The sequence below is a fragment of the Podarcis melisellensis genome (assembly GCF_964234715.1).
Source record: "Podarcis melisellensis genome assembly, chromosome: 7".
Classification (NCBI taxonomy): domain Eukaryota; kingdom Metazoa; phylum Chordata; class Lepidosauria; order Squamata; family Lacertidae; genus Podarcis; species Podarcis melisellensis.
The window spans coordinates 1,826,091-1,967,984 of record NC_138539.1 but is presented as its reverse complement, the minus strand read 5'-3'; the positions used below and the strand labels follow the sequence as shown (position 1 = coordinate 1,967,984).

At 48.4% G+C, this 141,894-nt stretch overlaps 4 protein-coding genes across 5 annotated transcripts in view; 2 read left to right on the top strand and 2 right to left on the bottom strand.

Moving 5' to 3' along the window:
* The window catches only part of MFSD3 (major facilitator superfamily domain containing 3), a 23,050-nt gene extending 4,821 nt beyond the window's left edge, over window positions 1-18,229 (top strand). Inside the window, exons 2-7 of one of the 2 annotated variants that reach the window (XR_014170349.1) lie at window positions 4,621-5,320; window positions 6,774-6,921; window positions 7,490-7,596; window positions 14,286-14,395; window positions 14,803-15,011; window positions 17,687-17,827. Coding sequence is in view for 1 of the 2 variants with exons in the window: in XM_081918904.1 (XP_081775030.1) it covers window positions 4,642-5,320; window positions 6,774-6,921; window positions 7,490-7,596; window positions 14,286-14,395; window positions 17,687-17,851 (1,209 nt within the window). In the remaining variant the exon portion in view is untranslated. Of the gene's footprint in view, window positions 1-4,620; window positions 5,321-6,773; window positions 6,922-7,489; window positions 7,597-14,285; window positions 14,396-14,802; window positions 15,012-17,686 lie in introns of both variants that reach the window. The other variant, XM_081918904.1, reaches the window with a different exon arrangement.
* Window positions 18,230-21,435: 3,206 nt separating this feature from the next.
* ADCK5 (aarF domain containing kinase 5) lies at window positions 21,436-50,566 on the top strand. The gene is made up of 15 exons (XM_081918843.1): window positions 21,436-21,551; window positions 30,441-30,544; window positions 30,865-31,014; window positions 32,038-32,113; window positions 33,390-33,590; window positions 33,798-33,938; window positions 34,904-35,017; window positions 36,196-36,327; window positions 37,877-37,960; window positions 40,746-40,827; window positions 42,572-42,650; window positions 43,719-43,810; window positions 48,053-48,311; window positions 49,207-49,323; window positions 50,114-50,566. Exons 1-15 carry the CDS (start codon window positions 21,534-21,536, stop codon window positions 50,226-50,228), a joined length of 1,764 nt encoding a protein of 587 aa, XP_081774969.1. The 5' UTR covers window positions 21,436-21,533; the 3' UTR covers window positions 50,229-50,566.
* An 882-nt stretch (window positions 50,567-51,448) lies between these two features.
* CPSF1 (cleavage and polyadenylation specific factor 1) lies at window positions 51,449-93,151 on the bottom strand. The gene is made up of 38 exons (XM_081918649.1): window positions 93,058-93,151; window positions 88,564-88,720; window positions 86,791-86,818; window positions 85,442-85,575; window positions 84,505-84,585; window positions 82,941-83,092; window positions 81,750-81,896; window positions 80,491-80,630; window positions 79,556-79,666; window positions 77,906-77,999; window positions 76,799-76,886; window positions 76,428-76,553; window positions 75,297-75,348; window positions 74,613-74,707; window positions 73,697-73,771; window positions 73,331-73,411; window positions 70,795-70,893; window positions 70,546-70,653; window positions 69,082-69,223; window positions 68,276-68,454; window positions 66,358-66,494; window positions 64,584-64,758; window positions 64,293-64,499; window positions 62,410-62,499; window positions 62,132-62,275; window positions 61,783-61,935; window positions 61,485-61,601; window positions 61,254-61,344; window positions 60,458-60,542; window positions 59,217-59,358; window positions 57,768-57,920; window positions 56,505-56,681; window positions 56,327-56,393; window positions 55,919-55,966; window positions 55,396-55,551; window positions 54,524-54,653; window positions 53,374-53,512; window positions 51,449-51,671 (listed from the first exon to the last, which is right to left on the bottom strand). Exons 2-38 carry the CDS (start codon window positions 88,705-88,707, stop codon window positions 51,624-51,626), a joined length of 4,335 nt encoding a protein of 1,444 aa, XP_081774775.1. The 5' UTR covers window positions 88,708-88,720; window positions 93,058-93,151; the 3' UTR covers window positions 51,449-51,623.
* A 6,546-nt stretch (window positions 93,152-99,697) lies between these two features.
* SLC39A4 (solute carrier family 39 member 4) lies at window positions 99,698-139,850 on the bottom strand. Its single transcript, XM_081918787.1, has 13 exons — window positions 138,874-139,850; window positions 126,920-127,204; window positions 124,172-124,376; window positions 122,625-122,950; window positions 120,849-121,020; window positions 119,039-119,211; window positions 117,214-117,381; window positions 115,953-116,057; window positions 111,497-111,554; window positions 107,148-107,300; window positions 104,422-104,609; window positions 99,945-101,003; window positions 99,698-99,754 (listed from the first exon to the last, which is right to left on the bottom strand). Exons 1-12 carry the CDS (start codon window positions 139,276-139,278, stop codon window positions 100,875-100,877), a joined length of 2,367 nt encoding a protein of 788 aa, XP_081774913.1. The 5' UTR covers window positions 139,279-139,850; the 3' UTR covers window positions 99,698-99,754; window positions 99,945-100,874.
* Between the last annotated feature and the right edge of the window lie 2,044 nt (window positions 139,851-141,894).

The following is a 141,894-nucleotide window of genomic DNA, read 5'->3' as shown; positions in this document are numbered from 1 at the left end:
GAGCTTAATTTCCTTTGAGTCAGTCATCATTATTCTGTAAGAACCTTTCTGATAACCTAGAAAGATACCATGCAATCCACACTTGTCTAACTTGGAGTGTTGTGGTGAGTGAACCCACATGTCCGAACCAAAAATTTTCATGTGTTTGATGTATGGCTTCTTGCCAAACATCTTCTCATAGGGGGTACAACCAATCGCTGAAGATAACCTGCAATTATAACTGTAAGTGAAACATGAGAGAGCTTCGGCCCAATAACTCTCTGGAAGATTTGCATCATGCAGCAAGGTTTTTAACCCTTGAAGCAATGTTTGATTTGCTCGTTCCGCAAGTCCATTCTGCCATGGCGAGCGAGGACTAGACAAATCGTGTTGAATTCCTTTCTCAGTCAGAAAAGCTTCAAACTGCTGAGAAGTGAATTCTCCCCCCCCCCCCCCGGTCAGTGAAAAGAATCTTTATCTTCTTACCATGCACATTTTCCAACCAAGCACAGAATTCCTTGAACCTAGGAAAAGCCTCTGATTTCTGCTTGAGATTGTACACATAAATATACCTGGAAAATGCATCAAGGAGAACCATGAAGTACCTATTTCCACCCAAAGAGGGCGCTAGTGGTCCAACCAAATCAGCATGAATAATTTGGTATGGTTCTGTAGCTTGCCTACTAGACACCTTACCTTTCGCAGCCATTTTTACCTTGTTTGCTGCGCATGCCTTGCACTTCATGTGGTACCTGCAGGGTTTAATAGTCATACCTTCAACCAAGGCAGGCATTTTAGACACTGCCTCAAAATGCAAATGACCAAATTTTCGATGAAAATCGTGAATACATTCTGCATGCAAACTTTTGTTAGTACCTGCAATACAACAAGTGTCATCCTGCACAACATCATCATAATACAAAACAAACAAACGATCAACATATTCAGCATACAATTGATAATCATTTTTCTTGGTGATGATGCATCTATTGTTTTTAAAGGAAACGTCAATTTTCTTCTCAATCAGCTGTCCAACGCTGAGCAGATTATGTTTCGCATCCGGCACATAAAGCACATCCTGTATCGATAAGTCCAAACTGTGAAGAACAACAGTTCCGTAGCCTTTACTGGGGATTGTGTGGTCATCCGCCTGGTGAATCGCACCTTCCTGCGGTGTAAAAGACACGAACAGTCGCTTATCGTTGCACATGTGGTGGGTCGCCGCTGAATCAACAACGAAGAAAGATCTAGATGTCTTCTGGACCTCTGCAACCTTTGGAGTGAAGCGTGAGACCATTGCCTTGTGCTGCGTTGTCCTGGACACCGGACCTTTGCCTTTGCCTCGGCCTTTTCCACGCGATGAGCTTTCGCTGCGCTGCTCTGTCTTGGCCCTGGGATATTTGCATTCCCTCTTCATATGGCCTAGACGTCCACACGAGTAGCATTTCACTGCCTTCAAAGCTTTGGCGCCATCTGGTGGTTCTACTGCACTGCGGGATGACGACTGTGAAGTCTCCCCCTTGTTGATGCAGCTAGCACCGCGGCGATCCGCTTCATTCAATATCACGGCAGTAACATAGTCCACTGTCAGCTGAGCAGTTGGCTGTACAGCAATCTGAGTCGCAACAGACTCCCAACCTGAACCCAAAGATTGTAGTATCATGAAGGAATACACAGCCTCTGGAAAGTTGAGTCCTCTCTGTTGCAGCTCATGTCTCAGATTCTGCATCTCCATCAGATGTATACGCACATCTCCACCTTCAGCAAGAGCCATATTATGCAGCTTGTTAAAGTAAAACATAGTGGATCCAGCTTCTGTTCTCAAGTGAGCCTCTCTCAGAGCGTCCCAAATTTCTCTGGCTGAGGTCTTACCACGCAATAGACAGAGCTCTTCTGGGGATACTATCAACGTAAGAGTTCCCCTTGCTTTGGAATCCTTAGCTTCCCATGCATCTGTAATTGGAGCTGGGGGGTTGTCTGTAATCACCTCAAACAGACCCTCTTTCCGCAGAATTGCCTCTGCATACAAAACCCAGTCCGCGTAATTTTTCTTATTGAGCTTAGGAATCCCAAAAGCATCAGTTAGCTTTGTGCAGCTAGCCATCTCTGCTGCTTTAAATCAAGCTGCTTTATACTGGCTGCGTCTGTGTACAGCTGCTTCAATCCAAAAGCAAATTCAAAAGCGAAAATCCCCAAGTGCTTTCTCTATGTTGCCCTTTAATTCTTGCTGCGTCACATTTGCAGCTGCTGTACTTCAACAGCATTTGTAAAAGTTACTTTCGATTTCCCGATTTCCCCCAGCATAGGAAATCTTTTCCTTTTAGCCTTTTGCCTGTGCCACGGCAAAACCGGCTATTAAAAGTTCATAGTCCAGCCTTAAAGCCATTAATTAGAAGCTGGCAGGCTGCCCGGAGCAGTAGCACATACCTTCATCAATCATCTTGACGCGCAGAGCAGATACCGTGCGTTCTGTCTCTCTGCCGCTGTTCCGATGCTTTGCCGGCTCTCCGTTTCTTTGCTCCTTTGTTCCTTTGCCAGGAGCCCGACTTCTGGAGTCCATTCTCAAAACACTGCGTTTTTCTGGGCCCATAACCAAATGTTGGAGATAAGCAGTGTCCAGTGCACAGCGGAATGATGAAAAGTACGTGCCAACATACTCTATATTGCTTTATTTACATTTCAAAGCTGGTAAGTTACAGAAAAACATCTTCCCTCTGCCGGAGCAGAGAAAGCGTCATCTCTCCTCTAAAGCACGGAGAGAATCTCAAACTGAAACTGCAAAGAGCAGTGAAAAACAGGAAACCAGTGTACGTCACATCCAGTTTCCATTCCCGTGGGAAAACCTCCAACAGTACAGACTCTGTGGAATGTAAACAACCTGTCTCGTGACAAGCACTTCGCTGCACAGAGAAGAAAGCAGAAACCAACAGTCAATAGGCAGGGAGTTCCAAAGTATGGTGCCACCACACTAAAAGATCAAGTTCTTACAAATGTGGATTGGGTGTTTTGTGGGACCTGCAACAGTGCCAGTTCCACTGGGCTGGTCAAACAAATATTCTGATCTGCTAGAAAGGAGCTTCCTAGGTTACAGGCATAAGAAGATCTAATGTCTCCAGTATCCACTTCTCACAGTGGCCAACCAGATACCCAATATGGGAAGCCTGCAAGCAAGACCTGAGTTCAAGAGCATGCTCTGCTCCTGACGTTTCCAGCAGCTGTTATTCAGAGGCACACGGCCTTTAACAGCAGAGCATAGCCCTTGTGGCTAGTTGCTGCTGGTAGCCGTTTTCTCCATGAATTTGTCTAATTCTCTTTTAAAGCCGTCCAAGTTGGTGGTCATCCCTATCTTTCATGGGACCAAATTCTGTAGTTTAGCTGTGTGCTGTATGAATAAATGCTTTCTTTTGTCTGCCCTGAATCTTTCAGCATTGAATTTTATTGGAGGTCCACAATTTCTAGTATTTTGAGAAAGGGAGAAAAACTCTACCCATTTTCTCCATATCATGCATGAATTTATATACCTCCATATACCTATTGTAAAACTCTGATCAGATTCTATTAGCGTACTCTAAGGATTAAATGCTAACTGCTGATAAAATTATATACATTAAGGACTGAGCACATGTAAAATCTCAATGGAAAAGTGGGTGTTTTGAATACATTGTTTTGTCCAGCAGAGAAGGTAGGCAGGAGATGATTAATGGCTTTTATTGAAGATTGGTTACGTTGGTTAACTACTAGCAATGTGAAAACCATCAGGACTATTATGTCCTTCCTGCTTACAGCCCATGGTAAAATAAAATGATTCCAGTACCATTTTATGTCACTTTAAAGCTAAACAAGAATATGTAAAATAAAGACCTCAAATCTTATTTTATTCATTTAACAAAATTTATATACCAGTTGATTGTAGTAAAGCCTTTAAGTGCGTAACAATATTAAAATGCAGTGTTATCTCAATTTTCAGCTGTACCATGTTAAAGGGTATGAAATCAATTATATCAGAAGTAAAACAACAATAATAAGACTGAATTACCCTTTGTAATTTATTTTCCACCAATGACAGGAGAGCAGGGTGGGGCAGGGTGTTGGCTTCTGCAGCCAATCAAAAACCTAAGATACAAGAAGATATCTTACGGGTTTTCTCAAATATTTGTATAAAGTTGTTGTGACGTTATTATGTTTCAGTAAGTTTGATTAGCACCTGGAGGTTACTGGCCAAAGGCAACTTTCAGGTATTTTAAAATAAAAACAATAAACGTTTTCAAGTCCCGTTTTTCATCTACCGGGGCAATTCCATTCTGTGAAGTCATGCCACAGTACCCAGACTCTCCCCTGTTCTGCTTTCTAGAATATTAGGTTTACCAGGTATCTACCTGGAAAATCATTGTGTCTCTCTAACAGCGCCCATAAGTTGCAAAATATTATGCTGGGCGAGAAAGCTAAATCCATGCCGTCTCATTTTCATTATTTGTGTATAACATGTCTAGCCTCTGAGTTCTTTCCACAACTACCAATGGGCAAACTCCCTTTCCCTCTGGCCCTTGAATACCTACACTTCTCCCAAATGCACCTGAAGGTACAGATCCCTCCTTTCTCAGGCTGTTGAGCTCTGCCCATCTTTGCTTGTTCTCCCTGCAGGTGGATGGCAGTTCCTGAAGGATGAACGCCAAGTATGCTGTCCTCGCAATGCTGTATTTTGTCCAAGGCATCCCGTATGGGCTCCAGTCTGGGCTGCTGCCTATCTACTTCCGCACGCTGGGCCTCTCCTTTACCAAGATCAGCCTGTCTAAGGTGCTTTATGTGCCCTGGATTCTCAAGATGCTCTGGGCACCCCTGGTGGACCATTACTTAACCAAGAGGTCGTGGCTGCTGCTCACCCTGTATGGCTTCGTTCTGGCCTGCCTGGCCTGCTCCCTCATGGCCCCCGAGACAAACTTCCTCCCGGTGGCCATCGTCCTCCTGCTCATGAACTTCTGCGCCTCCATCCAAGACATTGCAGTGGACGCGATTGCCATCCAGCTGCTGACGCAACGTGAGATTGGGTACGGCAACACCATCCAGGTCGTGGCCTACAAGCTGGGCTCCGTCTTAGCAGGAGGGGGCCTACTGACGTTCCTCCATCACCTGGGCTGGCAGACCCTCTTTGTGGGCCTGGCCCTTCTTTACGTTGTGGCCATTGGAGTCACCTGGAATGCTAACCTAAAACTGAAAGTGAGGTTCAATCCTCAATACAGTTGGGTCAGGTTCAGAACCTTAAACCCCTGCCTCATGCTCCAAGAGCTGCTCAAGGTGCCGGACACTCTTTGGACTGTTGGTTTGGTGCTGCTCTATAAGTTGGGTGAGTCCTTCTAAAGACTTGCAGCTGCAGATTATGCTGGTGAGCCAAATGGTTGATCTGTTAGGACATGAACAGTGTGTCTTAGGGAAAGGGGTCCAGGCTACTGGGGAGAGGGTAAACATGGGGATATTGTCTGCAGCTCAGCAAAGCCACATGATGTAGACCTTCCAAGCTGATGCCATTTCAGGTGTGAGAGTTGAGGCCACTATAGTTTTGAATGCACCTCCTCTTAAGCACCTTCAGCTTCTTAGCTCTTCCGGTTTCTCCAGCCTAGTGACTTCCAGATGCTTTGGACTCCAACCCCCATCAGCCATGGGGAGGCTGTCTTACGTCATGTGCTTCTTAAGTAACTGAGTTAGCCCGCATCTTGTGACCCACCCCCAGAGTTACAACAGAGAGAGTTTCTCTGGCAGTTAGACCTCTACAGCCTGTGCATCTGACGCCCTTGTTACAACAGCTCTGCTGGCTACTGGCCTGCTTCCAGGCCCAATTCAAAGTGCTGGTTGTGACCTGTAAAGTCCTATATCAGAGCTTTCAAAATGGTGTGTCGCAACCTATTAGCATGTCGGCTGCAGTGTGTGGGTGCTTCGTGCGAATGCTTCCCATGCTCCTCCTGGGGTTGGAAAGGGGTTTAACCTCCAGTTTGCTAGTAAAACTGAATTACTGTGTCGCGAAATGATGCATGTCTACAAAGTGTGTCAGCAACATGAAAAGTTTGGAAAGCTCTGCCCTATATGGTTCTAGCCCAAGCTATCTGAAAGGCTATACAGTGGTACCTCGGGTTACATACGCTTCAGGTTACAGACTCCGCTAACCCAGAAATATTACCTCGGGTTAAGAACTTTGCTTCAGGATGAGAACAGAAATCGTGCTGCGGCGGCACGGCGGCAGCAGCAGGAGGCCGCATTAGCTAAAGTGATGCTTCAGGTTAAGAACAGTTTCAGGTTAAGAACGGACCTCCAGAACGAATTAAGTACTTAACCCGCGGTAACACTGTATTCATCCATGCAGGCAGCAACCATTTTGCATGCGTCTGATTGACGTGTGAACTAGTGGTGTAGCGTGGGGGGTGCAGGGGGGGCCAGCCGCACCGGGCGCAACATCTGGGGGTTAGGGTTATGGGGCGCAAATCCATGGGTTAGGGGGCACAAATTACTTGCCTTGCCCCGGGTGCTGACAACACACGCTACGCCACTGGTGTGAACACCAGTGCATGGGTCGTTTTGGACCTGGGAGAGGGCAGAATGGGGGCAGAACAGGGTGGGACATAACAAGGTGGGCAGACATATGCTCACCCCACCGACACACACAGGGGCCAGGAATAGAGTCCCTGCGCAAAGTGGTTGCTGCCTGTAATAGTAACTATAATTCCTATTCCTGTTATTTGCAGCAGCCGAGGTTCCCCAGCCCAGGGCAGGCTTTGCTGGAAACTGAACCTTGTTTCTCCTTGCAGGTGAACAAGGGGCCATATCCATGTTTCCCCTCTTCCTACTGGACCATTCCTTTTCCCCACAGGAGCTTGGCTTCTGGAATGGGATTGTGGCCATGATCTTCTCCATTATAGGCTCCTCACTCGGAGGCTACCTGATGTCAAAACAGGGGTAAGCACCATCAGCCTTCAAATGGGGTTTCATGCTGTGGATTCTCCATGTGGTTTTTCATCCTTCTCTGCCCAACTTTTCACTTCCAGCAGGCACAAAGCAGGCCATGATTTCTCCCATTTATGCAGAATTATGAGGCTGCTGTACACTGAGAAGCGGGGAGAAGAGAATCGGGAATGCCTGATTTGCTCTCAGGAATCCGTATCTTTTGCTGCCTCAATGACCAGAAGCATTTTACAAAAACAAAAAAACTATGGATCCTCAGAGGGTTGAATGGCCATTTCCAAATGCTTTTGAAATCACGCCCACCTGCTACCTATTATCCTTTGACTCCCTCTGCACTCAATTAGAAATAGCTACCATTTCCACAGCACATCTTTTGCCCTGCTTGTAACATCTACCCCAGAATGCTGAAGGCTGGATCTTTTCTCCAGGGCAGCCTGATTTGATTCATAGCCTTTTCACTTCAGCCTCTGTCCTTGCCGCGCTGCAATGAACCTCTTCTTGTGCTGTCCCTGAGTGCTTCTGCCATCCCTGATGACTTTCCTTTGTGGCTTATTCTCCCCAGGAACCCCTTTTCTATGCTGAAGACCTTGATGATATTCCGCTTGTTCAGCCTGGTCTTCCAAACACTCCTGCTGGTTGCCTATGAGGACAAAAAACCAGTCTTTGAAGGTGAGCTGAAAGAAGCCCAACACAGCAGCTGTTTCTCCTGCTTCAGTCTCAGTGCGGATCTCATCCAAGAGTCCTAAAGTCACAAATGTGTTTACTGTGGTTTATTCTCCCCACCCTGAATCTGAGTGTTTGCAGAATTTGAGGGACTTCAATGAGGGCGACCTTTTATAATGGCATTGCAGAGTGAACGCTCTTAGATGCACCAACTCTCCCCATCCTTCCACACAAATATTCCTCGTACATGAGGATAAAAATGGTGCATTATTGGACTGTGGCTGAAGGCCACACAGAACAGGGCTGAGAGCTCAAAAGCTTCCCTCTGCTGAGGATTTACGGGACCGCCTGGTCTGCCCTGCAGAGGACCTTAAGGTCCATGAACAACCATAGTCTAGCGGTCCCAGGACCTAAGGAAGTTAGATTATCCTCCACCAGGGCCGGGGCCTTCTCAGTGATGGCTCTGACCTGGTGGACCGCTCTATCCCACGAGACCAGGGCCCTGCAGGATTTAACTTCCTTCCGTCGGGCCTGTAAGACCAAGCTATTCCACCTGGCTTTCAATTTGAATTCATCCTGATCTTTTATTTCCCTTCTCTTCCCTCCCCCTCCCCTTTTATGAAGAGACTCTGAGACCCCACAGCTAATTCTCCCCTGGTCTCCTCGCTGGCCCAAGTAGGACTAATTCAGCCAGCTAGCCCTGGAGATTATCTAATGTTTATTAGATGGATTTCCCCTAAATTGATTTCTGAACTTTGAATTTTATTGTTATTCATGTTTTTATACTGTATTTTATGCTGCTTTTACAATTAAGTGTTTTGAATTTGTTGTTAGCCGCCCTGAGCCCAGTTTTTTGAACTAGGAAGGGCGGGTATAAATAAAATTATATATATATATATATATATATATATATATATATATATATATATATATATGCTTTCGTAGATTTTCACGGGTACAGGAATGCAGGTTTTGGTGTCCTCGGGTGTCTTCCCGTGTAAAAGTTGGGGTGTCTAGGCGACGTTTCGACGAGGTCTCACTCGTCATCTTCAGGCTGGTGCTTTCGGCTTCTTGTTACTGGAACAGAGCAGGATCTCAGTGTTTGAGTTCCTATAAATACTGTTGAGGGGGTGTGGTGTATAGCCTCCAATGTTCTGGGCAGAGAGGAAGTTCCCAGGCTAGTGTGCCTTTTCTTCTTTTGTTCCTTAATTACTTGAGGGATATCTTGAGTGATTTCTTGAGTGATATCCTGAGTACCACTTAGGTGGGTCATTAGGTGTGGATTAGTTGCTAAAGTCTTTGTGTCTTGACCTCTTGAACTTTGTGAAGAGTTTTTCTGAGAAGATGGCTGTACTGCACTTAGTTGTGCTCTGGCTTGGCTTCGTGTATAGGGGCGAGCTGTGGTTTTGTGGCCTGTGTCAGCCAGATCTGTGTAGGGATTGCAGGGGGATGCAGCATCCGGAGGTGCCACCATGGTTTGGCTACTGGATGGTGTCTGTAATTTATCTGTGGAGAGGGTCTGGGTTTGGGTCTGGTGTGGTTGATTGGTGATGGCGTTCTGTGTGCCTCTGGATCTGGTGTCAGTTTTTGTGGGGAGGGCTAATTTCCAGATGTCTGGCAAGCGGGATGTGTCGTCACGCTTGTTCATGTTGTGAGGGTGTTTCTCTATCTCGATGGCTTCCATGATTATTCTCTTGTGGTGATGTTCCATGTTAAAGAGCAATTTGGAATCTGCAAAATTAATTTCGTGTCCTGTTTCTTTCATGTGTTGGAAAAGAGAGGAAGTTTTTTCTTCTTTTTTGACGGCATTCTTGTGTTCTGCGATACGTGCATTTATTCGTCTGTTTGTTTGTCCAATGTACGTGGCTGGGCAGACTTTGCAGGGTATTTCATAGACCCCTTGGTTTTCCAACTGGATTTTATCCTTGGGGTTTCTGAGGATATTGGCTATTTTTTGGTTGGTGCAAAAGGCTGTTTTGATATTGTGTTTATGGAGGATTTTGCTAATTTTATCTGTAGTGCCCTTGATATAAGGAAGGAGGCATATATATATATATATATATGCTTTCGTAGATTTTCACGGGTACAGGAGTGCAGGTTTTGGTGTCCTCGGGTGTCTTCCCGTGTAAAAGTTGGGGTGTCTAGGCGACGTTTCGACGAGGTCTCACTCGTCATCTTCAGGCTGGTGCTTTCGGCTTCTTGTTACTGGAACAGAGCAGGATCTCAGTGTTTGAGTTCCTATAAATACTGTTGAGGGGGTGTGGTGTATAGCCTCCAATGTTCTGGGCAGAGAGGAAGTTCCCAGGCTAGTGTGCCTTTTCTTCTTTTGTTCCTTAATTACTTGAGGGATATCTTGAGTGATAGTACAGCCATCTTCTCAGAAAAACTCTTCACAAAGTTCAAGAGGTCAAGACACAAAGACTTTAGCAACTAATCCACACCTAATGACCCACCTAAGTGGTACTCAGGATATCACTCAAGAAATCACTCAAGATATCCCTCAAGTAATTAAGGAACAAAAGAAGAAAAGGCACACTAGCCTGGGAACTTCCTCTCTGCCCAGAACATTGGAGGCTATACACCACACCCCCTCAACAGTATTTATAGGAACTCAAACACTGAGATCCTGCTCTGTTCCAGTAACAAGAAGCCGAAAGCACCAGCCTGAAGATGACGAGTGAGACCTCGTCGAAACGTCGCCTAGACACCCCAACTTTTACACGGGAAGACACCCGAGGACACCAAAACCTGCATATATATATATATATATATATGCTTATATATATATATATAAGCATATATATATATATATATATATATATATGCTTTCGTAGATTTTCACGGGTACAGGAATGCAGGTTTTGGTGTCCTCGGGTGTCTTCCCGTGTAAAAGTTGGGGTGTCTAGGCGACGTTTCGACGAGGTCTCACTCGTCATCTTCAGGCTGGTGTTTTCGGCTTCTTGTTACTGGAACAGAGCAGGATCTCAGTGTTTGAGTTCCTATAAATACTGTTGAGGGGGTGTGGTGTATAGCCTCCAATGTTCTGGGCAGAGAGGAAGTTCCCAGGCTAAAAGAAGAAAAGGCACACTAGCCTGGGAACTTCCTCTCTGCCCAGAACATTGGAGGCTATACACCACACCCCCTCAACAGTATTTATAGGAACTCAAACACTGAGATCCTGCTCTGTTCCAGTAACAAGAAGCCGAAAGCACCAGCCTGAAGATGACGAGTGAGACCTCGTCGAAACGTCGCCTAGACACCCCAACTTTTACACGGGAAGACACCCGAGGACACCAAAACCTGCATATATATATATATATATATATATATATATATATATATATATATGCTTTCGTAGATTTTCACGGGTACAGGAATGCAGGTTTTGGTGTCCTCGGGTGTCTTCCCGTGTAAAAGTTGGGGTGTCTAGGCGACGTTTCGACGAGGTCTCACTCGTCATCTTCAGGCTGGTGCTTTCGGCTTCTTGTTACTGGAACAGAGCAGGATCTCAGTGTTTGAGTTCCTATAAATACTGTTGAGGGGGTGTGGTGTATATCACTCAAGATATCCCTCAAGTAATTAAGGAACAAAAGAAGAAAAGGCACACTCGTCGAAACGTCGCCTAGACACCCCAACTTTTACACGGGAAGACACCCGAGGACACCAAAACCTGCATATATATATATATATATATATATATATATATATATATATATATATATAACCTGCATATATATATATGCTTTCGTAGATTTTCACGGGTACAGGAATGCAGGTTTTGGTGTCCTCGGGTGTCTTCCCGTGTAAAAGTTGGGGTGTCTAGGCGACGTTTCGACGAGGTCTCACTCGTCATCTTCAGGCTGGTGCTTTCGGCTTCTTGTTACTGGAACAGAGCAGGATCTCAGTGTTTGAGTTCCTATAAATACTGTTGAGGGGGTGTGGTGTATAGCCTCCAATGTTCTGGGTAGAGAGGAAGTTCCCAGGCTAGTGTGCCTTTTCTTCTTTTGTTCCTTAATTACTTGAGGGATATCTTGAGTGATTTCTTGAGTGATATCCTGAGTACCACTTAGGTGGGTCATTAGGTGTGGATTAGTTGCTAAAGTCTTTGTGTCTTGACCTCTTGAACTTTGTGAAGAGTTTTTCTGAGAAGATGGCTGTACTGCACTTAGTTGTGCTCTGGCTTGGCTTCGTGTATAGGGGCGAGCTGTGGTTTTGTGGCCTGTGTCAGCCAGATCTGTGTAGGGATTGCAGGGGGGTGCAGCATCCGGAGGTGCCACCATGGTTTGGCTACTGGATGGTGTCTGTAATTTATCTGTGGAGAGGGTCTGGGTTTGGGTCTGGTGTGGTTGATTGGTGATGGCGTTCTGTGTGCCTCTGGATCTGGTGTCAGTTTTTGTGGGGAGGGCTAATTTCCAGATGTCTGGCAAGCGGGATGTGTCGTCACGCTTGTTCATGTTGTGAGGGTGTTTCTCTATCTCGATGGCTTCCATGATTATTCTCTTGTGGTGATGTTCCATGTTAAAGAGCAATTTGGAATCTGCAAAATTAATTTCGTGTCCTGTTTCTTTCATGTGTTGGAAAAGAGAGGAAGTTTTTTCTTCTTTTTTGACGGCATTCTTGTGTTCTGCGATACGTGCATTTATTCGTCTGTTTGTTTGTCCAATGTACGTGGCTGGGCAGACTTTGCAGGGTATTTCATAGACCCCTTGGTTTTCCAACTGGATTTTATCCTTGGGGTTTCTGAGGATATTGGCTATTTTTTGGTTGGTGCAAAAGGCTGTTTTGATATTGTGTTTATGGAGGATTTTGCTAATTTTATCTGTAGTGCCCTTGATATAAGGAAGGAGGCATATATATATATATATATATATATATATATGCTTTCGTAGATTTTCACGGGTACAGGAGTGCAGGTTTTGGTGTCCTCGGGTGTCTTCCCGTGTAAAAGTTGGGGTGTCTAGGCGACGTTTCGACGAGGTCTCACTCGTCATCTTCAGGCTGGTGCTTTCGGCTTCTTGTTACTGGAACAGAGCAGGATCTCAGTGTTTGAGTTCCTATAAATACTGTTGAGGGGGTGTGGTGTATAGCCTCCAATGTTCTGGGCAGAGAGGAAGTTCCCAGGCTAGTGTGCCTTTTCTTCTTTTGTTCCTTAATTACTTGAGGGATATCTTGAGTGATAGTACAGCCATCTTCTCAGAAAAACTCTTCACAAAGTTCAAGAGGTCAAGACACAAAGACTTTAGCAACTAATCCACACCTAATGACCCACCTAAGTGGTACTCAGGATATCACTCAAGAAATCACTCAAGATATCCCTCAAGTAATTAAGGAACAAAAGAAGAAAAGGCACACTAGCCTGGGAACTTCCTCTCTGCCCAGAACATTGGAGGCTATACACCACACCCCCTCAACAGTATTTATAGGAACTCAAACACTGAGATCCTGCTCTGTTCCAGTAACAAGAAGCCGAAAGCACCAGCCTGAAGATGACGAGTGAGACCTCGTCGAAACGTCGCCTAGACACCCCAACTTTTACACGGGAAGACACCCGAGGACACCAAAACCTGCATATATATATATATATATATATATATATATATATATATATATATATATATATATATATATATATATATGCTTTCGTAGATTTTCACGGGTACAGGAATGCAGGTTTTGGTGTCCTCGGGTGTCTTCCCGTGTAAAAGTTGGGGTGTCTAGGCGACGTTTCGACGAGGTCTCACTCGTCATCTTCAGGCTGGTGCTTTCGGCTTCTTGTTACTGGAACAGAGCAGGATCTCAGTGTTTGAGTTCCTATAAATACTGTTGAGGGGGTGTGGTGTATATCACTCAAGATATCCCTCAAGTAATTAAGGAACAAAAGAAGAAAAGGCACACTCGTCGAAACGTCGCCTAGACACCCCAACTTTTACACGGGAAGACACCCGAGGACACCAAAACCTGCATATATATATATATATATATATATATATATATATATATATATATATAACCTGCATATATATATATGCTTTCGTAGATTTTCACGGGTACAGGAATGCAGGTTTTGGTGTCCTCGGGTGTCTTCCCGTGTAAAAGTTGGGGTGTCTAGGCGACGTTTCGACGAGGTCTCACTCGTCATCTTCAGGCTGGTGCTTTCGGCTTCTTGTTACTGGAACAGAGCAGGATCTCAGTGTTTGAGTTCCTATAAATACTGTTGAGGGGGTGTGGTGTATAGCCTCCAATGTTCTGGGCAGAGAGGAAGTTCCCAGGCTAGTGTGCCTTTTCTTCTTTTGTTCCTTAATTACTTGAGGGATATCTTGAGTGATTTCTTGAGTGATATCCTGAGTACCACTTAGGTGGGTCATTAGGTGTGGATTAGTTGCTAAAGTCTTTGTGTCTTGACCTCTTGAACTTTGTGAAGAGTTTTTCTCCATATATATATGGAGTCATTTGCAGACCTTGCCTGCAAATTTGCACATGCACACTTGCAACCAGGAAGGCCAAAATTTTGCTAAGCAATGGAAACTCTCCAGTTCCTCAAGAGTTCAGGCCCAGCAGCATGTAAAGAGACTGTAGCTCTTGAATCCTTAACCCACACCTTCTTCAGGTTTTTGGAAGCCAACCAGACACTTTTCCCCATTTGCTGCTTCTAGACTAACAGATCTCTCCCTCCCTCTTTCTCTCTCTCTGTCCAGTGGCAGCTGTGCTGAGCATCTTCCTACAGCACTTCATCGCTGGCCTGGTAACCACCTTAACATTCAGCATAATGATGCAATGTGCACAAAAGGCCCAGGAGAACATACAGGTACAACTCTTGCCTCTACGTTCGGCTCCCTGCCCCACTGCCCAAAGAACATGTGTTGGTTTGCTTTGGTGCTTTAAAAAGCTTTGGTTCTTTAAAAAACTTTAGTTCTTTAAAAAGCCAATTCACTTACTATGAACTAGTAACGTCTTAACTAGAGATGGGAAGGCCTGGAAAAATGGGGAGGGGACCAGGCTTTTTTCCGTTTTCCCCCAAAGCCGTTTCCCCCCAGAAAAATGAGGTGGGGGGGGGGAGTGTGAGGAATATTCAAACTATATCAAAGTTGTTTTCAATTTTTCTGGAAAAAAACGGCTTTGGAAATTTCCTCCCAGTATTCTTCCAGGCCTTTCCATCTCTAGTCTTAAACCACCTTCTAATTTATTGAGGTTTCTGGTTATTTGTACCCCTAGGTATCTGAACTTGGTGTGGCAAAGTTTTATCTTGGTGACATTAGTAATTTTTTGGGTGTGGGGAGGGGTGTTGAAGCACATAGCTTCTGACTTTGCAAAGTTTATTTGTAGGCACAACACCATTGCAAATGTGTTGAGTTCTCTGGTTAGGGAGGTTGCTGTGTTTATGGTGCTGTGACCATTAGGTCATCTGCAAAGAGCAATAATTTGTAGGTTCTGCCTTTTATTTCCACTCCCTTGATATCTGTGGCCGCTCGGATTGCTAAGGGTTCCAGAGCCAGGATAAATAAGACAATTTTTTTCTTTTACATTGTGTTTTAATGCTGTAACCTGCCCTGGGACCTTAGGGGTGAAGGGTGGGGAACAAATGAATAAAGGAATAACATTTGCTCCTCTCTCGCTGTGCCTTCAAGAAGGGTGTGTGGAAATGAGCCTTTAGGCCAGGCAGAGGCAAACCCGGCCATCCAGATGTTTTGAGACTACAATTCCCATCATCCCTGGCCACTGGTCCTGTTAGCTAGGGATCATGGGAGTTGTAGGCCAAAAACATCTGGATGGCCGAGTTTGCCTATGCCTGCTTTAGGCTCTCTTCAAATATAAATGGGATGCGGGTGGCGCTGTGGGTTAAACCACAGAGCATAGGGAGGACTTCCGGGACAGCGCGAACGGCTAATGGCGGATTCCCTCCGAGCTCCGGACGGAATCGGCTCTGCTGAGGACGGGTCTTGCCGTGCCGGCGACACGGGGACCCTCAGAAACCGCAGGCGCGGAAGCCTGCGGACTTGGTGACTCGGTGGGCACCTTAAGCGCCCTCCCTGACCCACGAAGAGCCTTTTTAAAGGGTGCTGAGAGTACATCTCTACCTCAGTGGAGCGAAGCCGCGAGCCATGGCCAGAGAGCGCTGTCTTTCTTCCTAAAATCTGGACTGAAACAAGAAACCCGTGAGTAGAATGAAATTTCGACCCTAAAAGTTTATTCCTGAATTTGAGTACGATCGGGGGATGTGTTAAAAGGAAGTCCACACCCACCCACCCCACCCACCTGTAAGATCCAAAGCAAGGAAAAGAGACTAAGGTGGAGAGACTTTGTGTTTAGATGGACAAAAGAATATTCCCACGAATTAAATAAAAGAAGTTATTGTGCTGGAGAGGAGAGAGGAACCTTAGAAACTGCGGTGCAACCCCCCCCCCTTTGGACCCGGGAGCGTCCGGTGTGCGAGCCCGAGGAAAAAGAATAAAGAGTTTGACAGCTGTCAAAAGAGCTGTCAAACGGGCGGTTGAAGTTTAGAACTGTGTTATTTAATATCTTTCTGGATTAAAGGTGTTATCTTTGAACTGAACTGGTTGGAAACAAAGTGACTGTGAACAACAAAGTAACGGATTGTTGGAAAAGAACTATTGGGTGGCTATCCCCCTGGAGGGAATTAAAGACATTGCAATGGCTGCAGAAGGAAAATTACTGGCAGAGATAGAAAGAATGTTCTTTCTCGTGGGAATTTTACAAGAGCAGAGCACGGCTATGAACAAACAACTTACGACCTTGAATCTCAAACTAGGCAGCTCTGCTGAAGATACAAACTTCACAGCTGAAGCAGAAGAGACAACTTTGGAATTGGGGGGAAAAGATGAAGAAGGAAAGGAAGGACAGGTGGAAAACATTAATCAGAAGCCTATATTCTCAGTAAATAAAGGAAATAAAGAGGACGATCATTGGATTACAAATCTGCAAAAGGAGAGAAAGATAAAGGAAGAAACCTGCGGAACATCTGGAATATTGGAATATAAAAGAACAAATAAGCATGACTGGGACTTCTTCTTAAAGTTCGAACATGGAAAACTGGTTGATCCTTTGCAGCAACCGTTTTTGGCAGATTTCGAGGGAGGAAAACAGGAGGGGCTTGTGAGAAAACTCCTTCGAAAATGGAGGGCCAACAAAAAGGACTACCAACAAAACCGACGGAGAGAGGTTAATTGGGACTTTAGGGCCTCGGATGTGAGAAATCCGGGCTGAGAACCGTTTTCTGAGGACATTGGTTCGGAATGGGACAAAAACCGGGGCAGGGAGGGAGGGGGGGAGTAGATTAGTTAAAATTTTAATCTTTGTATTTGGTTATTATGGTTTTTTTGGTTTAATATAAAAAGGGAGGAATTCGTGGGAGAGAAATTAGGTCGACCTTAGAAAAAGGATTTTGTGTAAAAAGGGAAAACTCTGGATAAGCAAAATTGGGCCTAGTAAAAAGTGTTAAGCTCTAGAAAAAAGAAAACAATAATATTTTTGAGAAGAGGGGAAATAACTTGTTGAGTTAATCACGAAATTGGGAGGGGGAAGGGGGGGATGTGGGGAAGTCTGGGAAAGAAGGTAAAGAAACTAAGGGTATAAAATTATATATGTATTGTTATGTCTTTTTATGTGTGTTTGTCTATATAAAATGTGAAAACCCAATAAAAATTTAATAATAATAAAAAAAAACCACAGAGCATAGGACTTGACGATCAGAAGGTCGGCGGTTCGAATCCCCGTGACGGGGTGAGCTCCCATTGCTCGGTCCCTGCTCCTGCCAACCTAGCGGTTCGAAAGCACGTCAAAGTGCAAGTAGATAGATGGTACCACTCCAGTGGGAAGGTAAACGGCGTTTCCGTACGCTGCTCTGGTTCACCGGAAGCGGCTCAGTCATGCTGGCCACATGACCCGGAAGCTGTACGCTGGCTCCCTCGGCCAGTAAAGCAAGATCAGCACCACAACCCCAGAGTTGGCCATGACTGGACCTAATGGTCAGGGGTCCCTTTACCTTTACAAATATAAATGGGGAGGGGAACAATTCTGTGCGCTGCCTCTGGGCTGTGGATCCCCTCCTCTCCTTACGATGCCTCTCTTTCCTCTGCAGGCCACTCACTACTCCCTGCTGGCCACGCTGGAAGTGCTGGGCAAACTGGTGTTCAGCAGCCTGGCAGGCATCATGGTGGACTGGCTGGGCTTCATCGGGGCCTTTAGTGTTTTCCTCGCCCTCTCCAGCATCTCTGTTGCCTACATCCTGTCTTCCAGAAGGTGATGGCTGCTGCCACCAGGAGGAGAAAGAGGAGAACATGACAGGAAGCAGGGTCACTGTGGGCCAGAGGTGGCCATGGGGAATTTCCAGGTCTCCACAGCCCCGTAAGCCACAATTCCTCAGGGATCTCACAGCCCTTTGTGAGGGGGAAGAGCTGGCAAGGGCCTCCCTCAAAGTAATTTTCTCAGGAACTCTCCTTCTATTTGCCAGGGAAAGTCCAAGGTTCTCCGTTCAGGCTAAACACACAAGAAGTGTGTGAATTCCGAGGTCAGTTAATGCCTCAGTGTTTATTGTCAGTGACTGAGAAGTAAAGGAGGGCAGGATCGCTGTCTGTGGCAGGGTGTGAGAGCAAATAAATAAACTTTTTTTAAAAATAAAAAACACACAGTTGGATTTACTTCTGAGCAAATGCTCATAGGGTTGGGCTGCAAGGTAGATGGCTTCTTGAACCCAGCTCTGCTTGGGTCCTGGAGCAACGAGCCCCAGTGAGTCCTGGAGAATGCCAAGGGACATCATGAGATCGGGATCAGGCCCAAACCCTACCTAGTCCAGCATCCAGATGCCTCAACGGGAGACCCAGAAGCTGGACCTCTGAGTGGCACAGCATCTCCCCCCACCTGTTAATCACCTGATGGCCACCAACAGCGCCAGCTGACTCAAATGTCAGAGGAAAGATTCGGGAGTGCACTCCAAAAGTACACTTCCAGGTCTTCATTTGCAGGTGTGACTTGAGTTCAGGTTGCACCTGCAAAGGAATATATCTTTTTCCCCCTTTGCATTTCTGTCTTGAATTCAAGCCACAGCTGCAAAGGAGGATTCAGGAATAATTATTATTATTATTATTATTTATTTATACCCCACCCATCTGGCTGGGTTTCCCAAGCCACTCTGGCTTCCAACAAAAGACTAAAATACAATAGTCTATTAAACATTAAAAGCTTCCCTGAACAGGGCTGCCATCAGATGTCTTCTAAACGTCAGATAGTTGTTTTTCTCTTTGACATCTTGTGAGAGGGTGTTCCACAGGGCAGGTGCCACCACCGAGAAGGCCCTCTGCCTGGTTCCCTGTAACTTGGCTTCTCACAGGGAGGGAACCGCCAGAAGGCCCTCGGCGCTGGACCTCAGTGTCCAGGCAGAACGATGGGGGTGGAGGAACACTTTAAAGTCTGCTTCCGGCTTTTCTTCCACTTAGCCATGGCTTGGAAGTTTACCATAACTGCCATGTAGGATGTCAAGTCAGAAAGGTGGGCATGGTTTGCTCAGAACCACCTGGTCTGCCAACCTCTGAAGCCTTTCGGGTCTTATTAGGCCTGTGAATGGGCGACTCCTGTTTAAGGAGAGGCCACTCACTGGCCGACAAATCACCTAGTCCAGATGGTATCCACTCTAGAGGTTTTTAAGAACTCATACATGAAACTGCTGGTCTGCTAACAAAAACCATTAGGTTGACCCTAAAATTTGCCTCTGAACAAGAAAGTAGCATCATTTTTTTAAGCAAGAGATTTAGAGGGCATCTTGGCAGTTGCAGCCTATGCTGCTTCCACACAGATGGAAACCATTGTGGAAGATAGCATTGCGGGAAGGATAGCTCATTCAGTAGAGCACAAGACTTGCAATCTCAGGTATGTGGGTTCAAGATTCCTGCAATGCAGGGCGTTGGACTAGATGACCCTCATGGTTCCCTGCCAACTCTACCATTCTATGGTTTCTAAGCATATAAAAGAACAGAAGCATATAGGCAGAGGTGATCCAGTTGATGAGCCTGGAGGACTTAAAAGAGGATTGGGCAAATTCACAGAGGAGAGGGCTATGGATGGCTACTAACCACAATGGCTCCGCTCTGCCTCAAGAGGAATAATAATAATAATAATAATAATAATAATAATAATAATAATAATAATAATAATTTATTATTTGTACCCTGCTCATCTGGCTGGGTTTCCCCAGCCACTCTGGGCGGCTTCCAACAAAGATTAAAAATACATTAAAATGTCACACATTAAAAACTTCCCTGACGGCCTTCAGATGTCTTCTAATAATCTTGTGTGAGTATAATTATTGTTAAGATTATTATATACCTGACATTTTCCCTGACTCAAAGTGGCTGACAGATAAAACTGCTTAAGAACTGCTTAAAATATAAGAAAAAACGATAATTTAAAAGCCATTTTATACACACACACGCTCCATTAAAACCATACAGATAATTACAATGGGAGCAGCGTGGCACCACCCCTGTCATTAAAAGGAGTCAGTTTCCAAACACCTGTAATAATAATAATAATAATAATAATTATTATTATTATTATTATTTATTATTGATACCCCGCCAATCTAGCTGAGTCTCCCCAGCCACTCTGGGCGGCTCCCAATCAAATGTTAAAAACAGTACAGAATTAAATATTAAAAACTTCCCTAAACAAGGCTGCCTTCAGATGTCTTTTAAAGATAAGATAGCTGCTTATTTCCTTCACATCTTGTGAGAGGGTGTTCCACAGGGCAGGCGCCACCACCGAGAAGGCCCTCTGCCTGGTTCCCTGTAACTTGGCTTCACGCAGGGAGGGAACCGCCAGAAGGCCCTTGGAGCTGGACCTCAGTGTCCGGGCTGAACAATGGGATGGAGATGCTCCTTCAGGTATACTGGGCCGTTTATGGCTTTCAAGGTCAGCACCAACACTTTGAATTGTGCTCGGAAACGTACTGGGAGCCAATGCAGATCTCTCAGGACCGGTGTTATGTGGTCCCGGCGGCCGCTCCCAGTCCCCAGTCTAGCTGCCGCATTCTGGATTAGTTGCAGTTTCCGCATCCCAAACGGAACACAAGACGTGACGGCGCGTCTGCGGGTCGCATTTCGCCACTACCCCGCATGTGCGTGGCGTCATTTTGAGCATCTGCGCATGCATGAGTGGTGAAACCTGGAAGTAACGCACTCCGCTACTTCCAGGTTGCCGCAGAGCGCAGCTCGAACCCGAAGCGCATTCGACTCGAGGTATGACTGTAAATATATCCCTAAACATTCTTTTTAGAAAAAAGCACTAATAATAATAATATGAACCCAGCTGTTTTCTTTTTCTTTTAAAAAAAGTTTTATTGGGTTTTACAATTTTATATTCAACACAATCCTCTTGAACACAATGGAAATTTCACAAATCCACATCTCCCCCCAACACCCTCCCTTGAATTCCCTCAACCTCCTCTTTAAATATTTGCTACTTCAGCTTCTTTCCATTCCTCAATTTTAAAATCCTTCAGCTAAATATATTCTTATATTACCACTTTTATTTATTATTATCTTCTTATATTACCACTTTTATACCCTACCTTTCCCAATTACACCTCACGTTTTGTCGCTTCCCCAGTTATCCCTCCTCGCCTTGTACACTTGCAAGTTTCCTGGTTTCCAAGGCGCTAGTCCTCAGCGCTCCTCCGAAGCTCCGCCCCTCCCGTGAGGTCATGACGCCGCGTCCAGGGGCGGAGCTTCATCGGCCCACTCCCGCGAGCCTCCTCCCCATAGGCCGCCGAGGCGCGGCCCCGCCCCCCTCTCCGGCCGCAGCCAATCGGAGCGCGGCTGGGCGGGGGCAGCGCGGCCCGAAGGCTCGGCGCCTTCGGTCGTAGTAGCAGCAGGCGGCGGGCGGCGGCGGAGGAGGTTGGGCGGCCGCGGGGCGGGCAGGAAGGAAGGGGCGCCATGGAGCTGCAGCGGACGGTGAGGAGAACCCTCGGCCCCCCTTTCCCCTCAACTCCCCCCTTTCCCGCCCTTTCCCTCCGCAAGGTCGTTACCTCAGCTTTTCCTCGCGGACGTCTCTTAGGAGCATTACGGTAGCAGCTCCCCCTCACCGCAGGTCTGTTTCAGGCTGCCCCTCGCGAGCAGATTTACGGTAAATCCCCCTCCCGCGTCTCTCTTCGGGGCATTACGGTAGCGCCCCCTTTTCAGGTGCGCTCATCGCGGCGCATTACGGTAGCCCCCCCTTTTTCTGCCCCACTGAATTTATCATATTTATCCACCCCTCTCTTTGCAAGTGGGGCTTTTCCCTCCTTTATGCACCCCTGACCCCCCTCCCGCGTCTCTCTTCGGGGCATTACGGTAGCGCCCCTTTTTCAGGTGCGCTCATCGCGGCGCATTACGGTAACCCCCCCTTTTTCTGCCCCACTGAATTTATCATATTTATCCACCCCTCTCTTTGCAACTGGGGGCTTTCCCCTCCTTTATGCACCTCCGACACCCCCCCCCAGCTGCAAGCAGGGCAGGAGTGCCCCTTTGCCATGCACATTACGGTACTTTCTGCCCCCCCCCCAGTGTGGGGCTGGGAGTGGGGAGGGGGCAGCCCTGTCTCTTTCCTGCAGGGGGGAAATCTCTCCAGAGCCTGGAGAGGCAGCTCATTGGTTTGGGAGTGAGGAGAACAGAGTACAATAGTGGTAGTGAAATAGTAAATAAGTAAAAACAAACAACTACCAGTAAAATAATAAATAAGTAAAATAATAACAATAGTAAAAAAGGAGTGGGGCTCTTAGGTGCTCTCTCTGGATCTCTGTTGAGGATCAGATCCTGCCCCCCTGGTAACCTAGTTGATGAATTATTGTATTTTAATACTTTGCTGCCAGCTGCCCAGAGTGGCTGGGGAACCCCAGTTCTATTATAAATTTTTTTTAATAATAATAATAATAGCAGAGCCTCTCTTTTGCTGGAAGCTGCACAGAGTGCCTGGGGAACCCCGGTCAGGTGGATCTGGTATAAATAATATTTAATAATAATAATAATAATAACAGCAGACCCTCTCTTCTGCCCTGGGCAGTGTGGCACCCATGCATCCCTCTCAGGGCAGGTTCCACAACCCCTGCCTGTCTGTCCAAGGGGTGGATGCTGGTGCAGAGGACTGGGAGGCTGTGGGTGGGGTTGGTGGGCTTGGGGTTTCCTCTTCTTCCTCCGCAGGTGGCACAGCGCCCTTGGCAGATTGGGCAAAGCTGGAAACATTGGCAGAAACGGGGTGGCCCATTCTGTGCGCGGCGCATGAAAACCATGTGTTTTTGCAGCATGTTCCTTTTCCTCCCCCGTATGGAATTTGCTTGCAAATGACTTCGCGGATGTTGTGAAATTACTTTTTCCCAAGCAGGCTCTTTGTTCCACACTGTTCTCCCTCCGCGCCGTTTATTGCCGCTCAGATCTTTGCGCCCGTCCAAAGCTTCTTGAGCAACTCATTCCCAAAACGTGCGCTACACATCAGCCGTTTTCCCAAAGTGGGTGGTGACGCCCCGTGGGACAGTGGGATTTTCCTTGGGGGGCTCTAAGAGGGGGTGGCAGGAGAGTGTGTGTGCAAGAAGTGCAAATGACTTTGAAAAGCCGGTATCCCCGAATCAGGTTCATCAATTTTGTGGAATGAAATAGTTTGAACTTATAAATGTGCAATTAATTCTTCCTGTTTTGAATTCTGCTGTGTTATTCTCTTAGCACCAACCATTCTGAACAATGCTTGTTTGGTTGTAAGTCACTTTGGGTTGCGCTGGGCAAAATAAAGCAACGTACACGTTTAGTAATAATAATAATTTATTATTTATACCCCACCCATCTGGCTGGGCTTCCCCAGCCACTCTGGGCAGCTTCCAGAAAAAATATTAAAATGCTGTAATACATCAAACATTAAAAGCTTCCTTAAACAGGGCTGCCTTCAGATGTCTTCTAAAAGTCTGGTAGTAAATGATAATAACTATAGAGTGATCATCTAATGTTTATTGGATGGTTTTTCCCCCTAAATTGATTTTTGAATTCTGAATTTATTGCTATTCATGTTTTATACTGTATTTTATGCTGTTTTTTGTTGCATCAATGAAGTGTTTTAAATTTGTTGCTAGCCTCCCTGAGCCCGGTTTTCTGAACCCCAAAGGGTGGGTTATAAATAAAAAATTATTATTATTATAGTGGGGGAGGGCAGTGGAGTTGTGTTAATGGAACCCAAGGGTGGTCTGAAAAAGTTTGGCAACCGCTGCTAGATTCTTTCAGCTGTCTGTCCAGTCCAGCCGGCCAGCTGTCAGCTGTGCTTTCTTCCAGCCTTGAGATGTTCCCAGCGTGGGGGAGAGTCAGGACCCCTCCTGTCCCTGCGCTGGTTTCCTGCTTGCAAGGACAAGCTGTGGGCGTGAGGCTGGAGGCAGAAAGGGCCACCCAGAGATCTTGGGCTTGACCTGGTTTTTTCCAGCACAGCGGGAAGATTCTCTTTAGACAAATGCCCCCCACCCGGTATCTGTGACGTGGGGCCTCCAAAGGGCAGGGTGGCCAGGATCTTCCCAGGATGTGGCTGGCATGTGCTGACGTTGACTCATGGAATCATAGAATTGTAGAGCTGGAAGGGACCCTTCTAGTCCAACCCCCTGCAATGCAGGAATCTCAGCTATAGCAGCCAACCTCTGCTTTAACACCACCAAGGTAGAAGAATCCACAATCTTCCACTGTCAAACAGATCTTGCGGTCAGAAAGTTCTTCCTGATGTTTAGTCGGACCACTGTAACTTGTTTTTTTTTAATGAAATATTTATTAAAGTTTTCCAAAAATGTAAATATAAAAATACATGAAAAAAGAAAAGAGAAAATTAAAAATGCAACACACAGAAAACAAAAAGAAAGTAAGAAAAAATTTAAAAAAAACACAAATCCGTTTTTCATAACTTTAAACTCATTTGCTTGTTTCTTTGACCTCCTCACACCTCCCCTTCTTGCATTCCCATTTACAAAATCAAATCAGCAAATCCTTGCCCTCTTTCATTTATCTTAACTCTATATCATCACATTTTATAACTATATTTTCATCCGTTATCAATTCATTTTTGCATATTCTTATTAACTTTGTTGCTAATGCCACTTATTTTCAATCCAACATCCTTTCCTGTAACTTGAAGCCGTGAGTTCGAGTCCTGCCCTTCAGAATCAAGGAAAACAAGCTTTCTGCATCCTACATGTGACAGCCCTTTAGATTATTATTATTATTATTATTATTATTATTATTATTATTATTATTTATACCCCACCCATACGGTAGCGCTGTGGGTTAAACCACAGAACCTAGGACTTGCCGATCAGAAGGTCGGTGGTTCGAATCCTCGTGACAGGGTGAGCTCCCGTTGCTCGGTCCCTGCTCCTGCCAACCTAGCAGTTCGAAAGCACAAAAGTGCAAGTAGATAAATAGGTACCGCTCTGGCGGGAAGGTAAACGGCGTTTCCGTGCGCTGCTCTGGTTCGCCAGAAGCGGCTTAGCCATGCTGGCCACATGACCCGGAAGTGTACGCCGGCTCCCTCGGCCAGTAAAGCGAAATGAGCGCCAGAACCCCAGAGTCGGCCATGACTGGACCTAATGGTCATTGTTCCCTTTACCTTTACCCCACCCATCTGGCTGGGTTTCCCCAGCCACTCTGGGTGGCTTCCAACAGTCTATGAAACATTAAAAGCTTCCCTAAACAGGGCCGCCTTCAGTTGTCTTTTAAAAGTATAATAGTTGTTTATTGCCTTGACATCTGCTGTGAGGGCGTTCCACAGGGCGGGCGCCACCACCAAGAAGACCCTCTGCCTAGTTCCCTGTACTTTGGCTTCTTGCAGTGAGGGAACCGCCAGAAGATTGAAGATTGTTCTCATATTCCCTCTCAGCCTCCTCTTCTCCAGGATAAACCTACCCAGCTCCTTCAACCATTCCTCATCAGGCTTGGTTTCCAGACCCCTGAACATCTTGGTCACTCCTCTGTGCAAACCTTCCAGCTTGTCAACATCCTTCTTAAATTGTGGCGCCCAGAACTGGACACAGGACTCCGGGTGTGGTCTGTCCAAGGCAGAATAGTGGGACTATGACTTCCCTTGAACTGGACACTAGACTTCTGTTGATGCAGCCTAGAGCAGAATTCACTTTTTTTCCTGCAGCCTCCTTGAGTCATAGAATTGGACAAAGCCTTCTGGGTGATCCAATTCATGCTGTCAACCACCCTGTGATCCTTGGATGAAGGGCAATCTTAAAAAATAATAAATAAAATAAATAAATCATTGGGCACAATAATACAAAACCTTCCAAATCAGGTTATTTCACATTTTACTTATTTCATGAAATTTATATATCGCTTGATTGTAAGAAAAGATAAAACAGTAAAATTATTGCTAAGAAAAATTAACAAGCATAATTTAAAACTTTCAGAAAGTTAAAATAACAGTGGACTAAGAACAGGTTGAAACTCTCACTAATTTTCTAAATATCTGGCTAGGCATTTCTAAACAAGAATGTTTTTAGCAGGTGCCAAAATGAGTACAATGAATAATAAGAATAAGAATAATTTACCGTATTATTTATGCCCCGCCCATCTAGCTGGGCCTCCCCAGCCACTCTGGGCGGCTTCCAACAAAATATTAAAATACCGTAATACATCACACATTAAAAGCTTCCCTAAACAGGGCTGCCTTCAGATGTCTTCTAAAAGTCTGGTAGTTGTGGTTCTCTTGTGGAGGGCATTCCATAGGGCGGGTGCTACCACCGAGAAGGCCCTTTGCCTGGTTCCCTGTAACTTTGCTTCTCGCAATGAGGGAACCACCAGAAGGCCCTCAGTGCTGGATCTCAGTGTCCAGGCTGGATGATGGGAGTATACTGGGCCTTTGAGGCCATTTAGGGCTTTCAAGGTCAGCACCAACACTTTGAGTTGTGCTCGGAAACATACTGGGAGCCAATGCAGATCTCTCAGGACCGGTGTTATGTGGTCTCAGCAGCTGCTCCCGGTCACCAGTCTAGCTGCCGCATTCTGGGTTAGTTGTAGTTTCCGGGTCACCTTCAAAGGTAGCCCCACATAGAGTGCATTGCAGTAGTCCAAGCGGGAGATAACTAGAGCATGCACCACTTTAATTTATTATTAAAGATGGTGAACCTGTGGGCCGGGATTGTCTCTAATTTCCGTAAGCCACCCTGAGAACCATTCTGATGACGAAAAGCACATCAATGCCGCAAATAAAATAAAATAGCCGGTTGCTGTTTTGAGGAGGCCCAGAATGGTCTTGGGAAACTGCGTCTGGGGTGGTTCAGGGACCTGGTGTGAGCTTGGAAGGCGCCACTCAAGCCCCAGCTCTTCCAAATACTCCTTTGGTGCCTTTAGGCAAGCTTCTCTTCTCTCTGCCTCAGTCTTCCCAATCTGTGAAATGGGTGCAGTCCCGTTTGCCTCTCTTTCCAGGGTGCTGCAAGGATTGCCGGACCCAACCTTTGGACACCTTTGGCACATCAGCGTGCAGGTTGCCAGTCCCTGTATCGCCATCACCTACGCATTTGCAGAGGGACCTTTGCTCTGTGTATTTGCTTCTTATCAGCTTTCTAAAGGCGCTTTGCAGATGGTTGGAGATCGGATGGGAGAGGAAGGCGGCAGCCTGCAAGCTAGCCTGGCCCTCTCCTTGGCCTGGTCTGTTGTCCTGCAGATGTTCTCTCTGATAAAAAGGCCACTGTCCTTGGTAGCTGCCTCCATCCCTGGGAATGAGAACAAGAGGCCAAGGTCTTTCCCATCCCCTCTCTTGTCTCCATGTCCCCCTGTGCCAGCAAGTGCCTTTCTTTTAAAATAAATAATTTTTTTTTAGTTTTCAAAAGTAGTTCACGCACATAACCATCGCCAGTGTTTAATTTATCCATTGACTTCCCATCGCCCCCTCCATGATATTCATCTATCGATGCTGCATATTTTAACTTACAATACTCCACATATATATCCTAAATTATTAGCCTTAATATTGCTGCTGTTTCAAATCCTGCTCGTGTTTTCATGCAATGATAATAGTTCTTTAGATACATGAATCAACATGAAATTTATTACGGTCAGAGACCAGCTTGAGAAACGCAAATGGAACTGCAATCCCAATAGCAAAACAAACATTTAAAACGATATACAACAATGGAGTTTATTTTACTTACTTATTTATTTATCTTTTTTTTTTGGTTTTCACATTTATCACATAAACAAGAAACAAGAACAAAGAAAAACATTACAATACACATAAAAACACACACATAAAAATGGATTTTTACTTCCAAATCCTAATTTCATTACATTGATAACTGACTTCCTCCAATCCCTTCTAACTGAATTTCATTATATGACCAGTTTAGCAGTTCTCCAAATTCATAGTTCTAATAATATTAACTTCTTTCATTTACCGGCTTCTTCTCCTTTATTAATATTCTAATCCTTGATATTTATTAACAACATATTTATATTCTACCCCTAAGCCTAATTATTACTTCCAATAAATTTCTCTTTATGTTACAATATTTAGCCAAATATTCTTTAAAATTTTTCCAATCCTCTTGTGTTTCCTTTCTAGTCGCGGATTCTTCCAGTCAGGTCTGCCTTCAACAACAATGGATTCTAAGTTTAAAAGTGTGATAGGCATATAAACACATAAAAACTTCTTTAGCTATCCTACAAAAGGTTCCCGGTTCTCAAAGAACGCTCTTGCGGGGGCGCAATTAGTGCCAGCACCGTCCGTTAAGAGTTTGGGTGTAATCTTCGACACCTCCCTTTCCGTGGAGGCGCAGATTGCAGCTATAAGAAAGGCGGCATTTTTCATCTCCGCCGAGCTAAGCAATTGGCTCTTTACCTCTCTCACCCTGACCTAGCCACTCTGATCCACACGACAGTCACCCCCAGACTGGATTACTGTAACTCGCTCTACGTGGGGCTGCCCTTGAGACTGACCCAGAAACTCCAGCGGGTGCAGAATGCCGCGGCGAGACTCCTTACGGGGTCTTCACTGCAGGATCACATTCACCCAGTGCTTTACCAGCTGCACTGGCTCCCGGTGGAGTACAGGATCAGGTTCACGGTGCTGGTTTTAACATTTAAAGCCCAATACGGCCTAGGACCCACGTACCTACGGGACCACCTCTCCTGGTATGTCCCACGGAGGACCTTATTGTCTTCAGACAAAAACATCTTGGAGGTCCCGGGTCACAGAAAGGTTAGGCTAGCCTCAACCAGAGCCAGGGCTTTATCGGCTGTGGCCCCGATCTGGTGGAATGCTCTGTCCCAAGAGACCAGGGCCCTGCGGGACTTGACATCTTTCCGCAGGGCCTGCAAGACAGAGCTGTTCCACCAGGCCTTTGGCCAGGGCACAGCCTGACTCCTTCCTTTGGCAATCTTCGCGGAGCTCTGGCGCAATGGTTGCCAGTGGCTTGAATTAATTAATTTTATAATTAATGATTTTAGAGTGTTGTGTTGTGTTGTGTTGTACTGTTGTACTGTTTCATTGTTGTTAGCCGCCCTGAGCCCGGCTTCGGCTGGGGAGGGCTGGATATAAATAAAATTTATTACTATTACTATTATTATTATTATTATTATTATTATTATTATTATTATTATTCGCCATTTCGACCTTTGATTTTTGCTGTTAGCTTTGCCAGTTCTGCTTAATCCATCCTTTCCATGGGCTGTTCTTCCTTCGTGGAAACCACCTCCTCGTTCCATTTTTGAGCGTGCAATATCCTTGCTGCTGTCGCTGCATACATTAAAAAAATTAACCAACGTGCTCACAAGTTTCCATCCTAGAGCACAGGCTGTTCTTTCAGCATCGGGGAGCTGGGTTTGACATTGCTTGCACCCACATTCGCCCCGAAACCTCGGCTGCCCTCACGGCCTAGGACCCTCGTACCTACGGGACCGCCTCTCCCGGTCTGCCCCGCAGAGAACCTTAAGGTCCATAAATAGCAACACCCTAGTGGTCCCGGGCCCTAAGGAAGTCAGGTTAGCCTCAACCAGAGCCAGGGCCTTTTCAACTCTGGCTCCGGCATGGTGGAACGCTCTGTCTCATGAGACCAGGGCCCTGCAGGATCTGATTTCTTTCCGCAGGGCCTGTAAGACAGACTTGTTCTGCCTGGCCTTTGGCTTGGAATCCACTTGACCCCCTTTCCCTCTTTTCTTTCTCCTTTTGTGATGGAACTCCTATTTGGGGACTTCCCTGGTTTTTTTTCTGGCCCATGTAGGACCAGTCTGGATAGTTGGCCATGGTGAAGACTTGACATTTTCATCCCCCAAAAGTTTTTTATTTGAGTTTCCATTGAAATGAGGCTGTATTTTAATGTTTTAATATTTTAATGTCGTACCGTATTTTTCACTCCATAAGACACACTTTTTTCCTCCTAAAAAGTAAGGGGGAAAGTGTGTGTGTGTGTTTGTGTGTTATGGAGCGAATGCAGGCTGCGCAGATATCCCAGAACCCAGAACAGCGAGAGGGATCACTGCGCAGCGCTCCCTCTTGCTGTTCTAACTTCTGGCTTAGCCGCACTCTGTCCCTTCCACCACCTCCCAGAAAAGCCCGCAAGAGCCACGCTCCCTTTAAAGAGCTGCGTGGAGCATGTGTGTGGCTCTTGGGGGCTTTTCCCCGAGGAGGAAGAAGGGCAACCTGTCAGTGACCAGTATTTTAATCTTGTTTTTAAGTTGCATTTCAGTCATTTTGCTTTTATATCGGGTGTTAGCCGCCCTGAGCCTGGTCTTGGCTGGGGAGGGCGAGGTATAAATAAAAATTATTATTATTATTATTATTACGGTGGACCTACCTTCCCTGGGTCTCTCAGCCATTCTAAACCTTTCTCTCCTCCCATTCCTCAGGTCCAGATCTGCCGCTTTCACCTGCTGCTCTTGCGGCGCAAGAAGACCCCTTGGCTGATCTCTGCCCCCCAGTGCAGACAGCGCTCCGATTCCCAGCCATCCAGGTATACCTCCTCCAGATGTTTAGGAATCCAGATGTTGGTAGTCCCAAACACCCGAAGGCCGCCAGGCTGGCCAAAGCCATTGCAGATTGGTCCAACTGACCGGGACCCCAAGGGCCATCTAGTCCAACTCCCTGCAATGCAGGTGCCCCCAGCGGGTTGGGCTAGATGATCACTGTGGGTCCCTTCCAAATATGCAGTGCTGTTTAACATGCTTTGCTTTTCAATGGATGGGGAAGGGGAGGTTTCTGTGCAGAATGAGGGCCAGGTGTTTGGGGGGGGGTGTGCTGTGGGTCTCTGCTCACGCTTCTGCCCCACTGCAGCTCTCGTCGACAGAGGGGGCTGCTGAAGAAGGCGTTCCTGGGGCTGTCCGTGGGCCTCCCCCTCGCAGCTGGGATCCGCTACTGGATGGCCGAGACGCCGGAACGGCGAAGGATGAGGCTGCTGGTCGAGGGACTGGGGCGCTTTACCAGGTGGCTGGCGACACGCTCTTTCCTTTCCCCTTTCCCAGGGAGGGAGGGATTTCGTTTAATTAATTTATTGCTTTCATTTACATCCTGCCTTCTTTGCTCCAAAGGAGCTCAAGGTGGCTGTCCCTTGTTCTCCCCTTCCCCTTTTAGCCTCACAACAATCCTGCAAGGGAGGGACGTTTGGCTGAGAGTAAGGGGTCCTGAGTTATTTTTTTCAGGTGATCCTGAGGTCCACATATATTTACAGTGGTACCTTTGGTTGCGAACGGGATCCGTTCCGGAAGCCCGTTCACAACATTAAAAGAGCGCAACCCGCAGTGGCACGTCTGCGCACACGAGGGTTATGATCCACCGCTTCCACGCATGTACGTGATGTCATTTTGTGCTTCCGCACATGCGCGAGTGGCGAAACCCGGAAGTAACCCTTTCTGGTACTTCCGGGTCGCCACAGGACGTAACCTGAAAGAACATAACATAAAGCAAACGTAACATGAGGTATGACTATACCAAAAGCGAAAGTCACGAGTCCTGAATTTTCCCCCTATTTGGGGGCAATTGAGGTTCCGGCAGCCGTTAGCATTCATGTCAATAGTTTCTGAGAGCTGAACCCTTTCAGCTGATTATCCCATTGATTCAAAACAGAGCTGTGGTGAAGTTGCAGTGAGTTGTTTGAGTATTTCGGACGTTTCTTGACAATCCGTTGCCCAGAATTTGAATCCCTATGGGCAGTCCCACCATAGCTGAGAAAAGTGCCTATTTCCCCACAACCCTTTCAACAGTTCTGTGGGCAAGTTGCCATGTTGTCCCGTTCCAAACTTATAGGATTTTCATAGAACACACTCTCACGTAAACCAAGACTGACCTAAGATGATTCAGATGTCCATAGCCCATCCCATGTAGAATCCTGAATTTGCATGGACAGATCTTTCTCCCGCTCAAGTTTAAGGCCTATCAGCAGACCAGAAAAAACACCTACTAATTCTGTCAGGTGCAGAAGGGTAACCTGCCTTTTCCTCTCTCGCAAAGGTCCTTGCAATTGGGAATCCAGATCTCCCTGGATTACTGGTGGACGCACCACATCTCGTTGCGGGGCCTGGACGAGGTACGGTTCCCTGCTGTTTCTCTCTGAAGCTCTGAGCCGTTCAAAGGAACCCAGCCGGCTCTCAACCAGAGCCAGGGCCTTTTCGGATGTGGCCCCGACCTGGTGGAACGCTCTGTCACAAGAGACCAGGGCCCTGAGGGACTTGACATCTTTCCGCAGGGCCTGCAAGACAGAGCTGTTCCGCCTGGCCTTTAGTTTGGTCTCAGCCTGACCCTTATCTTTCCCTCCCCTTATGGTTTTGATTTATGGGCTACAGTGGTACCTCTGGATACGAACGGGATCCATTCCGGAGCCCTGTTCGCATCTGCTCATGCGCGGCTTGCTATTCGCAACTTCCGCGCATGCGTGTGACATCATTTTGACTGCGCATGTGCAAGCGGCGGAACCTGGAAGTTACATGTTCCATTACTTCTGGGTCGCCGCGGAGCGAAACCCAAAAAAGCTCAAGCTGAAGCACATTTAACCCGAGATATGACTGTACTATTAAAATGAGGCTGCATCTTAAATTGTATTTTAACCTGTATTTTAAATTGCTTCCACCCCCCCCCTTATGTTTTTATTGTAATTTTACTGGTTTTAGCCACCCTGAGCCCAGCTCTGGCTGGGGAGGGTGGCATATAAATAAATTTAAAAATATTATTATTATTATTATTATTATTATTATTATTATTATTATTGCCAAGCAGCCTTGAGAGGCCCAGAAGGGTCGGGTCTCAGTGGCGCAGGGGGAGCTCAGACCAACCAAGCTATATCTAATGCTTTAAATGCCACCTATTGGCCAATAATAATAATAATAATAATAATAATAATAATAATTTATACCCCACCCATCTGGCTGGGTTTCCCCAGCCACTCTGGGCGGCTTCCAACAAAACATTAAAATACAATCATTCATCAGATATTAGAAGCTTCCCTAAAGAGGGCTGCCTTCAGATGTCTTCTAAAAGTCAGGTAGTTGTTCTTCTCTTTGACATCTGATGGGAGGGCGTTCCACAGGGCGGGCGCCACCACCGAGAAGGCCCTCTGCCTGGTTCCCTGTAACTTTGCTTCACACAATAAGGGAACCGCCAGAAGGCCCTCGGAGCTGGACCTCAGTGTCCGGGCAGAACGATGGAGGTGGAGACCCTCCTTCAGGTATACAGGACTGAGGATTTCAAGGTCGCTTCCAAGATGTCGGGAGTCCACCCGCTGTGTCCAGAGGGCTGCAGGCGTACACCCTGCCCTACCCTCGGGGCCACCAGTTTCTGACCCCTTTCCCCCTCTTCCCTGTCGTCAGAACAGCCCAGGGTACAAAACCGTCCTCTCAGAATGCCACCAGCGTGCGGCCGACAGCATCGTCCGCGGCGCCATCCGGAACGGGGGCCTCTACGTCAAGCTGGGCCAAGGCCTGTGCGCCTTCAACCACCTCCTGCCCCCGGAGTACATCAACACCCTGCGCACCTTGGAGGACCGCGCCCTCACCCGCGGCTACAAGGAGGTAAAGCAAGTTTGCTGCCATTCCTCCCACCGCGGGCTCGGCTGGGTGGGAGCTGCAGTCCAGCCGCTTCAATCAGTTCCTTTGCTTTTTTACAATCGGTCGGCGAACGACTCTTGTGAAATAAATAAGTAGAATGAGCAAGCTCTCTAGCGGCCAAGGCTGGCCAAAGCCAGATTAAGCGTCTTCCCCACGTGTCGTTGTCTGCAGGTGGACGAGCTCTTCCTGGAGGATTTCAAAGCCAAGGCAGACCAGCTGTTTCTGGAATTCGACTACCAGCCAATTGCCGCTGCCAGCTTGGCCCAGGTGCACCGGGCAAAGCTCCACGACGGCACCCCGGTGGCCGTGAAGGTCCGTGGCTGCGCTGCCCCCCTCCCCTCCCCCCCCATTACAGTGGTCCCTTGGTTTTCAAACTTAATCCGTTCCGGAAGTCCGTTCCAAAACCAAAGTGTTCCAAACCCAAGGCGCGCTTTCCCATAGAAGGTAATGCAAAATGGAATAATCCGTTCCAGACTTTTAAAAACAACAGCAATTTAACATTAATTTTAGTATCTAACGAGACCATTGATCCATAAAATGAAAGCAATAACCAATGTACAGTGGTACCTCGAGTTAATTCGCTCCGGAGGTCCGTTCTTAACCTGAAACTGTTCTAAACCTGAAGCAGCACTTTAGCTAATGGGCCCTCCCACTGCTGCCGTGTGATTTCCTGTTCTCATCCTGAAGTTCTTAACCTGAGATACTATTTTGGGGTTAGCGGAGTCTGTAACCTGAAGTGTCTGTAACCCAAAGTACCACTGTACTGTACTATAAAGTAAACAAGCTAGTATTGTAGATGATAAAAGTTAAAATTATTTTTTTCTTACCTGCACTGATGATAGTCATTGTTTAGATGGGGGGCTTTTATCCATTTCCATAGTCACGCAATCGTTCAATCAGTAGCTGAACTGGGCTCCACACAGTCACAAAAACAAATTAACCAAAAAAGCCCCAAAAACAAAAACGCAAAATAAATAGCAAAAACAAAAGCGCCAAACTTAATCTGTTCCGGAAGTCCGTTTGACTTCTGAAATGTCCAAAAATCAAGGCACAGCTTTTAATTGGTGCAGGCGCCCTGGAAACGATAGCCAACAGCTGCATCAAACATTCAGCTTCCGAAAAATGTTCAAAAACCGGAACTCTTCCGGGTTTTCGGTGTTTGAGAACCAAGGCATTTGAGAACCAAGGTACCACTGTGCTCTCGGAAGGCCTTGTGGGGCAGCTGTGGGGTTCTGCCGCCCCAGATTCCCAGTCTCTCCCTTTCCGCCCCTTTGTAGGTCCAGTACATTGACTTGCGGGACCGGTTTGACGGAGACATTCGCACGCTGGAGTTCCTGCTGCAGATCGTGGCGCTGATGCACCCTAGCTTTGGGTTCAGCTGGGTCTTGAAGGTCGCTGTGCTGGGCTCTTAGCTGGGGGGTGGGTGGGTGGTTCCCCTACTGTTTCCCCCACTGATCGCCACTGGGGGGGGGGCTGAATTGGAAGAAGTGGCGGGTGGAAGGAATGTTCCCTGGAGCAGCAGGGCTTCTGAAGGCTGGTTGCTGGAAGCCACAGGATTGGGAGAGGGCTCTTGCGCCCGAGTCCTGCTTGCAAGCTTCCCCCTGGGGCATCTGGTTGGCCACTGTGAGGACAGGATGCCGGTCTCGATGGGGCCTGATCCAGCAGGGTTCTTCTTAGGGAGGTCTCTTGGGATAGCAGAGCCTCCATGCCCATGGACACTCTACCTCTGAATTCCAGATAATAGGGAACAACAATAGGAAATAGTGTTGTGCTCAGGTTGTGCTTGAGAGTTTCCCACTGGCATCTAGTCGGCCCCCGTGAGGGCAGGACAGGTGTAGATGTGGCCCCCATTGGCCTGATCCAGCTGGCTCCTCCTATTTTCTTAAGTAGTGACAGCCTCCAACTTGGATGGCTTTAGTATTATTATTTATTGAGTTTATATATCGCCCAATCAACATCTGATGATCTCCTTCTACTGCTCCACAATAGAAAGTGTCCTTTCATACTGCATCACAGTGTGGTACACTGGTTTGACATCAACTGATAGGAAGTGCCTACAGAGGGTGGTGAATACAGCACAAGATATTATGGGCTGTCCTGTGAATCCGCTTGATGAAATAGCGGAAGAACGTTGCCTCAGGAGAGTGAGGAAAATTCTCAGGGGTGATTCACACCCTGGCCGGCACTTTCTTGATCTCCTGCCCTTGGGCGGAAGATATAGAAGCAGGATTAGTCGCGCCAACAGGGTAAAAAACAGCTTCTATCCATGGGCTGTTAGGCTGCTGAATGAAAAGACAACAACAAGGCAATTGACTTTTGGGTTTGGTGGGTGTGCGTCAGTAAATGAGGGGAATTAAGACTAAGAGAGCTGAGTGGGGGGTGCCAGTGTAATCTCACCGTGTACAAGTTGTACAAGTGACAATAAAGTATTTCAAACTATACCCGGAGGTCTCAAGGCAGTTCACAGAAAAGATCACAGCATAATCAGAATAAAAACAAGAACCCAATAACGCGCCCATCCCGTAACGCTTCCTGACTCCCCTTGAAAGCTCCCCTTCTCGCCCCCCAGGACCTGAAGGACACGCTGGCCCAGGAGCTGGACTTTGAGAACGAGGCGCGCAATTCGGAGCGCTGCGCCCAGGAGCTGAAGCACTTTGACTTTGTGGTGGTTCCTCGGGTCTACTGGGAGAGAAGCAGCAAGGTGCGTCTCTGCGCATAGCAGCAGGATGTGGCGGCGTCTGTGTGTGTGTTTGTGTGTAAAAGAGCCATTGATGGCTGGAGGTGGGGAAGCAAAGAAAGGAATGAGGTTGGGGAAGGAACTTGGCCACTTCCAGCCCAAGGGAGTGAAATCATTTGGGGGGGGGGAGTGTATTCTTATTCCCCCCCCCATGCCAGCTGAAAGAGCATCTCCGCCATCCCCAACCTGGTGCCCCTTCAGGGGTTTTGGTTGTGGCCTGACTGGAGGGCACCAACTTGGGGAAGCCTGCTCTCTGTGTGCACCCCCCCCAGCTAAGACAAGTACATTTTCTGCATTAGTGTGTGTGTGTGTGTGTGTGTGTGTGTGTGTGTGTGTGTGTGTAAGATACCAGCTTTGGGTCGTTGCCGCGTTACATCTTCTCGGGGTTCCAGGTAGTGTCCCCACAAACACCTGAGCAGGACTGCCCAATATTTGCATGTGACTCCTGCATTGCAGCGGGTTGAGCTAGATGACCTCTGGGGCACCCTTCCAATTTTCTGATTGGGAACCCATTTAGATCGGCAGCATATAATTATTATTACTATTATTATTATTTATTTATTTTATTTCATTTTCTGCGGAAATAGAATTTTTATTTTTATTTATTCTGTATCTGTGCTGCTTTTCACTTGCATGAGTCGCAAAGTGGCTTACGAACAATAAATAATAGCACTGGAAGCCATCACAGGGACCCCTGACCATTAGGTCCAGTTGTGGCCGACTCTGGGGTTGCGGCACTCATCTCGCTTTATTGGCCGAGGGAGCCGATGACTAAGCTGCTTCTGGCAAACCAGGGCAGCAAATGGAAATGCCGTTTACCTTCCCGCCGGAGCGGTACCTATTTATCTACTTGCACTTTGATGTGCTTTCGAACTTCTAGTTGGCAGGAGCAGGGACCGAGCAACGGGAGCTCACCCCGTCGCAGGGATTCGAACCGCCAACCTTCTGATCGGCAAGTCCTAGGCTCTGTGGTTTAACTCACAGCGCCACCCGTGTCCCTATAAGCCATCACAATTACACCACAAATCATATTTTGGGAGGTGGGGCAAGGCAGGTGGGAAAAGGGTCACCAGCGAGTTGCGTTCCCCTAATGGCTTTGGGCCTAAAACCCAGATCCGTTTAAAGAAGATTGGACAACGTTTATTGACTATATGGGAAATAATTGTGTACAGCTGAGAACGCTGGCAGCATTAAGATAAATTCAGCAGGGTAAATAAGTTTTGATGGATGCAATAATGGAATACTGAATGGTACAGTTTTTGAAAAATATGCAGGGATTTATGATACGTAAAATGAACTGTGGAAGGAGAAGAAGGGAAGTCATTGATATGTTAAGGGTGTAAAATTAGTATTTTAAATTTTGAAACCGAAATAATAATAATAATAGTATCAGATCTCTCTCCCTCTCGGGGCCTCAGCAGTCCATGGCTCAGGTTGGAAAGCAAAACAGGACTGTGCGTGCTACTCTCTGGCTACATTTGACGTCCTCTTTCCTTTCTCTCTCTGCCCCAAGAGGGTCCTGACAGCTGATTTCTACGACGGCTGCAAAGTCAACGACATGGAGGGCATCAAGAGGCGAGGCCTGCATGCCAAGGACGTAAGTGGGTGGAGAGGCAGCGCCAGGGGGGCAGGATGGAGGGAAAGGGTGGGCAACAGCAGAGGCTCCGTCCCACACTGGTTTGAACAGCTTGCCTCCTTCATGCACCACCCCAGAGGCAGCAGCATCTTCGCTTCACGGCCTCGGAGGGAGCTGTGGGGTGCATTTGTACATATTTTATGCAGAAATCGGAAGCAGCCTTCCTGCCGGCTCAGGCTGGACATCCATTTAGGCCAGTGTGGGCTCCCCTGAGAGGTAGAAGCTGTGACGGATCTTGCAAGCTTCAGGGCAGATAGGAGAAATCCCTTCTTCACTCATCGCCTAGCTCAACTGTGGAACGCCTTCCCACAGGAGGCAGGGATGGCCACCAACTTGGATGGCTTTAATGGAGGACTGGACAAATTCAAAGGGGAGGAAAGGGCTATTGAAGTCTACTGGCCAGGAAGGCTTTGCTTTGCCTCCACAGTAATAATAATAATAATAATAATAATAATAATAATAATAATAATAATAATATTTTTTATTTATACCCCACCCATCTGGCTGAGTTTGCCCAGCCACTCTGGGTGGCTCCCAATCAAATGTTAAAAACAGTACAGCGTTACATATTAAAAACTTCCCTGAACAGGGCTGCCTTAAGTTGTCTTCTGAATGTCAGGTAGTTGTTTTTCTCTTTGACATCTGCTGGGAGGGTGGGCGCCACTACCGAGAAGGCCCTCTGCCTGGTTCCCTGTAGCCTCACTTCTCGCAATGAGGGAACCGCCAGAAGGCCCTAGGAGCTGGACCTCAGTGTCCGGGCTGAACGATGGGGGTGGAGACGCTCATTCCGATATCCTGGACCGAGGCCGTTTAGGGCTTTAAAGGTCAGCACCAACACTTTGAATTGTGCTCGGAAACGGACTGGGAGCCAATGCAGATCTCTCAGGACTGATGTTATATGTGGTCTCGGCAGCCGCTCCCAGTCCCCAGTCTAGCTGCCGCATTCTGGATCAATTGCAGTTTCTGGGTCACCTTCAAAGGTAGCCCCACATAGAGCGCATTGCAGTAGTCCTCGACACAGAATGGACCTGCGCCTCCAAGGACAGCTGTGAGTCCAAAATGACTCTCAGGCTGCGCCCCTGGTCCTTCAGGGGCACAGTTACCCCATTCAGGACCAGGGAATCCCCCACACCCACCCGCTCCCTGTCTCTGTCCCCCCAAAACAGTACTTCTGTCTTGTCAGGATTCAACCTCAATTTGTTAGCCGCCATCCATCCTCCAACCGCCTCCAGGCACTCACACAGGACCTTCACTGCCTTCACTGGTTCTGGTTTAAAGGAGAGGTAGAGCTGGGTATCAGCAACAGTTGGTGGCAGCAATGCTTCTGAGTCCCAGTTGCTGGAAATCCTGCTCCCTGGTTTCCCAGTTGGCCGCTGTGACAACAGAATGCTGAACTAGATGGGCCCCTGGCCTGATCCAGCAGGATTATGTCCTTTTCATCACCCTTTTCTCTGCACGCCGAAGATCCAGGTCCAAACTATATGCTACGCTCCTCCTCCTCCAAATCCTAGAATTCTGGGCTGTTGTCTCCTCTTGATGGGCAGCTGCAGCCCTCTGGGTCTTCCCCATCACTGGCTCCTTTCAACTGAAGGCGGTCAGGATTCCACCTTGGAACGTCTGCATGTGGACTAGTGGGCCCCATCCCTGAGCGATGATTCCTCCCCACCCGTTTAAATCTCTCTTGCATTCAAATCTGTGCTTCCCCAACTTGGGGACCACCACCGCTCCCCTTGGTTCCATAACTCATCCCCTTTGTTTCCCACACTATCAGAAGCATTGTTTGGAATAGCAGTTTGCACGACCCATCAGGGAAGGCGAAAGCACAATAAGGTTCAGAACAGCAAATTGCACATTCAAAATGTTGCATTCCGAAGGCGAAGGAAAGGATTGGACCCTGATTAAAACAAAAAAACACGAGGCTTGGCCAGCAAGACTCTGGGAGGAAGTGCCAATGATAATACGAACTTTTAGCACAGGACTTGTAAGAACCAATCAGATTTCCTCTGAGCATTTCAAACTACCACATGGGTACAAAGTTAGATCAGAGAAATCCTTTTAACTACAGAGGCTACTTTGAGCATGCATACATGTTTTAGAGTAGATAAAGCAGGAATCAAGGAGGAATGCTATTAGCAAAACCCTGGAGGTCATAAACAGGAGGAAAGGAAAGAAGGATGGCAAGGAAAGAGTATTTACCATCTCCTTGTGAACTCTCTTCCTGGCCCTTAAGATCTACCTAAAGATTAACAAACTACATCAAAGTTACCTACTATCTTTATGGCCCAGGATGCCTGGTGAAGCAATTGGCCTGTGTTTCAGAATGCTTATACGTGCCTGTCAGGCAGAGATGGAGAGGCTTGTGGGATTTGATCAGAAATGATTGTCAATGACTCAAACCCAGTCAACGCCATGCTTTCATTGCTGACACAATGGCTTGCTTCATTTTTCATCATTCCTCATAGCAATCCCACCTGATCCCCACACAAAAGCCAGTTAAAACCATTTAGTGTAGTTAATTCAACAGAATTGATGAACTTGATGCAGCAACTCTAGCTCTCCAAAGTCCGAAAGGCTTTTGCACCTCCATTGCCCCCCTTGCCTCTTAGCGCCCCCAACAGGTAATTCCCACCCCCAGGTAAGTTGAGGGAGGGGCTGCCTCTTAATATTGGGGGTGGAGAGGGGTTGCCTGTGCTCACGCAGAGGCCTGGGCTTCCCCATCATCCTGCCCTCCTGTGTTGTCTTTCAGGCCGCACAAAAGTTGGTCCAGGCGTTTGCAGAACAGATCTTCCTCACCGGATTCATCCATGCCGATCCCCACCCAGGAAACGGTACAGAGGGCTCCAGCCAGGGAAGAGGGCAGGCTTAGTTGGGGCATGTGGGGTGAATTGGGGAGCTAACGTTAAATAAGTTGGCGTTCTTGTTATTAAATAGACCAAGAAAAAAGCACACCAGGAACTCAGGCCAATGTAAGTTTCAATAGTGGGAGTGGCCCCTACTGGCAAACCAATAGTCAATTGTAACAAAAACTAATCCATTCAAAAGTATGTATTCTGACAAAGATTACAAACTCAAATAGAGATTATAAACTCAAACAGAGATTACAAACTCAAACTCATAAGGATATGGATAACACAATAATTCGTTACAGAATTAGAGATAAGAGTATATGAGTAGAGATAAGTTCATGTGAGTCCAGTGTTCCCCAACCTTGGGCCTCCAGCTGTTTTTGGACTACATCTCCCATCATCCCTCTCTAGCAAGACCAGTGGTCAAGGATGATGGGAGTTGTAGTCCAAAAACAGCTGGAGGCCCAAGGTTGGGGAACACTGTGTTAGTCTATAGTCAGATTCAACGTGAAGGTCTTAGTTTCAATCATTGAGCAGAAGTCAGAAGTCAGTTATGGATCAGAAACCAGGACAGGGCCCTGTTTCGATGTATTCACCTTCATCAGCTGGAAGTATCAAACTTTACATGAAAGTACCTTTAAATTCTAAATTAGCATAAATTATAAAACAGTCATAAATTGCAAAACAGTATTATACAACATTTGGTTCCTTACCTAATTTTTAAGGGGTCGTGTAAGTTTCAAGAATTCGTATAAATATATCCTGTTATTTTCTACGTTTCTCAGAGATAACAACTGAAAATAATATTAATAATAATATGTGGTGAATCAAATTAAAAACTCCAAGGCAGTATATAATCATATGATTCCTCATCTAGGTGTGGGTAGGTCCACGTGTATCTTGAGCTTTTCTGTGCGTTTTCAATTTGGAAGTGAGCCTTTTATATGCGCTTAAAGGGGTAGATGAGAACCCCTAGATCTTAAAGAACTGATGTATAATCCTGATAGCTATTCAGACCCATAGGGGTCATGGTCTTAAGTAAATGGATGTACTGGTCTTCCTGTTGCTCTTCCCTTCCGGTCTCTGACTGCTTGTAGTGGCTGTCGGGCCAAAGGATGAGATGAGATACATGGACACAGAGTGTGGGGTCAGGGTGAGATGGGGGTTCTGGTGTGGGCTGCTAGAAGAAGCTGAGGGGGCATTCTGGGGGGAGGAAAGTCTGGTGCTCTGACCTTGTTTAAGAAGCTTGTGCAGGCTTACCCGGGGCTGCTGGGAAATAACCGAAACTGGGAAGCTGGCCAGACCTAGTTGCTGGGGCCCTTTCCGTGCCCCCCTCCCTTGTTTCCTGGAGAACGTGGTCCATAACCTTCCTTCCCTCCCCCACCCCTTTTTATCCCACTCTGGGTTCCCACAGCTCATTCTCCCCTGGTCTCCTTGCTGGCCCAAATAGGACTAATTTAGCCAGCTAGCCCTGGTGACCATCTAATGTTTATTGGATGGATTTCCCCCCTAAATTGATTTTTGAATTCTGAATTTATTGTTATTCACGTTTTATACTGTATTTTATGCTGCTTTTTGTTGCATCGATTAATTTGTTGTTAGCCGCCCTGAGCCCGGTTTTCTGAACCGGGAAGGGCGGGGTATAAATAAAAAAAATATTATTTATTTATAACTGCGGCAAGACGCATCTTCACCACCTGCCTCCCTCCTTCCCCTCGTCTCTCAGTGCTGGTACAGAAGGGACCCGACGGAAAGGTGCAGCTCATCCTCCTCGATCACGGCTTGTACGAGATCCTTCACGAGAAGTAAGTCAGCGTGAGGCCCTGAGTAATTTCAGGGTGGCGTGGTGGTGGGGGTATCGGGCTGGTACAATAGCATCCCACTTGGATGTGGTGTTTGTCGCCCCCCCCCTTTTGGGGATCTAAATTTGTTTTTATTCCATTTTACAACGTATATAAAAACAGAGAGAGTGGTTTATAACAGCAGGTGGGAGTTAGTTCTAGTGTTTTGTCAGAACCTCAAATTGTGTGTGATTTTCTCCATTATCGTTATATCCCAGAGTGAGCGGTGTCAACGTCCAGTATAAAGACTAGGTCTACCCGCCTAAGAAACAGTTTCTACCCAAATGCGATTTTGGTTTTAAACGCATTGTAAGGAGCCTGTATTGGAGTACAGTGGTGCCTCGCAAGACGAAATTAATCCGTTCCGTGAGGCTCTTCGTATAGCGGTTTTTTCGTCTTGCGAAGCAAGCCCATTGACAGCTTAGCGGATTAGCGCTACAGCTGTCAAGCGGCTTCCAGCGATCAGCTGTTAAGCGGCTTATCAGCGGAACAGCTGATAAGCGGCTTAGCGGCTTAAGAAAAGGGCGGAAAAAGCGGAAAAAACCCGCGGGGGGATGCAAGATTTTTTTCGTCTTGTGAAGCAACCCCATAGGGGAATTCGTTTTGCGAAGCGCCTCCAAAACGGAAAACCCTTTCATCTAGCGGGTTTTTCGTCTTGTGAGGCGTTCGTCTTGCCGGGCACCACTGTATATTGTATTTAAAAATGGGGTATTAGAGTTTTTAGGGGGCAAACCAGGTTGGGATAGCTGGGATAGCAGGCTTGTTGGGTTTTGAATGTCTTATGTAGATTTTTCAATTTTGTTGCTCTGTATGGGACAATGACAATAAAGATGTATCGTATAGGATTTTGGGTTGTTTTGCATTGACCGTTTGAGCTGCCGAGCTCATAGACAAGACCAGTTCCTCTGATGATATTTCTCCATTGGTAGCAGGTGTCCCATCTTGAGCCAGTGTTTCCCCAAAAGGCCTTCCCGGTGTTGGCTCCCTGGCAAGGAAGCTCTTGTGATTTTTTTCTCTCTCTGTCTCTTCCAGCGAACGGGAAGCGCTGTGCAAACTGTGGCACGCGATCATCTTGCACGATGATGCCGGCATGCAGATGTACTCCAAGCAGCTGGGTGTGAAAGGTGAGGGGGCAGCTGAGAGCTGCTGGGGGGGGGCAGCCTTAAGGGTCTCCCAGTCAGCAGGTAGAACCCACACATGCACACACGCTGGCTGAGGGTCATGTTCCCCATGGATTTTGTGTTTCTTTGAATGGGAGGTGCTGATTATTATTATTTACAGTGGTACCTTGGTTTAAGAACAGCCCTGTTTACCAACTATTTGGTATAAGAACTCCGCAAAACTGGTTGTGTTCTGGTTAGCGAACTTTATTTCGGTCTACGGACAGAATCCAAACGGTGGAGGGGCACTGGCAGCGGGAAAGCGTGCCTCAGTTTAAGAACAGCTTTGGTTTAAGAACGGACTTCCAGAATGGGTTAAGTTCGTAAACTGAGGTACCACTCTGTGTGTGTGTGTGTGTGTGTGTGTGTGTGTGTGTGTGTGTACACACACATACACACACACAGCATATATAAAATATCACACATTAAAAACTTCCCAATACAGGGCTGCCTTCAGATGCCTTCTGAACATCAGGTAGTTGTTTATCTCCTTGACATCTGGTGGGAGGGCGTTCCACAGGGCAGGCGCCACCACTGAGAAGGCCCTCTGCCTGGTTGCCTGTAACTTGGCTTCTTGCAGTGAGGGAACCGCCAGAAGGCCCTCAGCGCTGGACCTCAGTGTCCGGGCTGAGCAATGGGGGTGGAGATGCTCCTTCAGGTATACTGGACCGAGGCCGTTTAGGGCTTTCAAGGTCAACACCAACACTTTGAATTGGGCTTGGAAATGTACTGGGAGCCAGTGTAGCTATTTCAAGACCGGTGTTATGTGGTCTCGGCGGCCGCTCCCAGCCACGAGTCTAGCTGCCGCATTCTGGATTAGTTGTAGTTTCCAGGTCACCTTCAAAGGTAGCCCCACGTAGAGCGCATTGCAGTACTGCAAGTGGGAGATAACCAGAGCATGCACCACTCTGGCGAGACAGTCTGTGGGCAGGGAGGGTCTCAGTATGTTTTGGCTCCCAGTATGTTTCCGAGCACAATTCAAAGTGTTGGTGTTGACCTTTAAAGCCCTAAACGGCCTCGGTCCAGTATACCTGAAGGAGCGTCTCCACCCCTATCATTCTGCCGGATGCTGAGGTCCAGCGCCGAGGGCCTTCTGGCGGTTCCCTCATTGCGAGAAGCGAAGCTACAGGGAACCAGGCAGAGGGCCTTCTCGGTAGTGGCGCCCGCCCTGTGGAATGCCCTTCCAGCAGATGTCAAAGCGATAAACAACTACCTGACATTCAGAAGACATCTTAAGGCAGCCCTGTTCAGGGAAGTTTTTAACGTGTGATATTTTACTGTATTTTTGGTTGTGTTTTTTTTAAATATTTTTTTATTGAGTTTTCACATTTTATAGACATACACACACACAAACACAAAACACAAAACAAAACATATATAATGTTCATTACCCTCTTTCCTTGACTTCCCCACATCTCTCCTTCCCCCATTCCAATTTCAATAGTTAATTCAGCAAGTTATTTCCTCTTCTCTCTATTATATTTTTGTCCTCTGTTCTTAATATTTAACATCTCTTGTTGGGCTCAAGTTTACTTATCCTATTTTTACACATTAGCTCCTTTCTCTAAGGTCGTCCTACCCTCTCTCCCACGAAATCCTCCCTTTTTATTAAACAATCCATATCAAAATTAAAAAGAACAAAAATCATAAATTTTTACTATTCTACTCTCCCCCTCCCTCCCTGGCCCGGTTTCTGTCCCTTCCCATATCACTATTCTAAAAGAACAGTTTCAGCCCGGATTTCTCACATCCGAGGCTCTCAAGCCCCAGTTAGTCTTTCTCCATCTGTTTTGTTGCTTATTGGCCTTCAGTTCTCGAAGGAGTTGTGTCCCAAGTTCCATCTTCTTTCCTTCCACCAAAGTCAGTAGCAATTGCTGCCAAGGATCTGCCAATCTCCCATGTTCAATCTTAAAGAAAAGGTCCCAATCATGCTTGTTCTTTCCTTCCACCGAATCAGTCAATAGCAATTGCTGCCATGGATCTGCCAGTCTCCCATATTCGAACTTGAGGAAGAAGTCCCAATCATGTTTATTTGTTTTTTTATATTCCAGTATTCCAGATATTCCAGGGGCTTCTTCCTTTGTCCTTCTCTCCTTTTGCAGATTTACGGTCCACTGGTCCTCTTCTTCAGTTCCTTTGTTTCCTAAAGCTGCAGACTTTTGGTTGGTGCTTTCCATCTGAACATCCTCTCCTTCTTCTTCTTCTTCTTTTCCCCCCATTTCCAAAGCTGTCTCTTCTTTTCCGGCTGCCAGGTTTTTTTCCAACTTTGTATCGTCAGCAGAGTTGCTCAATTTCAGATTCAAGGTCACAAGTTGTTTGCTCATATCTGCAGTCTGCTCTTGTAAAGTTCCCACGAGAAAAAACATCCTTTCTATCTCTGCCCATAATTTTCCTTCTGCAGCCATTGCAGTATCCTTTGTTCCCTCCAGGGGGATTGCCAGTCTAATAGTTCTTTTCCAGCAATTCGTTACTTTGTTGTTCAAAATACTTTGTTTCCAATCAGTTCAGATACAATATGTCACCTTTAATCCAAAGAGAAATTTCTAAATATCACAGTTCCAGCCTCTAATCGTCCGTTTAACAGCTCTTTTGACAGCTGTCAAACTTTCTCTTTTTTTTCCTCAGGCTCACACGCAGGACACTCCCGGGTCCAGAATGGGGGGGGGATTACACAAAAGCTTCTAATATTCCTCTTTCCTCTCCAGCACAATAACTTTTAATCCATTTCGTGCAAGTTGTTTTTCTAAACACAAAAGTCTTTCCACCTTAGTGCTCCTCTCCTTGCTTGAATCTTTTTGTGGGGGGGGGAGTGTGGACTTCCTTTTAGCACATCCCCCGGTCGTACTCCAATCAAAGGTAAAATTTTAGTGTCGAATTTTCATTTTACTCACGGGTTCTTTGTTTCAGTCCAAATTTCAGGAAGGAAGACAGCGCTCTCCGGCCATGGCTCGCGGCTTCGCTCCGTCGAGGTAGCGATGGACTCTCAGCACCGCGCCGCACCCCAGTCCACTCCGCAGGCTTTAAAAAGGCTCGGAGGGAATCCGCCATTACCGGATCGCGCTATCCCGGAAGTCCTGTATTTTTGGTTTTTATGGAAGCCGCCCAGAGTGGCTGGGGAGGCCCAGCCAGATGGGCGGGGTATAAATAATAAATTATTATTATTATTATTATTATTATTATTATTATTATTATTATTATTTCAAGACCGGTGTTATGTGGTCTCGGCGGCCGCTCCCAGTCCCCAGTCTAGCTGCCGCATTCTGGCTTAGTTGTAGTTTCCGGGTCACCTTCAAAGGTAGCCCCACGTAGAGCGCATTGCAGTAGTCCAAGTGGGAGATAACCAGAGCATGCACCACTCTGGCAAGACAGACTGCGGGCAGGGAAGGTCTCAGCCTGCGTACCAGATGGAGCTGGTAGACAGCTTCTCTGCACGCAGCTCCCATGGAGGGTAAGGGCAACAGGTTCTGTGTGCATTTCCTCCCTGTTCTTCGCTAATTTGGAAATGAGAAAGCGGATGTGGGTTTTCCTCCCTCATAACAGAACCCCAAAGGGGGTTAACCAGCAAATCTGAACATTGGAAGAATGTGGTCCTTCACCCAGCGCAGGGTTACGCCATGGAGTTTGCTCCTAGAAAAATACACCTTTTTGTGTATACAGTGGACGCGATCCATGCGGGATGCACGTTTTCAACCCGCAGCATTTGCAACCCGCATCTGTGCACGTGCAGGTTGCGATTCGTCGTTTCTGCGCATGCGCAAAGTGTGATATCGCACTTCTGCGCATGTGCGACTGCCGAAACCCAGAAATAACCCATTCCGGTACTTCCGGGTTTCGGCGGTCCGCAACCTGAAAAAACACTACCTGAAGCGGCTGTAACCCGAGGTATAACTGTACTTGGAACAGAACCCCTGAATAAAATGTGAATAATTGTTTTGGAGAGGCCAGCTTTAGGCTCACTTCTCTCCTTAACAGTATTATGATCCCCGGGATGCAGATGGGCTGGCTTTCCTGAAGCCGCCACCGGCCTCCATTCCTGGCAGAGGCGAGATCTGACTTGAGCCACTTCCCGCTTTCCAGGGGGTTAGACCAGATGGCCCTTGGGAGTCCCTTTCTGCCTCTACGGTTTCTCCTGCCTTTGCACCGTCGCCCTGTGCTCAATGTGAGCGTGACCCTTGGCACCTAAGCTCCTCCCCTCCCCTCCCCCAGCCCAGGATTACTTCCTGTTCTGCGAGATGCTGCTGCAGCGGCCAATCAACATGGCTCATCTGGTGCTGTCCAACGTGCTGACTCGCGAGGAGACGGCCTACATGCAGGACATGGCCAAGAACCGCTTTGACCGCATCATGCAGGTGCTGAAGGACCTGCCCCGCTCCATGCTGCTCGTCTTCCGCAACATCAACACCGTCCGGGGCATCAACGTGGCCTTGGGGACCCCCGTGGACCGATACTACATCATGGCCCGCAGGTGAGGGGGGGGGCCTTAGAGCCAGTGGCTGGAAACCACTAGGAGAGAATCCTCTTGTGCTCTGATCCTGCTTGGTTTCCCAGAATGGGCATCTAGTTCAGCCACTGTGAGAGCAGGAGGCTGGACTAGATGCCCCCCCCGTCTGATCCAGCAGCCACCTCTTATGTCTTTAATAATCATAATAATAATTTATTAATATCCCACCCTCCCCAGCCGAAGCCGGGACCAGAGCGGCTAACAGCAATAGAAGTAAAACAGCATTCTAAAATCAATATTCTAAAATCAATTCAAGATCAAATGGCAACCACTGGGCAAGAGTTCTGTGAGGATTACCAAAGGAGGGAGTCAGGCCAGGCGGAAGAGCTCCGTCTTGCAGGCCCTGTGGAAAGATGTCAAGTCCCACAGGGCCCTGGTCTCTTGTGACAGAGCGTTCCACCAGATCGGGGCCACAGCCAAAAAAGCCCTGGCTCTGGTTGAGGCCAGCCTAACCTCCCTGTGGCCTGGGACCTCCAAGATGTTTTTGTTTGAAGACCCTAAGGTCCTCCACGGGACATACCAGGAGAGGCGGTCCCTTAGGTACGAGGGTCCTAGGCCGTATAGGACTTTAAAGTTTAAAACCAGCACCTTAAACCTGATCCTGTACTCCACCGGGATCCAGTGCAGCTGGTATAGCACTGGGTGAATGTGATCCTGCAGCAAGGACCCCGTAAGGAGTCTTGCCATGGTATTCTGCACCCGCTGAAGTTTCTGGGTCAGTCTCAAGGGCAGCCCCACGTAGAGCGAGTTACAATAATCAATACAGTAATTTATGCCCTGCGTGATTCTTGCTCCCTGCAACCCCCCCGCTAAACACCACCAGGATTCAGACTCTGGTGTCTGTCTGTCTCTTTTAAAGTGCGGTGAGATGCTGGAGTCACATGATTAGCCAAAGATCTGGAGGGATCAACAACATCTTCTTCGTTCGCTGGATCCGTGCGGCCTGGAACACCTTCGTGTTTGAGTTTTCACTCAGGTACGGGGTGTGTGTGTTTTCGTGTGCCCCCCAGATATTGGGCTGGGAGCCCTGGCAAACGACGCCTACCTCCAGTCAATTTAAATAACCAACCCTGTCCCTTATGCAAACTGTTGCTCTCCAGCTGTTGGACCAAGACTTACAGCCAGCCCTGCTGTGCTGCCCGGAGATTATAGGAGTTGCAGTCAAGCATCATCTGCTTTCATGACGGCTGCTGAATTTCAAAACTCTGTAGAAAAAAGTCACAGAACCGAGAAATTGCACAAAACAAATGAAATACCGTGAAAATCCCTGAAACGAGAAGTAATCGACTAGAAATATTATCTTATGAAAATAAACTAAATAATAAAAATCAAAAAGTTTAAGGAAAAAATTAGAAGAACCTAAAATTGAACAAAGTCTTAACGGGATGCCAGCTACAAACCTCGTTTCACTGAACTATTCAGTTTCCTCAGAATAGTCCTCAATCCTCTATTACTGCTCATTGCTTCACCTAGGTTGAGCTGGGATTATAATACTGCAGAATTTTTGGGAGTTCTACCCCCTTTTTTTGAATTTTGGTCATTTAAGGTTTATGATTTTTCTCTTTCCTTCCGAGGAAACTGAATAGTTCAGTGAAATGAGGTTTGTATTTTATTTTTCTAAGATAATATTTCTAGTCGATTACTTCTCGTTTCAGGGATTTTCACAGTATTCCATTTGTTTTGTGGTATTTCAAATCTATGGCTCAGTTACTGGCTGACTTCTTTTCGTCTCTCTTTCCATCACCACCCTAAAAAACCCAAACCAGGTTCCAGGTCACCGCCATAAAGCTCACTACCTCTGTCCTGCGCTTCCTGGCTTTTGCTGGCATCCTGAAGGACAGCAAGAAGCCGGGGGAGATCTACGAGTTCCTGAAGGCATAGAGCGGCTGCTGCTACGACCTTCTGCCGCAGGCTGGATCGCAGCCTCCAGGCCAGAGGATGGCTGAAGGCTTGTCCAACTTGATCAGACACCAGGTGCTTTTCATGCCTGCAGAGGAGGACAAGGTGCTCTCCCACTTTTCTATTAAAAAAATTACCGGTGAGAAATGCAGGACCTGATCCAGGCCCTCTGCAGTCACCTGTTAGGCAGAACCAGCGCAAAGGTGGCCTGCAGCCTTCCTGCACCTCAGATTCTGCCAGCAGCAGGGCTGAACGGGAACCACGTTCCCAACTCCTTGCAGCAAACAGCTTGTGATAATAAATGCCCTGTTTTTATCCTCTGTTGGTATCTTCTGTTGGCTCAAAGACTGGTGGGGAAGCTTCCCCACACGTAGCTTGAAATTTAATCTAGAATGGATTGGGGGGGAGAGAGAGAGAGAGACCAGGGAGGGAGGCCTGTTTTGGCCAACTTGCTCCACAGGGGAGACGGGTGCGATGAGTTCATCTGATGACAAAGCAAATTGGGTTTCTCTGGATGTGAAGAGGTTGGGCGTAGCTTGGCACCCAACAGAGTCTTGTAGGCAGAACTTTCTGATGGTGAGAGCTGTTCAGCAGAGGAGCAGGCTGCCGCAGAAGGTGGATTCTCCTTCGCTGGAGGTTTTTCACACAGGTTGGATGGCTGCCTGCCAGGGGTGCTTTAGATGTGACCCCTGCATTGCTGTTCTACGACTCTGTGAACACTGTGGGAAAGGCAATCCTGGGACAGGTTTCTGCTGGTGTGGTGTAGTGGTTCAGAGCAGTGGACTCGTAATCTGGTGAACCGGGTTCGATTCCCCGCTCCTCCACATGCAGCTGCTGGGTGACTTGGGCCAGTCACACTTCTCTGAAGTCTCTCAGCCCCACTCACCTCACAGAGTGTTTGTTGTGGGGGAGGAAGGGAAAGGAGAATGTTAGCCGCTTTGAGACTCCTGAAGGGGAGTGAAAGGCGGGATATCAAATGCAAACACTTCTCCCCCCCCCCCCAACCTGTGGACACAGAGAAACTATTAAACCCTGGCAGCCGGTCTCAAACATATGAAGCCGTGTCATTCACCTGCTTCCTCAACAGCAGCAATGAGTGGCAGCCAGCCTCTCTGTACTACACCCCCCGCCACCCACGCATGACACAAGATCTCGCCCATGCAGCTCCACAAACTGGTAGCCCAATCACTGCAAGTTCACACTTTCTTTACAAATCCTTGCCAGTTTTATAAAAACACATAACTGATAAAGAGTCCTGTAGCCCAGCCAGGAAGACGTTACAAACATTGGGGTTCCGAGGGGGGGGGGAGCAGACAGGGAGGCTGGGCCGCCCCCTGTAGCCAAATCAAGGGGTGCAGTTGCGGGGAAGGGGAATCCTTAGAAATGAGCTGTGACTCGATCAATCTCCAGCAAATCTTCCAGAATCTGTAGACAGAAGGGGGAAAGAAGGTCATTAGGAATTGCCCAGGAGGGAACAGGGACATTTCTCTCTTGCAAGGAACTTCCCCTTGAAAGGCGGTCTTCTGTTACGGCACAGATGCCTTAGCCCAGTGGTTCCCAGTTAGGGGCCCATGGGGGTCTGGGGCACCATCCCTTGCCAGGGACTCACTTATCTTGTTAATTGCACAGTGAAAGCCACAGTAGTGATCCATGGATCACCCATTCTCTGCTCATGACTAGTGCTCGCTTGCTGGAAGGGGAAAAACTGGGAAATAGCCGCTGGATGGCAAGTGAGCTGGGATTGGGCACAAACTTCTGACAGTTTCTTAGGGCTCTTGGAAGGGTGGGGGGGAGGGGGGGAGGGAGGGAGGGGGGGAGAGGGGGAGAGAGAGAGAGAGAGAGAGAGAGAGAGAGAGAGAGAGAGAGAGAGAGAGAGAGAGAGAGAGAGAGAGAGAGAATGCAAATGGGTGCTCCACGGGGCAGGTTCACATTATCATTGTTATTGTTGTTGTTGTTGTTGTTACTATTATTTTAATGTAAGGGATCCCTTCCCCTTGTTGTTCACTTTTTAACTGAAAAGAACTTCTAATTGCTTTCAACAACTATCAGGTTTTGAGGAGTCTCCCACTGCTTGGAATTGGGTTTTCAGTGAATCTTGCCTGATGTGTTTGGGGGTTCATGGTTCATCTTGGGAGTCCAGCAGGGGAAATAGGTAAGCAATTTGCCACTAGGATTAGCACAACTGCTCGCCCTCTGATTATTTAGTTTAGTGTTAGAGCTGGGCAATTCTTTGTTTTCAACATTATGTATATGGTGATATGGTGATATATCACAATGACTGGAATTTATCTCGGCTGCTTCTTCCAAGATACATGGCCCAGCCCTACACGGGGAGCGGATCCAGATGCCTCTCAGGCTAAAGGGCGAGCCGAGGAGTATTGATCCTTCGCAGAACTGCTCAGCTGGGGTGGGGGGTGGAAGAGGCCTCCCGTTCCCCAGCTGAACAGCTCCAGTGCCTCAGAAGGCAGCCTGCCCCACAGCTGGTTTGCATACGAGCAGGAGAAGCATTGGGGCTCCCTACAGCTGGGGGGAGGAGCACTTTAACAGAGCCCCCATGGTTGCCAGCTCACACAAGCCAGCAGCAAGCTGGGGGCTCCGTTAACTGCTCAACCGAGGGGAGCGGAAACTGCTCAATAGAGCAGTTTCACAGAGCCCCCCACCCTGCTGCTGTCTGGCTTTGTAGAGAGTTATCAAAATTTTCAAAAGTAGGGGGTCTGTGGCTTGACTTTTGCAAAAGAGGGGGTCCTCGGTCATTAGGTAATTGGGAACCACTGCCTTAGCCAACCCTGACAGGCGACAAGAGCCACCTGGGGGTGGAAGAAGCCCAAGCAGTACAATAATAACAGCTAAAAATCCAGCTCGGCACAAATGATTTATGCTCCTGATAAAACCTAAAGGATTCCCTCCCTTATTTCCTGCAAAGGCTGCTCTCAAGGCCACTTGGGTTGAGCTGCCACCCAAGCAGTTTTGCAAGGAACGCAGCAGGAAATCCCTTGAGACAGAGGCTGGCTTTCCCACAGCGCAGCAGGCACACAATGCGCAGCTCGTCTGCTCTGGAGCCGGAAGCAGCCCCTGCCAGAGGAGGTGACCCTTGCCTTCCTGGCTCTTCGCCCCTCTCCCCACTCACAATGTCCGGTGTGGTGCCGATTTTCTTGGCCAGCTCGCTGCGCTCCATGGTGCTCAGGTAAAGGTAGCGGTTGAGCAGCTCCCCGTCCAAGACGTTGCGCACGGCGTTCTGCAAGATGCGCCGGTCCATGTGCAGCATCCTAAGGAGGGGGAGGAGGAACGTCGTGAGAGGAGTGCTGGGGTCCCTGCCTCATTCTGCTAGGCTCCAGCTCCAGCAGACAGCATGCCCACTGGTCAGGAATGGTGATGGGGTTTGTAATCCTTTAACCAGTGGTCGGCAACCTAAGGCCCAGGAGCCACAAGCGGTCCATGGGGGTCATTTAACCAGCCCACAAGCTGCCCCCAAACTGAGCCGCCTGCTCGGCAAGTCCCCACACGCTGCGCTAAACCAGCGCAGTGCGGAGACTCGCTTCTGTGCAGACATCAGAAATTGCGTGCGCGTGCGCAATCCAGCCCACGGAGGGATCTCCGCTGGAGTGAACCAGCCCAGGCGAGGTAAACCTTGCCGACTCCTGCCTTTAACATCCAGTAGTAGTAGTAGTAGTAGTAGTAGTAGTAGTAATAATAATAATAATAATAATAATAATAATAATAATAATAATAATGATTTATTATTTCTACCCCGCCCATCTGGCTGAGTTTCCCCAGCCACTCTGGGCGGCTTCCAATCGAGTGTTAAAAACAATACAGCATTAAATATTCCCTAAACAGGGCTGCCTTCAGATGTCTGCTAATCTGATCTTACGTGTGACCCATAACCCAGGGGTGAACTTGGCAGCCAGCCTGCTTATCCCACATGTGGACAGACAAGGTCTTCTGCTCCCCAGCCAAGTCACTCATCGGCTCTGAAACAGTCTCATGCTCTCCCTGCGAGGCCTATATCCCACCAGTCCTCCCACGGGCAGATCCTGCCTGCAGGAAATGGTGTGGAAGGCGCAGATGGCATAGTGGCCCATGGCGCTCTGAAGATAGCAGTATGTGCAGAAGGGGACTGCAGAGCCAGGCTCCCCTCCCACCAAACATAGGCACATAAGTGAGACTGTGGGTGGCTCTTTCCTCCCCTCCAACAGCGCTGCTCCTCAAGGGGCACACAGGGGGGGTCAAGCAGGGGTAGAGGGACTTGAAGAGGCAGGGCCCCAGGAAGAAGCTACCTGAAGGCACGCGGGTTGAGGCCGGCATGGTGGGGCAGCATCGTGGTCAGGGCGTTCTGCAGCATCAGCAGGCGCCGGTAGGTCTTCTCTTGCATGGGCAGCAGCAGCCCGATCCCTCCGTCAAGCGTGGCTGGAGGGGGGAAGAAACACCACACACACCCCTTCAGAGTCAAGGCTCAAGCGGGTGCCTTTGGCTCCAAGAGCACCTGGATTTCCCCTCTCACATAAGTACACCATGGTTTGCACGTAACGCCAAACCGTGGTTTGTTAAACACCTCAGCCCAGGAGGCTAACCATAGTTTCTGTTCCGGCAACAAACCACCATGTGAGGCCATGATTGACCGTCTCTGGCTTCTCAACCTTGGCTTATTTTAACTACTGGTTGGCATTATTTCTGAAGCCCACAGCCTTGCTCTTGCTTAAAATCATCGTTCGGACAGCGCAGCCCAGCTGCTTGCTGAGCTACAGAGGAACATGGAGCAGCTGGGGGAGGAAACCAAGCTGTGCAGAAACAAGCCATGGCTGCTTTGTTTGTCTGTGAGATGACTTGTGCCTTGCTGAAGAAACCATGGCTTGGCATTAAGTGCAAATGTGTCAGCAAGCTCTTGAATGGGAAACTCAAAATGTCACAAGGGTAGGTAATTTCGAACTCATTCCCAAGGCATAAAATTGAGTTGTAAAGTCCTTTCCTTATTTATATTCAGTTGCCAACACTCAAAAATAGAATTCTGGATTTTCCAACAAAATCTTCCCAGATTTTAAAATCTTAGAAACTGAAATTCTAAACCTGAAACGCAAGAGGCTGCAGGCTCAGTTCCCTTCGACTCTGGCCAAGATGACTCCCCGGGTGTCTCCTTCAGAGGCCCCCTTACCAAACCAGGTGATGTGCTTGTTCTCCCACGCAATGGATTTCTTGGTGGGCCCCTCCATGGCCCCGCGGCACGGGGTCCTCCAGAAGGCGTTGACGTGGGCTCCCACGTGGAAATCGGCCCTGCGGAGGAGGCGCATCCCCCCAAAGCTTTCCTTTGCTGGAGATAAAAGCAAAGAGGTGGGTGGGAGGGAAGGAGGGAGGGAGGGAGACAATGAGCCTTCCTCCTCTGGGTGCTGCTGAACTACAACTCCCATCAGCCCCAGCAGAGGGGTGGCTGGAGGGCACCAGACTGTTGAAGGCAGCTCAGAGGCCATGCAATATGTGGGACAACGTAGGGCCTTGAGCCACATATCCAGAGAAAGCCCACCCGGCCCAAACATCTCTTTCCAAAAGCCCCAGCACTCCTTGCCAACAGGAAGCCCCAAGATTCTTGTTCCCCGAGACTAGGAGCCACCTGAGTGATGGGAAACAGGAAGGTGGGCAGATCCAATCTCCCCAGAACAAAAGACAAACTTTGATCTCACCTTCTGGCAGATACATGTAAACAAGGAGGTTCCGGTCCCTGTCAGACACTGCAAAATAGAGTAAAACAGATCAATGCTGTAGCCTGACCGTGCCAGAAACGCAGCTGCCCCTTGCTTGGGGGCTTTTATACAGAGACGGGGTGGTCATTTTGGCTGTGATTCCTGCATTGCAGAGAACTGGACTAAACAGACCCTTCCAATTCTATAATTCTGTATTTTGGCTTGTTCCGAATGCAGAGAAAAGGGTTTGCGTTGTTCAAAACACAGGTGGGCCACCACCTTGTAAAGCCCTGGCATGGGTCTGAGTCTTCCCCAGCCCCCAACACCAACATGCCTGGGGCAGAGCCAAGGCTGCTGGACTGAACCCTCCTGAAGGGGCTCCCACAATGCCACGCTCAGGCTGCTCACCGAGAAATCCCAGCTGAGCGTTGTCCACCATGAAGTCCACGCTGTAAACTTCCAGGGGTTTGGCGTCCTGGAGGCGAGAGAGAAGGAGAAGTCAGTCAGGTGGGGCAGGGCTCAAACAGGCCCATTCTGCGCTGCCCCACACCCCCCAACCCTCTAGAAAAGGGTCCACGCCCCATACCCTGCTGACGAGGGAGAGAGTCTTGCTCTCCTCCTGGTAGCGCAGCAGCGAGATGCTCTTCATGAGGTCAGCCGCCAGGATGAAGTTCTTGACGCTGATCATCTGGTGGATATAGAGCTGCGTGTCGATGAAAGCCATGCCTGTCAGGTCATTGTCCTTCAAGCTCCATAGGAAGATCTGCAGCAGGGAGAGAGACCAGGGCTCAGCCCAGGCAGGTGGCAAGGGGACAGGAAAGCCCTTCTCCCCACCTCATTTCTCACTTCCCATTTATTTGCTTACTTAATTTCTATACCGCCCTTCATCCAAGGATCACAGGGCAGTTTGCAATATAAAAACTCAAAAATGCACAACACAGTAGCAGACAACAACAACACAGATGATGGTCACAGGGTCTGGGTTGCTTCTTCTCCCCATCTTTCTATTGTACCGTGTTGCTGATGCCTCAAGTTCTGTTTTTCAGCAATTCCTTCTCTAAACCACAGAAAGCTCACATTGCCAGCCCTGCAAGGCACTTCTGCACTCTAACCACCCCTTTTGATTTGCGCTTTATCTTCATTCTGTAAAGCACACCCTGGTAAACTCTCTGAAACGTGGTACAGAAAGCTTTTACATAAAAACAGTACAGTGGTACCTCGGGTTACAGATGCTTTAGGTTACAGACACTTCGGGTTACAAACTCCGCTAACCAGGAAGCGGTTGCTCCAGGTTAAGAACTTTGCCCCAGGATAAGAACGGAAATCGCACGCCAGCAGCACAGCAGCAACAGGAGGCCCCATTAGCGAAAGCACGCCTCAGGTTAAGAGAACCGTTTCAGGTTAAGAACGGACCTCTGGAACAAATTAAGTTCTTAACCTGAGGTACCACTGTAATGGAAGAAGAGGTCTCCTTTCCAGACACTCCTAAGTCTACATTCTATAAAGAGTCCACGTCGCAGAACTATCTCCTTGCAGCCTGGGGGTTACTATACTGTTTCAACTTGAGGTGCTCAAACTACCTTCCATAACTTCCCAACTTCACATGCCAACATCGTGCACACAAACTCTCACACACAATATTATGAATTGACTCAGCAGGAATAATTGCAGCTCCCTGACGGCATACTCATAGCTGCCTACGTAAGTCAGAATAACCTACACTGAAAGGGCGACAGAAGCTTCCACCCCAAGGATGGCTGCGGAGCGTTTAGGAGCAACAAATCCACATTCTACGCTGAATAAGCCCCTGAGAGCGGCATCCCACCTGCCTCTTCCATGCCCTGCTCACCTTCTGGCCAATGGCCGACACCAGATAGCCATTGCAGTGGCAGAGAGCAGTAACAGGCCCCTTCTGCTCCTTCTCGTACAGCACCTTGAATTTGTTCTTAGTGAGGGGCTGCCCAGGCTCTGGAACCACTTCGATGATGTCCATGATCAAGATCTGAGGGCAGGGGAGCAAGGAAGGGAGAGTCATCCTACATAACCAGGGCAGCATGGCTTTGCATTGCTAATCTAGAAACACCCCCTTCCTCTGTTGCAAGCCGGGAGACTGGGGACTTCTTGCAATAAACAAAATACTAAATGAGAACTACAAAATTGCAACAGTGCTCATCAGTATAAGGTGCCATCGCAGCAGGTAAATGATTCCAGCGTCATATGGTGGCACACTGGGTGAGTGGATTATTACTATAATTTACTTTTTCAGACACTTTTACTGGCACAGAGCAGAACTTTGCCTTTTCACAGCTAAGGAGGTGTAACTTCCGTTTTTGAGCCTTCAGGTCTCTGCCTCACTTCTCCATGCACCCGCTACAGAACCCAGAACACATAAAAGACCCTCTTCGGAGCACAATGAAAAAGCTTGGAGGTACAAGTTCATAAGGTTGCAGTGTGCTTCAGCCAAAAAGCTAATGCTCTTCTAAGCTGCATCAACAGAAGTAATGTTCCAATGAAGGGAAATCATAGTCCTGCTCTATTCTGACTTGGTTCTACCACACCTAGAATATTGTGTCCAGTTCTGGATATTGACAAGCTAGAACATGTGCAGAGGGCAGCCAAGATTATCAAGGATCTAGAAGCCAAGCCTTATGAGGAACAGTCGAAGGAGCTGGGTATAATTATTCTGGAAAAGAGGAGTCTGAGAGGAAATACGATAGCCACCTTCAAATATATTAAGGGTTGTCACATGGAGGAGGGAGCAAGCTTGTTTTCTCCTCCTCTGGAGGATAAGACTTGAACCAATGGATTCAAGTTGCAAGAAAGATTCCGACTAAACACCAGAAAGAACTTTCGGATGGTAAGAGCTGTCTGATAATGTAACCGTCTCCCTTGGGAGGTTGTGGACTCTCCTTCCTCGGAGGTTTTTAGGCAAAGGTTAGGTGTCCATCTGTCATGGGTGCTTTAGCTGAGATTCCTGCATTGCAGGGGGTTGGACTAGATGACCCTCGGGGTCCCTTCCAACTCTACAATTCTGCGATTGTGTTCCTTGGATCCTGATGCCACCACTCTTGCTGGATCTGTCTCCTGTCCCCAAATTGGAAGAGGCTGCCAGCAAAACACGCAGTTCACCAGATGGATGAATGAGTCTTAACGTGTCCAAACTGGGGAAATCTGGACCAAGGACTGGGCCTGTGAAGGCAGCAGGAAGGAACTGTGGGAGAAGGATGGGTGGAGCTGTGCAGAGGAAGCCCCCGGCTGTGTTGCCTCTTGTTTAAGTGCCCAGTGTTGTCCGACTCACCCGGCCCCTGCAGGTCACCTCCTCGCCCTGCATGAGGCAAGTCCCCACGGCGATGTAGCCCTTCAGGCCCGAGACGGTCTCCTCGCTCTTGAGAGACACGGTCTTCATGCAGGTCACGTGCTCCCACTCCTCCAGGTCGATCCTGCAGATTGAAAAAGGGCAGGAGAGGATGGAGGGGGAGCCAGGCCAAGCTGCCTTCTGGGTGCCCCAATAATAATAATAATTATAAAATTTTATTTATATCCCACCCTCCCCAGCTGAAGCCGGGCTCAGAGCAGCTAACAACAATAAAAGTAAGACAACATTCTAAAATCAATTCATTCTAAAATCAGTTCAAATCAAATTAATGGCAACCATTGGGCTAGAGTTCTGTGAAGAATTACCAAAGGAGGGGGTCAGACTGTGCCTTGGCCAAAGTCCTGGTGGAACAGCTCTGTCTCGCAGGCCCTGCGGAAAGATGTCAAGTCCCACAGGGCCCTAGTCTCTTGTGACAGAGCGTTCCACCAGATCGGAGCCACAGCCGAAAAAGCCCTGGCTCTGGTTGAGGCCAGCCTAACCTCCCTGTGGCCCGGGACCTCCAAGATGTTTTTATTTGAAGACCCTAAGGTCCTCCACGGGACATACCAGGAGAGGCGGTCCCTTAGGTATAGGCCTTTAAAGGTCAAAACCAGCATCCTAAACCTGACCCTGTACTCCACCGGGATCCAGTGCAGCTGGTATAGCACCGGGTGAATGTGATCCCGCAGCGAGGACCCCGTAAGGAGTCTCGCTGCGGCATTCTGCACCCGCTGGAGTTTCTGGGTCAGTCTGAAGGGCAGCCCCACGTAGAGCGAGTGCAGCCTCTGCACCAAGAGAAGGCAGCCTCTTCCCCTTCCCCAAGACTGAATGAAGCACCCTTAGCTGGGGCCATTGTGTTTTGCTCTTCCTTAGTGGGTTATGCATGCTGCTGTTCTGAATAATGCCTTTGTAGGGTAGGAAGCACTGGCGGACTAAGTGGGTAGAGGCCCAAAAACCTTGGGGACCACTGAACTAAATCTTCCCAGCTCTGCTTCCAGGGCGCATCTGAACGGCCCTTGAAGGCAAACGGATGCTGGACCAGGTGGCCCTTTGCTTTGATCCAGAAGCAACTGCCAGGCTCTCCTGATATTCCACACCAGGAACCCAACCAGGCACCAGATCTTCCCCACCTGCCGCTGCCTGGGAAGGAGCTTTCTTGGGCTCCTGCTGAGCACCCTCCTCACCTGGTATTTGGAATCGTCTCCCAGCTGACCGGAGAGATCAGCTGGATGGAAAAGGCCTCCTGCAGCGGGTGCATGTAGCGATCATCTGGATCAGAGAGAGAGAGAGAAAGGGATAAATAGGTATGCAGCTGGCATCACCATCAGGCCCAGCTGGGCAGAGGAGGGGGGCACAAGGGGCCATGGCTCATCTAGGAGAGCTCACCTGCTTTGGCTGCCCAAGCCTCCAGCATCTCTGGGTTAAGTATCAGGCACCAGGAGATGTGGAAGACCAGTATGTTTCCAAGCACAATTCAAAGTGTTGGTGCTGACCTTGAAAGCCCTAAATGGCCTCGGCCCAGTATATCTGAAGGAGAGTCTCCACCCCCATCATTCTGCCCGGACACTGAGGTCCAGCGCCAAGGGCTCTGATGGTTCCCTCACCACGAGAAGCAAAGCTACAGGGCAGAGGGCCTTCTCGGTGGTGGCACCCGCACTGTGGAACACCCTCCCACCAGATGTCAAAGAGAAAAACTACCAGACATTTAGAAGACATCTGAAGGCAGCCCTGGAGAGCGACCACCAACCAGAGAAAGCAAGAGTGAGCTAGATGGAACAAGTCAGATTGCCTTGTTCTGGAGGGCAAACCAAGGGGTTGGGTGGCCCTTTCTGGTGGAAGAGAGAGGAGTCAAAAGCCCGTCTTCCTCCATCTTGCAGCCCAACCTCAAGACTTGCCCAGCACAAGGGGCTGACTCTTCAAGTCAAAGACCTCTCCTCCGCAGAGAGAGACGGCATTTTCCAACAGCTGCGAGCCACCCACCTCGCTCAATGGTCTCAAATTCCTTCTCCTCGCCCGTCATGCGGGGGATCCTGGTGCAATGGTTGTTGATGCTGGTGGCCACCGCGTAGACCTGCCGGAGGAAGCAAATTCATTAAGGCATTTGGGGTGGGGGGCGTGAGTTGAGCAGAAGGCCTTGTTGTGACAGTGGAGGACTCCACTTCCCCACCACCGATAAGGCCATGCTGAAGGTCCCGCTCCACACAGCCCTACCTTGGACTCCACGTGGTAGGATACGTAATGTGCGGTGCAGCGCAGTGGGATCTTCCGGACGGGCCACGGTGCGTCGTAGGAAAGGTAGGCAGGCAAGACGCTGATGCGCAGCTCCCCCTGTAGCAGAGGACACAGACAAGGTCTCGTTCTCACCTGCGGATAAATCTGCTTCTCTCTGCAGCAGCAGCTCAGGTGCAGAGTGAGCTGCCTCAAACGTAGCAGGCAGAAGGCAAGTGAAAGAAATAAGGCAGGCATCCCTCCCAGGACATCCAAGCTTCTGTCGCCAAGCCAGGCCTACCTGCCGGTTGAAGTAGAGGAAGCCCTTGGGGCAGTTGACGTTGTGGAAGGGGGCAAAGGACTCGATGGGGCCATCTATGGTCATGGGGTGCAGGCGTAGGGCCCCCCGAGACGTTACCAGCAGCCAGTGTGGGGAGGGGCCACAAATGAACACCTGGGAAGAAATGCAAACACAATCAGTACCCGGGGCTGATCATGAGCACAGCCTTCTCCTGCGCCAGGCCAGCAGTGCCTGCTCTGGCAGACAGAGGTTCCCCAAAGCCTCAGGAAGAGAACACCCTTGCCCAACTCCCCAAAGAGAAAGGCTTCTCCTGAGAATCTCCCAAGGACGACTCCTCCGCGAGACTCACCCCCGAGTAGCCATAGATATCCTCAAAGTAGCGGAATCGGGCAACCCGCCCCCTGGCAGCCCCCGACTCCTCTCCACCCACGCCGTCCGGCTTCTTCTTCGACGGCCTGGGCTTCTTCTCCCGGAAGTTAATGTTATGGGGAACCTGATTGGAAGGGAAAGGGCGTCAAAGGGCAGGAGGAGGTCAGTGGGGAAGCCTTCCCTTCGAGTGCAGAGGGAAGTCTGCAAGGGAGACTGCAGCGATCCAGTGGCCTGGGGAGAAGGCAGAGTGGCTCTTACCTTCTTGAACCGCACTTTGAGGTTGGTCTGGCCCAGCTGAGAGCCGTGGTTAAAAGCTTCGTAGATGAGCAGCTCTTGGTCCACGTGGACCTGTCAACAGAGTGGAGAAATAAAGTGAGCTTCAGCCTGTCCCTTGGCTCACTGCATCAACAGATTGAGCACTCTCAGGCCATAGGCCTTGCCATGACCCCGCATGAATAATTGCCTTGTAGCCCTGATGGTTCTCTAAGTTCCTGGATCCACAGACCTTGATTACAGCAGCTGTCCCATGGTATTAACTCTCCCCTTAGGGAAAAGAATTTGTAAAAGCCAGACAGCACACGCTCTTGCTATTTCCCCCCCAGGGAGGGAATGCCACAATCAAGGTGCTGTTGCAGAGAAGGCCCCACTCCCACTACAGGGAGACCAGAGCTGAGCCTGAGATGACGATGCTGAACGCTGGATAACCTCACACCGACAAAGGCAGTCCTTTAGGCAACAGCAGACACCAGTTTGGGCTTTAAAGGTTTAAACCAGCACTTTCAATTATCCCCACTGTAGGCTCAGGCACCAGTAACGTGAGTCTCAACCGACCAAGCAGCTTCCAGGACAAGGCAAGGTAAGCACTATGAATTAGACGCTCAGCCCTGCAGGGATGCTGATTGGTCCTCTTCAGTATGAAAGCCCTGAGCCCCAGGTGAGGTGGGGAGGGTGGTGCATCAGTGGATGTCTCCCTCAGTTCCTCCCACAAGATCATTCAGAGCAGGGAGGGAGCAGTGAGTGACTTAGGGCAAAGGGTCTCAGGAGCTCTCCAGGTGTTGCTGGACTCCAGCTCCCACAAACCTCAGCTGCCAGCATGGTCAAAGATGATGTGAGTTGTAGTCCAGCCACATCCAGAGGGCCACTGGCTTATAGTTTCCCCGAGTATGATTGCTGGTGGAGAATGCGGGCATCGCTCCCGTTATCTCTCACATGCCAAGTGAGAGATAACCACATGTGTGTTGAGCACTCAAGGAGTGGGGATCAGAAACACACCTTGTAACGTAAGGGAAGAGCCCAGGCATTCCCAAAAAATTGGCTCCCTCCCTCCCTCTTTCTGCACCAGACAAAAAGCAATTGCACCTACCGTATTGTTCGCTCTATAAGACACACTTTTCCCCTCCTAAAAAGTAAGGGGAAATGTGTGTGCATCTTATGGAGCGAATGCAGGCTGCAAGGCTATCCCAGAAGGCAGAACAGCAAGCGGAGCTGTTCTAGCTTCTGGCTTAGCCGTGCGAAGCATCCGCAGGGCAGCGGGGAGCCTTCATCCCGCTGCCCTGCAGAGGCTTCGCGTGGCTATCCCTGGCTTTTGCGGGAGGTGGGGGAAGGGACAGAGCACGTGGCTCTGTCCCTTCCCCCCACCTCCCGCAAAAGCCCCCAAGAGCCGCACTCCCTTTAAAGAGCACACGGCTCTTGCGGGAGGTCAGGGGAAAGCCAGGAGGCTTGCTTTCGCTGAAGCCAGGAGGGCAAGAGGGATCGGTGCGCACTAATCCCGCTTGCTCTCCTGGCTTCAGGGATAGCCCCGCAAAGCCTCCTGAGCGAAGAGGGAGGAGCAAAGAGAGAGGAGCTCAGAAGGCTTTGTGTTGCTTTCTTATTTTCCTCCCCAAAAACTAGTTGCATCTTATGCTCAGGTGCGTCTTATGGAGCGAAAAATACGGTACTTATTGCGCAGAAACCATTTGCCCCAATATCACCATCACTTGAAGCCAGGGGGCCAAACTTGTAGAAGGGCTGGTGTCTTGATTTACTGGGTTTCCTGCTTGGCTGCTTTGCATGTGTATCAAAATGTCTACGTGCTTCAGATCCAAGCAGACGGAGACACAGATAACTCTACGCACAGAGATAAGGCCCCCCTCGGAGCTCACCAGCAGGTACGGCCGGCTCTGCCGATTTCCCAGGGCCACCAGCAGCACCTCCTTGACCAGCGGCATCTCGGTCTGACGGACCACCTCCTCCTTCTTGGCCTCGCCCTGGCTGGCAGGCTGCCCGAAGGAACTGTCCACCAGCACCCTCTGCCCCATGGGGAAGTTCTTCACCAGGAAGACCAGGCGCCATTCAGGCAGCTGGTAGATCTACGCGAGAGAGAAAGAGGGAGAAAGTAGCAGGGGCCAAGAGGGACCCGGCTGAGACTGCCCCGGGCACTGCCTGGGCCTCACCTCCATGGCACCGTTCTCCCGGACCAGCACACACCAGTGAGTGGGCTCTGTCTTGTACTGGTGAGGATCCTTGTCGGCCAAGGGCAGGCTGCAGCGGCGCGGCTCCTCCTTGGTGGGGCTAAACAAGGCGCCGGATTCACCATAGAGCATTTCTTCCTCATCGTCTATCGTGTTGCTGTGCATGGGAGAAGAGAGGAGGAGGAAGGCAGTTACGTTCAAGACATCTGCATCACTCATGTGAATTTTTATTGTTTTCCTTACATATTCTTTTCCAACAAACCATATTAATGCCATACATTCCCTTTGACTCTGCCGAGTCGCGACTCCCCTCCCTCCCTGCAATTGGTATATTTAACCCCTTTCTATTGCACACCTCATTCTCACAATAGTACTATTATACATTGAAGGTATTATGTCAATCCTGCTAGTGTCTTAACCTCTTTACAATTCTCCTTTAAATATTCAATAAATTTACTCCAGTTATTTTGGTATCTTTGATCTTCCTGGTCCCAGATCCTCCCTGACAATTTGGCAAGTTCTGCATATTCTGTCAACTTCACCTACCAATCCTGGATGGTTGGTATGTCTTGTGTTTTCCATCTTTGGGCCAGGAGGGTTCTTGCGGCAGCCGTAGCATACATGAACAGATTTTGGTCTCCCATTTTGATTTCCATTCCTATTAAGCCTAACAGACATGCTTCCGGTCTTTTGGGGAAAGTATACTTAAATATTTTTTTGAGTTCATTATGGATTGATTCCCAAAATTTTTTAACCTTGTCACAGGTCCACCAAATATGAAAATAATCCCCATCTACTTTTTTACATTTCCAACATTTAAGACACCTGGGCAGCTGTTGCAAAGCTTGATCCAAGAACAGGCCCACTCACAGCAAGATTACAGTGCAGGTCTCAAAACTTTTGTAGGCAGAACATGGGCCCAAAGCTTAAATGAAGTCCCAGATGGAGCATCACTAAAGGGTTGAACAAAACTGAGGGCCAAAGAAACTGAGGGCCAGCTGAGAATTTCTCCTGCCACTGTCCTCACAAGTAGGTATCTGATTCTTTACTCAGGATCTACACAAGGTGCTTTGAATCCTCCCATCTCTTCACTGAGCACACCTGCCCCCAATTACCTGAAAGAACAGGTGTGACAGTGCAGGCTGTAGCTTGCACCAAGAGAGAGGAGGAAGGCAAACAAACAAACGAGCCAATCCAATCCCTACTTCCTGTTAAGTCGGTATTTCTCAAACTTGGGTCTCCAGCTGCTGTTGGACTACAACTCCCATCATACTTGCCCACTGGTCCTACAAGTTTGAGAACCCCTGTGTTAAGTGAACCGCCGTGACCAAGTGGATATCTTTATTTTCCTCTCACTGTCTCTACCCGACGGTCCTTTAACCTGGATGAAGTGGCCCAGCCTACGCCCAATACTGGGTATGATTAGGACCGTCTAATTTATCTTCTAGCATGACTTATATACAACATTTTCACTCCCCTTTTCAACCTTTTAAGCAATAGGAACAGGGGAGTACTGATTAAGTTTCTATTTCCGAATTGCTGGGTTCCTAAGACGAACTTTTGGCCCTTCCATGCGAAACTAGTTAAGCAAACTACCCCTTTGTACTTTTACACGTCCAATATACCTCCTACGCAGAAAAGCCGTAAAAACCTCAAACAACCATCTCACAGCCCCTATTTTACAACCCAAACTCCCACACAAAATGGCTAAATCCCCACCCCTTCCCAGAGCTCTTCGCCATGCCTCAAGACCCACCTGATGTCCTGGATGGGAGCCTCAGATTCTGACTGAGTCCTCAAGGAAAGCTCGTCCCGGGAGCTGGATGAATGGCTCTCAGTGGTGAACATGCCGCTGACGTCCCGGTATACACACAGCGCAATCACCTTCGATTGCTGGAGGGGTGACAACAGCTTGCCTCAGAGCAAGACACAGGATGACCTGCTCTTAACTGAGCAGCATGGAAGCAGACTCAGAATCTGGTTATGCCAAGACCCTCGGCTGCAAGCAGGCTGTGCACCTGCTTTGTTAGAAGATCCACTTTTGGAGACCTCACTGATAAGCTACGCAAACTGAGCAAACATGAATGTTTTCTGCACAATGTCTTCTGCTACTGCTAGCCAAGAAGAAGGGGTGATAGAGCCTCACCAAGCCAGGTACTGCTCAATGTTTTCAGATGTATTTCTGCAAGTTAACCATATGGGTAATAATAATAATAATAATAATAATAATAATAATAATAATAATGATGATGATGATGATGATAATAATAATAATAATATTTTATTTATACCCCGCCCTTCCCAGTTCAAAAAACCGGGCTCAGGGTGGCTAACAACAAATTTAAAACACTATTGAAACAACAAAAAACTGCACAAAATACAGTATAAAATGTGAATAACAATAAATTAAGAATTCAAAAATCAATTTAGGGGGGAAATCCATCCAATAAGCATTAGATGATCCCCGGGGCTAGCTGGCTAAATTAGTCCTATTTGGGCCAGCAAGGAGACCAGGGGAGAATGAGCTGTGGGATCCCAGAGCAGGTAATCTTCATAAAAAGGGAGAGAGGGAAGGAAGGGGAATAAAAGATCAGGCTAAATTCAAATTGAAAGCCATGCAGAATAGCTCTGTCTTACAGGCCCTGCAGAAGGAAGTTAAATCCTGAAGGGCCCTGATCTCATGGGACAGAGCATTCCACCAGGTCGGATCCATCACTGAGAAGGCCCTGGCCCTGGGGGAGGAGGGTTAGGATCCTTTCCTTGTAAAACAAAACAGATTGGAGATGCCACGAATTGAACCATGGGCCTTCTGCAAGTAAAATAAATGCTCTATGGTTGAGCTGCAGAGCCAGACACAGGATTTTGAGTTTCCGTGATGAGATGTGACTGCGAAGCCCTCTGTATAACAAGCAGCTAATGTTTGCAGGGTTGAGTCTGGGATAATCACAATGCTGTTCTAAGGGATTGTGACTCCCTTCTGATGCAATGGGTCAGTGTGTCTGGCTGTGAACCAGAAGGTTGGTGGTTCAAGCCCATCTAGGGACGGCTGTGGGAAAGATTCCTGCATCGCAGGGGGTGGGACTAGATGACCCTCAAGCTCCCTTCCAATTCTATTGTATGATTCTACGCTTACGGAGGACCTTAAGGTCCATAAATAGCAACACCCTCAAGGTCCCGGGCCCTAAGGAAGTCAGATTAGACTCAACCAGAGCCAGGGCCTTTTCAACTCTGGCTCCGGCATGGTGGGACGCTCTGCCTCATGAGACCAGGGCCCTGCAGGATCTGATTTCTTTCCGCAGGGCCTGTAAGACAGACTTGTTCCACCTGGCCTTTGGCTTGGAATCAACTTGATCCCCTCCTCCTCTTTCCTTTCTCCTTCTGTGATGGAACTCCTATTTGGGGACTTCCCTAGTTTTTTTTCTGGCCCATGTAGGAGCAGTCTGGATAGCTGGCCTTGGTGAAGACTTGACGTTTTCATCCCCCCCAAAGTTTTTGATTTGAGTTTCTACTGAACTGAGGCTGCATTTTAATGTTGTATTTTAATCTTGTTTTGAAGTTGTATTTCAATCAATTTGTTTTATATCGGGTGTTAGCCGCCCTGAGCCCGGTCTTGGCTGGGGAGGGCAGGGTATAAATAAAATTCATTCATTTATTTATTTGCAGCTCCTACTCACGTGATGCAGCTGCGGCTTCTGCAAGGTGAGCCGGTGTGTCCGGCCCCCGTAGGTGTCACTCTTCAGCACAAACATAGTGACCTGCCCCTCGGAGCTCATGATCACCACGTAGGGGTCGGCCACGGCACAGTGTATGATGGGCGAGCCGAGATCCACTGGAATGAAGTGCAGCTGGTTCACTGTGAGGCAGAGAGACAGGCAGCTGAAAGGCAGACCAAGCCCTGACGGTAGCTCAGGCCTCCACCCCGGACCGTAGCTCCAATGGCCCCCACCCCGGACACCAACCGTCCCAGAATCCATGGTGCTTTCAAAAGTATGTCTGCTCAAGTCTCTCTCACCAACCTCCACCGCTTCCCCTGTCTAGTGATTCAGTTTCTAGGCCAAGGGCTCTTTCCAGAAACGTCTGCCTTTATTTTATTTTATTTTTTCAAATGATATTTATTAAGGTTTTATAGGCAGAGAAAAGTTACAGAATAAAAAAAGAGAAAAAAGAAGAAGAAAAAAGGTACAGAAGTACAAATGACAAATACAAAATACATAAAAAGTGGATAAAAAAGAAAACAATTTAAAAACAGATCCATCTTTTCATGTCTTATATTTCGTTTACTTATTTCCCTGACCTCCTCACGCCTCCCTTTTTTGTATTCCAGTTCACATGGTTAATTCAGCAAATCCTTTCCCTCTTTGTTTTTATCTTAATTCTATATCTTAACATATTAAAGCTTCATATTTTCTTCTGTAAAAATGGATTGATAATCAGAACGTCTGCCTTTAAAACCAAGCTTGAGACCTCTAGCTGTACTCACCCCCTTCCAGGAGGCGGATTCCCAGGGGAGACACCTGGACGATGTAGCGGTTCTCGCCAATGTTGCCGGCATAGACAGTGGGCCCCTGGGTGGCAAAGCCGCTGGTGTCCAGCTCCATGATTTCCTGGCCTGTCTGCAGGATCTGATGGGAGGAGGCAAAGAAAAAACAAGTCACACCCATGTGCCCTTGCAGGGAATATTCCCAAGAGGAAGATCATACAGGGATTGCCCCAGGAAAAAGCAAGGTGTGTGTGGAGTCAGGCCACCTCATAATTAATATGAAATACTTTATTGTCACTTGTACAACTTGTACACGGTGAGATTACACGAGCACCCCCCACTCAGCTCTCTTAATCTTAATTCCCCTTGTTTACTGACGCACACACACACCAAACCCAAAAGTCAGTTGCCCTGTTGTTATCTTTTCATTCAGCAGCCTAACAGCCCACGGACAGAAGCTGTTCTTTACCCTGTTGGCACGACTAATCCTGCTTCTATATCTTCTGCCCGAGGGCAGGAGATCAAGAAAGTGCCAGCCAGGGTGTGAATCATCCCTGAGAATTTTCCTCACTCTCCTGAGGCAATATTCTTCCACTATTTCATCCAGCGGATTCACGGGACAGCCCATAATATCTTGTGCTGCATTTACCCCTCCTCTGTAGGCACTTCCTATCAGTTGATGTCAAACCTGCGTCCCACACCGTGATGCAGTAGGAAAGGACACTTTCTATTGTGGACCGGTAGAAGGAGAGCATCAGATGTTGATTGACATTGTTCTTCCACAATACTCTGAGGAGGTGGATCCTTTGGGATTCCGAGCACAATTCAAAGTGTTGGTGCTGACCTTTAAGGCCCTAAACGGCTTGGTCCAGTATACCTGAAGGAGCGTCTCCACCCCCATCGTTCTGCCCAGACACTGAGGTCCAGCTCTGAGGGCCTTCTGGCGGTTCCCTCACTGCAAGAAGCAAAGCTACAGGGCAGAGGGCCTTCTTGGTAGTGGCACCCGCCCTGTGGAACGCCCTCCCACCAGATGTCAAAGTGAACAACAACTACCAGACTTTTAGAAGACATCTGAAGGCAGCCCTCTTTAGGGAAGCTTTTAATGTTTGATGTATTACAGTATTTTAATATTTTTTTGGAAGCCGCCCAGAGTGGCTGGGGAAGCCCAGCCAGATGGGCGGGGTATAAATAATAAATTATTATTATTATTATTATTATTATTATTATTATTATTATTATGGCCAGAGTGAAGGGGGCAGAGCAAGTTCCAGCTTTCTTCTCATGCTGCCAGCCCTTGGCAGATCTGTACACCCCCCAACCTCTTTGACACTGCCCACTCCGCTGATCTCCCTCAAAGCAGCCCCTTTCAGCTGCCAGTTGCCTTCCCCTTAGTCACTGAACCACACTCAGCCAAGCTCCAGAGGGCACCCAGGGCCATGCCCAATGAAAAATGCCGGCACTCACCATGGTGGAGTCTTCCCGGCTCAGAATGAGGAAGCCGTGCCGCTTCCCGTCGTCAGCAGGCTCTGGCGGGGCCGGCTCCTTCTCTGCGCTTTCTCCCTGGGCGTCTTCCTCCTGTGGGGAGAAGAAGGTGGCCAGGGATGCTGTCACAGTGCACAGAGCCTCTGCCTTTGTGGGAGAGAGGCTGGAAGGAAACCCTCCTCCTCAAAAGAAGGTGACTCAAAGCCCCTGGGAAGTAGAGGCCATACGCACCTCTGCTGCCTCTTCCGTCTTCTGGGGCGAGATCACCGTCCACATGTCATAGCAGCCTGGGAGTTCAAAGGTCGTCACCACTTGAGGGCGGATGCTTTTCTGTTGAGAAGGAAGGAAGAAATTAGGCAGTGGCTTGGAAACCATACATTCCGAAGATCTCTATTTGAAATATGGGATAGGTATGAAAACCTATTAGAACGTAAAACACCGCAGTGGTTATCTCCATTAGAAGCAATGAGTGTGAAAAAGATAAATATGAGCAAGAATTGGGAAAAATATGGAAAAATACCGTATTTTTTGCTCTATAAGACGCAGCAGACCACAAGACGCACCAAGTTTTTGGAGGAGGAAAACAAGAAAAAAAATATCCTGAATCTCAAAAGCCAGAACAACAAGAGGGATCGCTGCGCAGCGAAAGCAGCTATCCCTCTTGCTGTTCTGGCTTCTGGGATAGCTGCGCAACCTGCATTCACTCCATAAGACGGACACACATTTCACCTTACTTTTTAGGAGGGAAAAAGTGAGTCTTATAGAGCAAAAAATACGGTAATACAAAAAGAAGGGGGTAAATGGAAAATGAAACCCTATGAAGAAGTTAAAGAATATGTGAATGATTGGCTACACTACCGCCAAGTCAATGAAATGTTTAAACAGGATTTTAAGGAAAAAGGATTTGACGAAAACAAATCAAAATTTGAAATGGAGATATTGAGTAATAAATGTAAAACTTTGTCTAAAATGTATAAATTGCTGCTTGAATGGCATTTGAAAGAGGAAGAGGTAAAGTCAGTTATGATACGTTGGGCCAAAGACTTTGTGTATAATACACAGTTAAAAGATTGGGAAAAACTGTGGAAAGGATGAAAATTTATTGCATGCAATGCCTTAAAAGAAAATGTGATGAAAATGTTGTATAGGTGGTATATTACGCCTGTGAAATTAGCTAAAATGTATAAAGTTGTTAATAAATGTTGGGAATTTAAAGAAAAAGAAGGAACATTTTATCACTTGTGGTGGGAATGTAAAAAAGTGAAAAACGTCTGGGAAATGATATATAATGAGATGAAAAAGATGTTGAAATATACATTCATTAAGAAGCCAGAAGCATTTTTACTTGGCATTGTAGGAGATGATATAAACAGAAAGGACTGTAAGTTGTTTTTATTTGCAGTGACGGCAGCAAGAATTTTATTGGCACAAAAATGGAAACAAGAAGAACTACCGACAAAAGAAGAATGGAGGATGAAACTGATGGACTATGCAGAATCAGATAAACTAACAGTAAGGATTCGAAACTTGCGGGACCAGAGATTCTCAGAAGACTGGAGTAAATTTACAGACTATTTGAAAAGTAATTGTGATGAACAGATCACGCTAGTAGGTTTGCAAGAAGTTTTGTAAGGTGAATTATTTGAAATATTGCAAGAAAGACAATGAGGAGAATTATTAGTTAAGGATATTAAAGGTAATATGAAATTAAGAAATGCATAATAAGTGACAAATAACGGAAAATCATCAGAGGCATTGACGGAAGTCCAAAAATATTGTATGATTCTTGGAATTAATAAGTTAAAAAATTAATAAAAATGTGTGTGTATGAAATTAGGCAGTGGCAGACTTTGGGCTCCCAAGTTTCAGTGGTGCCCAGTGCAATGTTAAAATTCAACGTTCCCCATCTCTTGCGCTATGTTCGACAGCATTGTTGTGGTGCGCCTTGCAGCACGGCACCCAGTGTGATCGCACCAGTTGCACCCCCCTGAAATTAGGGTTCCGGCACTCAAGGTGGGGTCCCCAGCAGTTGTACAATTTCTGGGCAGGTAAACCAAGTATGCACCTCAAAGGGCCTGTTTGTTTCACTGCGTGGAAGGGAGATCCATGAGGAAAAATAGGCCTGGTGTGAAATAGCAGGTCTTGATTGGCTAAAAGATTGGAAGTGGAAGTGGAAATATTGAATATGAGCCAAGCTAGAAAATACGATACTAAGGAAGTTGAGAAGTCAGACACCGGAAGACTTGAAGAGCTCTCTGAACAACTGCAAGACAGAGGGGTAAATGCCAAAATGATTGTTAAAACCTGGAACACAGCTGGGCACAGTAGCAGGCCAAAGTCTGGAGAAGACCACAAAGGGACTCAGAAGCTGAACTGATGTTCTTCCTGATGTTTAGTCGGAATCTCCTTTCACGTACCTTGAAGCCATTGCCCTCCAGAGCAGGAGAAAACAAGCCTTCTTCCATGTGACAACCCTTAAGATATCTGAAAATGGCTCTCCTATCTCCTATCAGTCTCCTCTTTTCCAGGCTCAACATACCCAGCTCCTTCAACCGTTCCTCATCAGGCTTGCTTTCCTCCTACTACTTGTTCCTAGGTGTTTATAGGCCGCTCCATTGATCTCAGGGGCAGCCCTGGTAAGCCTAGGGCATGCCGCCGCTGCTGCTGTAGCACTGGTACCTGACCTGCGCCAGACTCTCCTCACCGACGCAGGCCTTCGCACAGTGCAATCCCTGCGCTTCCCGCCCCAGCAGTTCTGCTCGCTCACCTGAAGGACCGAGAGGGCGCCGTTCTTGCCGTATCCTGAGCACACGACGATTTCAAGGTCGGGCTCAAGGCTGTTCTGGAACTGCAGACAGACAGACAGACAGACAGACAGACAGACAGACAGACAGACAGTGTTAGGTGATTGAGAGTGGTGAGCTAGCCTCACTCACAGCAACTTCACAGCAAGTGTCCTTGATTTCCTCCAGGAACCCTTTGCAAGCTCCTCCGTGCCATTAGAACCCCTTGGAAGGGCAGAAGGGCCAAACCTAGCAAGTTTCCCCACTCCTCCTAGGGTTCTTTCTTCAGGCACTGGACCCTGACCGTCCCTACACCCAGAGCTCAGAGAAGGAACCAGCCGAGCGCACACCTCTTCAGAAAGGAAAGCCGGCTCCCCCATTGCGGCGTTGGCACAGGGACCGATGTTCAGGATACTGTCGCACACCTGTCAGTGTTGGGGGAGAAGAGAGAAACAGAAAAGGCTCATGGGTTACCTACTGCTCAAGGAATAGCTCTGGGTAGAGGAGCAAGGATGGGAGACTACAAAGAATTTCTGATCCAGGTGTGCTTTGATTCATTGCCAGCTCAAAGGAATGGTCTAGCATAGGGAAGGGAATAATAATAAAAATATTATTTTTTTATTTATATCCCACCCTCCACAGCCAAAGCCGGGCTCAGAGCAGCTAACAACAATAAAATAATACAGCATTCTAAAATCAATTCATTCTAAAATCAGTTCAAATCAAATTAGTGGCAACCATTGGGCTAGAGTTCTGTGAGGATTACCAAAGGAGGGGGTCAGGCTGTGCCTTGGCCAAAGGCCTGGTGGAACAGCTCTGTCTTGCAGGCCCTGTGGAAAGATGTCAAGTCCCGCAGGGCCCTAGTCTCTTGGGACAGAGCGTTCCACCAGATCGGGGCCACGGCCAAAAAAGCCCTGGCTCTGGTTGAGGCCAGCCTAACCTCCCTGTGGCCCGGGACCTCCAAGATGTTTTTGTTTGAAGGTCCTCCGTGGGACATACCAGGAGAGGCGGTCCCGTAGGTACGAGGATCCTAGGCCGTTTAGGGCTTTAAAGGTCAAAACCAGCACCTTGAACCTGATCCTGTACTCCACCGGGAGCCAGTGCAGCTGGTATAGCACTGGGTGAATGTGATCCTGCAGTGAGGAAAAGGAGCTGAGTCTTTAGCACTGAGTTTCCCAACTCTCCTGCCCTTCTTCCATCACCCCAGGAAGAGAGAGAGCATGCCTGCCATAAGCAGGTTTTTTATTTTGTCCATGTAAATGGTACCTCGAAAGAATAGGTGGCAAGTTGGGTCCCAGACTGGGCTTCGCTGCCGTACACCTCGATCTCGTCCACCTCGTCCTGAGGAGCTGACTTTCCCCCTGCAGAGGACACATTAGGATGTGGGTAGGAGAAGCCTTGGGATTAGATCTGTGCCTCCTCTTCACAAATTTCCTTCTCTTGCACACTCCACTCAACAGCTCTTCCTAGGGACTTCCATTAAGGATATAGCTCCGTTCCACCTTAAAAGGAGCAGGCATGACTGTTGTGTGTCACATGCCTGTTTACTTCCAGCACAGGCTTGCTGGGAACTTCCGTTTGTATATTGCTTTTGCTATCCTGCTGTTTGCTGGAGACGAAGGGAAGCAGACATGTTTTTCCTTTGTTCCTGAACTATGATAACGCTTACACATGTCTCTGTCCGCCACTTCTGTTGTGGAAATTTATTCACTCTGCTGATAAGAGTGTGCCGATTCTCTAAACATATCTGAGGCTCGGGTCACTAATTGATGCTGTACCGGAGATCACCCGGCTGCCAGCTGGAGCCAGCTGGGGGCCTGCAAATGCCCCCGTCTCCCCGGCAGTATTCCAACACTTCCCCCCCTTTTATGACCCACTCCCCAGAACACCAGAATTTGTACTGGATCCCCCAGCATCCCCTCTCATTGGCTCTGGGGCAGAGCCACCTACCCGTCCAGTTTGCAGTCTGCTCCACACGTTTCTTCTTGACGGGAGGCTCCTCCTGCAGGCGGAAGGAAGTTGCATGCTGACAAAAGGCAGGGGACTCACCAAGTCCGACTTCCCTTGGAAGCCAACAGGTGAAGAGTTTCCAGCTGAAACCTCCATTCATTCACGACAGTCAGTGTATCAGCTGCTTTGCTCTCCCTCCAACCAACACCCACTCAGGTACCGGGCTCCCCTTCCCTATGCCTCCCCCCCCCAAACACTCTCTGTGGCTGGGCCAGATTCAAGCAGCACTGGACAGGAAGGCTGCCTGGGGTTTGTCCTGCAATGGCCTCGGTCCTGTATACCTGAAGGAGCGTTTCCACCCCCATCGTTCTGCCCGGACACTGAGATCCAGCGCCGAGGGCCTACTGGCAGTTCCCTCACTGCGAGAAGCGAGGTTACAGGGAACCAGGCAGAGGGCCTTCTCGGTAGTGGCACCCACCCTGTGGAACGCCCTCCCTTCAGATGTGAAGGAAATAAGCAGCTATCCTATCTTTAAGAGACATCTGAAGGCAGCCCTGTTCAGGGAAGTTTTTAATAATTAATACTGTATTGTTTTTAACACTTGATTGGGAGCTGCCCAGAGTGGTTGGGGAAACTCAGTCAGGTGTAAAAGTAAAGGTAAAGGGACCCCTGGCCATTAGGTCCAGTCGTGACCAACTCTGAGGTTGCGGCGCTTATCTCACTTTATTGGCCAAGGGAGCCGGCATACAGCTTCCGGGTCATGTGGCCAGCATGACTAAGCCGCTTCTGGCGAACCAGAGCAGCGCATGGAAACGCTATTTACCTTCCCGCCGGAGCGGTACCTATTTATCTACTTGCACTTTGACGTGCTTTCGAACTGCTAGGTTGGCAGGAGCTGGGACCGAGCAATGGGAGCTCACCCTGTTGCGGGGATTCGAACCGCCGACCTTCTGATCGACAAGTCCTAGGCTCTGTGGTTTAACCCACAGCGCCACCCGCGTCCAAGATGGGCGGGGTATAAATAATAAATTATTATTATTATTATTATTATTATTATTGGAGGTGGGGGGAGCGTCTAACGTAATGCGTCTCTTTAAGTAAATGGGGCAGGCCAGGTCCCAGTGAACTCACCGGCTTCTCTGCGGGGTCCTTGGCAACGCTCATGGGGGTCTCCTGCAGCTTCTCTGTGTATTTGAGGAGGAGGGAGTTGCCAAGACGTGAGCCCAAGAAGAGGTAGCCGGGGTCCATGGTGATCATCTGAGATCCGAAAGGCAGAAGGGAAAGGGTGGGGAGATGGAGTGTCAGACAAGGCCTCGTGGGAGAAGCTGGCAAAGAGGCATTGAAAGGGAGCAGGGGGCGCCCAGAGGCAAAACAGGGCAGGGGCACCACCGACTGGGCTCAGCAATCATATTTATCTCATATACGCAACTGGCTTTTGCCTCAACCTCCCCCCGCAACCCTGCCACCCTGACTCTGCCAGTGCCCGGCCTAATAGAGCTTACGCAAGTGGTGAGGACGCTGGCTGCCGCCTTGTCGAAGTGGAAGGATCGGACGCTCCGCATGCCGTCGGTGATGAGGGTCAGCACGTAGCTAGGGAAAGAGGAAGGGAGGCAGGTGAAGGGATCCCATTGGCAGAGGGCAAACATTGTCTGAGCAAGAAAGCTTGCAAGGAGCCCTGTCAAACATGCAGTGGCCTGGGGAGACTCAACCCCAGGATATTGGCCCCTCTCTCACTGAACACAAAGCATAGGGGGGTGGACTAGATGATTCCTTAGGTCCCTTCCAACTATAAAATTCTATGAGAGGGAGACAATTCAAGGTAAAGGCCGAAAGACCAACCACACACTGGACTCCTTCTCCCACTGCAAATTTTCTATTTGTTTTAGCTGCCCTACCATACTCTCCTTAGGTGGGTCTAGAAGACTACTTTTCTCCTCTACATTAACTGATATTTGCAACTGCCACACACTGGCAACTAAGCAAAACTAGGTTGTCTGAAGGGGTCCAGCTCCAGAGGTTTGCAATGAGTTGCCCAAGAAAAACGACAAAAAGCCGAGTGTTGCAGCTGTTCAGGCAACCAAGTTCCACTCGACTCCCACCCACCAGGGACACTGCAAAGTGAGCCCTGCCCAAGACTGGAGCCGGGTGTCCAATAATCTCTTTCATAGGGCATCGGCTAGCAGATGCAAACATTTTCTCTTCCACTTCTTTCTCTCTCTCTGGCGCTTTGAAGAAATATGTGCTCTTGCTTCTCCGTCACCCGTGTCAGGCTCATCTTTGGGCTTTAAATTTATTTGCTAAGCCATGAAATATTTACCGACTTCACTGCATTGAGGGGGGCAGAAACAGAACCCGGGGAGAAAGAGGTCAGCCTGCCTCCCAGCACATGACAACATCAAAAGCGGAATCTCTTTCCAATGGGCTGGATGTTTACGGTCCAAGAGAACCGGGAGCAGCAAGCAGCTTGCCTGCATCTGGCCAAGTGAGCAGAGCTGCAGAGCTGTTTTTTCTGTAAGCAGAAACATCCCAGGTCTGAACAGAACAGCTCCCTGCTGGAAGCTGGCAAAGGTAATTGTGCCTGGTGACCTGAGAGCAATCCGAAGCCTTACATCTCCCCTCCTTTCAGCGAGATGACCATCTTGTCATAGGAGATGAAAGCCGCCTGGGCACAGTCCAGTGTGATTTTCACTCCCTCTTGGATCCCTGTAAAGAGGAGGAAGGCATCAGCAGAGGCCAAGGTAGCAGGACTCAGGACGCTGCTGCTGTCCGCTTTGGAGCTGTAGCCTGGTCTGAGCACTTTCCCTCATGCAGTACTGCTTGGGGTTATAAGCCTTCTATCCACTTACCAGGTTTGCAATGAGAGTTCACAGCCTGCTAACCGGGGCAGAATTTCAGAAGCTGAAAGTGTCAGCTTTCCATGTACACACACTAGTACAGTCATACCTCGGGTTGAATGTGCTTCAGACTGAGTGCGGCTCCGCGGCAACCCGGAAGTAATGAAGCGCGTTACTTCCGGGTTTTGCCACTCGCGCATGCGCAGATGCTCAAAATGACGTCATGCACGGAAGCGGCAAAACGCGATCCACGCACGCGTAGATGCGCCATCGCGTCTTACGTTCTATTCAGGATGCGAACGGGGCTCCGGAACGGATCCTGTTCGCATCCCGAGGTACCACTGTACACATCTCTAGTCCTGATGATTAAGGGTTGCACTGGAAAGTTTGCAAAGGATGCCATGTGGTTCCTATCCCAACCCCTGCCTCTCCCATAAAACCAATGTTTTAAAACCTGCACCAGAAGTGACATAACAGGTAGTATTCTCTGTTGAACAGCATCTGGTTAAGAGCACGAGGTTAGGAGTTCACTCCTTTTCTGCCCACTCCTGGGTACAGGAAAGTAAAACTATAGGGCAGGGAAAGGGTCCTATATAGAGCTAGCTGCTCAGTTTGAGCCCATAAGGATCAGGAGCACAGTGGCCATACCTCCAGGGCCACCAGCAGCTTGCCAACATCCAATAACCTCTGTGGCAAGGAGCACCTATTATCAATTTTAGGAAGGTACACCAACAGCACACTTTCCTGGACAGGAATAGCTTAGCCACTGTGATTCATGTATTGGTAACCTTGGGTTGCCATATTTCAAAAAGTGGGGGGAGTGGGAGTGGCCAGGTTGCAGAGTGGGGCAGGTGGAGGCACACATATTTACACCTGTGTTGAGCGAGCGCCCTGGCTGCTGATCAGCTCCCAGGCCAAGTTCAAGGTCTTGCTGTTAACATATAGAGCCCTGAACAACTTGGGACCGGATGACCTTTGTGAAAGATCACCTGCTCCTGTAAAGATCAGTAAGATCATCTGGGGGAAATTCTACTTGCAGCACACAACCCTGCAGAATACTGTAGGGCAGTGATCCCAAAACAGGCCTTTTCTGCTGTTGCCCGACACTGAAAATTCCTTCCTTTTGCCATAAGCAGAGCAGCAGCCATCAGTTGCTTTAGATGTCTTATAAAGGCAAATCTTTTTGCCCAGACTTTTTCTGGCTCATGAGACTGGACCCTGATCTTTGACTACGAATTTCATGCATCTCTGTTGTACTTGTTTTTGTATCTGTTTATATGCTTTTGTGTTGTTTTGTTGATTTTAGGTTGCATTTTTGTTTTAAGGTGTGTTGTTTTCATATTGTGCACTGTTGAGGGATCTTTAAAATATGAAGCGCTTTAGACCTTCTTTTTGATAGAAGGGAAGGAAAGCAGAGAGGCCTACTTAGCGGGAAGACGGTGGTGCCGTTGGTGAGGCTGTTGAGGGACACGCCGTAAGGCGGCACACTCTGGTTCAGGTACAGCAATGAGTTCACCGCAAAGATCACAACTCCACCTAGAGGAGGAAGGAAGGGGAGAGGAGAGTTAGGCCAAGACGGAGTTGTCACTCTTGAGCCACAGGGTTCAAGCTGGTGGAAAGTGAGCTTGTCTACACTGTCCTCTGAGTAAGGGAGGCTGCTGTCCAGAACACACCCCCTATCTGAAAAATATGCTAGACCATCTAGCGCATTATCACCTACTCTGACTGGCAGAGGCTGTTCAAGGGTCTCAGGTGCGTGCCTTTTCCAAAGATCTCTTTTTAAGGGGAGATACTGGGATGCAGGTGGCGCTGTGGGTTAAACCACAGAGCCTAGGGCTTGCTGATCAGAAGGTCGCGGTTCGAATCCCTGCAATGACGGGCTGAGCTCCCGTTGCTCGGTCCCTGCTCCTGCCAACCTAGCAATTTGAAAGCACATCAAAATGCAAGTAGATAAATAGGTACCGCTCCGATGGGAAGGTAAACGCTGTTTCTGTGCACTGCTCTGGTTCGCCAGAAGCGGCTTAGTCCTGCTGGCCACATGACCCGGAAGCTGTACGCCAGCTCCCTCGGCCAGTAAAGTGAGATGAGCATCGCAACGCCAGAGTCCGTCGCAACTGGACCTAATGGTCAGGGGTCCCTTTACCTTTACTGGCAACTGAACTTGAGAGCTTAAGTGCGTTATGGGCCTCCCTGCACTGTCTAACCACCTTTGCCACAATTTGGGATTTCCACTCAAAATGGAACACTCTCCCTCCCTCCCCAAAGATCTTCACAGCTTCTAGCCACCTTGTTCTACCCACGCACAAGCGCCTGCGCCACCTCTCCCTCTCCACACAACAGGAAGAAACCGTTCCTCTCACCAATGGGTTTGGGTACCGCCAGGGCCTGTGTGCAGTCAAAGGGCAGGTTGCTGAGAGACCAGATGACCGGGTGGACCTTCTGCATGATGTTCAAGGAGATGGCCACAATGCTGCAGGTGTCCTGGCGCACAGCCACCCGCCTGAAGAGTGACAAGGAAAGAGCTCGGCCACTTGACATCGCTGTCCACACAGCCTAGGCAAGTGGGGCAGGTGCGGTCAAGGTGAGCCAAAACTGGGGACGGCGGTATGGGGAGAGAAACAGGAATTGGCAGCATCAGGTTCCAAGAGAATGAAGCGTCAGCAAGAAGTTTTGTAAGGAGGACTACAGTGGTACCTCGGGTTAAGTACTTAATTCGTTCCGGAGGTCCGTACTTAACCTGAAACCGTTCTTAACCTGAAGTACCACTTTAGCTAATGGGGCCTCCTGCTGCCGCTGTCCGCCACTGTGAGATTTCTGTTCTCATCCTGAAGCAAAGTTCTTAACCTGAAGCACTATTTCTGGGTTGGCGGAGGCTGTAACCTGAAGCATATGTAACCTGAAGCGTATGTAACCCGAGGTACCACTGTATTTGAAATATTGCAAGAAAGACTATGAGGAGAATTACTAGTGATAATTAAGAGTAATAGAGAAATTAAGAAATGCAGAATAAGTGATAAAGAACGGAAAATCATCAGAGATGTTGATGGAAGTCTAAAACATTGTATAAGATAAGAAATTATGTTATATTATTGTTGGAAATGATACGTTTTAAAAAACCAATAAAAATGTATTTATATATAATGAAGCGTCAGATGGTGCTTGGGAGGGAACAACGTTGAAGGGGACAGAAGTGGAAGCAAAAGCCCCAGGCTTTGTCCCAGAATTGACATACCATGTCTGGCAAAGGGCACCAGACTCCCTCCAGCCCCAGAGCTCATTTCCTAACACAACAGTGGGATTCATCCGTACTGAGACCCACAGCTCTCCCTTGGCTATCTGCAGACTGAGTTTAGCTTTTTGAAGCAGAAACAGAGGAGCACAGGAAGCTGCCACATACCGGTACCAAGTTATATTGTTGGTCCATCTAGCTCAGTAATGCCTACACTGATTGGCAGCAGCTCTCCAGAATTTCAGGCTGGAGACCTTCTGCATGCAAAAAAGATGCTCTAGCACTGAGCTGCAGTGCCCGTTTCGTTTTCTTGTGACGGGGGGCTAGCTGGCCAGCACTTGTTCTGGGGCAAAGCTAACAACAGAGAGGGAGGAGGAAGGCAAGACATACCCAGGCCAGGTCTGGTTGGGCTCAAAGAGGATAAGTAGGGTGGGCTCATAGTAGCCATACAGGAACTGCATGTCGATGATGTTGAGCAGCTTCTCGTCTAGCTCCCGCACGTCAATGATGTAGCTGGGCAGAAAACTTGACTTCTGGCTGCAACAAGAGATATCACCAAGAGTTCACAGGGGCCAAATACACCCCAGGGTTTCCAAGGGGCACACTTGGGAAACTGTCACGAGCTGCACAAGGTACCCATTTCACAGATGAAAAACTGGCAATACGGCAATAATTACTCTTGCTTTGAGCCCTTACTTGCAGTTTTCTGACTGTCCCGCCCTGCACTGCAGCCCCTTTCTCCTCTAAATGCCACCCTGTGAGGATACCCAGAGCTTACAGGGTTAACAGCTCAAGAGGAAATGACGGCTACGGGTGTGTTTGCATCTTTGTTACGTGAACATTTTTACTTTCTGTTATGGCTGCGACAGGAGAAGCATCATGTCTTCACTCTCTCCTGGCTGAACTGTTTGTTTGCTGCTGTACGATAAAGCTTCATAGAATAGAAGTTGTTGTACGAGAGTTTTACTGCCTGGCTGAGATTCCTTACACACAGGCATACCGCAGCGCAAGATACTCTGCTGTAGCCAGGAGAAGCAGGTTGGCACAGTGGAAGCAGACTGGACGCCACAACAGTCCCGTTGTTCGCAACCTTGATGGACTCTCAATGGAACACACCCATTCTGAGACCCTGATTATTTTAAATGCTACCTCAGTTGAGCATCGGGACGCAGGTGGCGCTGTGGGTTAAAGCCTCAGCACCTAGGACTTGCTGATCGAAAGGTCGGCGGTTCGAATCCCTGCTGCGGGGTGCGCTCCCGCTGCTCGGTCCCAGCGCCTGCCAACCTAGCAGTTCAAAAGCACCTCCGAGTGCAAGTAGATAAATAGGGACCGCTTACCAGCGGGAAGGTAAACGGCGTTTCCGTGTGCGGCTCTGGCTCGCCAGATGCAGCTTTGTCACGCTGGCCACGTGACCCGGAAGTGTCTCCGGACAGCGCTGGCCCCTGGCCTCTTAAGTGAGATGGGCGCACAACCCCAGAGTCTGTCAAGACTGGCCCCTACGGGCAGGGGTACCTTTACCTTTACCTTTACAGTTGAGCATCGGTCGTTCTGGCCAGTTGCAGAGCCCAAGGCAGCCCTTACCCTTCTCCCATGACGCCTTCGTGCTCATCCGTCAGGGTCTCTCGGCGGAATGGCAGCACCACCAGCCTTGTGCCATAGATGAGCATCACCGCACAGCGCCCATCAGGGTCCACCCGCACTTTGGGGATGTGAACATTCTGCACAAAGCCATCCTGGGGGAGAGAAAGAGCAGGCCATGAGCAGGGCGACACAGAGGGAGCAGGAGACCCTTCCTTTTATTCTGCTGTGCTCCCTTGGGTCTGGAATACACGGTGTCTCTCAACCCACAGAGCTTACCCAAATGTGATAAGGGAGTGTGGCATGAGCACAGAAGGGATTCAGGAAGGGAGAAGTCTTGGTTGTGTTCCCTGACAAATGGGGAGCTGCCATTCAAAGTGAGGGGCTCCCTGCAAGGGAGGACAGCTGCAAAAGGCTACCCACTCCTAACTGAAAAAGCAAACAGGTCAAAATGGCTCCCTATTTCAGCCACTTCCTCACCTTCCCAATAGCTGCTGCTTTGAATGAATACTGAGATGAAGGTGAGATTGGCAGGGAGACAGAGGGATACCAGCTCCATCTGGTACACAGGCTGAGACCCTCCCTGCCCGCAGACTGTCTCGCCAGAGTGGTGCATGCTCTAGTTATCTCCCACTTGGACTACTGCAATGCGCTCTACGTGGGGCTACCTTTGAAGGTGACCCGGAAACTACAACTAATCCAGAATGTGGCAGCTAGACTGGTGACTGGGGGCGGCCGCCAAGACCACGTAACACCGGTCTTGAAAGACCTACATTGGCTCCCAGTACGTTTCCGAGCACAAGCGTTGGTGCTGACCTTTAAAACCCTAAACGGTCTCCGCCCAGTATACCCGAAGGATTATCTCTACTCCCATCGTTCTGCCCGGACACTGAGGTCTAGTGCCGAGGGCCTTCTGGCAGTTCCCTCACTGGGAGAAGCCAAGTTACAGGAAACCAGGCAGAGGGCCTTCTTGGTAGTGGCACCTGCCCTGTGGAATGCCCTCCCTTCAGATGTCAAAGAGATAAACAACTATCTGACATTTAGAAGGCATCTGAAGACAGCCCTGTTTAGGGAAGCTTTTAATGACTGATTTTTAAAAATATTTTGTTGGAAGCCACCCAGAGTGACTAGGGAAACCCAGCCAGATGGGCGGGGTATAAATAATAAATTATCATCATCATCATCATCACACAGGAACTCCAGCAGCTGCCTTAAGAGTCTCAGGGGGTGCAAGAGATTTCACAATGTCCCTTGGCTATGGAAGAGAACAGGTAGCAGCTCCTCCCACAGCAGCTTTCAAAACTTAAAACCACAAGCCTTAGTTCTAGTTACGGGTAGGTAGCTGTGTTGGTCTGCCATAGTCGAAACAAAAGAAAAAGTTTTCTTCCAGTAACACCTTAGAAACAAACTAAGTTTGTTATTGGTATGAGCTTTTGTGTGCATGCAAGAAGTATCTGAAGTATCTGAAGAAGTGTGCATGCACACAAAAGCTCCTACCAATAGCAAACTTAGTTGGTCTCTAAGGCGATACTAAAATATTTTGTTTCTTAAGCCTTAGGATACCTACCCTCAGCTCTGGCTCCTCAAAGTAATGGAGGGAGAGTGTTTTCAGGTCGTGGGTGCCAGGATCATATTCCACCACGGAGAGCTAGGAGGCAGGAAAAAGGAAATTAGAGGCAATCCGCTAGAGTTTCATTTTTTTCTTCAGCGGAAAATTGTATTAATCAACCTGACCGACAGTGAACCCTTGGAAGGGCCAGGCTATAAATCTAACTAATTACCTCCCTCCCCTAAAAGAGCTTGCTACATTTTCTCATGTGCCTATTTACTTCTAATCTGCCTGCTGCAAGCCCATTTTTCCAGCCTAAGGGAGAACCCCGTGTAATCCAAGAGCTTTAAGGCAACTCACTCCTCATTTTGCATGGTTACTCTTCAGTTCTTCCTGTTTCACAAAACACAAACTCGTTTAGCTGCTGCAAGACACACAGTGCATCAGGGCAGCCTTCCCTAAACTGGTGCTGGCTGGGGATTATGGGAGCCATAGTCCAAAAATCTGGAGGTCCCAGCTTGTGGAAGGCTGTACTAAGAGTTCCATTGTCTTCTAAGTAGCTGTGGGAAACCAGCAGGCAGGATTCGAGCACAAGAAACCTCTCTCCTCCTTGTGGCTTCCAGCAACTGGTATTCAAAGACATTTTCTCCTGACGATGGTCTGGACAGTTGTCTGGAAAGGGACTTGGCTTCCTTTCAGCCTAAGAACTCCAGGGCTATTTTGTTTAGCCTCATGCCAGATGAAATTGCCACCCAGGAGGCGCGCCATAGTTAACTGCAAGTCGAGGGGCCAGGGGGCCTTAGGAAAGGCTCCGAGGGACACTAACTTATAACAATACCCCACTACCTATCAAAACCCTCCACCACCTCCAAGATGTGCAGCTCCCCAAGCAGGGTGCCTTGAGGCTCCTGCGCCCTCAGCATCTCATGGCCCCCCACCCAAGCCGACCCCTTACCTTGGCATCCTTGAAGCTGAGCAAGAGGGCATCTCGCTTGGCTCCCGCAAGCTGCACGCTGGCCATGGACATGACATTACCAAAGAAGGAGAAGGCAGCCACCAGCTCGAGTTTCTCCTTGTGACCTTTGCCTTCTGCACAAGACAGAAAGTGGAGGCGCATTAGGCTCTGAGCCCCTTCCCACAACCCATTTTTCTGTGCCTGAGAGAAGCCTCCAAAACCTTTCAGCCGGTATCCTGCCCCCAGGCGAACTCAGCCCACGGACGCTACCATGACCAGTGAAAGGACCACCTAAATGTTCTGCTTTAGGTGAAGGGGAGAGGGCCTGTTCCCAGCAAGTCTTTACATTAGGCCTGCCTACATAAGCACTGAGAAGATGGGCTTAGCATGGAAAGCCAACCTCAGTGTGTTTCAATGCTGGTGGCCAGGTGGCCGTGCTGTTTCTTTTCAGTCCCTGACTGCAGAAAAAACAGCAAACGTATGAAAAACAGTAATTACACATCTGTCTCAGCAATTACTCCAGACTTCCTGAACCTGGCACTGTTCAGATGTTTTGGATTACAGCTCCCATCAGCCCTAGTCAGCTTGGTCAGAGTTGATGGGTGTTGTGTTCCAAAGCATCTGGAGGGCACCAGGTTGGGTAAGGCTGGCATACTCTGAGAAGCAGCCTCTTTGCAAGGCCTCAGGTGGAGAGATTGTTCCCAAACCTGCTGCACCAAAATCATCTTGACACGTCCGTGTGCTCCACCCTTAAGAGCTAGGGCCCATGAGCTGGGAAGGCATTTGCTAAGAAGCGTGAAGGTCCCGGATCAATGGCTGCTTGGAGGGCTGCCTAGAAGTAGCTCCTCATTTCAGCTGAGACCGATCTTGGGGGCCCAGAGAATTGGCACCAGAAGCAACCAAGCACTTACGGCCCCAAGACAGCACCAGGGAGAGCCCGCCGGGCAAGAAAATCAGAGCCCACTATAAGAATATAATAACAACCAGCTGGCTCAGGCCAGCAGTCCATCTAGCGCAGCAACCTGTTCTCACAGTGACCAACAAGATCCCCTTATGGGAAACCCACAAGCAAGATTCAAGCACAAGAGTGCTCTCCCCTCCTTCTGTGGTTCCCAGAAACGGGTATAAAATCATGCCTGCCCAGTGATTTGAACCCTGGGCCCTCAGTGTGCTGCTCTCCCAGCTGAGCTACCCGTGGGGCTGCAGAAGCAGCTTCCCTTAAGCAGCCTTCTTCCAAGGAAAACTCTTAATACAGGCTCTCTGGTTCCACAGCTCCTTTGCCCAGACTCCCCCCCCCCACGCCCCCAACGCCTGCACACTGCAGCCCCAGCTCCCCACACCCCACTCACCGGAGATCCTGTCATTTTTGGTCGAGGTCTAGAAGAGAAGCAAAGGAACACCGTCAGTCCTGCAGCATCAATGCAGGCGCACTGCACCAGCTGCACAGTCTGGCTGAGGAGGCCAGCGCCTCCCTTCTCTCGGGGGCAGCGTGCCAAGGCATTCCTCAAAGCTGCATTAATGCTCCAGAGAGAAAGCAAAGAATGGCAAATCTGGGCATCACCTGTGCATTGCTTTCCCTTCCAGCCCCAGAACTGTACATCCCTAGGATGCAGCCCAGAACCATAACCGCACCAACCCAAATCATTCCCTGGCTCTCAGACTGTGCCAGGTCTCTCCAAACCAACTCCCCTGTTGAGGCTACCCAGGACCACCATCTGGCACGGGAAAAGCAGAGGGGCAGGATGCGGGGTTTGTGCAGCTTTGTAAATTGGCCCACAAAAGTTAATAGCCTGCAAAAAAGGGGGGGGGGAAGCTCCATTGTTCACCCTGCAGTCTCCGCTGCATTTCTACACTTGGTGCAGAGGATGGTTTGAACGCTCCGCACATCTGCCAGCCCACACACAAGTCTATGAATTCGCCTGCATGTAGTTTCTTGTTGCTTTAGGTGACGAGGTGGGTGCTTAACAACAAGGCTGTGTTTGTGATAGAGATTGGAAGCGGGGAAGGAGGGACGGCCACTTCCAGTCCTTACAGGCACTTTCCATCCTAACGCAGTTCAGCGAGAGCTGCGAGGCCACATCCGTGCTTGGGTTGGGTGGGGGTAGAAATCAGTTTTCAGGGATGCCAGTAAGGGGAAGTTGCCTCATCCAAGTTCAGCACTGAACAGGAGAAATTCTGCGGGGCATATGCCCTTGGGAAGCTGGAGGTAAAACTCAGCCCCGAACTAAGGGGTGCGAAACCTCTGGCCCACAGGGTAAAACTCAGCCCCGAACTAAGGGGTGCGAAACCTCTGGCCCACAGGCCAATCTTGGCCTGTCGGGGGGTTCCAAGCCTACCTGACAATCAATTTCCTCCTAACCATGCCTACCTGACAATCAGCTAATGTCCCTGAGCGGGGGTGGGGGTGAAAAAACCCTAATGGGGCGGCATCCTGCTCAAGCCTGGCTCTCCAACACTGCTGGGCCAGGCCTCTCTCCATTTGTCAAGACCACTTGTCTGAGGCAGGGTCAGTCCAGAGGAGGGCAACCAAAATGGTCCAAGGCCTGGAAACGATGCCTTATGAGGAACGGCTAAGGGAGCTGGGCATGTTTAGCCTGGAGAAGAGGAGGTTAAGGGGTGATATGATAGCCATGTTCAAATATATAAAAGGATGTCACATAGAGGAGGGAGAAAGGTTGTTTTCTGCTGCTCCAGAGAAGCGGACACGGAGCAATGGATCCAAACTACAAGAAAGAAGATTCCACCTAAACATGAGGAAGAACTTCCTGACAGTAAGAGCTGTTTGACAGTGGAATTTGCTGCCAAGGAGTGTGGTGGAGTCTCCTTCTTTGGAGGTCTTTAAGCAGAGGCTTGACAACCATATGTCAGGAGTGCTCGGATGGTGTTTCCTGCTTGGCAGGGGGTTAGACTTGATGGCCCTTGTGGTCTCTTCCAGCTCTATGATTCTATGATTCAGGTGCTCCACAATTTTACACTGTGGGAAAGAACTCTTTTGTTGTTGCCCAACCCACGGCCTTTTGTTTTCAGGAGATGCACACCCACCACAAAAGTGAAAGGCCATGGTTCCCTTCCTCCTGGATCCCTCCAACATACATCACCCCCAAGCAGGCGGTCCACCGTACCTCAGAGTCATGGTTGAGCCTGTACACGTACAGCTGAGAGGTCCCTGCCACCACCAAGTTGCGCTCGGCGTTGGAGAAGAAGTTACAGTACATGGAAAACTCCAGCCCAGTGGGAGGGTGCGCCTGCTTGTACACGGCATACATCTCCGCAGACTCCCTGCAGAAAGGCACAGCTCAGTGTGGGGAAAGCGGCCGACAGGCCAGGACACAAGCCCACAGCAGGACCTGGCCCTGAGAGGTGTCAGCCTATCTGCCAACTAGCTGTAGCCAAAGGAGGGGACTCTGCTGCTATGTTACCTGCAATAGATAGCTGCACTGGCCCCCTGTGGAGTACAGGATCAGGTTTAAGGTGCTGGTTTTAACCTTTAAAACCCTATACGGCCTAGGACCCTCGTACCTACCTCGTACCTGGTTTAGGGTCTTCAAACAAAAACATCTTGGAGGTCCTGGGCCACAGGGAGGTTAGGTTGGCCTAAACCAGAGCCAGGGCCTTTTCAGCCTTGGCCCCAATCCCGTGGAGCGCTCTGTCACAAGAGACTAGGACCCTGCGGGACTTGACATCTTTCCGCAGGGCCTGCGAGATGGAGCTGTTCCACTGGGCCTTTGGCCAGGGCACAGTCTGACCCCCTCCTTCGGTAATCCTCACACAACTCTAGCCCAATGGTTGCCATCAATTAGATTTTGAATTGATTTTAGAAGGAATTGATTTTAAAATGCTGTGTTACTTTTATTGTTATTAGCTGGTCTGAGCCCAGCTTCGGCTGGGGAGGGCGGGATATAAATAATTTATTATTATTATTATTATTATTATTATTATTATTATTATTATTATTATTATTATATCACAACTTGTGACCAGTTTATCTACAAGATCACCTTACCCCATATGGGCCCAATCAACTACTTCAACCTGAGCAACTGGCACTATTACAGCTGCCACATAATACTCCTTCCACATTTGCAAGTAATCGACCTTTTAGGGCTGTAGCACATACACTTTGGAACTCCCTGCCAATTGACATCAGGCAGGCGCCTTCCATGTAATCTTTAAAGTGCTTGCTAAAAACATTTTAATTCAGACAAGCCTACTCAGACATGTAGAAGAACACCGGTGTGTGTTTTAATCTGTTTTTAGTTTATTGCTGATTTTACCTTCTGAATGTTTCAAACAGTTGTTTTTAAAGGTAATTTTCTTGTTTTTTTCTCTTAGCAAACCACTGAGGATTTTTAAAACAACAACAATCAAGCAGTGTATGGATTTTATGAAATAAAATGAAGATGGGAGATGAAGGTCCTTCAAGGCACCCAGAGTCCCGGACCTCAACTGGATGCCAAAGATGGCCAATGTGGTGCTCTCCAGATACCGCTGGACTCCAACTCCCATTAGCCCCAGCCAATGTGGCAAAAGGTCAGGGATGGTGGGAGTTGGAGTACAGTAACATCTGGAGGGGGTCACATGAGCTACTCCCAGGAGACACTTCCCTCACCCTGATATCCACACATTGGGCCTGATTGACAGCTGTCTTTGGAGTAGCGCTATATTTATCTGAACTGACAGATAAGCTTAAAGCAATATGGCTAGCACAACTAATCCCTCACAGATATGGCCCAGCAGTGTATTGCAGGGATGGGAAACCTGTGGCACTCCAACTGCAACTTCCATCATCCCAAACCATTGTCCCTGATAGCTGGGGCTGATGAGAGCTGGGGTCCAACAACACCTGAGAGACCACCAATCCTCTGAAGAGACCAGAATAAAATATATGGGGGGGGAGAGAAGCATTTCTGGGTAACACAGGCAACTCTGATCTTTGATCCACCCAAGATTTCTCCCTGGTACCGGTTTGAATTAATCAAATAACACTTTTTGTTTGACAGTTAGTTTTAGTTATTTAATTTTTCAGTTTTATCATTGTGCATTTTCCTCCCCCCCCTCTCTTCTTATTTCCTTTATATAATATACATCTATTCCAGATTTCTTGACAATTTGATTTATGTATACTGTAATAATGATCTTAAGTCTAGAAATATCTAACATAAGATTAGTTTGTTTTTTGTTGTAATGGTTGTTTAATAAAATATTTTGTAAAAATCATATACAGTGGTACCTCTGGATGCGAATGGGATCCGTTCCAGAGCCCCATTTGCATCCTGAAGCGAACACAACCCACGTCTCTGTGGGTCACAATTCGCCAGTTCCGTGCATGCGTGTGACGTCATTTTGAGCGTCTGCACAAGCGGCGAAACCCAGAAGTAACACGCTCCGTTACTTCCGGGTCGCCGCAAAGCGCAACTCGAAAATGCACAACCTGAAGCTACTTCTACCCGAGGTATGACACTGTGTGTGTATAGATATATATATATATATGATATATATTTGATATATATGATACATATTTAATTTTTAAAAAAATTAAATCATATACGATCGAGATATGTGTATGAAATATTTGATATGTTTGTTTAGTAGTTTAGTCGTGTTTGACTCTTCGTGATCCCATGGACAAGAGCATGCCAGGCACTCCTGTCTTCCACTATATTTATTTATATATATATATATATATATATATATATATATATATATATATATGCAGGTTTTGGTGTCCTCGGGTGTCTTCCCGTGTAAAAGTTGGGGTGTCTAGGCGACGTTTCGACGAGGTCTCACTCGTCATCTTCAGGCTGGTGCTTTCGGCTTCTTGTTACTGGAACAGAGCAGGATCTCAGTGTTTGAGTTCCTATAAATACTGTTGAGGGGGTGTGGTGTATAGCCTCCAATGTTCTGGGCAGAGAGGAAGTTCCCAGGCTAGTGTGCCTTTTCTTCTTTTGTTCCTTAATTACTTGAGGGATATCCTGAGTGATTTCTTGAGTGATATCCTGAGTACCACTTAGGTGGGTCATTAGGTGTGGATTAGTTGCTAAAGTCTTTGTGTCTTGACCTCTTGAACTTTGTGAAGAGTTTTTCTGAGAAGATGGCTGTACTGCACTTAGTTGTGCTCTGGCTTGGCTTCGTGTATAGGGGCGAGCTGTGGTTTTGTGGCCTGTGTCAGCCAGATCTGTGTAGGGATTGCAGGGGGGTGCAGCATCCGGAGGTGCCACCATGGTTTGGCTACTGGATGGTGTCTGTAATTTATCTGTGGAGAGGGTCTGGGTTTGGGTCTGGTGTGGTTGATTGGTGATGGCGTTCTGTGTGCCTCTGTGTGCCATCACCAATCAACCACACCAGACCCAAACCCAGACCCTCTCCACAGATAAATTACAGACACCATCCAGTAGCCAAACCATGGTGGCACCTCCGGATGCTGCACCATATATAGATAAATAGATAGACAGTGATGTATGGAAGCAAGAGCTGGACCATCAAGAAGGCTGATTGCTGAAGAATGGATGCTTTTGAATTCTGGTGCTGGAGGAGACTCTTGAGAGTCCCATGGACTGCAAGAAGATCAAACCTCTCCATTCTGAAGGAAATCAGCCCTGAGTGCTCACTGGAAGGACAGATCCTGAAGCTGAGGCTCCAAGACTTTGGCCACCTCATGAGAAGAGAAGACTCCCTGGAAAGGACCCTGATGCTGGGAAAGATGGAGGGCACAAGGAGAAGGGGACGACAGAGGACGAGATGGTGGGACAGTGTTCTCGAAGCTACCAGCATGAGTTTGACCAAACTGCGGGAGGCAGTAGAAGACAGGAGGGCCTGGCGTGCGCTGGTCCAGGGGGTCACAAAGAGGCGTACACGACTAAACAACAGCAACATGTGATATATATTTAATAAAATATTTTTAAAAATCATATATATATGATATATCAGATAGATACCGTAGATATGTGTGTGTGTATGTGTGTGTGTGTGTATATATATATATATATATATATATATATATATATATATATATATGAGAGACATATATTTGATATACAGTGGTACATCGGGTTAAATACTTAATTCGTTCTGGAGGTCCGTTCTTAACCTGAGACTGTTCTTAACCTGAAGCACCACTTTAGCTAATGGGGCCTCCTGCTACCGCCGGAGCATGATTTCTGTTCTCAACCTAAAGCAAAGTTCTTAACCCGAGGTACTATTTCTGGGTTAGCGGAGTCTGTAACCTGAAGCGTCTGTAACCCGAGGTACCACTATACATACACACACACACATATATATATATATACATACATATATATGTGTGTGTGTGTATATAGAGAGAGATCATATGTATATATGGCATATGTTTGATATACATAGTATATGACATATATTGAGGGGGGAGGGAGGGCAGAGCCCTGAGGCCTTGCTCTGGCGAGGGGCCCCGTTCAGTGGAGCCGCTCCTGCAGGGGCCCAAGGCCGCCCTCACGGGCCACCCCCCCCCCGGGGCTCCTCGGAGGGCCGCTTTCCCGGGACGGACCGGCTCCCCTTCCCCCTCCTCTCCCCCTTCCCCAGCGGCCTCGCCGTCAGCGTCTCCCGCCCCCCCCCCTCCCGCCATCCCGGGGCCCCGGCCTTACCTCCCCCGCCCTCAACTCCCCCTCAGCCGGCGGGGTGCGCGGGCATCACCGGTCCGGGAGGAAACCGCTCCCGCCGGAACCTTCGGCGCAGCCGCGAGGGCGGGAGGCGGAACCGGACTCCTGATTGGCGGGGAGGGGAATGAGCGGCAAGCCGGAGGTCCAGTGGCAAGTGCCTCGTCGAGCGGGACGTAGCGATAGAGCTGGGAAAGGATAGAGTTGCCGCGCGGGGTTGAACTTGTGAGGCAGGCAGAGGGGTTTGGGGGGCAAATGGAAGAAGTCTTGTCCTGGGTGGGATGTGGGGAGGGAGGAGGGGGAAAAGGGAAAGAAAGAAGCAAAGGGGGGAGTTGAGAGGGAGAAGAGAGAGTGCAGAAGCAGAGAAGAAAGGGGGTAAATACATAAAGGGCGATGATTATTATTATAACATTATTATTATTATTATTAATGTTACATTATTATTACATTATTATTATTATTATAAATATTTAAGATCTCATATATATGAGATTTTACTTTCTTGGGCTTCATGATCACTGCAGATGGTGACAGCAGTCACGAAATTAAGAGACGCCTGCTCCTTGGGAGAAAGGCGATGGCAAACCTAGACAGCATCTTAAAAAGCAGAGACATCACCTTGCCAACAAAGGTCCGTATAGTGAAAGCTCTGGTTTTCCCAGTAGTGATGTATGGAAGCGAGAGCTGGACCATCAAGAAGGCTGATTGCCGAAGAATGGATGCTTTTGAATTCTGGTGCTGGAGGAGACTCTTGAGAGTCCCATGGATTGCAAGAAGATCAAACCTCTCCATTCTGAAGGAAATCAGCCCTCTCAGGTGTGTGCCAGGGCCATTCTAAGAGAACAAGGGAGGTGTTCATAGTGAGTTCTGGCACCTCTTATTCTGTAAAGGTAGCACTGGATATAAGGGACAATCCTGTATCATACAGGGCAAGTGGCAACCCTAGCAGGGCCTTCGCTGCAGTGGCTCCCAAATTGTGCAACTCCCTCCCCACAGAAGTGTGCCTGGCACTGTATAACTTACAGTAGAAGGGACGTGGGTGGCCCTGTGGTCCAAACCACAGAGCCTCTTGAGCTTGCAGATTGTAAGGTCGGCGGTTCGAATCCCCACGATGGGATGAGATCCCATTGCTCTGTCCCAGCTCCTGCCAACCTAGCAGTTCGAAAGCACACCAGTTCAAGTAGATAAATAGATACTGCTGCAGCCAGAAGGTAAACGGCGTTTCCGTGTGCTGTGCCACTCATCATGGTGTACTTTTGTGCCAGAAGTGGTTTAGTCATGCTGGCCACATGACCCGGAAAGCTGTCTGCAGACAAACGCCAGCCTAAAACTGCACCCTGGACTTAACCGTCCAGTGGTCCTTTACCTTTGGCCTATCTCTCAACATCGAAAAAACTAAAGTGCTGCACCAACAGGTACAAAACAACCCCTCTGCAGCGCCACAAATCCAACTCAATGGTGTAACATTGATAAATGCCAATCACGTCTCCTACCTGGGCAGTTATCTTTCCACAAGGGCCAACATTGATGCTGAGTGCGGCTTTCTCCCGATTGAAATGCAGAGTGTTTGAGGACCAGGACATTTGTAGGGGAACCAAAATGCTTGTTTACAAAGCTTTTGTACTACCAACCTTACTGTATGCTTGTGAAACATGGACCACTTATAAACGTCATCTCCAACTCCTCAAAAAATTCAATCAACGGTGTTTCCGAAAAATTTTACACATCACTTGGGAAGTGTAAGTAATGTGAAATAGCAAACTAATGCCAGTGTACTGGAAGAAGCAAAGATCACCAGTGTCGAAGCAGTGACTCTTCAACATCAACTTCATGTTGTGCGGATGCCTGATTATCGTCTTCCAAAGCAACTGCTCTATTCGGAACTTAAAAATGGAAAGCGCAATGCTGGTCGTCAACAAAAGAGGTTCAAAGACTGTCTCAAGGCAAATCTTTAAAAATGTAGTATAAACACCAATAATTGGGAAACACTGGCCTGCAAGCGCTCCAGTTGGAGAACAGCCTTTGCCAAAGGTGTCATGGGCTTTGAAGACACTCGAACTCAGGACGCAAGGGAGAAATGTGCGAAGAGGAAGGCACGCTTGGCAAATCCACAGCGTGATCAACTCCTGCCCGGGAACCAATGTCCCCACTGTGGAAGGACATGTGGATCCAGAATTGGCCTCCACAGTCACTTACGGACTCATTGTTTTAAACCGTGTTTATGGAAGACAATCTTACTCGGCTACAAGGGATCGCCAAAGAAGAAGAATGCGGAAGGGATTGCCCCGAATGAGGTGTATGTATTTAGGACCCGCTTTATGGTTGTAAGTTGTTATAAATTGTTTTCAATACAGTCGTACCTCATGTTACATCCGCTTCATGTTATGTTCTTTCAGGTTACGTCCCGCGGCGACCCGGAAGTGCCGGAAAAGGTTACTTCCGGGTTTCGTCGCTCGCGCATGTGCAGAAGCGCAAAATGTCACGCACATGCACAGAAGTGGCGAATCGCAACCTGCGCATGTGCAGATGCACTGCTGCGGGTTGCGCTCTTTTCATGTTGTGAACGGGCCTCCAGAATGGATCCCGTTTGCAACCAGAGGTACCACTGTATTGTGTTTTAATGCTGTAACCTGGCCTGGGACCTTAGGGTGAAGGGCAGGGGAACAAACAAATTGTGATTTGATGACAATGGCATGTACACACCCCTTGCAGTTGGAAATGAGTTGTGTGTCTCCCGTTTTACCCTATAGGCTTGGGGTCCATCATAAATATCTGCCCAGAGGCTACTCCTCTCCTGGGACCCTCCCCTCCGCAGCCGCAAGCTCTTTCCCTGATCCAAACGTGCATTGCAAGGCAAGGAATGAGAAACGCTTAAAACCCACAGACTTTTATTTACCATTGACAAGAGAGGAAACATTAGATTCCACACAAAGGAGATACATTGGTCACTCATCTGTCTACCGCAGCCTGCGTGACGGTTGCAGTGCCCAGGGTCAGGCCCGAGAGATCCCTACATCTGGATTCTGGACAGCACCTTATGGATCTGGGGGCAGAAAGACGGCACGGCTCCCAGATAAAACTCTTCGGAAAGAATATGATGTTGAGAAGGAGAAAACGGAGGGTTTGGCTGGGCTTCTTCGCTGGACTCTAGGCACCAAATGTGATTAATACTAAAAGGAAAGGGAGTTCATGATGGCTGGGAGTTTGTTAAGAGGGAGGTAGTAAAAGCACAACTTCAGGCAATACCAATGAGACGGAAACATGGAAGGTGCCTAAAGAAGTCAGGGTGGCTATCTAAAGAACTTTTAACTGAGTTAAGATTAAAAAAGGATGCGTACAAAAAATGGAAAAGGGGGGAAACCACCAAAGAGGAATTCAAACAAATAGCCAGCACGTGTAGACACAAAGTCAGAAAAGCTAAAGCACAGAATGAACTCAGGCTTGCTAGAGAGGTTAAAAGCAACAAAAAAGGCTTTTATGGGTATGTTCATAGCAAAAGGAAGAACAAAGAAACCATGGGGTCACTCAGAGGAGAAGATGGTGAAATGCAAACAGGGGACACAGAAAGGGCTGAACTCCTCAATGCCTTCTTTGCCTCAGTCTTCTCCGATAAAGAAAACAATGCCCGACCTGAAGAATTTGGAGCAAATGATTCAGCAGAGGAAACACAGCCCAGAATAACTAAGGAGATAGTACAAGAATACTTGGCTAGTCTAGATGTATTCAAGTCTCCAGGGCCAGATGAACTGCATCCAAGAGTATTAAAAGAACTGGCAGATGTGATCTCAGAACCACTGGCAGTCATCTTTGAGAATTCCTGGAGAACAGGCGAAGTCCCGGCAGACTGGAGGAGGGCAAATGTTGTCCCTATTTTCAAAAAGGGAAAGAGAGGACCCAAATAATTACCGCCCAGTCAGTCTGACATCAATACCAGGGAAGATTCTGGAGCAGATCATTAAGCAAACAGTCTGTGAGCACCTAGAAAGGAATGCTGTGATCACCAATAGTCAGCATGGATTTCTGAAAAATAAGTCATGTCAGACGAACCTGATCTCGTTTTTTGACAGAATTACAAGCCTGGTAGATGAAGGGAACGCAGTGGATGTAGCCTACCTTGATTTCAGCAAGGCATTTGACAAGGTGCCCCATGATATTCTTGTAAAGAAGCTGGTAAAATGCGGTCTTGACTATGCTACCACTCAGTGGATTTGTAACTGGCTGACTGACCGAACCCAAAGGGTGCTCATCAATGGTTCCTCTTCATCCTGGAGAAGAGTGACTAGTGGGGTGCCACAGGGTTCTGTCTTGGGCCCGGTCTTATTCAACATCTTTATCAACGACTTGGATGATGGACTCAAGGGCACCCTGATCAAATTTGCAGATGATACCAAACTGGGAGGGGTGGTTAACACCCCAGAGGACAGGATCACACTTCAAAACGACCTTGACAGATTAGAGAACTGGGCCAAAACAAACAAGATGAATTTTAACAGGGAGAAATGTAAAGTATTGCACTTGGGCAAAAAAAATGAGAGGCACAAATACAAGATGAGTGACACCTGGCTTGAGAGCAGTACATGTGAAAAGGATCTAGGAGTCTTGGTTGACCACAAACCTGACATGAGCCAACAGTGTGACGCGGCAGCTAAAAAAGCCAATGCAATTCTGGGCTGCATCAATAGGAGTATAGCATCTAGATCAAGGGAAGTAATAGTGCCACTGTATTCTGCTCTGGTCAGACCTCACCTGGAGTACTGTGTCCAGTTCTGGGCACCACAGTTCAAGAAGGACACTGACAAACTGGAACGTGTCCAGAGGAGGGCAACCAAAATGGTCCAAGGCCTGGAAACGATGCCTTATGAGGAACGGCTAAGGGAGCTGGGCATGTTTAGCCTGGAGAAGAGGAGGTTAAGGGGTGATATGATAGCCATGTTCAAATATATAAAAGGATGTCACATAGAGGAGGGAGAAAGGTTGTTTTCTGCTGCTCCAGAGAAGTGGACACGGAGCAATGGGTCCAAACTACAAGAAAGAAGATTCCACCTAAACATTAGGAAGAACTTCCTGACAGTAAGAGCTGTTCGACAGTGGAATTTGCTGCCCAGGAGTGTGGTGGAGTCTCCTTCTTTGGAGGTCTTTAAGCAGATGCTTGAAAACCATATGTCAGGATGCTCTGATGGTGTTTCCTGCTTGGCAGGGGGTTGGACTCAATGGTCCTTGTGGTCTCTTCCAACTCTATGATTCTATGATAAAGGACCAGAGTGCATGTGTGGAGTCCTTGCCACTGAATTATCTACAGGCCAACCTCAGACATATTGGAAGGGGGAGAGGCAGGTCTTCCAATCAAAAGGCGCATCTTCTGGCTCGATTTGAGATCCAGCAGCACCTCTCTTTCGAAACCCAGCAGATGAGTTTTCGAAGGAAGGCGAGAAAGGGACGACGCTTTCCTTCACCCCAAGGGCAAGCGGTTGGGCCGGCTCCTCAGATGTGAGATAGAAATTGAGCCATAGAACGATTGCGGAATTCGGCAGCAAGAATATTACTGGCACAAAAATGGAAGCAAGAAGAATTACTGACGAAAGAAGAATGGCAAATGAAATTAATGGACTATGCAGAATTAGATAAATTAACAGGAAGGATTTGAAACCTGCGGGATCAGAGATTCTTAGAAGACTGGAGTAAATACTTGAACTATTTGAAGAGCAATTGTAATAAAAAGATTACGCTAGTAGGACTGCAATAAGTTCTGTAAGGAGGATGATGTGAAATATTGCAAGGAAGACTATGAAGAGAATTATTAGTTAATGATAATTAAAAGTAAAAGAGAAACTAAGAAATGCAGAACAAGTGATAAAGAACGGAAAATCTTCAGAGGTTGTTGACGGAAGTCTAAAATATTGTATAAGATGTTATGTTAAATGACTGTTGGAAATGATATATTAAAAAAATATTAAAAATGTATATATATATATAGAGAGAGAGAGAGAGAACGATTGCGGAATTCAGTGGTGGACTTGAGTAATATGGCACCTGTCAGGATTCAGGGAATCAGCTCCCCCCCCCCCATGGCAGTAGATAAGCAGAACAAAGGAAAAGGAGTCTTCTTATCAGTTAGAAACTTTAATAATCACAGCGAGAGAACAAAAAACCCATCTCCTAGAAATGGAGGTGCTCCCAATTAAGAATCCCACCCCCTTACGTCTTTATTAATCCACATCACTGCTACATCTTGTAATCTGAGCCTGTCCCCTCTGTGCTTTGTGTGTTTTCTGTTTTGCCGCTTTCTCAGCTCTTCTTGACCTTGGGGAGAGCAGAGGAATGCTTTCCATAGACACTGAATCTGTTAACCCTCTCTCTCCCAATGTTTCTTCTCCTAGCTGTTCCCCATCCAGTATTTCCCAGCTTCTGCCTTCTGAACTATGTCCCTCTACAAACCACGGTTCCAAATCTATACTGTCATCCTTCTCTTGGGAAGATTAAGGGTCTGGAGCAGGGGGGTGGACTTACTTTCTCCTCAGTGCAGCCCTCCTCAGCAAGGTCCCCGACAACACCCTGTGCGAGGCCAACATTTGACATCCCAGCCCTCTCACTGCCTTCCCAAAGGTGGGTAAGGAGCTGCCAGACTTTGGAAAGCTGGGAAAGCACTAACTAGGCTTTTGGAAGGCGGCGGAAGGACTCTAAGACACTGTCAGAGCCCCATCAGTGGCGTAGCGTGGGTTGTCAGCACCCGGGGCAAGGCAAGTAATTTGCGCCCCCTAACCCGTGGATTTGCGCCCCTAACCTGTGGATTTGCGCCCCCTAACCCGTGGATTTGCGCCCCTAACCCCCAGATGTTGCGCCCGGTGCGGCCGGCCCCCCTGCACCCCCCACGCTACGCCACTGAGCCCCATGCATCCTTCTCAAAGCCCAGCACCTCGGCTCAGCGCCCAGTGCGAGTGCCCCACAAGCATAGCCCTAAATCCATCCCTGCAGAATTATTACACCTGACTTTGCTAAGCTGGAGCTGCTCCAGCTGTGCCGGACTACAATTCCCATCAGGTGCAGTCAGGTTGTGTCCTGCCCAGAGGGCTGTCTTAATATAAGTCATGCTAGTCTTTTCTGGGTCCCAAGCAGAGAAGCATCTTCCTTTTGTGGCCTCGCCAGCTAAGATGCTTTTAACAGGACACACCAGGGACGAACCCCTGGTCTCTCACTCCTGAACTAGCAGCCTTCCTCCCCTTGATTTACCCAGCTAGGACTAGCTTTTGGCTTCTGAATTGGTCCCTTATTATTCACACCAGCGGTCAGACCAGTTGGGCACTGGCCCCAGAGACTCAGAAGGCCCCCTTCACTGGCCCAACGACCATTCTCTTGCCCAGCTTTGGGGGGCATTATGTTTCAAGTAAAGATTGTAGATGGGGACCAAGCCTAGCTGGAATTCCGCTATCGGCCCACCATCTAGACTCAGGTTGTGTAGACAGGTAAATAAACCATATATCATAGAGACGCCACAGTCTCTGCTGTGCCCAATTTCAAAATGAAGACCAGGCCCTGGGTCAAGCACGCCTGCAACCCCTGAAACGCGCACCGTTGGGAGATTGGGGTGGCAGGTCAAAATGCAATAAATAAGAGAAGAGGGAGAGGGGAGCTGTTGCATGGGCATCGTTCAAGGCCATGCTGTGGGCATGGGTGGCAAAGAAAGTCCCCAGTCTTTGATTTTGAGGATTATGACAGTCGGGCCTTTGTCCGCCCACTCTCTAGTCTCTGGCGAAGGACAGCCCGGACCTCGCCATGCCGGCAGGCAAACGACAGGTGCCCGGCTGCGCTCAAAGTGTGATTCTGTCCTCAAAGATGGAAAGCAACAGCAGGATGCCCCAGCCAGCCAGGAGTCCCACGTTTTGAAGGGCAAAGAGGAGCCACGGGCGCTTATCTTTCACGTTCATCAGGGCCGGGAGCTGCGAACCAGAGCAGAGAGGGGAGATTAGCAAGCACCACACAATGGGTCCCACAACCCCAGTCTCCTTGTGCCCCCAATTTCAGTCTAATTCTTTAACCCACCGCTTTCCCATCCCTTCCCTTCCTTGTCCCACTCCTCCAAAATTTGCCCACAGAACTAATTCATGCCCGCCATTTATTGTTTGTGTACATCAGAGACAGTGTGGTGCAATGGTTAGGGCATCATACTAGGACCCAGGAGACCAAGGTTTGAATCCATGCTCGGCCATCACAAAGCTCCCTGGGCCAGCCACTGCCTCTCAGCCTAACCTACCTCACAGGGCTGTTGCTGTGGGGATTAATTAAGATGGGAGGGAGAACTGTGTGCGATACTGTGCACTCCTTGGAAGAGAAGGTGAGATATAAACGAGGCAGAGGGCCTTCTCGGCGGTGGTGCCCGCCCTGTGGAATGCCCTGCCACCAGATGTCAAGGAAATAAACAACTATCTGGCTTTTAGAAGACATCCAAAGGCAGCCCTGTTTAGGGAAGCTTTTAATGTTTGATGTTTTATGGTGTTTTTAATGCCCTGTTGGAAGCTGCCCAGAGTGGCTGGGGAGGCCCAGCCAGATGGGTGGGGTATAAGTAATAAATTGTTTTTAGGGACGATACCGCTTCATTGTATACTCATGAGTTCTAGCACCCACTTTACCCACACCGTTCAGGGGTGCTGACTTGCCCTCAGGATCGTGGGTGCCCGCCGCCACAACGCGGATGTGTGACGGCACACGCGCTACATGAATGAATGAGCGCAATCGAATGAAACAATCGTTGAGACGGCTAGAGCGCCGGTGGCGGATAACTCATTCTGAATCTGACCGGACACGGGTTAGAGCTCAACGTCGAGCCTACCAAGTGGCGATAGCGACGGCGAAGAAGACTTTCTTCACCGCCTCTATTGCATCTGCAGAAAACAGCAGCAGGAGACTCTTTCAGGTGGTTCACAATTTAGCGGAACCACCTGTAACATCGGGGCCCAGTACGGGCCACATGTTCTCCTGCAATGATTTTGCAAATTTTTTTGCAGATAAAATCGCTCAGATTCGGGAAGAAGTAGACTCCACCGTGGGAGCAGGGCCGGGGCAGGAGAGTGCTAGAGTCCTGTCTGGTCAAGTTGTGTGGGATCAATTTCAATCTGTTACCTCCGAGGATGTGGACAGGCTGCTTGGACGAGTGAAGCCAACCACCTGTCTCCTGGATCCTTGCCCATCCTGGCTTATAAAAGCTAGCCGGGAAGGACTGGGCGATGGGCTTCGTGGGGTGGTGAATGCTTCCCTCCGTGAGGGAGCCTTCCCAGACCCGCTGAAAGAGGCGGTTATCAAACCGCTTCTTAAAAAAACATCTTTAGATGCGGCCACGATGGCCAATTATCGCCCAGTCTCAAACCTTCCATTCTTGGGCAAGGTGATTGAGCGAGTGGTTGCTGAACAACTCCAGGCACGCCTGGAAGAAGCGGACCATTTGGATCCCTTCCAGTCGGGATTCAGGCCTCATCATGGGACTGAAACTGCCTTGGTCGCACTGGTTGATGATCTCCGGCGGGCTAGGGACAAAGGTGAGAGCTGTTTCCTAGTTCTGCTGGATCTCTCAGCGGCGTTTGATACCATCGACCATGACATCCTTCTGGACCGTCTTGAGGGGCTGGGAGCGGGGGGCACTGTCATACAGTGGTTCCGCTCCTTCCTCCTGGGCCGTGTTCAGAAAGTGGTGGTGGGGGATGAGTGTTCAGACCCCTGGCCGCTCACTTGTGGGGTGCCTCAGGGTTCTGTCCTCTCCCCCATGCTTTTCAACATCTACATGCAGCCGCTGGGAGGGATCATCAGGAGGTTTGGGCTGGGTGTTCATCAGTATGCAGATGATACCCAGCTCTACCTCTCTTTTAAATCAGAACCAGTGAAGGCGGTAAAGGTCCTGTGTGAGTGTCTGGAAGCGGTTGGAGGATGGATGGCGGCTAACAGATTGAGGTTGAATCCTGACAAGACAGAAGTACTGTTTTTGGGGGACAGGAGGCGGGCAGGTGTGGAGGATTCCCTGGTCCTGAATGGGGTAACTGTGCCCCTGAAGGACCAGGTGCGCAGCCTGGGAGTCATTTTGGACTCACAGCTGTCCATGGAGGCACAGGTCAAATCTGTATCCAGGGCAGCTGTTTACCAGCTCCATCTGGTACGTAGGCTGAGACCCTATCTGCCTGCGGACTGTCTTGCCAGAGTGGTACATGCTCTGGTTATCTCCCGCTTGGACTACTGCAATGCGCTCTACGTGGGGCTACCTTTGAAGGTGACCCGGAAACTACAACTAATCCAGAATGCGGCAGCTAGACTGGTGACTGGGGGCGGCCGCCGAGACCATATAACACCGGTCTTGAAAGACCTACATTGGCTCCCAGTACGTTTCCGAGCACAATTCAAAGTGTTGGTGCTGACCTTTAAAGCCCTAAATGGCCTCGGTCCAGTATATCTGAAGGAGCGTCTCCTCCCCCATCGTTCTGCCCGGACACTGAGGTCCAGCTCCGAGGGCCTTCTGGCGGTTCCCTCCCTGCGAGAGGCCAAGTTGCAGGGAACCAGGCAGAGGGCCTTCTCGGTGGTGGCGCCCGCCCTGTGGAATGCCCTCCCACCGGATGTCAAGGCGATGGACAACTACCTGACATTCAGAAGACATCTGAAGGCAGCCCTGTTCAGGGAAGTTTTTAATATGTGACATTTTAGTGTATTTTTCATTTCTGTTGGAAGCCGCCCAGAGTGGCTGGGGAAACCCAGCCAGATGGGCGGGGTACAAATAATAAATTATTATTATTATTATTATTATTATGCGGGCACGTGGAAGGTGACTTGGTGACATTGACCTTGTGGGTACTGGGACCCCAAAATTATATTCTTGTGGGTGCCCAAGCACCCATGGCCTCCTGGAGTTGGCTTATATGACACCATTTGTAATCTTATACACTTTTCTCATTTCCCAACTTACACGTGTTTTCCCTAAACTAGTAAAGGTAAAGGTACCCTGACCATTAGGTCCAGTCGTGGCCGACTCTGGGATTGCGGCGCTCATCTCGCTTTACTGGCCGAGGGAGCTGGCGTACAGCTTCCAGGTCATGTGGCCAGCATAACTAAGCCACTTCTGGCGAACCAGAGCAGCGCCCAGAAACGCCATTTATCTTCCTGCCAGAGTGGTACCTATTTATCTACTTGCACTTTGACGTGCTTTCAAACTGCTAGGTTGGCAGGAGCAGGGACTGAGCAATGGGAGCTCACCCCGTCGAGGGAATTCCAACCGCCGACCTTCTGATTGGCAAGCCCAAGAGGCTCTGTGGTATAATAATAATAAGGTGGGAGAATGGTAAGAAAAGAACAACTGCCAGGGGTGTAACTCTCCCTACTTACCATATCACACAGGGCCACGTAGAGGAAGAGGCCAGTGGCCACGGTGAAAATCCAGGCCTCGAATTCTTCTCCCGTGGACACAGAAAGCGCGATGTAGAGGCCCACGAAGGCTGTGAGGGCGCTGAGAAAGTTGAGCAGCAAGGCCCACTTGACGCTCAGCCCGGCATGGAGCAGTGCGGCAAAGTCCCCTGCAAAGGCGGGAGGAAGATGGTCAGCCATTCGTTAGCTGAGATTCTTGCACTGCAGGAGGAGGGACTAGATGATGTCGGGGTTCCCCTCTACGTCTATAATTCCATGATTCTCCTAGGAGCGTCGGCAGACGGTCAGGTATCACGCAGCCCGAAAGGGACACCCCGTCCCTATTATTTGGGGGTGGAGGGGAAGCACCTGCCTTCAGATCCCTGCTCGGAAGCCGCCCAGGATCTACCTGCTAGGCAACACTGCCATGAGCTTGCCAAGAAAAAAGCACACCAAGAACTCTGGCCAGTATAAATTTCAGTAGTGGGAGTGGTCCCTACTCGCAAACCAATAATCAATTGTAACAAAAACTAATCCATTCAAAAGGATGTATTCTGACAAGGATTACAAACTCAAATTGAGATTATAAACTGAAACAGAGATTACAAACTCAAACTCATAAGGATATGCATGACACAATAATTTATAATTTATGACTGTTTTATAATTTATTATAATTTAGAATTTAAAGGTACTTTCATGTAATATTTGATGAAGGTGAATACATCGAAACAGGGCCCTGTCCTGGTTTCTGATCCATAACTGACTTCTGACTTCTGCTCAATGATTGAAACTAAGACCTTCACATTGAATCTGACTACAGTGGTACCTTGGGTTAAGTACTTAATTCGTTCCAGAGGTCCATACTTAACCTGAAACTGTTCTTAACCTGAAGCACCACTTTACCTAATGGGGCCTCCTGCTACCGCCGCGCTGCCAGAGCCAGATTTCTGTTCTTATCCTGAAGCAAAGTTCTTAACCTGAAGCACTATTTCTGGGTTAGCGGAGTCTGTAACTTGAAGCGTATGTAACCTGAAGCGTATGTAACCCGAGGTACCACTGTATGGACTAACATGAATTTATCTCTACTCATAAACTCTTATCTCTAATTCTGTAACGAATTATTGTGTTATCCATAGCCTTATGAGTTTGAGTTTGTAATCTTTGTTTGAGTTTATAATCTCTATTTGAGTTTCTAATCCTTGTCAGAATACATACTTTTGAATGGATTCGTTTTTGTTACAATTGACTATTGATTTGCGAGTAGGGACTACTCCCACTACTGAAACTTATACAGTGGTACCTCGGGTTACATACGCTTCAGGTTACATATGCTTCAGGTTATATACGCTTCAGGTTACAGACTCCGCTAATGCAGAAATAGTGCTTCAGGTTAAGAACTTTGCTTCAGGATGAGAACAGAAATTGTGCTCCGGCGGCGCGGCGACAGTGGGAGGCCCCATTAGCCAAAGTGGTGCTTCAGGTTAAGAACAGTTTCAAGTTAAGTACGGACCTCTGGAACGAATTAAGTACTTAACCTGAGGTTGTATTGGCCAGAGTTCTTGGTGTGCTTTTTTCTTGGTATATTTAATAACAAGAACTCCTACTTATTAATCAGGAGCTTGCAGCAGCCCACTCTGAGCGCTTGTCCCGTCGAACGGAAAAGCAAAATTGCGGCGTTGTTTTGCCACCATGCAGCATATCCCGACTCAGCCTTCCCCATCCTGGTGCCCCTCAGATGCTGCGGTTCCCATGAGCCACAGGCCGGCATAGCCATAAGGCACCAAGGCTGATGGGAGTCATAGCACAATATACCGTATTTTTCGCTCTATAGGACGCACTTTTTCCCCTCCAAAAATGAAGGGGAAATGTGTGTGCGTCCTATGGAGCGAATGCAGGCTCCTTGGCTTCAGCAACAGCAACACGAAGCCTCCAAAGCACTGACCCCTCTCGTTCTCCAGGCTTCAGGGATAGCTGCCTGAAGCCTTTGGAGCGCAGCGGGAACTCGCGCTCCGCTCCGAAGGCTTCGGGTTCCTTTTGCTGAAGCCGGGAGAGCAAGACTTAGGAGTGCAGCGGGAACTCGTGCTGCACTCCAAAGGCTTCGCAACCTTGCCGCCGCTCCCGGACCTGTTTTGGGGGCTGGGGTCGGGGGAAGCTCAGGCTTCCTGCGCCCCAGCCCCGCGGCTAAAACCAGCTGGAGAGGTTGCGCGCGGCTAAAGAGGAAGCCAAGACAGCCAGCGGGGTGGATCCCGCTCACTGTCTTGGCTCCTTTGCTCTTTGGGGCTTGGGGCAGGGAAAAAAGATTTTTTTTCTTGATCCCCCCCCTAAAAACTAGGTGCACCCTATGTTCCGGTGCGCCTTATGGAGCAAAAAATACGGTATATGCAGGGTGCCAGGATGGGAATGATTGAGCACCCTGAACTCACAATGGCCAAGCAGATGCCCCAACATGAAACCAGTGAGCAGGATTCAAACACAAGAGCCCTCTCCCCCCCCCCTTGGGGTCCCAGCAACTGGGATTCAGAATTCATCCAAGTTGGCGGCCATCCCCGCCTCCTGTGGCGGGGAGTTCCACATTTTAACAATGTGCTGTGTGGAGAAGGATTTCCTTTTTGTCTGCCCGCCGGCTTCCTCCAGCGCATAAAATTAAATAAATCCCAACCCTGCCTTCAGTGCCATGCAATGCCCAGCCCCTCCTCCCTCCTCACCGAGCTCGTGGGGCAGTTCGTGGCACAAGACGGCCAGCGAGGTGGCCAGACCCGTCTTCCAAGAAGAGGAGAAGGCGGCGCCAACGGCCAGTCCGTCGGCGAAGTTGTGGATGGCGTCTCCAATGGTGATCATGTACGGAAGCATCCTCAGCTCTGCGGAAGGAGCAAATGGGAAACATCAGAACCTCATAATAATAATGATAATGATGATAATAATAATAATAATAATTTGTTCTGGGCCTCCCCAGCCCAGTACAAATAATAATTTATTATTTGTACAGGGGTACCTCGGATTAAGTACTTAATTCGTTCCGGAGGTCCGTACTTAACCTGAAACTGTTCTTAACCTGAAGCACCACGTTAGCTAATGGGGCCTCTTGCTGCTGCCGCGCCGCCGGAGCCCGATTTCTGTTCTTATCCTGAAGCAAAGTTCTAAACCTGAAGCACTATTTCTGGGTTAGTGGAGTCTTGTAACCTGAAGCGTATGTAACCCGAGGTACCACTGTATTTGGCTGGGCCTCCCCAGTCACTCTGGGCGGCTTCCAACAAAGATTAAAAATACATTAAAATGCCACACATTAAAAACTTCCCTGAACAGGGCTGCCTTCAGATGTCTTCTGAATGTCAGGTAGTTGTTTATTTCCTTAATATCTGGTGGGAGGGCGTTCCACAGGGCAGGTGCCACCACCAAGAAGGCCCTCTGCCTGGTTCCCTGTAACCTCACTTCTCACAGTAAGGGAACTGCCAGAAGGCCCTCAGCGCTGGACCTCAGCATCCGGGCAGAACGATGGGGGTGGAGATCCTCCTTCAGGTATACTGGGAAGTAGAAGAACTTCTTGGAAGAGGCCAGTGGCCCCATCTAAGTCCAGCATCCTGTCCTCCCAGATAGATAGACAGATAGACTGTCTCTGCACTTGGAGGTTCTACAAGAACATAGGAGCCTTGCTGCTGGCTCAGAACAATGGCTCACCTAGTCCAACAACCTGACCTCATAGCAGGACCTGAGCACAACAGTATTTTCCAATGGTTGTTCCCCATTATCTGGTACTCAGAGATAGACTGCCCCTGGGTGTGGAGGTTCTGCTGTGACAACAGACCTCCGTAATAGACCTGTTCTGACAGCGGCCAAACAGATGCCCCATCTGGGGAACCTGGAAGCAGGATTCATGCGCAAGAGCCTTCCAGTGGTTTCAAGCAGCTGGGATTCAGAAGCGTTATTCTGACAAACGGAAGCACTATGCTCCATCAAAAGCATTATGCTCCACGCATTTGCCTAAATCAGCCAGCTAGCCTCGGCCCAATAGACCTGAAGGAGCGTCTCTACCCCCATCGTTCAGCCCAGGCACTGAGGTCCAGCTCCGAGAGCCTTCAGGCGGTTCTATCATTGCGAGAAGTGAGGTTACAGGGAACCAGACAGAGGGCCTTCTCGGTAATGGCACCCGCCCTGTGGATCGCCCTCCCTTCAGATGTGAAGGAAATAAGTAGCTATCCTATCTTTAAAAGACATCTGAAGGCAGCCCTGTTCAGGGAAGTTTTTAATATTTAACACTGCATTGTTTTTAATACTTGATTGGGAGCTGCCCAGAGTGGCTGGGGAAACTCAGCCAGATGGGCGGGGTATAAATAATAATTTTTTTAAAATAATAATAATAATAATAATAATAATAATAATTAATGCTTATTTCCCTTAAATTGATTTCTGAACTTTGAATTTCATTGTTATTCATGTTTTTATACTGTATTTTATGCTGCTTTTACAATTGTTTGAAATTTGTTGTTAGCCGCCCTGAGCCCGGTTTTTGAACCGGGAAGGGCGGGGTATAAATAAAAAAAATAATATTATTAATTTATTATTATTATAATTCCCTCCCGGAGCTGTCCAAGTCGGTGGCCCTCCCTGCCTCCTGCGGGTTCCTTTCATGTGTCCTCACAGGACGCACAAAGAGCAGTGTGTGCGAAACACAAGCCCTGAAACCCTTTGCATTTTTCCTTCCCAGCTGGCAGCCTTCAGCCCTGCGCCCTGCTGGAGGCGACATGTGCCAGAGGCGGCCTCTGGGAAGCAGGCAGAGAGCAATTCTACTTGAGCTGTCAATGACCCTTCCCAAGCCGCCCTCCCTCCATGCTGGGGGATTCAGCCCGTAACACAATGCGCCGTTTGTTCTGAAAACGAGAGGGAACTGTGGCAGGAGTGGCCCAGTGGCCTAATGGATAAGGCATCAGCCTCCGGAGCTGGGGATTGTGGGTTCAAGTCCCACCTGGGTCGGCTAGCTAGCTTCTTTTGTTTTAAAAAGAATTCTTTTTCCCCTCCGAAAGGATGCGGACAGGAAACCTCGGATACCAGAAATTAGAAGGAGGGTTACATAAAGATGGGAAGTTCTGAGTGCCAATTCAGACAACTTCTTGGCTCGAGGGGAACCAAAGGTGTGTCCGGGAAGCGGGTTTCCAGGTTTAGACATATGATTTGGGCCCATAGCTGTCAACTTTTCCCTTTTCTTGCGAGGAATCCTATTCGGAATAAGGGAATTTCCCTTAAAAAAAAGGGAAACGTTGACAGCTATGTCAGAAAGTTGACAGCTATGACAGAAAGTGGCTGACAATCTCGGACAGCCTTCCTCATCCTGGTACCCTCCAGATGTTTTGGACGGCATCTGAAAGGAGTTGTGGTCCAAAACATCTGGAAGGCACCAGGTGGGGGGAGACTAATTTAGGACACAAAGGAGACTTGCTTGAAAATAACAAATGCAGACAACTGCTGGAGATGTGGAAGTAAAAATGCAAACTTGGTACATATGTTGATTAACTGCCCGATGATAAGATTATTTTGGTGCGAGGTGAGGATATATATAGCAAGAGTAATAAAAAAAAAAGTTATTAAGGGGTTTGAATTTAATTCTAAATAACATACCGGAAACGTGGGAGATTACAAGGGGTAAAAACAAAATGGATGTACTGTGCCATATTAGAAGCAAAAAAACTTGTTTTGATGAATTGGAAGAGCCGCAAAAAGATCCCATTGAGCACAAGGATTGACAATATGGACAGACTAGTTACATACAAGCGAATTGCATATCAACGCAAATTAAGAATGGATAAATATGAAGAAATCTGGAAAGAATACTTAAGCGATAAGGCGGAAAGTGGTGGGAAGTAGGGGGGAAAGAGAGAGGTGGGGAAATATTGTTAAAAAGGTGTAGTTATAGGTATATCAGTACTCAAATCTGAATTGTTAAATTGTGTTATTAGTGTTATTGTGGTTTTTGTTGTATGTGTTTTTTGTGGTTGCTGTTTGTGTTGAAAAAGTGATTAAATAAATTTAAATAAATAAATAAAAACAACACAATTAAAAAAAGGCCTGGTACCCTCCAGATGTTTTGGACGGCATCTGACAGGAGTTGTGATCCAAAACATCTGGAAGGCGCCAGGTTGGGGGAGACTAATTTAGGAGACAAAGGAGATTTGCTTGAGTTGCAGAGTGATGGCGTTTCCAGCCCTCAAGACCGGCTTCATCAAAAACGCAGGATACGATCCCCAGGAGATCTCACTGAAGGAAAACTCATATAAACCCTACAGACTCTTGGAGTCGGGTATCGTTTTAGGGTCAAGATTCCACTTTGCAGATGTTCATTTTGCTGCTCTTGGTATCAGTTCCCTGCGCCTTGATTTTTAGATCTTCTTATGACATGCGGGGATTGTTTGATTTCGCCGTGCCCAATCTGACGCATCGCTTAGGACTGCTTTGGTTACAGTTTTGTACTTGCGCAAATATTTCTGTGTCCGTAAGCTGTCTTGAGCGTGGTTTTAACTAGGGAAAAGTGACATACAAGTGAACGATTGTGAAAATAACAGGAAGATTTAAAGGAAATGACTCTCAAAAGCGGAAGAGATATGAGATGATCAGAGCCTCATCCGAACTTGGGAAGTCCCAACAACAACAAAATTATAATATGGCAGAATATTTGGACTATTTGATATGTATATGTATAATTTGGAATATTTAATGTGATTGGATTGTTAAAATGGAAAACTTAATAAAAATGATTTAAAACAAACAAACAAGTGAACGATTGTGATCATGGTTTTGCTCTGAGCTGGTCTTTTGTTTCATTATTACAACGGTTCCCTGTTTTTATAATTGTATTTCTGGTTGTTATAACCTGCCCTGGTGCATGGAAATGTTAGAAATCACAATTGTTTGATCAAAGCAGCTTCTTGATGTTATGTTGTGAGCCGTCCTGAGATTTACGGGTATAGGGCCGTATACAAATTTAATAAATAAGAATAAGAATAAATGGTGGACATGTCAAGGAGAATCCCATCTGGTTGCTGGACAGGATATTGGTGGGGCTCACCTCGACTGAGGGTCTCTTTCTTCCGCATCTTGCTGAAATCTGCCTCCTCAGCAGTCACCTATTAAGAAAGAACAGGCAGGTAGAAAAAGGGAATGTGAGACAGGCACAGCCTGTGCTCCACTTTGGGGCCACGCAAAAAAGGCCCTGCTTTTCTGAGGCTCAGTCCCTGGCTTCTGTTCATTTTCTGAGCCCTCCATTTTATTAGTACAGTGGTACCTCCGGTTGTGAACGGGATCTGTTCCGGAGCCCCGTTCGCGACCTGAGCAGAACGCAACCCGCGTCTGCGCATGTGCGGGTCACGATTCGCCGCTTCTGCGCATGTGCATGGCATCATTTTGCGCGTCTGTGCATGCATGAGCGGTGAAACCCGGAAGTAACCCTTTCTGGTACTTCTGGGTCGCTGCGGGACGCAATCTGAAAAGGCTCAACCTGAAGCAAACGCAACACTAGGTACGACTGTAGTAGCATTAATTAAATTTAAAGAGTCACCTACATACGAAAGCGCTGGGCAGGTCATAGAATCGTAGAATTGCAAAGCTGGAAGGGACCCCAAGGGCCATTGCGTCCAACCCTGAGGAATCTCAGCTAAATATTCTCTGATAGATGGCCATCCAACCTCTGCTTAAACACCTGCAATGAATCATAGAACTGGATACCAATGGTCATCTAGTCCAACCCCTTGCAGTGCAGAAACCAAAGCCTGATCTAGACAATTTTGCTCCCCCTTGGAACTCAGCAAGGAGTTTGGGGATGAAGCTCAGAACTGATTGGCGCCCCCTGCTGTTGGGCTCCCTGCCGCCTGTCCTACCAATGGCTGCCAGGCACCAGACAAGAGGCATTTCTGCACAGCCAGGTTTCAACATAATAAGCAGGTGCTTCCCTCAAAACAGAAGAGGCTTGTGGTGTAATGGTTAGAGTGTTGGACCATAGACCTGGGAGACCAGGGTTCAAAGCCCCACTAAGCCAGTTGCTGTCCCTCATCCCAACCCACCTCACAGAGTTGTTGTGAGGGGGGAAATGGGCAGGGGAGAGACCATGTACAACATTTTGAGCTCCTTGGGTGGACAGGTGGAATATGAATGTGAGAAATTCTGCATCAGAGGGGGCTGGACTAGATGAGCCTTGGGGTCCCTTCTGTGATAATAAATTTAAATTAAATTAAAAGATGAGTAACACAGTTCCACATCCTCGCCTCCCCAAATAAATCATAACATTTTCAAAAAGTTGGTGTGGTTCCCCCCAGGTTGTTTTTTTAAAAAAGCATACATTAAAGAAGCAAACCTTGGGGGAAAGACTTCTCTCCTATTTTGGAAACAGAACAACAGAGCGATCGTACTCTCAAGCTGATTTTAGAGGACAAAATCACTACCCATTTTTGCTTTAGACTTTGGGTCACTGTTGCTTGTTTTTCCAATCAATCTTTATTACGGTCCAGAGACCCAACAAATCGTTACAAAGCAATGCACAATTTAGACAGCCTACCTCCAGGTTAAACAAGCATTTTGTTCAGACTTAAAGATAGGGATTGTTGGTTCTTGCAACCACCGATAAAAACTTCGCCACTGCTAATGTTCTAGCGTTTGTTTGGACTTCCAATAGGAACCTGACATAGTGAGCCTCTGATTTTCCCGGGAAAGTAATATCAGTTCAGCCCTGGCTTGCTCATATTTCGCACAGTACAGCAAAATATGTTTTATAGCAGTGTTTTTCAACCACTGTTCCGCGGCACACTAGTGTGCCTTGAGATGTTGCCTGGTGTGCCGTGGGAAAAATTGAAAAATTAAAAAAATTAAAAAATGAAGTATTTTATAATTTTTCATATTTCTGTTTACTTACTATTTCATAATAAAGTAATTATAAAATACTTTCTTTGTGTTTATTTGATTCCTATTCAAGAGAATTACTTTATATATAGTCAATAAAGGCACAGAGTTAATTTTTTTAACATTTTCTAATGGTGGTGTGCCTCGTGATTTTTTTCATGAAACAAGTGTGCCTTTGCCCAAAAAAGTTTGAAAAACACTGTTTTATAGAATTGATGTCTTGAGCATCGATGTTTTTTATACTTCATTTCAATTTCAAATCTTCGAAGGGTGTGTGTTTGCATGTCCCACTGACTCAGACTGCTGATTCCTCCCACTTAAAAAAAAAAAAAAATTAATGTGGGAATTAAGCAGCAGGAGCTTAACCCAACAGGGAGGCAGCGTGGAGCAGTGGAATAGGCTCCTGCCTTGCATGCTGAACGTCCCTGGTTCAATCCTTGACCTCTCCAGTTAAGAAGGTGGCGGGCGATAGGGAAAATACCCTTCCCTGCCAGAAAACCTGGGAGACCTGCTGCCAGTCCGAGAAGATAATAATGGGCTCCATGCACCAATAGTCTGGCGCAGTGCGAGGCATTTTTCACATAGCCACATATTTCCTCCCGCACATCTTTATTCCACCTTCCACCATTAGGTGGGGCTGGTGAATCATGCTTGGGTTCTGGATAAAGGCATGGCACAGAATTGGGCGAAAGAGGAAGGCAGAAATTAATTTTTTGCGGCTGACTTTTTCTCTTGCTTTTTGCCGGAGATCACTCACATCTCCTGGAATGCCGGGCTACGGGTGGAAGCAGCTCTCCGCCCATCTCTGGGTATCTCAGAGTTCACTGGCTCATCAAGACTTAACGTGAGTCAACAGTGTGATGCAGCAGCAAAAAAGGAAAAAGGTGGTGTGATAGGAATTTTGAGGTCTTAGATATATGTTCAGTGTTGATAAGTGTACCGACCAAGCACGTACATAGATCAGCACAGGAAGACCAACCTGGAACCATTTTTGATTCCCAAACTGACCAAATGTTTCCTCTGCAAGGTCAAAGGAAAATGGAAAAGCCTCCCCATTTTCTTTTCCTTCACAAATCCTGTCTTAAGGGTATGTCTGTGTATGAATAGGGTGAGCCTGTGACCTGACTCAGGAACTAAGTATTTATCATTACAAAGGACTGGCCAGGCTCCCCAGGGTATCCAATCAAGTAAGCATTAACAGGTAACCTGCCAGACAGAAGATAAACAACACACTCAGATTTCTGCTGTAGACTGCCCTTCCGTGATGTAGGTATGATGTCTCTGTGGGTGGTGGTCTTGAGCTACATCCCTTTTTGGGGATGAAAACGTCAAATCTTCACAAAGGCCAGCTATCCAGACTGGTCCTACGTGGGCCAGAAAAAAGCCAGGGAAGTCCCCAAATAGGAGTTCCATCACAGAAGGGGAAAGGAAAGAGGAAAGAGGGGATCAAGTTGATTCCAAGCCAAAGGGCAGGCGGAACAACTCTGTCTTACAGGCCCTGCGGAAAGAAATCAGATTCTACAGAGCCCTGGTCTCATGAGATAGAGCATTCCCTCAGACTGGGGCCAGTGTTGAAAAGGCCCTGGCTCTGGTTGAGGCTAATCTGACTTCCTTAGGGCCCCAGGACCTCGAGGGTGTTGCCATTTAGGGACCTCTAGAGGCTAGGACTCCAACCAGCGGCTTCAAGTTGCAGGACAGGAGATGTCAACTTCATCAGGAAGAACTTTCTGATGGGAAGAGGTGTTTGACAGGGGAACAGACTCCTTTGGAAGTTGGGCTCTCCTTCCTTGGAGGTTTCTAAGCAGAGGTTTGGTGACCATTGGTCAGGGATGCTCTAGCTGAGATTAATGTTTTGCAGGGGGTTGAACTAGATGACCCTCGGGGTCCCTTCTAACTCTTAAGTTTCTAAGTATCCATGAGGACTTGTCTCCTGGGTTAAAGGAACAGCCTTCATCTATACAACAGTGCGGTGTCGGGCAAGCTGGCACCTTCCAGATGTTTTGCACTACCTCTCCCGTCAGCCCCTGCCCAAACATCTGGAGGGCATCAACTTGGCCAAAGCTGCTATGCCGACTCTTACTTTTGCTTGGAATATACTCGGAGTCAAGTGTGGATTTCATGCTCTTTATTCAGCTCAGAGTAGTGAGGAATGGAAGTTCCCCCCAAATGTCTGCCTTATATACATTATTTACACAATGGGCCCCACGTGATTGGCTAATTCTGGGATTCTTATGTAGGCCAATCAGGTTGCGGATTCACTTCCACCTGGAGCTGGATTGGGTGGCTCCTGTGGACCAATCAGACTGCTGTATTCTGGGTCCCATTGTTCTGGGACCAATCAGACCGCTGCATTCTGAATCCTATTGTTCTAGGACCAATCAGACTGCTGCATTCTGGATCCTAGTGTTCTAGGACCAATCAGACTGCTGCATTTTGGATCCTATTCAACTCAGTACATAACAGCCGCCATGCCGACTCTTATTTTGCTTGGGGTTCTTTTCCAGGACCTTGAGTAATCTTTGCTTAGCCTCTGACTCATCCCAGAAATGCGTAAAACAACCCAGAGAGACTGAGGGCATCTCAGCAGCCTGGATGCCAATACCAGGTGGAAGCACGCAGGGGAGGCCACTCACCAGGTCAGCGTGAGAAGCACCTTTCTCCTGTTTCCTCCTCTTCATCTCGTCTTGGTAGAGCTGCAGGGACATGCCGTGGTCGCACTGGTGCCCTGTGCTGTGCTCCTGGAGGCGAGAGATACAAGGGAACCTAGCATCCAATTGGACCCGTGCAGTTGCTAGGCAACCCAGCAGGAGTTCAATCCCTGCTAATTTATAATCTGGCAGAATATTTGGATTATTTGATATGTACATGGGTAATTTGGAATGTTTAATGTGATTTGATTGGATTGTTAAAATGGAAAACTCAATAAAAATGATTTTTTAAATAAAGGAGTTCAATCCCTGCTCATCAGCCGATGAGCAGAAGGTTAAATCCTGCTTTCTGCAGCGATCAAGTAGGCACCCCAGTTCCCCACAGGATTGAACCCCGCTCATCAGCTGACATCACCCGCCCATCAGGGTGATGTCAGCTGACTGAGAGGTGAGCAATTTATTTTTTTAAAGGAGTCGCTGGCCACATTGGGTCAATATTGCAGCATCGGACCCTGGGCTCTCAAATTTCAGCGGCATCCTGTGCAATGCTAAAATCCCCCCCCCCACCTCTTGCACTCTGTTCTACAGCAATGTTCTGGCGCCCCCTGCAGCAAGGGGCACAGTGTGGCTGCAATGGTTGCGCTACTCAAAAAATGCCTGCAAACCAGTGGCTCCTCACTTCTGCGTCAGGTTACGGAGTAAAAGCTCCTTTCGGCCCTTGATTCAGGGGTCGGCAAACATTTTCAGCAGGGGGCTGGTCCACTGTCCCTCAGACCTTGTGGGGGGCCGGACTATATTTTGAAAAAAATAAAAATGAACGAATTCCTATGCCGCACCAATAACCCAGAGGTGCATTTTAAATAAAAGCACACATTCTACTCATGTAAAAACACCAGGCAGGCCCCACAAATAACCCAGAGATGCATTTTAAATAAAAGGGCACATTCTACTCATGTAAAAACATACTGATGCCTGGACCATCCGTGGGCCGGCTTGAGAAGGCGAATGAGCCGCATCCGGCCCCCGGGCCTTGGTTTGCCTACCCATGATTAAGGGCACTGTGGGCAGTGCCGAGCAGAAGGGGTGCCCAACTGAGAAGATCCGTAATTGAGAAGATCCATTTGTGGGCGCCAGGTTTTGGGCCAGGGTGCCATATTCCCCGTGATTGCCAAAGTGTCCCCTGCCCCTTTCCGTTCCTCCTCCCCACCGCTGCCAGCAGCTAGCAAGCGATAAACGACCAACGCACCTCGTCGTCGTCCGAGTGCCCCAGGAGGATGAAGAACTTTTCGAGGAGGAAGAAGAGGTAGAGGCCTCCCAGCACGGCCAGTAGCTTCCACAGGACATTGTGGCCCTCGGCTCCGTGGGAATCGTGGGAGTGGCCCTCGCCATGGGAATGAGAATGGAGACCCAGGAACTGCGGGCAAGAAAGCGGAGGCACACATTGATTTGGGGCGCAGGGCAGAAGCTTCTGAAAACCACACATCCCTGCCTTCGAAACATGCCGGTCTACAACTCGCATCCACACCAGCACCCATTGTGGCCATGCGATGCTGTCAGGAGAGCTGCCATGGTGGCTGGTGGGAGTTGTAGTATAGCACCGGGTGGAGGGCACCAGATCGGGAAAGGCTGAATTGCAAAAGGAGGGATTTATCATCACATGTGGTGGACTTGTAGTAAGGTAAAAGCTCACTGGCAAATGATATATAATCAGCCAAAGAAAGTGTTTAAAAGTACATTTGTGGAAAAACCCAGAGGCGTTTCTGTTAGGTATAGTAGGGAATGAGATCCTGAAAAGAGATGTAAAACTGTTTATGTATGCGACAACAGCAGCAAGAACTCTTTTAGCCCCAAAATGGAATCGCTAGAAGAGTGGCAGATGAAGATGATGGACTATGCAGAATTGGCAAGGCTGGCCGGGAAAATCGGAATCCATCGCGATCAAACTTTCCAAAAAGACTGGAGTAAATTTGTATAATATCTGAAGGACAATTGTAAACAATTAACAACGCTAGCAGGGTTGTTGTAAGAAAACTTGCAATGTTAAGGATTTGTACCTGTTTATATTCATAAAAAAAATTGTGATTAACGGAAGAAGTGAAACATAAATGGGATAATGTACAAATGCTATGATGTAGGAGTGCATATATCCAGAGTGTGGGGGTCAGGTGGGATCGCAAAGAGGAATTATGAAATGTGAAGCAAGCCATTGTGTCCGCGATGAAAGCATTGCGTTGACTGGGTTTGATTCATTGACAATAATTTCTGATCACATCTCACAAGCCTTTCCACCTCTGACATTTGCGTTCTCTGCACCTGACAGGCACGTATAAGCATTCTAAATACACAGACCAGTTGCCGGTTGCTTCATCAGGCATCCTGGGTCATAAAGATGGTAGTTAGCTTTGATGTAGTTTAATCTTTAGGTAGGCCTTAAGGGCCAGGAAGAGAGTTCACAAGGAGATGGTAAATACTCTTTCCTTGCCATCCTTCCTTCTTTTCCTGCCTGTTTATGACCTGAATGCATTCCTCTAGTCCTGTTTTATTTACTCTCAGATATGCATGCACGCTCAAAGTAGTCTTTGTAGTTAACAGGATTTCTTCTGATCTGACTTTGTCCCACGTTTTTACATGCTCAGAAGAAATCTGATTGGTTCTTACGAACACTGTGTAAAAAGTTCTTTTGTGAATAAAATGACCTGGGCCGGGGGGTGCAGGAATTATTATTGGCACCCCTCGCAGAGTCTTGCTGGTCAAGCCTTGTGTGTATTTTATTAACCAGAGTCCAATCCTTGCTTTGGGAACACTATACTATGAGGCAATAATGAATTATGGAAACCAAAGAGACGGGAGGGAGGGAAGTCGAATCTCGATTGAGCAGATATGTAATGAGTATAAGAAGGATTTGTTTAAAGGTGATAAAATCGAAACTTAATAAAAAAAAATTAAGGGAAAGGTTGGATCGTGTGCACCTGCAAATGGATGCTCTTGCCAGCACACCTTGAGACACACCTGCCCAGAGAGCACAGCCTCAGCACAAACCAGAAACAGCCCCACCCGCCATGTGAACTGACCGTGGGGATGAGGTGCAGCATGGCATCCCCAGTGAGGGATCCCACTGCCAGGCTGACGAAGAGCTGGATCACGTACTGGTAGGCGCTGATGCAGGTGGTGCAGAGAAGAACCACGATGCCAAACAGGGCGCACAGGCAGATCAGCAGGGTTGCTAGCGAGCCGTAGATGTATTCTGGAAGAGGGGCAATGAGGAGTTGCGGGAAAGAGTTATACGTTTCAGAAGATGACATTGTACGTTTCTGGGCACAATTCAAAGTGTTGGTGCTGAGCTTTAAAGCCCTAAACGACCTCGGCCCAGTAGACCTGAAGGAGCGTCTCTACCCCGGACACCGGGGTCCATCTCCCGAGGGCCTTCTGGCGGTTCCCTCCCTGCAAGAAGTGAGGTTAAAGGGAACCAGGCAGAAGGCCTTCTTGGTGGTGGCACCCACCCTGTGGAACGCCCTCCCACCAGACGTCAAAGAGAAGAACAACTACCAGAATTTTAGAAGACATCTGAAGGCAGCCCTGTTTAGGGAAGCTTTTAATATTCGATGAATTATTGTATTTTAATATTTTGCTGGAAGCCGACCTGAGTGGCTGGGGAAACCCAGCCAGATGGGTGGGGTATAAATAATAAATTATTATTATTATATTAATATCATCATCGTCTTAAACTATTTGCCTAACATATGGGACGTGACTATTGATCAGCGTAAACTGATTCTCCGGGCCCTTACATCTGCAAGAAGATCGATATTAATATATTGGAAGGATAAAGATATTGCTCCCTTTGGATGAATGGATAGATGGCAGGACATCTCTTGCAACCCATGAAGACATCGCTGTCAGAGGAAGATTATGCTATTATCAAAACCATTGTGAACCACGAACCAACCTATACTTGAGGGAAACAATAAGCTTATCTGCTTAAACACCTACTAAGCCCGGCCTTGGCTGGGGAGGGCGGGGTATCAATAACAATTATTATTATTATTGCTATTATTATTATTACTACTACTACTACATAGTTATATAACTTTTTATTGTTATTTTGTTATTGTTGTTTTCCTCTGCCTTTTAAAATGTTTTTTATATATCCTTTTTCTTTTCCCCTTTTATTTCATATTGACTTTAACTCACTGTAATACTCTCAATAAAATTAAGAAAAGAATGACACAGGGGGAAAGAAGTCTGTCGAAGCACTGCTGGGCAGAGAGGCATGGAGGCCATTGGGAAGGTTTAGCTTAGGATGAGAGGAAAAAGTCAGAAGTGATGTGACAGAAGTTTATAAAATTATGCGTGGCACGGAGAAAGCGGATGAAGTCTTTCTCCCTCTTTCCTAATTCTAGAACTCGTGGGCATCCAATGCTGAAAGTCAGAAGATGCAGGAAAGATAAAATCATGCCGTGCAGTTTTAAACTGCGGAACTCACTGCCACAGGATGCAGTGATGTGCACCAACACTGTTGCTGGAAACCACAGGAGGGTTCCTGCCCCTTGTGGGAGGAAGTACCACAGTCTTAACTATGCATCGTGTTAAGAAATGCTTTCTTTTATTCATCACGAAGTCCGCAAGCAAGACCAGGACTCTCCCCGCTTGCAATTCCCAGCTGCCGGAAGAAGAGCAGAGCCAATGTGGAAGTGGAATATCTTTTAGCCCCTTCCATGGCATGGCTCTCTCAACAGCTGTCAGCTACTGGGCGTCCTACGCAGAAGCAGCCTTAGGACCTCAAGCCCAGACCTTTAACTGGACAGGTTCCTACAGGACTCAGAAATTTGTTTTCTAATTGGCTTAAGAGACCAGTTCCTTTTTTAGGGTGCGTGGACTCACTCTGCGCAGTGGTGAGCCGCCCGTCAGCAGGGGCGTTCCGGGGGGCAGAGCAGGCTTTGCTCAGCTGTTGCTGCACCAGCGCTGGGCTCACGCGGCTGAAATCAGGGCTGGAGATTCCTATGTTTTCGTCGATCCCGTAAATCTCAAACAGGTCACTGGGGCTGAGGCAGACCTGGAAATAAAGACATGCCCCCCAGATGAGTGAGCCACAAGGAGATCCCAAGGAGACTAGGGTTGCCAGTTCTTCATATGCCTCGTTCAGCCTGGACACTGAGGTCCAGTGCCGAGGGCCTTCTGGCAGTTCCCTCCCTGCGAGAAGTGAGGTTACAGGGAACCAGACAGAGGGCCTTCTCGGTGGTGGCACCCGCCCTGTGGAACACCCTCCCACCAGATGTCAAAGAGAAAAACAACTACCAGACTTTTAGAAGACATCTGAAGGCAGCCCTGTTTAGGGAAGCTTTTAATGTTTAATAGGTTATTGTATTTTAGTGTTCTGTTGGAAGCCTCCCAGAGTGGCTGGGGAAACCCAGCCAGACGGGCGGGGTATAAATAAATAAATAAATAAATAAATAAATAAAATAATAATAATTATAAATGGCCCCTAGCACCATGCCTTTCACATCCATGTGATCTGTAGCCATTGGAACCAGGTGATTCCTGTTATGTGTTCCGTGGTCTGTGTTTGCCTGAGCTTGAGTCTGGACTAAGGATTCTGAGCTCCTGTGTTCTGATTCGATACATGATGTCCAGTCACAGAACATTTCACTATTTGGGCCTCTGCCATTGCCCCTTGAACTCTGAGTTGTGATTCGCAGCTTGGAAGTTTAGATAGCCAATCACACTAGGAATGGGAGTGGCCCAGGCTTTCAGGAATGTATATAAGCAGTTGCTTTGCCCCTGTTTCCCAGTTATGTAGTTCAATAAAGGTTCTTGCTGTTATCACTGTGCCATGCCTTGTGGGAACCACCTACACTTCAATTCTAGAACCACAGAATTGGTTGGAAGGGACCCAAGGGGTCATCCAGCCCAGCCCCCTGCAATGAAGGAATTCTGTGACGCTTGACACGGCAAAGAGGTTCCCTTGCTAATTTCTACAGGTCAGCTGGCCTTGAATGGCATAGGAGCACTGCCAGACCAGCTTTTGTTTTCTGGTCAGATGGCAATCCTAATGGACAGACACACAAATGCACACTGCTGCCTGACAAAAACACAGCTAGAATCAGAGTCCTGTTCTCAGTTTCTTGTCTAAGCGCTGATGAAACACATGGAGTGGGAAAAGAATTTCCTCATCACCCTCTGGGCTCTGCCCTTCATGAGAAAATCACCTGTTCCCAACATCACATGATGTATGGAGGGCAAGGCAACATCCCTCTCCTCTTCCACACCATGTGGAAATTAATTCGGTTTTTATTTAAAAGCATTTTTGTGCCAGCTTTCATCACGTCAGACCTTCACCAGACTTTTAAGTCAAATTCTCCTTTCCCCTGTGGAACATGAAGAGAAGGAGGGAGTCCTGGACGAGGGACGGGAAACTAACGAGCAACGTGATCATAGCAGATCCATAGGTGCCAACTCCCTGGGTGCCCGGGCACCCACACAATTCCCCATGAAGGGGCCAGGCACCCATAAATTTTGTTGCCAGGGCCATGCACGCTGCATGGCACCCACAGATCTGGGCACCCATGGTTGCAGGACCAAGCTGGCAGATCCTACCCTTGAACCACCAAGCGGTTTCTCTCTTTAGAGGTTTGTGATGGGACAGAAAATGCTCCTCACCGTATCCCAGACGTTCGCGTCCTGCTCTCCCGTTCCAGGCAGACTCCGCCTTCCCCGGGCCATGTTCTTTTCCGTTCCGTTTCTAGGGTGGTCTATTTCATCGCCATGGTGGTGGTCAGTGTCATTGCCGTGGTGATGGTCTTCGTGACCCTCGTGGTCACCATGATCGTGAGGGTGATCGTGCGTGGCGCCCTCGTGCGCATGGTCATGGTGGCTGCCAAGCGCGTGGTCGTCGTGAGGGTGCTCGTGCCCAGGTTCCCCGTGGCTGTGTCCTGCGTGGGACGCCTCAGGACCCACTTTGAGCTGCTCCATCAGTCTGGTCAAGCCTGTTGCAAACACAGAAGAGGCCCTGATCTCACCAGATGCCCTCAGGATCTGCCAGGTGGATTTACCACCAACCCAACTCCTGGAACTCTTTGCACGCTCTCTATCAAAGACTTACGGAGCTGGTGGCAGCAGCAGCACCAGCTGCCAAGGACTTTCAGGTTCATAGTCTTCAGCTGCGATCCTAACCCCCGCTTACCGGGGAATAAGGCCCATTGAATTCAAGAGGACTTATTTCTCGGTGGACATGGATTAGAGAGACTGCACTGTAAATTTCTCAATAGCACTCTCACAGAGTCCCCAGCTGAGCTTTTGACATTTGTCTGTTGCATTTTGTAGCTACGCCACACCCAGGTGTATTTCCAAAGATGGATTGTAACTCACTCTACGTGGGGCTGCCCTTGAGACTGACCCAGAAACTCCAGCGGGTGCAGAATGCCGCGGCGAGGCTTCTTACGGGGTCCTCACTGCGGGATCACATTCACCCAGTGCTATACCAGCTGCACTGGCTCCCGGTGGAGTACAGGATCAGGTTCAAGGTGAAGGTTTTAACCTTTAAAGCCCTATACGGCCTAGGACCCTCGTACCTATGGGACCGCTTCTCCTGGTATGTCTCACGGAGGACCTTGCGGTCTTCAAACAAAAACATCTTGGAGGTCCCAGGCCACAGGGAATTTAGGCTGGCCTCAACCAGAGCCAGGGCTTTTTTGGCCGTGGCCCCGATCTGGTGGAACGCTCTGTCACAAGAGACTAGGGCCATGCGGGACCTGACATCTTTCCGCAGGGCCTGCAAGACAGAGCTTGCACTTCATGCACCACAGAGCCTAGGACTTGCTGATCAGAAGGTCAGCGGTTTGAATCCCTGCTATGGGGTGAGCTCCTGTTGCTCGGTCCCTGCTCCTGCCAACCTAGCAGTTCGAAAGCACGTCAAAGTGCAAGTAGATAAATAGGTACCACTCCGGCGGGAAGGTAAATGGCGTTTCCGTGTGCTGCTCTGGTTCGCCAGAAGTGGCTTAGTCATGCTGGCCACACGACCCGGAAGCTGTACGCCGGCTCCCTCGGCCAGTAAAGCGAGAGGAGCGCCGCAACCCCAGAGTCGGCCACGACTGGACCTAATGGTCAGGGGTCCCTTTACCTTTACCTAAATTTACTTCTAATGGTTTATATAATAAACCCTATCAAATTCAAAACACAAACAATAAAAACCAGTGGGATGAAATTACCTGCCAAGGTGAGGTTGTGGGTCTTGTTGCCGTAGAGCCCAAAGATGTACTCCACAAAGTAGTGTTCTGGGGGGAGGGCATGGAAGCAGCCCCCCGCCAGGGCATGGTAGGCAACAGCTGCCAGCACCCGCCCAGCTGGCTCCGAGGCTACTCGATTGGAGATCTGTGCACTGCTCTCCAGGATCTGGTCCACTCCTGCGCAGGGCTGGGAAGGAGAGGAGAGCAGGTCAGGCGACAGGCTGAGCCTCTGAGGCTGCTCAGCCGAGCAATTTATTTCACAGGATCCTAGAATTTTAGAGCTGCAAGGGACCCCAGGGGGCATCTAGTCCAACCCGCTGCAACGCAGGAATCACAGCTACTTATTTGTGCTTTATTTCGTAAGCCATGGCTTCAGAATGTCTAGAGATGTACTTAATTTAATGGCGAGACAGAGGAATAACAGCGGGTGGCAGTGGAGAAGCAGAGGATGTGAAAAGGGAACGGAAGTGTGGGAGTTTAGCGATGGGAGCAATAAGAAAAGCCTGTGTGTCTTGAGGCTTTTTTGTCTTAGTAATGAGGACTAGAAAGTTGGCCTTGTCATATTTAACTAGCTTTTAACTGCTCCCACCTAGAACTTTCTCAATTTCGGTCTTCTTCCTCTTCCTTGCTAACAAAGGCCAGATGATTAACAGTAGAGAAGATTAGAGTTGCCAGCTCTCCCCTCCTTAATTATAGTGTGACAGACAGATATCCAACAGGTAAAACTTTACCCCATCAGGAAAAGACAGGAAAAGCTTTCGCTGTCTAATTTCCATGCCACCGTGCAGCTCTCACAAGCACTGGAGGCAAGGAGGTAATGGCAGGGCAAGGGGAATGCTAGCATTTTAATTATGGTTTTCCTTTAACGGGCATCACCATTTATCAGGAAATTTGTCTTGGCAGCATCTCTCAAAAACATTTGGCCTGGCCAGGTGAGAGTTGTAATCCAAAACACCTGAAACTCAACAACGTGGGGAAGACTGGTCTGTACATTAAGCTACACATTAATGATAAACTTATTAAAATTTTACAGTGTACAGAGAAATGTTTTGCTCTGTATCACAACCCTAAAACTCACGGACACCCCATAAAATGGAATATTGTCCGATTCAGGGCAGACGAAAGGAAGGCCTTTGTCCCACTGCACCCAGTTAACCTGTGGAACTCCCTGCCACAGTAGGCAGGGATGTCCACCAATCTAGATGGTTTTAAAAGAGGGTCAGACAAATTAATGGAGGAGGAGGGCTATCGATGGCTCCACAGTCAATGCTCCTGAATCCCAGTTTCTGGAAACCCCAGGAGGGGAGAGTTGCCCTAGTGTTCAAATTCTGCTTGCTGGTTTCCCATCAGGTGATCTGGTTGGCCACTGTGAGAACAGGAGGCTGGGCTGGACACGCTGATGTTGGATTTTTCAGCTATTTTAAAAAGAGGCTGCATTTTAAATTGCATTTTGACCTGTATTTTAAATTCCCCCCTTTCCTCCCCCCTCTATTTCCCCCCTATTATGTTTTTGTTGTTGTTGTTGTTTAGTCGTGTCCAACTCTTCGTGACCCCCTGGACAAGAGCACGCCAGGCACTCCTGTCTTCCACTGCCTCCCGCAGTTTGGTCAAACTCATGCTTCGAGAACACTGTCCCACCATCTCGTCCTTCATCGTCCCCTTCTCCCTCCATCTTTCCCAGCATCAGGGTCTTTTCCAGGGAGTCTTCTCTTCTCATGAGGTGGCCAAAGTACTGGAGCCTCAGCTTCAGGATCTGTCCTTCCAGGGAGCACTCAGGGCTGATTTCCTTCAGAATGGAGAGGTTTGATCTTCTTGCAGTCCATGGGACTCTCAAGAGTCTCCAGCACCAGAATTCAAAAGCATCCATTCTTCAGCAATCAGCCTTCTTGATGGTCCAGCTCTCACTTCCATACATCACTACTGGGAAAACCAGAGCTTTAACTATACGGACCTTTGTTGGCAAGGTGATGTCTCTGCTTTTTAAGATGCTGTCTAGGTTTGCCATCGCCTTTCTCCCAAGAAGCAGGCGTCTTTTAATTTCATAATAATCCAGTAGGCTCCTCCTTATGTTCTTAATCCAGAATTGGGATGGGAGTAGATTCTGCCAGCAGATCCTTTCCCAGGTGTTACCTCTCTTAGGGCCCTCATATTTACGGGACCGCCTCTCCTGGTCTGCCCCGCAGAGGACCTTAAGGTCCATGAATAACCATAGTTTAGAGGTCCCGGGCCCTAAAGAAGTCAGACTGTCCTCCCCCAGGGCCAGGGCCTTTTCAGTGATGGCTCCGACCTGGTGGAATGCTCTGTCCCACGAGACCAGGGCCCTTCAGGATTTAACCTCCTTCCGCAGGCCTGTAAGACAGAGCTATTTCGTCTGGCCTTTAATTTGAATTCAGCCTGATCTTTTATTTCCCTTGCCTCCCCTTTTATGAAGATCACCCACTCTGAGACCCCACAGCTAATTCTCCCCTGGTCTCCTCGCTGGCCCAAGTAGGATCAATTCAGCCAGCTAGCCCTGGGGATTATCTAATGCTTATTTCCCCAAAATTGATTTTTGAATTTTATTGTTATTCATGTTTTCATACTGTATTTTATGCTGCTTATGCAATTAAGTGTTTTAAATTTGTTGTTAGCCAACCTGATCCTGGTTTTTTAACCGGGAAGGGCGGGGTAGAAATAAAAAAATATTATTATTATTATTATTATTATTATTATTATTATTATTATTATTACCTCATTTCTTTCAATCTCCTGGATGTTTCTCTGAATGGCCCCCATCAGCTCGGCCACCTTCTCTCGATCAGGCCCAGCGGAAGGATTCCCCTCTAAGAATTCGCTCTGCAAAGTGCGGACCTTGGCCACCCAGTCTCCGTCCGCCACGGACCGGCAAGCTGTCGTGGGGTCAGTGAGGTAGTAGACCAGGCCAGCGGAGAACAGCAACAGCTCCGAGGATGTGAGGTTGGCATCCCTGGAAGTTTTTCCCTTTGTGAGTGTAAAAATATCTGAAGCAGAGAGACACTGGAAGGGGGAAAGAGAGAGAGAGAGAGGAGGGGGACAGTTTGTTATTTTTGCACAGATTTTTATGGTTTTCATTATTTGAATTTTTATTATTTTGGTCACTGACCAGTTCCAACCCACATACAATATTCAGGAAATCATAAAACACGATAGGGATACATTTGAATTTGCAATTAGGTAAACAGGGACAATACAGGTATAGCAACAGTTAAAAATATATAAATTAAAACTTAGTCACTAACATATAACCTAAAATTATCATTTAAAACCTTAATCATGATGATAGCATAGCTTGTTCCCTACGTTTTATGGCAATCGCACAGAATTTGGCTACCCTTAACGTGATCTCAGGATCCTTGTCCTCTACCAGGGATTTTAGACATTGAAGTTCAGATTCATTTGGAGATTTGGTTTTCATTATTGTCTTTTAAAAAAATAAACCCTATGGTGTTTGTTCGTTTTTCCTTCGCAAGCTGCCTAAATGATTCTGTTCATGGGTGGACACAATAATAAATAAACGACATCTGGCGCAGAGTGCTGTGTAGCTCCGAAGCTTGCACACGCTGACATGAAAATAAAAGAATTTTTTGAAAGTAAAGCAGCCTCGAAGCTTTGTGGCTCCTCTGAAACTTCTGGAGGGCACCTGGTTGGGGAAGGCTGGATCAGGCCAAAGATCCATTGCACCTAGCGTTCTGTTTCCTGCAGCTATCAGCTGGATCAGGGCCTCTGAGATGCAGGGGACAGAAGATTAATAAAAGTGAACTTCTCGGGTGTTATCAGCACCAGATAAGAGGTGAATGACTCAAGTGGGATTTGAACCCAGCTCTGACTAGCCTGCTCAGCCTGCAACTAGATGGGTCTGGATAGCAAGGGCTGAGACAAACCATGGAGTCCTTGGCTTTTGCCCTGGTGCTGATAAAGGATTGCTGAGCTGTTTGCAAAGCCTGGACAGGTAGGTTAGGAAGTCACCAGTTGTTTGAAGCTTTTCTATCAGGTCTGGTTGGGGCCAGATGACATGAAACTCAGCCAGATGGGTGGGGTATAAATACTACTACTACTACTACTACTACTACTACTACTACTACTAATAATAATAATTTATTATTTGTACCCCGACCATCTGGCTGGGTTTCCCCAGCCACTCTGGGCAGCTTCCGCAAAGACCAAAAATACACGAATATGTCACACATTAAAAACTTCCCTGAACAGGGCTGCCTTAAGATGTCTTCTGAATGTCAGTTAGTTGTTTATCTCTTTGACATCTGACAGGAGGGTGTTCCACAGGACGGGTGCCACCACCGAGAAGGCCCTCTGCCTGATTCCCTGTAGCTTTGCTTCTTGCAGGCAGGGAACCACCAGAAGGCCCTTGGCCCTGGACCTCAGCGTCCAGGCAGAACGATGGGGGTGGAGACTCTCCTTCAGGTATACTGGACCAAGGCCGTTTAGGGCTTTAAAGGTCAGCACCAACACTTTGAATTTTGCTCGGAAATATACTGTGAGCCAATGTTGGTCAATGTAGGTCTAATCATATTATTATGATTATTATTATTAGAGGCAGAGGCACTTTTTAATTCAGGACAAGAAAAATCCAGACCCAGAAAACTCTGATCCCAAATGCCAGAGAAGTATAGGTGGGTGCCACGAGGCAAGGCCACAGCGATAACAGCAAGAACCTTTATTGAACGACATAACTGGGAAACAGGGGCAAAGCAGCTGTTTATATACATTACTGAAAGCCTGGGCCACTCCCACTCCCAATGTGATTGGCTATCTAAACTTCCAAGCTGCGAATCACGACTCAGAGTTCAAGGGCCAATGGCAGATGCCCAAATCCTGAAATGTTCTGCAATTGGACATATCGAATCAGAATACAGGAGCTCAGAATCCTTATTTCAGACCATGGGTAGGCAAACTAAGACCCGGGTGCCGGATCTGGCTCAATTGCCTTCTAAATCCAGTCTGCCAATGGTCCAGGAATCAGAGTACAGTGGTACCTTTGGTTGCGAACGGGATCCATTTTTTCCCTGATTGTATAAGTCAGGTGAGTGCAGGAATGCAGGAATTCTGTCACTCTTGACACAGCAAAGAGGTTGCCTTGCTAATTTCTACAGGTCAGCTGGCCGTGAATGGCATAGGAGCAGGCCAAACCTGGTCAGATGGCAACCCTAAGGCAGGCATCCCCAACTTTTGGTCCTCCAGATGTTTTGGCCTACAACTCCCATGATCCCTAGCTAACAGGACCAGTGGTCAGGGATGATGGGAATTGTAGTCCATAACATCTGGAGGGCAGAAGTTTGGGGATGCCTGCCCTAAGGGGATCTTGTTGCTTTTGATTATTACCCATCAAGGATTTCTTCTTGAAAGAGGTGGAATGTAGCCATGTTCCAAATAAATTTGACCTGTGCAGGTTTTCCGCTCCCCTGCAGTATCGCTGCGCCTGCCGAAACTGCTATAGCTCTATCGTTCCAGGAATGGAATGCCTTCCTCCCTAAGGCAAGCGTGCCTCGATTTGTGCCAAAGTGGGTGGCACCCCAGGGGAAGGTGTGCATGATCACACCTGGAGCCTGACATTCTCGCCTGTGTACTTCCGAGCATGACGCTGGCAGAGAGTACAAAGAGTCATTCTCTCTGTGTCTCTCTCGACCTGGCACACCTTCAACTTGTGTCTGGGTGCCTGCATGTCTCCTCCGCACTGTGAAATATGAGGCAGCAGTGGGGAAAATACCTCTTTGCAAAGTGCAGGGTTGAACTGTGGAACTCTCTGCCACAGGAGGCAGCGATGGTTGACAACTCGGGAGGGCTTAAAAAGAGGGGTAGACAAATTCACGGGAGAGAAGAGTTATCTATGGCATTTTTGTTAGGGATTTTAGGACAAGACCTGCCAAGGAAAACAAAGAATTTATTCATGTATGCCACAACAGCGGCAAGAGTCTTCCAAGGATGGAAGAATGAAGAAACCCCGACAAAGGAACAGTGGCAAGAGAAGTTGATAAACTATGCAGAATTGGCTAAACTGACGTACAAACTGCGAGATAAGGACAACTGTGACTTCAAAGAAGAATGGGAACTTTTCACAAAGTATTTAAAAAGGCAACGAAATGAATTGGACTCCTTGGCAGGTTTTGAATAAACATACACAAATTTAGTGCTTGGTAACATGGTAGATAGATAATATAAGGATGGAAAAAATTTTATCATATGCAGAGAGCGACATGGGTTGAGAAATCAGAGAGAGGAGTTGAGGGATGTCTCAGTGGGGTTTGATGGGGAATGGGGAAAAGGGGGAGAATGAATATGATATGTTTTGATATATTGTTATGTTGAAATTGTTAATATATATTTTTTTTAAAGATCCTGCTTACTGGTGTCCCACAGGCATCTGCTTGGCCCCTGGGAGAACAGGATGTTGCACTAGATGGGCCAGTGGCCTCATCCTGCAGGTTCTGCTGATGTTCGCCAAGCAAACAGCGACACATAGTTCTTCAGTGAGTCTCCCCACAGCCTGCGCCCAAAAAAAATATTTTAAAAAATATGGATCTGCTGGGAGGGATGTCTCGAGGTTAGCATGGTCCAACCTAGCAGTCTGTCTGCATCTGGAAGTAAGATGTGAAGGTGACAGGAAAAGAGCCTGCAGGATCAGGCCAGCTTCCCATTTGGTCCATTTGATGAGGAGGGACAGGATAGAGACGGCATGGCAGAGTGATTAGAGCGTAGGAGTTAATGTGCTTCGCAGGGTTGATGTGAAGGTGAATGGGAAGGGGGAGGATCTTGTAACAACAACAACAATTTATTATTTGTACCCTGCCCATCTGGCTTGGTTCCCCAGCCACTCTGGGCGGCTTCCAACAAAGATAAAAAATATATTCAAATGTCACACATTAAAAACTTCCCTGAAGAGGGCTGCCTTCAGATGTCTTCTAAATGTCTGGTAGTTTTTCTCTTTGACATCTGGTGGGAGGGCGTTCCACAGGGTGGGTGCCAGCACCGAGAAGGCCCTCTGTCTGATTCCCTGTAGCTTTGCTTCTTGCAGGCAGGGAACCACCAGAAGGCCCTCGGCGCTGGACCTCAGTGTCTGGGCAGAATGATGGGGGTGGAGATGCTCCTTCAGGTATACTGGGCTGAGGCCGTTTAGGGCTTTCAAGGTCAGCACCAACACTTTGAAATGTGCTCGGAAACGTACTGAGAGCCAATGTAGGTCTTTCAAGACTGGTGTTATGTGATCTCGGCAGCCACTCCCAGTCACCAATCTAGCTGCCGCATTCTGGATTAGTTGTAGTTTCTGGGTCAACTTCAAAGGTAGCCCCACGTAGAGCGTATTGCAGTAGTCCAAGCGAGAGAAGAAGAAGAAGAAGAAGAGTTTGGATTTGATATCCCGCCTATCACTCCCTTTAAGGAGTCTCAAAGCGTCTAACATTCTCCTTTCCCTTCCTCCCCCACAACAAACACTCTGTGAGGTGAGTGGGGATGAGAGACTTCAGAGAAGTGTGACTAGCCCAAGGTCACCCAGCAGCTGCATGTGGAGGAGCGGGGAATCGAACCCAGTTCCCCAGATTATGAGACTACCGCTCTTAACCACTACACCACACTGGCTCTAGAGATAACTAGAGCATGCATCACTCTGGCGAGACAGTCCGCGGGCAGGTAGGATCTCAGCCTGCCTACCAGATGGAGCTGATAAACAGCTGCCCTGGACACAGAACTGACCTGCACCTCCATGGACAGCTGCGAGTCCAAAATGACTCTCAGGCTGCACACCTGGTCCTTCAGGGGCACAGTTGCCCCATTCAGGACCAGGGAGTCTGCCACACCCGCCTGCCCCCTGTCCCCCAAAAAGAGTACTTCTGTCTTGTGCCCAAAGGTGGGGTTGTTGCTGGCACCTGTCTGTCTTGAGAGACAATGGAGTGTGCCTCCGAGGGTGAAGTCAAACCATTGCATTAACAGCACTGAAGTGACCTCCCTGGCAGTGTGTCTGGAAGCCCTGGGCTGCCCAGTTGACAAGACAACCCACCCCCAGCCTTGCTGACCCAAAGGAAAGTGGAACAAGACATTTGAGACCAGCTTGGGTGCAAGAGTTGGCCGAAGGAGGCATTCAAGGCACCATCCAAGCGCCTTAGGGACTCCCCTCTGGATTTGTGGAGGGTGCCTTCTTTGCAACAGAAGGTTGCTGGGCTCTGGCTCCAGCCGAGCCTCCTGGAGGGTAACTAAGACAACCCAAACAGCCGAGGCCCTTTCATCCTTCTTTTGCAAAGGAACAGATCAAACGGGAAAGGAAGGGCCAGGGCATTTGAATGCTTTTGATGCGCAGGAAATGCAAAATAAATGCATTTAAAAAATGGGCACCACCCTAAACAGTTGCCTCCTCCTCCTTGATCCTGTTCTAAACTAATCATCATCACAAAGGCATTTTCACACAGCCTCTGGGGTTTACCTGAGGGGGCGACAAGGGTTTTTGCATTTGCTTCTAACATGTAAAGAATTTCTGGTGAATGGAGGCTTGGGGTGGGAACAGAAGTGGGAAGAAGACAGAGGTGATCATTGAGGGCAGGATGCAACCAGAAGTTATGTGCAAGCCATAGGCGTAGCCGGGGGGGGGGGGGCAGGGAGAGGCAGCAGCCCCCCTCCCTCCCCAGATCAAGTAAAACAATAGGAATACTTAACTACCGTATTTTTCGCTCTATAAGACGCACCAGACCACAAGACGCAGCTAGTTTTTGGAGGAGGAAAACAAGAAAAAAAATATTCTGAATCTCAGAAGCCAGAATAGCAAGAGGGATTGCTGTGCAGTGAAAGCAGCAATCCCTCTCGCTGTTCTGGCTTCTGGGATAGCTGCACAGCCTGCATTCACTCCATAAGACGCACACACATTTCCCCTTACTTTTTAGGAGGGAAAAAGTGAGTCTTATAGAGCAAAAAATACGGTAACTGCCTGATCACATCGGTTCTGCCCCCCAACCCAACAAAAGTCCTGTCCCCCAAAAGAATCCTGAGGGGATACAATAGCCATCGCCAAATATCTGAAGGTCTGCCACATGAGAGATGGAGCAAGCTTGTTCTCTTTGATGGCAGGATCCGAACCAACAGATTCAAAAGGCAAAAAATGAGATTACAACTAAGTTTCTGATGGTAAGAGTTGTTCAATAGTAGAATGCTATGGAGTCCACCAGAAGGTGGTGGACTTACCTTCATTGAAGCTTGGACGGCCATCTATCATGGATGCTTTAGTTGGAATCCCTGCATTGCAGCGGGTAGGGCTAGATGACCCCGGAGGGTCCCAACTCTACAATTCTATGATATTATCTCCGCTTCGCTGTTTTCAAAGGCTGGCTCTGTGAAAATCTGGGTCCTGGGGGTTTGGACTTGGCCATTCTGAGGTCAAGCAATGCAATCATGGTTGGTTTCTTAAGAAGAAACGTTCTCAGGTCTCCTTTCCGCTTGGAAGCTGTCACTTTCGATGGGCTAACGCCGTTTACTTCAACTCATTGATAGGAACAATCTGTGGCCATTCAAGGAAATTGACTTTGCGCATGATCAGAGACATGCTTGTCCAGGACAGTAGCTGGGCCCAAAGTCTAATTTACATTCCAGAGATATTTGGGAGGAGAACATGGAGGAAAGCCATGCTTTGCTAGTCCCTACTTTTCTCTAGGCTTAACCTTCCCAGAGGGACGCAGGTGGCGCTGTGGGTTAAACCACAGAGCCTAGGACTTGCTGATCAGAAGGTCGGTGGTTCGAATCCCCGTGATGGGGTGAGCTACAGTTGCTCGGTCCCTGTTCCTGCCCACCTAGCAGTTCAAAAGCACGTCAAAGTGCAAGTAGATAAATAGGTACCACTCTGGCGGGAAGGTGAACGGCGTTTCCGTGCGCTGCTCTGGTTCGCCAGAAGCGGCTTAGTCATGCTGGCCACATGACCCGGAAGCTGTATGCCGGCTCCCTCGGCCAATAAAGCGAGATGCGCGCCGCAACCCCAGAGTTGTCCGTGACTGGACCTAATGGTCAGGGGTCTCTAACCTTTACCTTTTTAACATTCTCAGGGTCAGGCTTCATCCCACCCCAGTTCCTCTGCAAGAATGTCTAAGATGCTAAAACAGCCTCTCAGATGTTTTGGATGACTGCTTCCATCATGTTCTGGGTGTCGGTGATGAGAATTGTAGCGCTAAACATCTGGAAGACGCCAGATTGGGCGGGGAGGGTGGTTCATGCCAAAAAAGGTGAAGCTCAACTTCTCCACTCTGCTGGCTGCGGTGAAACACAACCGCCAAGACTTTTTTGCAGGTTGAACATGATGCAGCAAAGTGGTTCCAGCAGAAAAAAGAACCAGAAGTCCTTTTCACTGACCACATCACGGGGTGAAAGCTTCAAAGATGGAAGGAGCTAGGGAGAGCCTGGCTGCTGGATCAGATGGAAGCTCATCCACTGTGCTCACTGTGCTGGGCCCGGGGAGTAACCCGAAAACCGTAGTCCAGGTCCGGTCCCGAATCCAAGGGTTCCGCGAGGAGTCAGTCCGACAGGGCCAAGGCAGGAAACCGGGATAGATCAGGCACAGGATCACAGGCAGGTTCAGGCAAACTGCAACGTTGCTCCCGCAACCTGGGGTGGGGTCCAGCAGCCTTTTATCTCTCTTGTGGTAACGGGCCGGTCCTGATCCCCCGGCGACTCACCTCCCTGCTTCGCCCGAAGGCGAGCACTCCTCCTGCAAGTACTCAGGTCTCTCCTTTTCGCAGACCTGTTTCTGCAGCTCAGGAGACGTCGGTGGGTGACTAGACCCAGGGGCTGCCTCAGCCTCCCCTGACCCAACTAGTAGTGGAGCAGCTGTAAGCGATGGCCCAGCTGGAGGCAATGAGGTCATCCCGCATCTGGAGCCAGGGCAGGCTCAGGCCCCTGACTCGGCCCAGCTGGTGCTTGTTCCAGGGGAACCTGTGCAGACTGGGGCTCTTCAGGATCAGGCCCCAGACTTGGTTCAGATGCCGCCTGAGGCAAAGGATCCGGTGCAGACTGAGAGTCCTCTGGCTCCGGGTCCAGGCTATCACACTAGCAGTGGCCAACCAGATGTCTGTGGGAAACCCAAAACCAGGATTTGAACACAAGAGCCCTCTCTGTGCTGCAGTTTCCAGCAACTGGCATTTGCAAGCACTGCTGCCACCAGCTGTGGAAGTAGAGATTAGCCATTCTGGCTAGTAGTCCTCAATAGCCCTCTCCTCCTCCATGAATTTGTCCAGTCTTCTTTTAAAGCCATCCAATTTGGTGTCATCATTGCCTCCTGTGACAGAGAGTTCCACAGTTTAACTCCATGCCACATCAAGAAGGACTTTCTTTTATCTGTCCTGATAAAAGGACCCTGCACAGTCCTTTGACCCTGTGAAATCTCCAGCCTCTATTGGACATCTGCGTATTGGCTATTAACTCTTTGCTGCCCACAGCCCTTGGGGAAGGGGCCCCTACTTTGCTTCAGTTTGCGACAGAGCCGCTCCCACTTCTTCAAACATTGGACGTGGCCATTAGCTTTGCGGCTGAACCTTGCCCCAGCGGAGGTTACCAACTATTATTCTGGCAGGGCTCTTGTTCCTTGAGCTAATAGCTGCAGTACAGGCAGAAAAGTAGCAGATGATGTTTTAACTGGCGGGAAAATTAAATGCGGGAAAATGCAGTGCTGTGTCTCCTCTGCAGTGCTTCAGCCTGACGTCAAACTGTTAAAAGCCCACAGAAGCAGTGGAAGTGAAAACTTTGGCAACCGTAGCTGCAGCCAAGATCCTGTTAACCAAGAGATCATGACTGCAATCGTTACCCAGTGCATTTTAGTATAAAAGAAGGTGTTCGATTAAGGCAGTGAGCTGTATCCTTCCTTGGAGGTTTTCCAGCAGAGGCTGGAAATGAATTCTCTAACTGCAATTCCTGCATCACAGCGGGGTTGCTCTAGATGATCGCCAGAAGTCCCTTCCAGCTCTGCAACTCTGCAATTCCATGATGATGAGGATACTTTGGGCTAGATTCTGTGGTCCAGCCAGGAGACACCGACATCGCCAAGGCAGTTCCTGTTGCCCCGGCGAGCTCTTAACATTTCCGCATTTCGTTCTTTGCTTGGTGTTTTCCCCAGAGACACTGTGCAAAATGGGTGAGCGTGAATAACAAAACACCTGTTTTTTTAAAAAATATACCTTGTTTTTTGTCTAAACCTATGATCCGGTGCCAGGGCAGGAGAACGGGGATTCACCCAGGAAGGGTTGTGACCAAGGGGCAGGAGGCCTGAGGGTTCAACCGCTGATGGCATCTCCCAACAGGGCTGGAAGTGTCCCCTGCCTGAAACTCTAACAGACAACCAATTTCCTAATCTACTGGGAGGAATGGGGCCAGCCTATGGTCTGCAAGTCTGTTAATAACTGACTGGATTCCAGGTGAGGCTGGAGGACCATTGAGAATTCTTACAAATATTGCCTAGCAAACTGTTCCAGGAATGTGAGACACGTCCTTCAGGTGACCACCCGCCGAGGGGAGGCGCATGGGCACGGGCAGCTGGGTGTTGCATCCTTTGCTGAAATCTCCTCATCTGCCCCATCGTTTTCCTGCATTGCAGGGGGTTGGAATAGATGACCCTCATGGTCCCTTCTAAGTCTAAAATCCTATGATCTCTTGCTTTGAGTTCAGGAGCACCTGCTGCTCCTTCAGCTGATACTGTTTGCATTTTATTTCTTCTCCTTTTTGGAAAAAAACCCCTTTCATTCATTTAAGAGCATGCCTGTGCTTGGGCTGTCAGCTGTTCTGTTAGACCAGCTTTCTCCAAAATCAGATTCTGGTCTCAATTCATCTGGACTGAGTACCACCCTGCAATTATGCTCTTATTAGAGAGCCCCATGCCCCCCCTCACTTTACACATATCCTTATGAAAACAGATGGTGAAGATAACTACAACTTTACCCTCTTTTTAAGACATGTTCTATGGCTTTGCACTGCATGGAGCCCACAGCGAAGAGTTGAAGGGATTCCTTCTCCTTCCTCAGGGATGTAGGAGGGCAACTCCATACCTGCCAACAGTTTGCAGGCAAGAATGGGCCCCGCGTCAAACGACCTCATTGCAGGGGGTTGGACTAGATGGCCTCTGGTGGACCCTATCCAGTTCTAGGATTCTATGCCCTTCCTGTCCCCAGCCCCTCATCCCCTACATGCTGTGGGCAGATTCACATCATTTTTTTCCCCTAAAAGGGCACACATTTCAAGGGAATGGCTTCCCCCAAGTACCCTGAGAACTGGGGTGTTGGGAACTGTAGCAGAAAACTATAGTTTCCAGGATTCTTGGAGGGGGAGGGCAAGTCATGTGCGCTTTAATATACGGTGTGGATCTGCTGGCAGCCATGTCTGTTCATATCAGCCTGTTTTCCACCGGTTTTGAAGCTGAAAGTTTTCTTTGGCTCTCTAGATCCATGATACAGCTGGGGGGAAAAACCTCCATTGTCCTGCAACCTGCTATTAAGTGGTTCAAAGTGAGTCTCGCCAGCAGGTGAAATAACATGCTAGGTGTTGCTGCGGCGCCTTAAAAGTCCACGCACGGGCATTTTACATGTCTCGCCATTCCTGGCAAAATGCACGCCCCCCCCCCACAACACAGTTCAGAGGCAGAAGGGAAAGACAACTGGAAAAACTTGCAACTGGGAAGTGTCCCAGTGCGGTGCAGGGGGTTAAAATGTGGGAGAGACCAGGGTTCGAATCCCCACTGAGCAAGGGAGCTCATTATGGTGGCCTTGGAGGCCAGTCACTGCCTCTCTCAGCCTAACCTACATCCAGTGCCGGATTCACGTATAAGCTAAACAAGCTATGGCTTAGGGCTCCACTCTCTTGGGCCCCCCCAAAATTTAAACAAAGAACAAAACTGGACATATATTTCCAAAATGTAAGATAAAAATAAAATAAAAATAAAACCTACATACAGCAACAGTGTTTTGTGTTGTGTAGGGTGCTATTTGTGATGCGCAAATGGCTTTAGATACCTATCAGGTCCATAAATTACCATATAACATATATTCAACACAAAAAACAGCAAGAGTTTGTTATTGACAAAGGACAGCTGGACATAGAAAGGGCCCCATTACCTTCAGGAGCTGAGGGCCTCATCAAACCTAAATCTGGCCCTGGCTACCTCGCTGGGCTGTTGAGAAGGGGAAGGGAGCCCTATGCAATGTTTTGAGCTTCTGGGATAAAAGGTGGGATATCAATCAATCAATAATAATAATAATAATTTATACCCCGCCCATCTGGCTGGGTCCCCCCAGCCACTCTGGGCGGCTTCCAACAAAACACTAAAATACAATAACCTATTAAACATTAAAAGCTTCCCTAAACAGGGCTGCCTTTAGATGTCAATCAATCAATCAATCAATCAATCACAACCGTAAGACTGAACCCAGCACCCCGCAAAGACCAGTCAAAGCTCCTGTGGTTTCCCCAAAGACAGATAGCAGGAGAGAGAAAGGGATTTTCCAGATGGCTAATAGGAATGGGATTTCTCCCTTGTTGCCTCCTTTTCCCAACACACCCCTCCTCCCATTCTGCACCCAAAGCGAGCGAGGCCAGCGGCATCCCATCCAGGGCGCCTGCCTCATCCTTCGGACCTTTGAACCCCGGCTGGAGTTTGACCCAGGCGAGCGGGAGAAGAACTGCACACCTGCCGCCATCCTCTTTACCTTTTCACACGGCACTGCCGGGCACTGCACACGACCCACCGCAATATTTAACAGGGACTCCAGGGTGCCCTGGGGCAGAGCGCCTTCCTCGCCCGACGCCAGGAGAGTCCGCAGCTCCAGCAGGGCCGGGTCCAGGCTGGCATCCTCCGGGCCGGGCCCTGGCATCGCCATCCCTGGGAGACAGAGCAGGAGGACGACGGCGACAGCGGAGGCTGTCCAGGGGAGAGGTGTCATGGCTGGGTTGGCAAGGCTGTCTTCTGGAGACTGGCAGGTGTGCCTGCTGCTGGCTGGCTGCTTCTCCAAGACAGGCTTTGGGGCAGGTGCCCAGGTGCTGTAGACTCTCGGCTGCCCCGCTCTGCCGCTTGCGATGATTGGCTCAGGGTGAGATTGCCTCAGGTTAACCATTCCACAGAACCTGTCCAGCTACGCAGATCCCTCACCTTGATAGAGGGGCAGGTCTTGGCAAGCAGGGAGGCAGAGGCGGCAGACCCTGGCTAATCCGAGCTCCTGGGTCACCAGGAAAGGAGGCGAGCAGCCAAGGCTCCAGCCAGGGAGGAAATGAGCCAGCTTCAGCCTCCAGCTTCTTGCCCAACCGTCCTCATGAGCTCACCCACCCAACGTCCCCCTTTGGGGTGGAAGGGATCCTCCGCTGTTACCTCATATCCAGGCCACAAGGGTGAGGATGAGGAAGGAGGGAGCGAGCGAGGCATTCGGTGGGTCTTTTCACAACCGGCGCTCAGAAGATCCCCTTTCAGCCCAGAATGAGTCATTTTTGTGTGTGTGTCAAACAGTTTGAAAGGCTCCTGGCTGGGTTCCAGGACAGAGGGACATCTAAAGTGTGTGATTTTTTTTTTCTTTTTGGGGGGTGTGAGTGTTTGGTTTGTGTGTGGATGTGTGTTTTTGTTGGGCTTTCTGTAAACTGCATTCAAAGCTTTCCAGAGGATTAGTATTCCACAGCACATATTGAAAACAGAGTTTTGTGGCACCTTAAGGACTGACAGATTCATTACAGTATCAGCTTTCGTGAGCCCACAAAGGCTTATGCCACAACCAGAGTGCCTTTAAGGCATCACAAAACTGTTGCTTGTTGTGTTAAGAGAGAGGGGAAAGATCCTCGCCAGAAGAGGACACTCAGCACATGAACTGAGTTAGTTTGCCTTTATTTCCTTTAAAAACACACACACACAATCGGGGAGCGCTTTGCACGTGCTCAGAGGGTATTGGTTCAAAGTGCCAGATTTTTTTCCAATACGAAAGGGGGCAACGTCATACGGGAAATTTTAAAAGGGTAATTGTTTAAACCTCAAACGCAACATTTCAGGCGGTGTAGGTTTCTCATCTGCAGGGGCTGCCAAAAGGGAGAGATTGAGACATTGCTCAGGAAATAATAATTTATTATTTCTACCCCATCCATCTGGCTGGGTTTCCCCAGCCACTCTGGGCGGCTTCCAACAAAATATTAAAATACAGTAATGCATCAAAATTAAAAGCTTCCCTAAATAGATGTCTTCAGATGTCTTCTAAAAGTCTGGTAGTTGTTGTTCTCTTTGACATCTGGTGGGAGGGTGTTCCACAAGGCGGGTGCCACCACCAAGAAGGCCCTCTGCCTGGTTCCCTGCCTCAAGGCACTGAACAGGAGACAGCGCCTAAACTAGGAGCAAATGGTGACTTTGAAGAAGTGGGCACCCAGCAGGATTCCACAAGTGCCATTGGGCTCCCTCTCCTGCCTTGGGAACACACTATTAAAAGCAGCCAAACAGCTGGTGCTTTAGAAATAAGAAATTATGTCTGATTATGGCATTACGAGGAACAGTTATGCACCTGCCAATCTGTCTCTGCCTCTCCCATCATTCCAGCTTTGTTCTTCCTCCAAGCCCTCGGGGACTGAGCGCCCGGCATTCCTGCTCCGCCTGGCTTGCTCTAACCCCTAGAGGCCACAACCCTCTTTCCAGATGCTGGGAATGAAACTCAGCCATGCTGACGCATCTCCTTGCTCTTTCGCCACACCCCTGTTTTGCGGTCCTAAAGAGGACGCAGGAATGTCGAGGGCCAATTTCCTTGACTTTCAGGAGCATAAACAGCACATTCCTTGGCCACCCAGGGGCATGCCCCTCTGGCTGAAGTATCTAGACAGGCAGCACAGAAGCAATGCATAGGGTGTGAGAGAATCAGTGCTGCCTAGTGGTTAGAGTGCTGGACTAGGACCCCGGAGAGACTGGGGTTCGAATCCCCACTTGATCATGAAGCTCACTGGGTGACCTCAGGCCAGTCGCTTTACAGGATTGTCGTGGACTTTACGTTGTTCTCCTGCTTCTCACAACAACCCTGTGAGGTAGGCTAGCCTGAGAGGCAGCGACTGGCCCAGGGATTTCCCTGGTAGAAATCACAGGTGTGTGTCTTCACCTGCCTCGCTCTCTGGGGATATCAACACAGACTTCTGTGTCTCCTTAAATACTCACTCGTCAGCTTTCCTGGACTGATGCTTGAAGTGTTATCCTGAGTTTCAGATATACTCGCTTTGGGAAGAGGGCATTGCGAACAAGCAGGTCAGAGGGAATGAAAAGCAGATAAGAGCAGAGATAGAGTTAGTTGCATAAGCAACAGGGGCAATACACAAAACATTAGTTGTTGGTTACGCAGATATCCTGGCATTGGAAAGCCAATTAACACAAGTATTGTGCTTTATTTTATATATAAAAAAGACCCTATTGTTCTGATCCATTGCGCAAATGGTAGCACTGAATAGGGATAATTATAGCATTTTTTCTTTAAAATCAAGAGTAGCTGAGCTGGTTTGCAGGGCTGAGGGGAATCTCAAAAAGTAAAACCTTCATTAGGGCTCGCCAGAAAGTCAACAAAACGTGGCAAGCTTCTGAGTGCAGCAGGTCTTCAAGAAGGTGGTATGATAGACATGTTCAAATATCTGAAGGGCTATAATAATAATAATAAAAATAAAATTTTATTTATACCCCGCCCTTCCCGGTTCAGAAAACTGGACTCAGGGCGGCTAACAACAAATTT

Coding starts and splice junctions, on each gene's coding strand:
- ADCK5 (XM_081918843.1), top strand. Junction 30,545..30,864: donor TCCGATTCCCAGCCATCCAG/GTATACCTCCTC, acceptor GCCCCACTGCAG/CTCTCGTCGACAGAGGGGGC. Junction 33,591..33,797: donor TCACCCGCGGCTACAAGGAG/GTAAAGCAAGTT, acceptor CGTTGTCTGCAG/GTGGACGAGCTCTTCCTGGA.
- CPSF1 (XM_081918649.1), bottom strand. CDS start 88,707: ATGTATGCCGTGTACAAGCAGGCGCACCCTCCCACTGGGCTGGAGTTT. Junction 80,631..81,749: donor CCCAACCAGACCTGGCCTGG/GTATGTCTTGCC, acceptor GTCACTCTTCAG/GCGGGTGGCTGTGCGCCAGG. Junction 79,667..80,490: donor GGCGGTACCCAAACCCATTG/GTGAGAGGAACG, acceptor TTCCTCCTCTAG/GTGGAGTTGTGATCTTTGCG.
- SLC39A4 (XM_081918787.1), bottom strand. CDS start 139,278: ATGGTTAACCTGAGGCAATCTCACCCTGAGCCAATCATCGCAAGCGGC. Junction 127,205..138,873: donor CGGCAGTGCCGTGTGAAAAG/GTAAAGAGGATG, acceptor TCCCCCTTCCAG/TGTCTCTCTGCTTCAGATAT. Junction 121,021..122,624: donor ACGCGAACGTCTGGGATACG/GTGAGGAGCATT, acceptor CTTTATTTCCAG/GTCTGCCTCAGCCCCAGTGA.